The 138,103-nt window shown below is 44.2% G+C and overlaps 2 protein-coding genes, 2 long non-coding RNA genes and 1 other non-coding gene across 8 annotated transcripts; 2 read left to right on the top strand and 3 right to left on the bottom strand.

Moving 5' to 3' along the window:
* Positions 1–19,836: 19,836 nt before the first annotated feature.
* Positions 19,837–47,219, top strand: Slc22a5 (solute carrier family 22 member 5). 3 transcript variants are annotated; one of them, XM_074057218.1, is made up of 10 exons: positions 19,837–20,495; positions 27,896–27,999; positions 36,540–36,694; positions 37,686–37,857; positions 39,003–39,129; positions 40,742–40,842; positions 42,413–42,627; positions 43,979–44,161; positions 45,197–45,332; positions 45,820–47,219. In XM_074057218.1, the coding sequence occupies exons 1-10, from the start codon at positions 20,103–20,105 to the stop codon at positions 45,905–45,907; spliced, it is 1,674 nt and encodes a 557-aa protein (XP_073913319.1). In that variant the 5' UTR covers positions 19,837–20,102; the 3' UTR covers positions 45,908–47,219. The 3 variants fall into 3 exon arrangements, with proteins under 3 accessions (XP_073913319.1, XP_073913321.1, XP_073913320.1); XM_074057220.1 differs by lacking the exon at positions 19,837–20,495 and adding an exon at positions 22,512–22,545; XM_074057219.1 differs by lacking the exon at positions 19,837–20,495 and adding an exon at positions 23,176–26,078.
* Positions 47,220–58,518: 11,299 nt separating this feature from the next.
* On the top strand, positions 58,519–125,758 carry LOC109694190 (uncharacterized). Its single transcript, XR_002213089.2, has 5 exons — positions 58,519–58,690; positions 71,632–71,737; positions 100,576–100,616; positions 121,340–121,438; positions 122,009–125,758. It is a non-coding gene; the product is annotated as an uncharacterized lncRNA (long non-coding RNA).
* LOC141418363 (small nucleolar RNA SNORA51) lies at positions 88,545–88,681 on the bottom strand. The gene has a single exon (XR_012443018.1). It is a non-coding gene; the product is annotated as a small nucleolar RNA SNORA51 (small nucleolar RNA).
* LOC141417867 (uncharacterized) lies at positions 100,912–104,021 on the bottom strand. Its single transcript, XR_012442515.1, has 3 exons — positions 103,742–104,021; positions 102,396–102,599; positions 100,912–101,299 (listed from the first exon to the last, which is right to left on the bottom strand). It is a non-coding gene; the product is annotated as an uncharacterized lncRNA (long non-coding RNA).
* A 4,751-nt stretch (positions 125,759–130,509) lies between the features above and the next one.
* Positions 130,510–137,661, bottom strand: Irf1 (interferon regulatory factor 1). 2 transcript variants are annotated; one of them, XM_020175981.2, is made up of 10 exons: positions 137,521–137,661; positions 136,371–136,462; positions 135,011–135,110; positions 134,088–134,264; positions 133,929–133,978; positions 133,664–133,826; positions 133,392–133,514; positions 132,784–132,833; positions 131,796–131,931; positions 130,510–131,508 (listed from the first exon to the last, which is right to left on the bottom strand). In XM_020175981.2, exons 2-10 carry the CDS (start codon positions 136,455–136,457, stop codon positions 131,384–131,386), a joined length of 1,011 nt encoding a protein of 336 aa, XP_020031570.1. In that variant the 5' UTR covers positions 136,458–136,462; positions 137,521–137,661; the 3' UTR covers positions 130,510–131,383. The 2 variants fall into 2 exon arrangements, with proteins under 2 accessions (XP_020031570.1, XP_020031572.1); XM_020175983.2 differs by having other exon boundaries at positions 133,697–133,826.
* Between the last annotated feature and the right edge of the window lie 442 nt (positions 137,662–138,103).

Here is a 138,103-nt window from a genome sequence, read left to right as displayed (position 1 = left end):
GAGTGAAAACACTTCCGCAGGCAGGGACTCCATAAGATACTGCACATTTAGCCAATTTTGATGTTTTCTCTCTCTCATCTCACTCATGTCCTCATTTCACTCCATTTCCAGCTTAAATTGCATGAGTAATCACTATAATCAACTTCCTTTCCCTTTTCTTAATCCACCTTATCATTTGGGCAAACTATGCTGGTGAAATCCTATCCCTTCCTGCTTCTCACTGCCACAAAAACAATGCAAACCTAGTGACGAGTTTCATTACCGATCAGTTTGCTGGGCTCCTTTGGCTCTACAGATAGAAGCTCTTCCAGTACTGGCCATCCTGGGCCTTTGAGTGCCTATGGCCTAGGGACTGAACTGGCAGACCCAGGGACTTACTCTAAACCCTGAGAGCTAGGGGCCTATTGCTCTGGGTTTAGAAGCCACACACCTAAGGCTTTATGCAGTCAGGTTGGAGGCTTATCGCTCTGGGCTTTAACCATCAGAGGCCCCAGCACTTGGCAGCTATTGTAATCCTCAGCTTCTAGCTGTTGTGGGAACAGTAGCAAGGAGCAAGAAGTGAGTCCTGTCTTCTTGCATTACGGCTCTTGTACAGGCCTTGGTTGTTGGTACTCTTAGCCCTCCATCAGCTAGTGTTACAGCCCTCAGGGCCCAGGGTATTGGAATCCACAGCTCTGAGGCCTAGGGTGTCTGAGACCTTGGCCCTTAAGGCTTGGCAGCTCTCTGGAACTCCTCCAGTGACTAGGGTCCACAGTCTCATCCTAAGTGTGTCACAGCCCTCATTGTGTCCATCACTTCTGCTTCCCATTGTTCTTCCCGTGGCTGCTCTCTGGGACTCTTCAGCTGACTTCTTGTCTGCTACTGCCACTGTTGCTGCTGCCATGATGGTGGCTACTGCTGCCTCTGCCACTTCCAGTGCCACCACCTTTACTGTTGCTATAGCTCTGCTGTCACTTCTGGTGTCCTCTCATTGTGCTACTAGCTCAGCCTACTCTACTAACGATCAAAAGTAAGCCAAAAAAAAAAAAACAATCCAAAAGACCTCTCAAGAGAAAGGTGTCATTGGGCCTAATGTTGTAACACCAGAGGACGATACAAAAGGGTGTCTCCTGACTGGCACACAACATTGAGTGGAACAACCTGCTCATATAGCCAGAAAAAGGGAGTGGCAAGGGTGTCCACATTTGCATGAAGGACAGTGTTTGCACCAGTCACATGCCTTCTGCTGGGCCACTAGGGGAAGTGCTCCCCATCTGGCCTGGATAGAAATGGCTGCAGGATCATCTAGAGTGTTGTGATTGCAAAAAGTCCAACACAAGTTGAAACAGTCATGTCTGGGACAGTGCCTTAGGAACTAGACTTGTACTTTGGCAGCAAACAGCTGTGGTTGCCATGTAACTTCCTCAAGATGTCCATGAGTGTTCAAAAATGCCCATGCTGGCATGAGAGATACCCAGCAGGCTGCTTGGCTGATAGTCTGTTGTTCAAGGCAGCCAGGTCATCAGAGAAGGTTCTAACAGCTGCAACTAGGGAAAACCAAACATTAAAAAGGGTACTTACAATACAAGCTTATCATTAACATCAACAGTCATTTAGCAGTATTTAACAGTGTTCTAACAATGCTTAACTCCTGCTCAAGAGTCCCAGGGAGATGTGGGTCTCTCTAATTAGTCTCAGTTTCACTTTAATAATCAGTAACTTCCAGAGGAACCCATTGCCAAGGTCCATTCCCCATCTGTGCAATTTCTTTCTCTTCAGAACTCTACATATTCTCCCCCACATTCACCTCAGCTATGCCTTTCCTTCCTATTGCACTAGAAAACAGAAGCAAGGAGAGAGAACATCCACAAGCTCTTAATACTGTCATCCACATACTGTTTTTCTCCTGTACTTGAGATCAGCAGTCTCTGCTCCTAACACAGGCCTCCCTACTCCCATTCCCTTATGTGCTGCTGCCCCAACTACTCAGCCTCTCTCTTTCAACCACCTACCTTCTCAAGGACCTGTTCTAGAAGTTCTCATTCTCTTCTCCATCATCATTCCATTCCCTTGCTAGTGGACACTGTTCATTCAGTGTGAAAACAGGCTGTTACTCTACAACACTGGAAAGCTCTCTCTTGATCTGACTTCTGTCTTAGTTACTGTTCAATTTCTCCCTGTATTTGTATATAAAAAGTCACTATATATTACTGTATACCCGGTAACTCCTAGTTATTTTCATCCAACTTCCTCTTGAATCTACTACAAATAAACATTAGCTCCCACCTTTCAGTAGAAAAACTTTATCAAGTTCCCAATGACCTGCTTGTTTTTGAATTCAATGGTTAATTCATAGTCCTCCTCTTACATGACCTCTCAATGCATTTGACAAACTACTTTCTCTTTCTTCCTCAAAATGCTTCCTGGGACACCACACTTGCTTGGTTTCCCATTCACTCTATTGCCTGCTCCTTCACCATCTGCTTTACAGATTTTTTTTTTTTTTTTGTCCTTCAGAGCTTACCACTGGAGTACTCAGAATTTAGGTTCCCTCCCCCTTTTTTTGGTATGACTGGGGTTTGAATTCAGGGCTTCATGCTTACAAAGCATGGTTCTCATCCTTTTTCAAAAATCTAGTCTCAAGCATGGCTCAGGCAAGCATGAGACCCTGAGTTCAAACCCCAGTTTTGAACCCCAGTTTTTTCCCCCTGGAAAAAAATCCAGTTTCATGATTTTAAATATCATCTCTATATTGGCATAACCAAACAAAGAATGAGCACTGAGTCCCAGGCTTATTAGTGCCACTCTGTAGCCTCACTTGGAAGTGTAAGTATCTCAAACTTCACATATCCAAATTTTACTTGTGCTGCCAATTCCCCTCCAAATCTGCTTTACCTAAAAAGTCTTCTCCATCTGAACAAATGGCAACTCCATTTCTCTGGTTGCTTTCTCATGTACAACATCCAATCCACCAATAAATTCTTTGACCATAATTTCAACATATCTAGAATCTGATTTCTTGCCTGGATTCTGATGGCTTCTGAACAGGTCCTTCATTCTTACCTCTGCCCCTATTCCTCTTTAACCTACTCTTGGCGTAGCAGAGTGACCTCAGTTCTTGTTGCTTTTCTGCTCTAAACCTTCCAACAGCTTCCCATATCAATCAGATTTTTTAAGGCACAAGTCCTTACAATAAGTAAGATGATTTCATGTTTCAGTTTGTCCAGGAAGGTCCCAGTTTCTGTCTACTGGGCTAGTATAATTATTAATAGTCCCTACTACATCCTTTACTCTAAAAGCCTCTCAGTGTGGATGATAAACTGTATGACCACCCAGCTTATCAGGCCCTATTCTACCTGGACCTTCATTCATTAGCTCCCTGACTCCATTTCCTATTCTCTCCACTGCCTTCTTCTTTGGGTTGCCCAGGCCTTGCTATTCTTTGAACATACTAGGTGTGCAGCATATCTTCCCTCTTCCTGGGAATGCTCTTCCTTGGTGTCTGCATAGCTTCCTCCTGTCCTTATGTCTTTGCTCATATGTCACTATTTAACAAATCTTTATCTGGCCACTCTAATTAAAACTGTATCCCCTTCTCTCTGTTTTATTTTCAGCTATAGTTATTATCACTCTCTAATGTCCTAACTTATTGACCTCATTTGTTTGTCCTTCTCCGTCTCCCTCTACTAGAATGTAACCTTCATAAGAAGTATTTCTGAAGCCAGGCACCATTGGCTCATGCCTGTAATCCTAGCTACTGAGGAGGCAGAGATCAGGAGGATCGAGGTTGAAGCCAGTCTGGACAAATAAGTTCTCAAGACCCTATCTCGAAAATACCTAACACAGAAAGGGCTGGTGGAGTGGCTCAAAGTGCAGGCCCTGAGTTCAAGCCCTGGTACCACAAAAAAAAAAAAAAAAAGAAAGAAAGAAAGAATTCTGGATCCTTGACATTTAGAACAGTTGTTGATGGGCTGAAGGTATAGTTTCAAGGTTCTACCAAGGCAGAGCATTGCACACTCAAGGTCCTGAGTTTGATCCCCAGCACTACAAAAAAACGAAGTGCTTAGCATATAGTAAGTGTTGAAAAAGTGTTTGTTGCCAGGTGCCGGTGGCTCACGCCTGTAATCCTAGAGGAGGCAGCCATCAGGAGGATCGCGGTGTGAAGGCAGCCCTGACAAATAGTTTATGAGACCCTATCTTGAAAAAACCCTTCACAAAAAAGGGCTGGTGGAGTGGCTCAAGGTCTAGGCCCTGAGTTCAAACTCCAGTACCATAAAAAAAAGTATTTGTTGAGATGCAGGGTGTGGTGATGCATACTTATAATCTCACCATCCTGGAGGTGGAAACAAGAGGATCTCAAGTTCCAGACTAGCCGGAGCTATGTGAGGTCCTATCTCAAACAAAACAAAACAAAATTGTCCAGCAAGTGAATGAATGTATTACCATTAGAGTTGAACAAGAAAAAAGATGATTATTAGTTTTTAAAAGAGAAATCATTGGTTAATAAGCATGTAAAAATGTTGTTTCACAAGTAATCAAATGAAGCAGAAATGTGATGCCATTTTCCAACTAACACATTAGCAAAGACTACACCATATTTAATCACAATGAGAGCATAATGAAATGCATTCTCGTATTCTTCTAGTGGGATATAAATTGTTTTTTTTTTTTTTTGGAAGACAAATTGGCAAAGTATTTCCAGAACCTTAAAATGTTTCATTTGTGGTTTTGTATGTTCACTTGTTTGCTTTTGGTTTTTGAAGTATTAACTCCACAAGTAGGAAATAATCAGGCATAAATTAAGTACTTACAATGGTGTGTTCCTATGAAAGAATATTATACAGCCTTTAAAGATAGTGTTTAAGAATTATTTTTTAACAACATGATTAAATGCATGTGATATTCTTCAAGTTTTAAAATCCAGCTCAAGTATGAACTAAATAATGAATGAATAAATAAACTGTGTTTCAAAGTCATGAAAAAAGACTGAAAGAAAGATCAGGCATTAACAGTAGGTATGTTTGGATTTTGGGACCACAGGTGACTACACTTCTACAGAAGGCTACACTCACTGCCTTAATTCCAAGTTTTGGGAAGCAAAGACACAAAATTTTTGCCCTGGGGTGAGATGGTAGGGCTTAGTCTATACAGATTATAAAGTCCTACCTTTGGTGTCAGCAACTAGCCCAATGCCCCAGCTGGGGCTGAAACCCAGGTCAAAGTCATTTTCTGCCATCCAGAACTGGAGGGTTTTATACCTCCTCCCTTACTCTGCTTGAGTGGTAATCACTTCTACCCTGATTTAGACCAAGTCAAGCTGGTTCTGCTGAGGTGAATTACTTTATCACCAAGGTTATATTTAACAGATTGCTAAGCACATTGTAAAAATTTATGAAGATTTGAACTATTACCCAGTGCTTTTGTCTGGGTTGGTATAGAAAAGTCTATGGCTGGTGGAATGGCTCAACCGGTAGAGTACTGCCTAGCAAGCATGAGGCCCTGAGTTCAAACCCCACTGCCACCAAAAAAAAAAAAAAAATTAAGACTGCAATTACAATTCACAATTTGAAACCAGCCCAGGCAAATAGGTCACAAGACTCTATCTTGAAAAGCCCATTACAAAAAAAGGGCTGGTGAAGTGGCTCAAGGTGTAGGCCCTGAGTTCAAACCCTAGTACAACAACAACAAAAACCTGATTTTGAGAACCTTGCATCCAGCTGTCTCAAGCACTGCACATGGAATCCTTTCCATTAGATCTTCCCGTTCTAACCGTCCCCACTGCCTTCCCCCTCTTTCAAGTGTAACCTGGTTGTCTTCCCCATCTCCAGGCCTTGAGAGGCCTACCTTCTCCCTGAGCACACGCCTTTCCTGGTGGTCCTTTCTCTACAAAGGAGGCTGCTTGCTTCCCATTCCCCTTGAACTTGAGAGCCAGGCAAGGTCTCAACATTTTCCTTATTCCTCCCCTCGATCTAACTCCTCCACCTTCGCATATAAAACTCTTTTGTATCTGTGTCAAATCCTTCTTGTTGCTGTCAACAATAATCTCCCTGGTTACTTATCCACATTCCATGAACTCTTTGGAACCCAACCCCAGGTACCTGTGACTTTTGTGCTCAGGAAGATGACTAATCCTACACCTCAGCCTCATCGTATAGGACCTTAACCTCAATGCAGGGACACGCCTTGGACACCATCCTTTCCAATAGCTCCACCTTTCTGTGGGACCTTTCTTTTCTTCCCAACCCTTTAGCTCTGACCTGACGTCATTTCTATTTCATTCTGGCTTATACCTCCTGATCCTCTTAATTCACTCACATGCTTGCCACTAGTTTGGTCTTTTTGTTTACTAATCTCGCAACGTCTAAGCCCAAAATAAATCAACCCATTGTACTCAACACTCTCAATCCAGGCTGCTGAATTAAGATACAGGAGAGAAAGAGAATCATTGCTCGATTGGAGGAAGCTGTGACAAGTGGCTTGCATATCCAACTGTGAATAGAAATTTTTTGCTGTAGGCACTGATTTGCAGGGTTGTGTGATTTTCTCCTGTAGCCCAAGGTAGGAGTGAAATGCAGTACAGGTGAACAGGATAGAAAGACGATGGAGGAACTAAGATCGACTAAAGCAAGGAACCACAGTACCTAGACTGAAGAGGAAAGGGAGTAAACACATCACAACTTCTGTTGGGCCTAATATGTGTGTCCCTCTTCCTTCATTTTCTTTATTTGGTGTGTATGAAAACCTGGCACAACGTTAACATCCACAGTGTTCAGAAGAATCAGCTGCAGGTCAGCTAACTACAGTGGCAGCAAAAGCACATCTCTCTTGGACCTTCACCGCCCCCAGATATTACCATGGGGACCAATAACCTAAGGAATGCAGCCCGTTGGTAAAGGGTCTGGAGCTAGATTTCATTTTTTCAGGATAACCAGTAATTAAGAGTACAAGTTTGGGGTGGGGATGTAGCTCAGTGGTAGAGTACTTGCCTAGCATGTTCAAGGACCTAGGTTTGATCCCCACTACCACAAAAATAAAACCAAACAAGAGGGCTGGCAGAGTGGCTCAAGTGGAAGAGCACCTGCCTAGCAAGCATAAGGCCCTGAGTTCAAGCCCCAGTGACACAAAACAAAAGACAAAAAACAAAAACAAAAAGCAAACAAGACAAGAATACAGGTTCAAAGGCAGAGTGTATTAGTCAGGCTTTTCTGGAGGAATAGAACCAACAGGATCCCAGTGCCGGTGGCTTGCATCTGTAATTCTAGTTACTTAGGAGGCAGAGATCAGGAGGATCATGGTTCAAAGCCAGACCAGGCAACTAGTTTGCAAGACCCTATCTCAAAAAAAAACCCATCACAAAAAAAGGGCTTGTGGAGTGGCTCAAGGTGTAGACTCTGAGTTCAAACACTAGTACTGCAAAAATAAATAAATAAACAAACAATAGGCTATAAAGGCATAGACAATAGACATAGATAAATAAGAGGAGACCTCTTGTGGGAATGAACTCACACAATTATAGAGGCTAAGAAAGCCCCCAATCTGCTGTCTGCAAGCTGAAGGACAGGAAGAGCTGGTAGCAGAGCTCGGTACAATTCCAATGGCAAAGATGGTTGGTATAGGTCAGAGTCAAAAGGCACAAAACCAGGAGCTCTGATTTCCCAAAGACAGGGGAAGATGACATCCCAGCTCAGAGAGAGAGAGAGAGAGAGAGAGAGAGAAAGAGAGAGAATATGAGAGAATTTGTCTTTACTCTCTGCCTTTTTGTTCTACTCCTGCCCTCAACAAACTAGATAATGCCTACCCACATTGTGAGGGCATATCTTATTTACTCACTTTACTGATTCAAATGCTTTTTAGTCTCTTCTGGAAAGAAATATCCAGAAACAATGTTTTACTAGCTATCTAGACATTCCTTGGTCTAGGCAAGTTGACACATAAAATTGACTATAATGCAGACCAGAGTTCTAATTTGAACCTGCCACATACTAACTACAGAAACTGGGTAAATTACTCAATTTCTCTTCTGATTCTTTGTGAAGTGAGGATAAGTAGAATATTTATCTCTTGGGACTGGTTATGAAGCCAGTGATACAGTACTTGCCTAGCATTCACAAGGTCCTGGGTTCAATCCTCAGCACCACAAAGAAGAGAAAAACAATCCCATAGAGCTGTTGGGATTAAATGAGGTCATGGGTTATTGTTGACAATAGGAGTACATCCGTAGGCAATTTCCTCGCTGTACATACATTATCCCATATCCCATATCATAAATAGATATGGGATATGCTTCTGTGTCTGGTCTTTAACCCAGATCATTAGATCCATATCTGAAATAGGCCCTTTTCAAATTTTTGTTGGTCTCCTTGCCTTTGGGGAAGCAGACCCTGTAACAGCTTCCAGCACTTTGTTCTTCAAGATGACAGCTATGCTGTAAAGGGACATAACAGACTGGAGTGCAATGATAATCACTGATTTCCAGGTTCACAGTCCTTAATCACTTCTAATTTCACTTCAGGGCAATCACACAAGCTTAGCCTCCTTCTGATAACATTAGCAGTGGATTTTGTATGCTTAGGGGCCTTGATGAGCAAAATAAAATGACATTAAATCAAACACAAGAGAAAACAATGTAATCAAGAATATGGTAAACCAATCCACCATTGACTTCAGAAGAACACATTACAACAGCTAATAATTCATACTATCCAGATTTAATTCAGCCAAGACCTCCTTTTTTTTTTTTTTTTTTCATTTTTCTTTTATTATTCATATGTGCATACAAGGCTTGGTTTATTTCTCCCCCCTGCCCCCACCCCCTCCCTTACCACCCACTCCACCCCCTCCCGCTCCCCCCCTCAATACCCAGCAGAAACTATTTTGCCCTTATCTCTAATTTTGTTGTAGAGAGAGTATAAGCAATAATAGGAAGGAACAAGGGGTTTTGCTGGTTGAGATAAGGATAGCTATACAGGGCATTGACTCACATTGATTTCCTGTGCGTGGGTGTTACCTTCTAGGTTAATTCTTTTTAATCTAACCTTTTCTCTAGTTCCTGGTCTCCTTTTCCTATTGGCCTCAGTTGCTTTAAGGTATCTGCTTTAGTTTCTCTGCATTAAGGGCAACAAATGCTAGCTAGTTTTTTAGGTGTCTTACCTATCCTCACCCCTCCCTTGTGTGCTCTCGCTTTTATCATGTGCTCATAGTCCAATCCCCTTGTTGTGTTTGCCCTTGATCTAATGTCCACATATGAGGGAGAACATACGATTTTTGGTCTTTTGGGCCAGGCTAACCTCACTCAGAATGATGTTCTCCAATTCCATCCATTTACCAGCGAATGATAACATTTCATTCTTCTTCATGGCTGCATAAAATTCCATTGTGTATAGATACCACATTTTCTTAATCCATTCGTCAGTGCTGGGGCATCTTGGCTGTTTCCATAACTCAGCCAAGACCTCCTAATCTCTTTACATGGAATATTACTCTAAGATGACTGATTTCCACAGGGAGACCTATGTGTTTCTATGTATCTTCTCTCTTACCTTTCAGTACTATCCATATATGAATAACTCCCTAATTCATATCTCTTCCTTTTTTTGGGGGGGGTACTGGGGTTTGAACTCAGGGCCTCAAGCTTACTAGGCAGTTGCTCCACCACCTGAGCCACTCCACCAGGCCCCTAACTGATATCTAATTCTGACTTTTCTTATTAACTTCAGGCTCATATATCCAACCATGTATTTTACATCTTCACCTGGATATCTAATAGACATCCCAAGCTTATACTTAAAACTCTTGTATAGGCAACAAAAAATATAAATTGTACTACATAAAAATTTAAACTGTGCATACAAAGACAAAATTAAATGAGTAAAAAGGCAATCCACAGAATGAGAAAAATATTTGTAAATCATGTATTTGATAAGATGCTAAAATCCTGAATACATAAAGAACTCCTACACTTCAACAACAAAAACAACCTGATTAAAAATGGTGAAAGAGGCTGAGTAGACATTCTCCAAAGAAAATATACAAATGGCCAGTAAGCATATAAAAATAAGCTTTTCAGCAACACTAATCATTAGGAAAATGCAAATCAAAGCCAAAATGATATACTTTATCATAGCCAGTAGGATGGCTACTTTTAAAAAAACACTATTGGTAAGGAGGTGAAGAAACTGGAACCTTCCTTTGGCCTTTGCTGATGAGAATGTAAGTCATACAGGTGACACCAATAAAAGCATGGAGGCTCTTCAAAAAGTTAAACATAGGGCTGGGAATGTAGCTCAGTGGTGGTGCACTTGCCTAGCATGCATGAGACTCCAGGTTTGATTTCCCAGCACAGCAAAAAGAGAAAGAAATTAAAAATAGAATTACCGTATAATCCAGCAATTCTACTTCTAGGTTTATACCCAAAAGAATTCAAAGCAGGTACTCACATAGATATTTATCATATACATGTTGGTAGCAGCATTATTTGTCATAACCAAAATGTAGAAGCAATTCAAGTGTCCATTAGCAGATGAAATTCTGACACATGCTACCACATGGATAAACTTGCTAAGTGGCAATAAGTCATCACAAAATATTGTATGATTTTACCTATGCGAGGTACTTGGAGTGGCCAAATTTCCAGGGACAGAGAGTAAAATGGTGGCTGCCAGGGGCTACAGGAAGCAGGGCATTATAGTTTAATAGGTACAGAGTTTCAGTTTTGCAAGATGAAGAGTTCTGGAGGATAGTGGTAATAGCTGCACAACAATATGAATATGCATAATTTCATTAAACTGTACAGTTAAATGGTGAAAATGGTAACTTTTATGTTATATGCATCTTGTCACATTCTTTAAAAGCAAAAAAAAAAAAAAAAAAAAGAATTGATCTAAGAACTTAATTTCCTAAGCCTTTACCCTACCAAATTTCCCCTTTTCAGTAACTGGCACCCAAAGCCACCAAGTTGCTCAGTCTAAAAATCTAGGAACCATCTTTAATTTCTTTCCCTTAAGCTCATGATTCATGATATGAATCATGTCACCTTTTGATTCGTATGCATACATACACATATATGCAGATGTAAATATATATATTTATGTATATAAATATAAATAATAATAAATATAAAAAATATATATATTTATATATACTATTTTTTTTGCAGTGCTGGAGCTTGAAATCATGGCCTACACTTTGAGCCACTCTACCAACCCCTTTTTTGTGGTGAGTTTTTTCAAGATAGGGTCTTGTGAACTATTTCCTGGGCTGCCTTTGAGCCGCGATCCTCCTGATCTCTGCCTCCTGAGTAGCTAGGATTACAGGCGCGAGCCATGGTGCCTGGCTTTATTTTTTTCTTTTGCTGTTGGGAAATCAAACCCAGGACCTTGCACATATTAAGCACATGTTCTACCCCTAAGCTCCACCCTTGTCCCCAAAATATATTCTGAGTTTATCCACTTATCTCTTCCACAGCTACTGTTCCAGTTTAGGCCATCAAAAACTCTTGCCTATGACATTGCAGTAGCTTCCTAACCTGTTTTCATTCTTGTCACTTCTCCATGTCGCAGCCAGAATCCCCTATTTATGACAGAAACCAGATCTGATAGCTCAAAAGTACTCTGAGAGTTTCTCACCTAGAACAGAACTCACCCTCCTTGCGCCTGTCTACAGGGTGCTAGATGATCTGACCTCTTCATAAACTGGCCTTCCGCCAACATGCCTATGTTCCCCTGCTCCCTTTGATCACTGTGTTCCAGTCATGCCGCTCGTCCCTCTGTTACTCAAACACCCGAGTGCACCCCCTGCTTCATGGTCTGCGTGCACACTGCTCTTCTGCTGGGTACGCTCACTTCCCTGGTCTTCGCATGAGCAGTTCCTCCTCATTCCTGCACCTCAGCTCAGATATCACCTCTCAGAAAAGTCTTCATTCACCATACAATCCAAAGTAACCACTCTACATCACCATCCTCTTTTATTTCTTCTTGGTACCTTACCAGTATCTGAACTTGGTATTTAGTCTTACAAGTGTGTAGTCAGTTTCATATCCCCCTCAACTAAATCGTGAACTCCAAGAGAATAGATATGTTATATTTTTCCTCACTTCCCAGAACCAAAAACAGTGTTGGCATGTAACAGCTTAGTCACACATTTGCTGAATGAATGACTAGGTCTGTGACCTAATGTTTGTGCTGCATTATGTACACACACCCCCACCCCCACACGTCCTTTGGGAAAACTCATATTTTTAATATTAGTAAAATGTCTTTTCTATCTATTCTAGAAAAATGATAACCAATTTTTAAAGTAAATGTAGCATATATCACATTTCGCCATTTCACATTATATAGGTACACCCTGAAAGGAATGAGTTCAAATTACTACTGCTGCTAATGGATGGCCAAGTTTATGGTGATGCACAATTATTTCTATGGAATTTTAAAACTGTCCTATATTTCTTTCTTTCTTTTTTTCTTTTTTTGGTGGTAATGGGGTTTGAATTCAGGGCCTCATGCTTGCTAGGGAGGTGCTCTAACACTTGAGCCCTTTTTTTTTTAATTGAGATAGCATCTTGCTTTTTGCCTGTGCTGGCCTTGAACAATAATCCTCCTGATTTCTGCCTCCTAAGTAGTTAGGATTACAGGAATAAGCCACCAGTGCCTGGCTGTCCTGTATGTCTTGAAACCAAATTGTGAGTTTTCACGTTATAAATTACACTCATAAGTATAGACATCATAGTCCTTAAATAATTATTCAATTATGTAATTTTCCTAGTCTTCAGAATACTTCAAGGCCCATTCTCTTCATGGCTAGCTGCATACCTGCTCAGGTCAAAACAGCTTGGGGTTAAGAATACAAGACAGGATGATAGAAATGTGATTTTCCTGGCCCTTCTATTGTGCAACCAATCCCCTTCAAAGCACCCCCTCCAGCAACAGGGAGCTCATGAATATAGCTCTGTGCCTCGCTTTTTTTTTTTCTTTCAAGAAAAAAAGTGTCTGCAGTGGACCCTTGGAAAATGTCACAAAGCTGCTGCACCTCCACTAACAACCAAAGTCCTGCTTTGCCAAGTCCTGCTAGGCTGCAGCTTCTTCTTCCACCTAGAACACCAATATATATATATATATATATATACACTCACCTATATATTACAGGTGAGACTGGCATTTGAATTCAGAACTCAGGACTTTTGCACTTGCAAAGCAGGTGCTCTACCCCTTGAGCCACACCTCCAGTCCATTTTGCTTGGTTGCTTTGGAGATGGGGTCTTGCAAACTATCTACCTGGGTTGGCCTCAAACCTCAATTCTCCTGATCTCAGCCTCCCAAATATGCTAGGATTACAGGTGTGAGCCACCAGAGCTCAGCACAGGAGTGGATCTTGGGATAATGTCTGATAAGACTCCTTTCCCTCCACTCTGGGAGACAGATAGTTTGATGTTCTGAAGACAATATAAATAATGTCTTAAAGTGATTTGGGCAAAAAAATAGTATTCTGGCTAATCTTGATATTCAACTTGATTGGATCAAGAGACGCCTAGGAGATTAGTACAGCACCCTGTGCGGTTTGTCTATAAGGGAATTGTCCAGAGACAATTAGATTATGAGGGCTCTGACCTATAGTTCAATCCACTAACCGATTAAAATTTTGAATAGACTATAGGGAGGTGGTGGAACTGTGGAAAGTAAGGCCTAGTTGGAGGAAGTGGGTCTCTGGGGGCATTCTTTGAACAGTATAACTTGACCCTGGCCCCTTTCTGATTCTCCTCTCTGCTTCCTGGCTGCCGTGAGGAATGGCTCTGCTCTACCTAACGCTCCCTGCCATGATGTTCTGCCTTACCTCAGCCCAGAAACAATGGAGCCTATTGACCATGGACTGAAACCTTTGAAACTGTGAGTCAAAATAAATTCTTCCCCTTTAAAATTGTTTCCTTTAGTATTTGTCACACCGACCCCCCCAAAAAAAAACCTGACTAATACAAAAAGCTATTTCAGATTTTACTTAAGGTCCCCTTACCATAAAAGTCCATATACAACGAGTAGATGAACAGTAGGGGGTGGGTAGATATATGCATCATCCTCCACTCTGATCTTGAAGCTATCATATTAAACTAAACCTACACCCCGCACTCTTCTCCCAAAGATGGGGAAGGTTTCTGTGTACTTATAAGGTGCAATATAAAGTTTGATTCATGTATATGTGGTAATGATGAACTCAGAATAACTGGCATATCTATCACCTTAAACTTTTTAAAATGATTTTATTAGCATATAATAATTGTATAGGCAGATACATTGTATTTTCATATGTGCTTACAATATAGCCTAGTTAAATTTACCCCCTCCATCATTCTCTCTCCCTTCCCCTTCTTAGAACAATTTTTCAACAGGTTTCATTCTTCTGTTTTCATATATGGATACAAAACACATCCAACCATATATACCTTCATTCCCCCCTTTCTTGTGCCCACCCCCTTCCACTGGTACCCACCTCCAGAAAAGATTTATTTTTCCCCTCCTTCACTTCATTTTTTAAATTAAGTGTATTTTGATAGTCTTAGGGGGTTTCAACTTGTTACTTCAGGTCTGTATGTGTAATATCGTGCTTTTATCAAATTACCCCCTTCCCTCCATTACTTACCTGTTCTCTATCACTATGCTCCCCTAATATTCAACAGCTTACTGTACAGTGCATTACATTATATTCATACATAAATGGGTTATTTCAATATTTTTCATTCTCGAACATTTTCTCTCTCCCACCTCTCGTAGCCCCCTCAGACTCACAAATACAATTTTATTCTCTCTATCACTATATATGTATATATATATGATCATATATGTGATATATGTTTCTATATATACATTTAACTTACAGATCTAGCTTCCACATATGAGAGAAAACGTGATCTTTGATTTTTTGAGTTTGGCTTACTTTACTTCACATGAAGTTCTCCAGTTCCATCCATTTACCTGTAAACAACATAATTTCATTCTTCATGGCTGAATAAAACTCCATTGTGGTATATATACCACATTTTCTTAATCTATTCATGAGATGTGGGGCATCTGGACTGCTTCAAAAGCTTGCCTATTATAAATAGTGCTGCAATATACATGGGCATCACCTTTACTAAGCCTTATTTTGGCTTAGTAAATTCAAATTCCTTTCTTCTAACCATTTTTGAGCTATATAATATATAATTGTTAATTATATTCACCCTGCTGTGTCATAGAACATGAGAACTTATTCTTTCTGTCAAATAATAACATTCTACCCAATAATGGAACCTTTCTTCTCCTTCCCCTTTCCTCCCTCCTTCTATTCTCCTTAGTTGCTGGTAACCACTATTCTGCTCTCAACTTCAGTGAGATCAACTTTTTTTAGACTCCGCTTATGAGTGAGATTATACGGTTTTGTCTTTCTGTGCCTGACTTATTTTACTTAACATAATATCCTCCAGGTCCATCCAATCCTGTCAGGTTTCAAATTGTTACCAGAAAGTTTAGTGCTGCTGAATACCTTGGTTCTTGCATCCAACAAGAGAAGAATTCAGGTAAGATGCGAAAATGTAGTAAAAGTAATAGTAAAATTTACTAGGAAAGGAGTTCAGTGTAATAGGATAAAAGTGGGGAGAAATGGGAAAAAAGGATGAAACATTTCCTGCTCCCCATGCTGGAAACGGAAATAAGGACTCAAAATGGCAGTCCTCATCTCTAGTCTTATACTTTCCAGAGCTGGAAGAATGCACATGGTCATTAAGATGTTGGATCTGGAAATGACCCAAGCCTTGTATGCACATATGAATAATAAAAGGAAAAAAAAAAGATATTGGATCTGGGTGGCTACAATGGGTGCTAAAACAGGGAGATGTCATCAGTCCTACTCAAAGGAGTACACCAGAAGCCTGACTCTGGGAATCCTAAGAAGTCAAATTCTGCCACCTGCCACCTTGAGAAGCTAATCGGCAGACAGAAATGTAGTGGTGATACAGTGGTCACAGTGGGAAGACTGGGTCTAGTAATCTCCTAAGAAACAATACTAACAATAGCTCCAAGATATATAGGGAAGGACAAAGCAGGGAGCAGGTAAGAAGTATGCATAGAAATCTCACTCAGGCTGTGATCTGGCTGATCAGATTCTGAGGTCTGGTTCTGTAGGGTCGCCAGTGTAAGGGAAATCTTTATTGCCTCTTGGGTGGTTTTGGTTCCCAGCATGAGATGATTGCAACAGGCTTGCCATTCCTGGAATCTGAGATAAGCTGAGAAGGAAAAATAGGGACAAAATGAGAGAATAGATTAGAGGGACAAAATGGAATTAGTTAAGACAAGGACTGTGTCCTTCTCCAGGGGAAGCAAAAGACAATTTCAAAGGTACCCAGGTTACATAACCACTAAAATGATGTAAATTCCATCACTTCTGCTGCATACTATTGGTCACAGAAATCAACCTGGTGCAAGGTGGGAGGGACCTACATAGAATACGAATACCAGGGGACAGGGATCATCAGGTACCATCTAGGAGGCCAGCTGCCACATCTGCTAGTGTTCAGATCCATTTAATCTAGGATTCGAATCTGAGTCTGCTGTCTGCCATATAAATCAGTTTGAGTTTCACTTATAAATAAAATAGGAACATTCTGCGCTGAAGCTGTAGTTCAGTGGTAGAGTGAGGGCCTAGCATGCAAGAGACCCTAGGTTCTATACGAGCATTACAAATATATAAAATAGACACTTTTTTTTTTTTTTGGCACTAGGGTTTGAACTAAGGGCCTCATGCTTGCTAGGCAGGAGCTCTACAAATTGAGCCACTCCACTAATCCCTGATTCAGAATCTTAAGGAATAAAGGGCCTTGGGTAACTGATTCAGATTCTGAGTTCTTTCATTCTTTTATTTATTTTTACTTTTGGCAGTACTGAGAGTTGAATTGAGGCCCTCTGCTTGCGAGGCAGGCACTCTATCACTTGAGCCACAGTCTCAGCACATTTTTTTGCTCCAGTTATTTTTCAGGTAGTGTCTCATGTTTTTGCCCTGGGCCAGCCTCAGACCACAATTCTTAACTATTTGCCTGAGCCAGCCTGAACCATGATCCTCCCCACCTCTGATCTCTGAGCCTCCTGAGTAGCTTGGTAAGATTACCTGGTCATTCTTTTAAAAAGATGCAATTTAAATAATAACATTGAGATAGTATTCATGGCCCCAGGTGATTTTTGGCTTTGTGCATGTAACAAGCCATTTATGACAAATTGTTTATTTCCTTAAGACTTGCATCTTCTTTGATAAGTCTAGTGAATTGTCTTCAGACCTTTTAAGGAGTGTTTCCTGATGCTCAACTGATATTTCCCTAATGTTAAAATAAGACTTTTTCATCTTGTTTGCTCTAGACAGGAGTCAACATTCTCTTCATAGAAGTTTTTGTTTATTTTGAAATGTTAAGTAATATTTTAGGATACAAGAAATAGGTTTATTTTCAAGAAGTTTTGCTTTCTTTTTCAGTTAATTCTAGATAAGGACTGTTACTTTAAGTTGCTAGAAAGAGCTGGATGTGGTGGTACAGGCCCGTAATCCAGGCACCCAGGAGACACAGGCAGGAGGTTCATGAGTTCCAGGCCAGTCTGCGATACATACAGAGACCCTGTCTCAAAACTCAAAACAGAAACAAAAAGGAAGATATTAGAAAGAATTAAGTACACTACCAAAGGCATAGCCATCCATATTCAAGAAGCAGAAACAGTGAATAGCAAAGTGTAAAGAGATGACCAATACTTGCTATTACATGTTTGCTATAATTTAAAAAAAATGCTTTATGGAAATGTTAATATTTCCTTGTCTAAAACCTGTTAGCAAAGCTAGATTTTCCATCTGTATTTTTTATTTTTAATTTAGAATATAGCTTCTAAAGCTTTATATTCTAAAGCTTTATATTCTAAAGCTTTAGAATATAAGCTTATGCAATAGATTGCATTTTTAAAATGTACATACACTTAGTTTTCTATTACTAAGTCATTATTATTGTTTTTTAAAGCAGACAAGCATGTGCGAAGCCCTGAGTTCAACCCCCAGCCCTGCAAATAAACAATCTTCATAACATAAAATATCTTGCAATATTAAATTTAGCAGCCCAAATTCTTAAAGGCCTTAGAATGGTACCATCTAATAAGATAACCTCTACCTACATATGGCTGTTAGCACTTAAATCTGGCTAGCTGGTTGGAATTGAAATGTGCTCTAAAATACATACTGTGTTCTTTAGACTTAGTCTGGGGTGGGAACCAATGGTTTTGTATAAGATTGCAAAATATCTCAATTTCCATACTGGTTATATGATGAAATGATAATGTTGGGATACACAAGGTTAAATAAGTATATTATTTAAATTAATCTCACCTTTTTTGGGGTAGTATTGGGGTTTGAACTCAGGGCCTCACGCTTGTTAGGGACACACTCTACCACTTGAGTCACTCTGCCAGTCCTTTTTTTTATTGGGTTTTTTCAAGATAGGATCTCAAAAAGAACTATTTGTCTGGGCTGGCTTTGAACTGCAATCCACCTGATCTCTGCCTCTGAGAAGCTAGGATTGCAGCCATGAGCCACTGATGCCACTGGTGCCACTGGTGCCTGGCTCACTGCCCCCTCCCCCCCCCCAAACTTCTTTTTTGGCAGTGCTGGGTATTGAACTCAGAGCCTAGGATATGCTAGGCAAGTACTGTATTACTGAGTTACATCCACAGCTCAAAAATAAAGACACCAGTTACATTTGAATTTCATAAATTATTTATTCAAAGTTTGAATTTAACTAGGGATATTTTTATTTGCTGAATCTGGAAAAAAATATTAACATAGCTACTAGAAAATTTTAATTTACAAATGTAGTCGGGTACAGGGTTACATGCCTGTAGTCCCAACTGCTGAGGCACGTGGATCACTTGAGCCCAGGAGGTAGGGAACGCCAGAGCAACATAGTCAGACCCTATCTCAAAACAAATAAACAAAAGTAGATAAAATTACAAATGTAGATCATTATTCTATTAGACAAGGCAGCCTTTAAAATCGCATAGTTGCTATTTTTCATTGTCAGTCAGCTCCTGAGTTAACTGTACAAAAATAATTTTTACTGGTGGGAAGGCTTAAGTGGTAGAGCGCCAGCCTAGCAAGCTCAAGTCCCTGAGTTCAAACACCAGTACTGCAAACAAAACAAAACAAAACAAAAAACCCTAATCTGAGGGTAGTATCTTTCACATTTTTTTTGTCAGAGAGACAAATACCGTGTGTTTTCTCTCATATGCAGAACAATAAAACCCATTATTTTGTGCAATTAATATACGCTAACTTAATCTCGAAGTTAAATTTTTACATTTGCTCGAAGAAGTTAAAGAACAAAATGATTTCTTAAGACCAGAACAAATTATAGAAGAGCATCTGGGTTAGAATTAAGTCACTGCTCCCAGCCTCGCCATGGCGGTAATTAACATCTAGTTTCAAAATAACCTGTCACTCTTAAAGGACGGCGGTGTCAAGGGCAGCTAGCTGTCAATGACTCCCTGAGCCAGTCACATTCCCTCTCTGAGCCGCTGCAAAAGGCCTGGAGGGGGACATAGTTATAACTTGAGCCTCGGGGACGCTGGCCTGCCTATTCAGTCCTCTGGAAAAAACGAGTGGCCTTGAACACCAAGGTCGCGAAACTGACTGCCCACGCAACCCAGCCCGAGGCAATTCGCTGGGGGCGTGGTCAGAGGAGGCCCCGCCCCCCGACTGGTCCGGGAGGCCGGGCCCCGCCCCCGCCTCGGGCGCACGCGCCGCCCGGTGCCCACTGCGTCACCCCGGCTCTGTCCCGCCCTCGCCGCGCCGCTCTGCGCCGCACTGCCGGCCGGTGGGGCGGGCCTTACGGCTTAGGCTCACAACCCGCCCCGGCCTCGCTCCCTATAAAAGGCTGGCCGTGGCGCCAAGGCCGCGGCGGCCGCAGTGGGAGCTCGCGAACCTGATCGGACCCACAGCGGTCTCCGGGTTGCGTTCCTCGCTCGCTCAGGAGGGCGGTGGGTGCCCCGCGCGCACGCGTACACGCCCATCGCGCCCCGCCCACGCGCGCCGCGGTGTCCTCCCACCCCGGGCCGGCGCCGCGGGCGGCTGAAGACGGCATGCGGGATTACGAGGAGGTGACCGCCTTCCTAGGCGAGTGGGGGCCCTTCCAGCGCCTCATCTTCTTCCTGCTCAGCGCCAGCATCATCCCCAATGGCTTCAATGGCATGTCAGTCGTGTTCCTGACGGCGACCCCGGAGCACCGCTGCCGGGTGCCCGACACCGCGAACTTGAGCAGCGCGTGGCGCAACCACAGTGTCCCGCTGCAGCTCCAGGACGGCCGCGAGGTGCCCCACAAATGCCGCCGCTATCGTCTGGCCACCATCGCCAACTTCTCTGCGCTCGGGCTGGAGCCGGGGATTGATGTGGACCTGGAGCAGCTGGAGCAAGAAGGCTGCCTGGATGGCTGGGAGTACAGCCAAGACGTCTACCTGTCCACCATCGTGACCGAGGTGGGTCACAGCTCCCCGCCGGTGTCTGGTGGTGTGGAGGCACATTTGCGGTCCTCGAACTCCTCCATCCCTAGGTGCGCGCTGGACGCTGTCACTCCCGCTCCCACTCCAAACACTCACCACCCTGGTGATGGACATTCTCCAGCTAGGTGACCCAGAAACATTTTGCAAGGTGTTCTCTAACCAGAGCCAGAGTACAAGTGTCAGGCTGGCCACCCATCCTGATGGCCACATTGGAAATGGAGCCAGGAAGGCCCTGGTGGCCCCTCTGACCCTAAGGGGTTGGATTTGCTCTAAATGGTGGTGGGAATGAGGAGGAGCAGAGCCAGGACTTGGACTAAAGGACTATCACCATTTTTCCTCCAGTCTCTTAGCATCTGTACAGCAAAAGGGAATTCTTTTCTTTTGAGAATTTTTAAAGTTAAAAGAAGCATGTGTATAAAGCTCTGTTTTGTCTAGTTCTAACCCCACCCGTCCTCACTCCAGAGTGAAAGTCTGGTCATATCCTAAAGTTTGGTCAAAAATCACTTTTGACCGTGGTCTATTGTCATTTCTTAAGGACCTATGTGTCTGGGTGACTTGTTGGCCTGGAGTGTTTTCCAAGGTATTCTGAGACAACATCACTGATCAGGTTTAGTTAAAGCAAACCACAAACCTTAGTTTGTAGGCAGTGGGGGAAAACTTTTCTCATTTCCCCAACCTCTTGAATTTAACCATCAGGTGACTTCCCCAGTGAACTTGCAGTCATTCAAACTGGGAGTGTGGCATGATGTTAATGTGCTATGATACTGATCCTCTGGAGACTCAGCAGCACAGAGTAAGCAGGGCAGTGAAAAGAGCCCTCCTTGATAGGCATCAGGCCAGAGGTTCATTGAATGTCAGCATTAAGGATTCAAAGGTTAGGGAAAGCTTCTTGAAGAAGGTGGCCTCCCAGTGAGTCTGGGGTGTTCAGCTTATCGAGGCCTAGATGCAACAAGAAATTGTGTGGCAGGAGGGCAGAGGGAAAGGAATGACAGGGAGAAACCATGGCTCCTGGTATGGCGTCTAACCTTGCTGGAGGCAGGTACTCAGGTTCCTTCCTCAAAAGGCCTTACAGAGGGCATTGTCACCCTTCAAGGGTGGAATCTGTGAGCTGTCCTCAGAAGACTCACTGTATACACATATGTGTGTTTTCTCTGATGTTAATGTTTGGAAGTTTGATGTCACCCGTGCCTGCTTCCTTTATATACAGGTAGTAAGAGTATGACCTGAGCCCCATTGGGAATTCTCACCTAGTGATATCATCCCAGTGTCCTCAGGCATCGCTACTTGACAAAAGAAGTACTAAGTAAAAGCAGCTGACTGCTTTGTGGCCTATGAGCCCACAGAAGATGGGAATTTTCAGTTGTCCCCCATCTGGGTTCTAGCTGTTACCTTTTGGAAGCCAGGGAGAACTTTGACAGTAGAGTTGGGTTCACACAGGAGTCCCTACAAATTCTGCTTATCACTGTCCAAGGAAGGGGTGACATGAAGTCAGTGAGCTCATAGCATCTCCTGGGGTTTTACCTTGACCTTGAGAATCCCCCAGCTTACTCTAGTCATTTGCTCCTGCTTCTCTGTCCCATTCTGCCTTTTACATAGAGTGGTAGTGGCACTGATGAGCTCCCAAAGGCCAGCAGTGTGGCAGGGTCCTGACCTTTCTGACCTCCCTTGCTGCCAATGTCAGTCTGTCTGTTTTCTACATGTTTAGACTTTATTTAGCTGTCTTAGCAGTTTCGTAAGGACTGTGTGCCCTTTCACCTAATTACAGGTTGTCAGTCTTTGCAGGGAGGCAAGATTAATACATTACTCAGCTCTTTGTTTTGGGATGCTGGGATGCCTGACTTGAAGTTCAAGGCGACTTGCTCCTCTCAGATGAGCTGTCTGAAGCTGCTGCATCAACATTCTGATGACTTTCTAAGGTCCATTTGCTTGCAACGCAGACCTGGCCTGCTGAGCACTGCAGCTAGTCTCGTGCCTGCTAAATGTCTCCAAGCCTGCCCTCTACCCCAAATCAAACATAGAGGTGTTTGTAAGTACACTGGTATTGAATTCGTATTCATGTTTTGTTTTGTTTTTTTTAACAGAAAAACAAGTTTCCTTATTTGACTTTTTTTTTAATCTTTTCGAGTTAAAGTACATACACATAGTACTAGACTTGGCAGTAGATTTAGACCATTGCGTCTCCCTTAATTCTTGACACAATGCTGAGTGCAGGGGAATTTCCCACTCAGAGAAATTTTTACTGAATGGGTTAATGAATAATTTAAGAAATCTTCTTTAAAGTTTGAGAACTAAAGAAAAGTGGGTAGTCTAATTCATAGAAGAAAAATTTGGAGGTATCCAAAAAGGATTGACTGGAATATTTTAAAGGAAATCTGATTCTGCACAGCTTTGGCTAGAGCTTAGTGTTCTGGTTCTGTGTATCTAGAACCAGGCATCGAGACTAACAGAAGGGGACACTATGAGGTAAAAGAGGTTTATGCGCTTATGTTTCAGGACTAATTTAATGATCTATATGCTTCTAGGCTGGCCCCACCTCTGGCCCTTCATTCATCACTGGGGAACTAAGAAATCATCCTACCCACCTTGCAGTGCTTCTGGGTCCAGGACTGGTCCTTCCTCTGGAAATCTGGGTGATTTCTCAAGTTGCTGAGCTATCTGTCCTTTAACCAGCCTTGCCCAGCACAGTCTGCAGGCAGAAAGCTTCCTTTAGAAACTTCTGAGGCTTCTGCTACCTATGAGCTGGGGCTCCTTCAACTGACACCTGTCAGTCTTCTGTATTGTCCCTGTCTATCTCTGATTTCCAGAGGCTCCCAGCCCAGTCCTTGGCAGGACTCTGACTCACTCCCTGTTATTCTGGACTTTTCCATCAGTCTTGGTTCATGCTTAGTCTCTGGAGGCCGGAGAGCCCCCACTGTTATCTGCAAGCCTGCCTGGATGAAAAGCCTCAGCATCCTGGGAGACCTGACAGAGCTGATTTGGGCTGGAGAACCCTGAGAGACCTAAAGCCTTTGCCTCACTGCTATTCCTATACTGACTCCTCTCTGGGAAAGCACAGACCCTCATCTATGCCCTTGCAACTGCATGGCAAACCAAAGAAGCTGCTTCCTGGGCTCTGTGGCTCCCTGTGCGTACAGTCATAGTTGATACATCTGGCTGTAAGTGGTCAGATTGAGCCCCTCTGTAGCTCAAAACTATCACCCTGAGTTCAAGTACTGACCAATGACATAGGCAGGGGGTCAGGGAACAAAGAAATAATTTATTCTAGAGTTTGAACTTCACGGTTCATCTGGACTTTGGGCAGCCAGGCCCAGAGACTAAGCCCAAAGGATTCTCTGATGTTGAAGGTTAGTGACCCTTTTCACTCACTCAGAAGCTCATATCAGATAGCTTCTGAGCCATGCCTCCGTACAGGGCACTGCTAGGTGTTATAGAGGATGTGGTAGTAAATACCCCTTTGCCCTGACAGCCTTGAAAAAGATCATCTCTAAATTTTTTTTTTCTTGCAATGGGGCCTCCCTACATTGCCCAGACTGACCTCAAACTTCTGGGCTCAAGCAGTCTACTTGCCTCAGGCTCTTGAGTGCTGGATCTACAGAGTCATGCCCAGCTAGGATCTACCATTAATTATAGCAGGAGGCAGGAAAAATGTGTAGGAATAGATGGCCTTCAGTAAAATGTGGTGCCTACTAGTGTGCTTGACCATTGATGCGGTCAGACTAGGTACATCTCCAGGAAGAACCTTGGTCTTATGGGCACAGACCCTGTCTCTTTTCCTTTCCAGATAGTTCACAGGTAAGAACGTCTAGTACCAGGGAACTATATCATCTCTCTACATCCCACAACTGAAAAGCAGTGCCAATTACATGTAAGGTACAAGAGACACAATTCTCCCACTTTTAAAAAAGTTTACCAGTTTAGTTGAAGCATAAATCTGAAATGTAAAACTTGAAAAGTTTTGACACCTGTATCTATGTAAGGCCTTCACCACTAGAAAGGTACATTTTGGAGTAGGAAGAACAGCAAGTCTAGGCCCCTTACTAGGGTTGCTTTCACATTCTTTCCAGTTGAGCTTGCTTTAACAGCTCACCCAGCTGAGGAATAATGATGCTGGGCTTATGACCTGAATATGTGAGTTTACTCACATATTCAGTTTTAACACTAGTATCTGTTATCAGCCGGTGTAGCCCATTTTATGTGCTGAGTAGAAGCATTGATAAGCTAGTTTGCAACTGCTTTAGTCATAGCTAGGGAACTAGGAACTCATAGGATTCCTCTGTAACACATTAAACAGGGGTACTTAGCCTGGGCTCTGTGGACTTATTATCTGACCCCTATTTGGTGGTTGACAGGTAATTGAGTGGATTGGCTGGGTGTAACCCATTCCGTGTTTTAGGGATCTATCACCTTTCCTGGTCCCACTCACAGACCTGTTGTGGTTTGTAGGTAAGAAGTATTCATGCAAGTCAGGCCCTGAGACTTCTCAAGGACTATCAGTGGTGGGTGGAAGCCACAGTTACTCCAAGGGGTTATGCACTTGTCCAGACTAAGGACAGGCTGAACCAAGTTGGTGGGAATGCTCCAGGGGCTATCCCAAGATGAGCACTAAAGTTATCCTGTGCTCTGAAAAGCAATTTGACCTGCTTTCAGGTAGTAGCCAGCCTTGGCAGTCTAGGTTTCCCTAGAAGCCCATTTCTGGGAGACCTGATTGGAGTTTACAATCCCAGATGCACTGCAGGAATCCATGTGGATTTCTCATCTAGCTCAGCCATGTTAATCCCCACCTTTGTGATAGATATGTTGAGAAATAGCTTCTGGTCCTTTATCTTTTCATCTTTCCTGCAGCAAAAAAATAATACATCCCATAATACTCATGAGTGGCAGATTAAAGAATGTTCAAACATAAAGGGAGAATTATAACAGGAGCTTAAACTGCTTTTGCTGAAAAGCATTGACTCCTTTCTTGGGCCCATGAATTAAATAAAAGCAGGAGAAAAGTTTGGCATCCCTATCTCCATTTTGTATCTGCTTTTTGCTCTGAGCTATTCCCTCTACAGTGACTTTGCAATCACCTTGGAATCCAAAAAGGACCAGACGGATGCAATAACATGTTTTACAGAGTGGAATGGAGGAAAATGCCCCAAAGAAGGGAACATCAGAGCCCCCTCAGGACAGAACATCCCCAAACCACCTGACCAGATTGCTGTGACAGCTATAACAACTTCTAAAACAAGGACTGAGATAAGAACAACCAGACCATGCCTGTAACTGGGGCTGTTTAACTATGCACACCTTCCACCACTTACCCTAATTCTTTTTTTTTTTCCAGAACTGGGATTCAAACTCAGGGCCTACACCTTGAGCCACTCCACCAATCCCTTTTTTCTGTGATGGAATTTTTGAGATAGGATCTAGTGAACTATTTGCCCAGGCTGGTCCTTCTGATCTCTGCCTCCTGACTCCTGGGTAGCTAGGATTACAGGAGTGAGCCAGAAGACCACTTCTTTGGACTATTTAAATCTTTAGCTCATGTCAGTACCCTGAAGATGGCTAAAGATGGGCGTAAGTGCTTACTTTTACTTTTCCTCTTCCCATGGTGGACATGAGCTGTATAATAAATCTCCTTTCTCTGCCTTCACAAAAAAAAAAGGGTGCAACTATAATCTGGGTCCTGAAGCTCAGTCTGACACCCAGAGGCTGGGACCCATCATTGTTTCCTTCAGCATTTTCTCCCCTACAATTCCCAGTCACATGTGGATGGGATCATCTTAGGAACACTCACCCACCTGCCAAAGAGATGGTATCTGAGTGACAGCACTGCTGAGGTTGCACTGATGGGAAGGCTGTGGCAGCCTATGCATTCAGGCCTTGGTGCTCACTATTCTTGACTCCTGCTAGTGTGGACTTTTTCCACATTTGGGGGTCAGATATCCTTAATTCTTCCCTGGGTTGGGGATCACCATCCCACTCAGTCCATCCAGGTGCAGGCTTATTCCAAAGTGGAGAACCAGCGCTATGCCTAAGTGAGCAGTGGGGGTTCTTTGTGTGCAGCAAGAGGGCTGTCCTCCAACCCCTCTGAGAGGTACCCAGAGGCTGTGTGCATACCTAGCCCAGCAGAGCAGAGACTCACACTTATTTTTCTGTCTGTTGCTGGACTGGAAGAGATGCTTTGTTCAAGGGAGGTGCACATTCCCCTTTGTCTCTGCAGGTTGCTAAGGAGTCAGCAGGCTCCATGGAAGGAAGGCAGTGGCCTGTGCCAAGCTGGCAAGGATCTGAATTCCCAGGAGGGTGGCTATGCTTGTGAGAAGTCTGAAGAGGTTCCCTACTGTGTGCCGTCTCTGGCCTAGGAAACATTTTTCTGGGAACCACCAGTTCCCTGTTTTGGCTTTCTTCTTTTGGCTCCTTATTAGACTGGGGCAGTCTTAGTCTAAGTGTCTAGCTGTTTCCCTGTGTACCCTCTTCCTGCCTGCAGATCTCTCTTCCTGCTCATCATGTGAGCAGGAAGAGTCACACATTGGGTGCTCAGGATGCATAGAATTCAGTACTGTAGAGCAGATGCTATAATGCCGCCCAACTTCCACTAAAGACGTGCCACCTTTCAACAAGTCTAAAATTTTCATTTGACCACTTAAATTAAGCACATTAACCTTTACCTTTTTGGGCACCATTTGCTTTTTGGGAGGCATATTGTCACAAAATTAAGGGCAGGGAATCGACAACTGATGATAACATGGGACTGAGAGTTTCTCTGTATCTCCCCAACTGGGCTGCATAATGCACACGTGGGAATTATAAATTTTTGTTACTGAAATTTCTTTTTTTTTTTAACTGTACTTGATCAAAACCACATGTAATAAATCTGTGAATAAGACGGGCTTACTGTAGCTGTCCAGCATTAGGGATTCCAGCTTTGAAGGTCACAAAGAAGGACTGAGGGCTCATTGGCCAGGGTGGGAGCCTGAGGATGGCTGAAGGAGGAGGTCTAGATGGAAGGCCCTGGGCCCTCTGGCCTTGGTCCCTTTCTGGTTGCTTTGACCCTTAGACTCCCTCTGCTGAACCCCACCTTAGCAAGTGCCCCTTACCTGTTCCACAGCCCTGGGCTTTGTCCAGATTCTTAGGAGTGAGCACAAGAGGCCTTGCTCATAAGAGGTGAGTATCTAGGTAGAATGCTGCTCCCTGCCTACCTCCCCTCCTCAAAATGGAAGCTGGTGGGACTCAAGCTGTGAAAAGCAGGGTGGGGAGGGAGAGGCTACTTGCCCTTTGTATTGCTGTCCAGGTGAACCATTGCCTACATAAGTGAGTTCGTATTTTTCAGGAAGCCTTACATTTAAAACCTTTATTAAAAGAAGTAAATGATCTATCACTTTGTTCTCTTACAGTGGAACCTGGTGTGCGAGGATGACTGGAAGCCCCCACTCACCATCTCCTTGTTTTTCGTGGGTGTGCTGGTGGGCTCCTTCATTTCGGGGCAGCTCTCAGACAGGTAAGTGTCTCCTGTCCCTTCAGGGCATGCCAGCACAGAGCAAGGAGCATGTTCCTGGCCGTGACTTCAGTTGGTGGTGTTCTCTCAACCCTGGGCTGTGCACTTTGGAAGAAGAAGCTGTATTTAGTGTACACTCCATATCAAGTAAAATGAGCCAACACCCTTGTACCCCACTTTCTAGTTCTTGCTAATAGAGAAACCTGACCTATCTAAGCCAAGTGTGTTCATGATCCAGTGACCAGGTAATAGGCCATGTTCCACTTCTGCCCTCCCTGGGTGAGCATGGCTCTCTCCTGTCCCTGAGTATGGGAGAGGTTGACCCCTTGCACACATGAAAATGTGCTGTATTGCAGATTCTTAGGCAGTTCCAGGGTGACCAGCTCTGATTCCCAGGACGAGCAGCAAGGTGAAAGATCTTGCTGGCCAGTAGTGGTATGAGTTATAGAACTCTGTGTCCTCAGGCCGAGCCCTTAGCTAAGTGGCCTTCACTGTGGCACTAACTCTATGACCAGGATATTGAATGCTGTTCTGACCCATTCTTCATAAACCTGGGTTTTTAATGAGTGGGTCTCATTTGTATAATTTTAAAGCTTTTAACTCAAGGTCCGTTAATGGCTTACGGATCCCAAAGCTCTTGAAATTATCTGCAAAATGTTAGCGATTGTATGTAAGCACTTGGTGAGAAACAAGTTCTGGCTTTCATGAAATTCTCAGAGGGGTCCCTGTTAATATTCGTACCTTCTAACCTGCAGCTTTGGGGTCTGTCATAGATGTCTGAGGTGAGAATAGTGACCTTCAGCAAATCCTTGCTTGTAGTGGCATGGAAAGAATACCCAGCAAAGAAGAGTGCCAGCGTCTTCCTGGCTAGTTGGGGTCTCAGAGTTCAGGATGAGAACATCATGCTACCTTAGGAGCAAAGCTGCTTCATTCTGCAGCATAAACTGAGGGGCGTGTTCTGGCATATTTATATCTACAGCTTATTATGAGTCTTTCCTCATGAAAACTTAAACGTGCATATCTCACTAGATTTACTTTTTCAGAGTGTCATCTAGTGATTAAAAACCAGAAAAATCCCTCCAGTCACCAGTGAGTATTGAGGAGTTCAATAGACCGTGCCTAGACATTGCCAATGCTAGCTGAGCCTGAGTCAGCTGTCCCTATTAGAGAAAGGCCTTCAGTTCTCTGGATCATTCATCTAGTAACAAACATTCCTTATACTGACTACTTATATTGATTTAACAAATGTGTAGTACCTAATATGTGCTCTGCGCTGTTATAAGTACTGTACAAATATTTTTTTAAACTTTTTTTTTTTTGCAGAACTGTGGTTTGAACTCAGGGCCTACACCTTGAGCTACTCCACCAGCCCTTTTTTGTGAAGGCTTTTTTCAAGATAGGGTCTGGAGAATGATTTGTCCGAGCTGGCTTTGAACCTCAGTCCTCCTGATCTTTGCCTCATAAGTAGCTAGGATTGCAGACATGAGCCACTGACACCTGGCAGATAGTTTCTCTTGCTCCTCTTTTGTGTGGATCACTGCTTGAGGTCTCTGCTATGCTAGACCTTGCCTTCTAGCAAGCCAGAGTGGACTAAATAACAGAGGTGATTATTATCCTTGGCCATGGGAAGTGATACAGATAAGGACAGAGTGCTGTGGGAGTATCTGATCTTTGAGGGGAAGCTTCCCTGAGAAGTAAAGCATGAGCTGAGAGCTGAAAGATGAGTAGAAATTAGCTGTCTAAAGGGGTAGGGAGAGGCAAGACCATTGTGGGCAGGTAAAACAGCATGTACTAAAGCCTAGACAAGAGGTTTAGGAACAGAAAAAGTCCACTGTGGTAGAGGTATGGAGAGGGATGTAGACAGTGCTATGAGGCAGGCATAGGCAAGAGCAAAAAGGAAATGGCTTAGTGGGCCATGCTCAGTGAGGAGTTTGAGTTCATCCACAGAGCAGTGGGGAACTATTGAGAAGTTTTGAAGCAGAAGTATGACAAGCAGATTTTCATTTTTTAAAAGATGATTTGACAGCCTTGTGAAGAAAGGATGGAAGGGCACCAAGAAGGGTTGTAGAAAGACAAATTAAGAGGTTTTCACAGTGGTTTATGAAAAAGATAGTGATGGCTTGGCCTGAGATGAGGCCTGTAGTAGAAATGGAGAGAAGTGGTAGTGAAGGACTTGCTAATGGGTTGAGTATGGGAAATGAGCCAAAAAAATATCTCTGACCTGCGCAAGCAGGTTTTCTTTGAAACAGAGCACTGAGGAGATGATGAGATCAATTGGAGCATCTGAATTTAGAGTGACCTCTAAGGGGAGAAATTGAGTGTGCAGTTGGATGTGTGAATATGGTGTTCCATGAGAGGTTCGAGCTGGAGAAATGTATTTGGGAATCGTCAGTAGATCGTACCCTCATTAAAGCCCCATATGTGGACAAAATGGTGGTGGGGAAGAAAGTACAGACTGAAAAGGGGAGGGAAAGGACTGAGCTTAGAGACCTTCCAAGTAGGGATGGGGAAATCTTATGATTAGAGGAATTGCATTGATGTCAAAAATGAGGAAGTACCCCAAATTCTGAAAGGAAACTCGATGTATTTTTCTGGGTTTGTTGTGTCCTGGGTTAAGTAGATATTTATGGGCCATCTTAAGAACCTGTTTACCGTGTAACAGCATGATCACCTGAGGAAAGTGTTTAAGTTCCAAAAGGTTTATTCTTAAGGAAACAGTGGAAACAAAATTCATGAGTAGGTTGAGACCACCTTAGTCTACATGGGGTCTATCATGGAGGGCTTCAAATTTTTTAAAAAATTTTGGCAGCAGAACTTTGTTTAAGTAGAATCATTTAAGTCCAGTAAATGAAATAGCTATAAGTATTGCCATTGTGACTGCATGTCCCATACCCTGGAGAAGCCCTAGAGCTCTGTGGGATAGGTAGCTTCTGATTCACTTCCTGTAAGTAAGCCAGTTCTAAAACCTAAGGTAAATAAACTACCTAAGAGCAGTAGATTCTTGGATATCAACCATATGGGGCAAAGGTTGAGCCTATCTGGCATATTATTAAGTCTGAAGTTCAAGAGCAATTAAAATAATCCTATATTGTCATAGCATTTCCTCTGACATTGAGTTGTCTTTATGAGCTGTGAGAGGTACAGCACTGGAAAGAGACAGATTGATACTTCCTGTTTTTGTAGACACGTATGTGTTTGTCATTTTGTTGACAGACTTTAAAAATAAGCTTTTCTTGGCTGGTAGAGTGGCTCAACTGGTAAGAGCACCTGCCCAGAAAATGTGAGGTCCTGAGTTCAAATCCCAGTGCTGCCACAGGGGAAAAAAAAAGAATATTTGCCAAGCACTGGTGGCTCACACCTGTAATCCTGGCTACTCAGGAGGCAGAGATCAGGAGGATCAGGGTTCAAAGCCAGCCCAGACTTTAAACCCTATCTCAAAAAAACCCATCACAAAAAAGGGCTGGTGGAGTGGCTCAAAGTGTAGGCCCTGAGTTCAAACCCCTGTACCACAGGAAAAAAAAAAAGCTTTTCTGAGCCTGGTATGGTGATGCATGTCTGTAATCCCAGCACACAGGGAGGCTAAAGCAGGAGGATCAAAAGTTTGAAGCCAGTCTGGGCTGTGTGGTAAGACTCTGTCTCAAAAAAAACTTTTAAAAGTGAGCTTTTCTGTTCTCAATCCCTGATTGCCAGGAGTAGTGCTGTGTAAGGGCTCCCTAAACCCTCCTGGACCAGGGTTTCTCAACTTTGGCTCTATTAACATTTTAAGCCAAGTAATTTCTTTGTTGTGAAGAGTTATCGTGGCCATCTTAGAATATATACCAATATCTTTGGGCTCTATTCAGTAGATGCCAGTAACACCCCCTGCCTGAGTTGTGACAACAGAAAGATAAAAATGGCTGTTGCACTGAGAAAAAACACCAAACTCTCACTTAGCTGGAAGTCCTTGTACAGTCTGGCTCATGTCACCTTCTGAAATCTTCTGTTGCACAGCTAAAGCCAGCCACTGGCCCCAAGTTCATCATGCCCTCCTCCAGCCACAGTGGTATGTGCTCAGAGTATAAAACTTTTCCTACCCTACCCCAGTGCTCTTCCTTGTCCATGCAGGCTACTTAGGATGGATGGTTTACAATACCCTGGTTCCAGGCTGGGGATATAGCTCAGTGGTTTAATATTTGCCTAGCATGCATGAGGCCCTGGGTTCAATCCCCAGTACCACAAATAAAACCAAAAGAACAAAAAAAAAAACAATACCCTGGTTCCTGGATTTTCCTTCATAGCACCAATCAGAAATTGGTAAATAAAAGATGTTATCATGGAATTAATTATTGTTCCCTCACACACACACACACACACACACACACACACACACACTAAACTGTGAATATCTTTGAAAGCATGGTTCCTGCACCCTTAGGTACCCATGTCAGCAGTTACTTTTCCTTTAGCTTCAATAATGTCCCATTGTCAGGGAGAACTTCTTTGGTCCTGCATGCATCCTTTGTTGTGTCTGGACCTGGGAGCTGTTTCTTTGATGCCGTTGTCTCTGTGTAATTGTGTGTTCAGTGGTGTGGCTCTTTGATTAAAGTGTGGTTAATACCTGTCTCACCAACTAGACAGTAAGCTCCTTGAGGGCAGAGACAGAGACAGCTCTTTTTTTTTAGCATTACTCCAGTGGCTAGTTTAACAGATGCCTATTCACTGAATGCAGGCAGGTATCAATCAGCCAGATCTGCCTGGACTCACAGTGAATCTACCATTTTCCTCAGATTCACTTGTTCCTTCTGTTTTGTGTCACTTTCCAACCTGGGCCAGTTCACCCCTCCGTAGGCAACCTGGTGGTCCCTTGCTCCCGGGAGGTCACCATATTGATGCCGAACTTAGTGCGGACACCCGATCAGCATAGCGCACTGCAGCCCAGAACTCCTGGACTCAAGCGATCCTCCTTGTGTGTCACTTTCTTTAAAATAAAACAAACGAACACAACATTTTTGTTAATGATCGCAGATACAGAAAACCAACAGGACAAATATATGGTTCAATAAATTATTTGAGGGAAATAACCTTGTATCACCACCAAGTCAAGAATAGAAGCTTGTTGTCCACAGAGAAGCCCCATCCGTGTGCCCCAGCCCAATTGCAGCACACTCTCCCTCCCCCATAAGTAACCACTGGTCACACTTAAAATAATCACTTCCTTGTTGGTGCTGATTGTAATCCCAAAAGGCACAATCCTGAAGGCCATAATCCCTAAACTCTAAAATCTGAAAATCACAAACCCAAAAGATAAAAATACTGAAAGTTGAACTCCCCAAAACTGAGTTTCTCATTGGGAAAAATGCTGTATAATATAAGAGGAGCAGAAAGCTAGTTTGGGGAAGGGATTAGTGCGTTTTTTGCTTGTACACACAGGATAGTTGCAACATGTTAGGTGGAATGAATACCTGGAAACCGGGCATGGAAAGCATTATTTTGGATGCATCTGTGAGAATGCTTCCAGAAGAGATTAGGGTGTGAGTCTGAGTGGAATGAGTGGGAGATCTGTCATGTAGAAAATAAATGTGAACCTATTCTCCAAGAAAGAGCCATGCCCCAAAAGAAAACAGAGAGATATTTATCACATGCAAGACTTCAACTGTAGTTAACGATCAGAAGAGTCAACCAGCTCTTGTGGGTACCTCTGCAGTTGCCCACCTCTATCCCTATAACACACATTTTTGTATGACATATTTTGTTTATTTGTTTGTTCTTTCATTCTTTGTTTCTTTCCCAACTATTTTATTATATTTGTTAGTGCGGGGATTTGAACTCAGGAACTTGTGCATACTAAGCACATGCTCTACCATTGAGACATACCCCAGCTCTTCCAACTATTTTAAATCATCAGCATTGCTTTTTACAACTCACTATGCTGCATATTTCATCTTTGCATCATTTCTAGCACCGGAGGTATAAATTGTGTAAAGACTTTTAGGGAGTTCTAATTCATTTTTGCATTGACTCCATAAAGCGCATTGTCACAACACTGACTTTGTAAGCATTGTGCGTGTTCATAAAAATGTTGAAACTTCCTTAGTGAATGAAGAGATGTCCTTTTTGTACATCTGCATTTGTGGAAGATAAAATTTCTCCAGATCTCAGCCCCTTGGGTGACCATTGAAGTTTTTTTTAATTAATCTCATTAAGAGATGTACATTGTTGAACGGGGATATAGCTCAGTGGTGCAGTGCTTGCATAATATTTGAAGCCCTGGGTTTCATCCCTAGCACCCCCACCTCCCCCAAAAAAGACCTAGATTGTCTGTCATGGTTGTTTTAGCTGACTGCATTTACACAGTGGGTGCACACAATTACCAGGCATAATGATATTTATTTATACATTTCACTGTTTGGTCTCTTTGTAAACATACTTTGTCTTCTCTTAATTGTTATATACATGTGACTGTCATTAGTATATCTGTTTACAAAAACATGTTATTATTACCTATTTTATTATATAAAGTGTTCTATGAAGTATTTTCATGTTTCTCAAATCCCTCTTTAAAAATGTAAATGAATGTTTTTTAGATAATTTTTGTTTTCAGTTTATAAAAGAATGCACTTTATATTTTATACAAGTCATACCACAATTATTCAGTGGAATTTCTTTACTTACAAGTAATTTTATTGTTGCTATGTGTTCTACATAACCACACACATTATTTTGTTGAGTTAACTTTCAAATTGTCTAAGCAGTTTATAAGCAACTTATATTTTTACAATAAACCCTCAAGGAATATCTTGGAAGTCTTTAATGTAGTAACCTGAAGATATAGCTTGTTACAAGAATGCATTGAATTTCACATCAAGCCAGTATATTTCTATTATGAAATGTTCACTTAAAATAATGTGGGGCTGCCAGGATAGCTCAGTGGTGGCAGAACACTTGATTAGCATGCACAAAGCCCCTGGTTCAATCCCCAGCACTGAATGAAACTTTTTTGGTGGAACTGGGGTTTGTACTCAGGGCTTCATGCTTACAAAGCAGGCACTCAACTGCTTGAGCTACACCTCCAGTCCATTTTGCTCTGGTTATTTTGGAGATGGGGGTCTTGCAAACTATTTCTCTGGACTAGCCTCAAACCACAATCCTCCCCATCTCAGCCTCCCATGTAGCTAGTATTACAGACATGAGCCACTGGTACCCAGCAGAATGAAACTTATGAAAATTCTATTGGTTCAGTGAAACTTGGAGGAAGGCTGTTTTTTCTCCTTGAGAACATCAATTTAAAGAAGAAAAGATTTACTTTGGCTCATGGTTTCAGAACTTTCTGTCCATGGTCACTTGGCTCCATTGTTCCTGGGCCTGTGGTGAGGCAGAGCATCACAGTGGAGAGAATGTGGTGGAGCAGAGCTGCTTGCCTCATGGCTGCTGAGAAGCCTAAACTTATTTTTTGCAGAATTATATTTTCAAATTTTTGATCCTTTGAGATTATAGACTTCAGGGATTTTGATCTTCCAAGCTTTCAGCATTAGCAAGTGTGGAATTAGGATTGTGTCTTTTGAGATTGTTGCCCATACTCCTTTGAGATTTTTTTTTGTAGTTTCATCATTCAGTGTGTATCCTTAGACACAAATTTATAGTTTTGCCCACTTAAAACATTTGATGTGTCTTTTAGTCTACTTTAACCTATGGATTCCCCTTCCATCCCTTTCTTTGCCTTAAATTTATCTATTGAAGAATTTTAGGGCTAGTCCACCTAAAGAATTTCCCCATCTGGATTTTTTTTTTTTTTTTTGGTACTGGAGTTTGAACTCAGGGCCTATACCTTTTTTTTCTTTTATTATTCTTATGTGCATACAAGGCTTGGGTCATTTCTCCCCCCTGCCCCCACCCCCTCCCTTACCACCCACTCCGCCCCCTCCCTCTCCCCCTCACCCCCTCAGTACCCGGCAGAAACTATTTTGCCCTTATCTCTAATTTTGTTGAAGAGAGAGTATAAGCCATAATAGGAAGGAACAGGGTTTTTGCTAGTTGAGATAAGGATAGCTATACAGGGAGTTGACTCACATAGGGCTTATACCTTGAGCCACTCCACCAGCCCTTTTTTTTGTGATGGGTTTTTTTGTTTTGTTGTTGTTGTTTTGAGATAGGGTCTCATAAATTATTTGTCCAGGCTGGCTTCGAACCTTGGTCCTCCTGATCTCTGTCTCCTGAGTAGCTAGAATTATAGGTGTGAACCCCCAGCACCTGGCTAATTTTACCACTTTTAGTTCAATATTTGGAATACTTTCATGAATGATTCTTTCCTTTGGCTGTTACTAGTAATTATTCACATGGTTTACAAAGGAAAGTCAGGACAAATAATTCTTTCCCTTTATTACCAGTCTTCATTTATTATGAGTTGTTTCTCTGTCATCTTCCAAAGTTGACTCATTCTTTTTTTTTTTTTAAATATCACTGTAAACATAAGGATTTAAGCATAGTTGATGTGTTTCATTCCCCTGGTGGAGCCTGATCCCACTGCCTTTGCCAGCTGGTCCTCCATGCCTCTCTTTCCTTCCCAGGTTTGGTCGGAAGAACGTGCTGTTTGTGACCATGGGCATGCAGACAGGCTTCAGCTTCCTGCAGATCTTCTCAAAGAACTTCGAGATGTTTACTGTGCTGTTTGTCCTTGTAGGCATGGGCCAGATCTCCAACTATGTGGCAGCATTTGTCCTGGGTATGGCCATCAAGTTGGAGTTGAGTACTTGATCCTGTGTTTCACTGTCATCCTGTCACCCACCTTTCTGAAGACAGATGTGATGGCCCTCAGAAGGATGTGGTCTCTAGCAACACTGCCAGAGCTTCCTAATGAATCCAGTTTATTCTCAGGGAAACTGAGCCAGACAAGTGATGAGCTTTGGGTCCCAGTGGCTCAATAATCTAACTTCTGATTTCTAGTTCTTTTCTGCCCTCTGAGGTCTGGCACCTTGGTCTTATTATTATTTGATGCCATTTTACTAGGACTATCAGAGCTCATTCATTTTAAAAAGCTTGCACTTCATGGGCTGAGGTAGCTGGGGAAAAAGGCAGGTAAGCCATGAGGAGTGAGGCCATGGTGGGCAGGCTTTCCAGGAAAGAGAACTGAAGCCTCTGTAGAGTATTGTGGACAATACTGTCTACTGACAAGAATAAATGGATATGCTCAGTTCAGGTTTTGATTCAGTATATACCTTCCTGGGCTTTTGCTCAGACATGCCAGCCTGCTGTCACTGAAGTTGTCAGTCTCTCTGTTTGGAGTCTAACTCAAACTAATAAAACCTTTGGGGTCCTTGGGCTGTATTGTTAAAAGGATTTTTTTTTCTTTTCATATTTAGTAGACTGTTTTTTCTTGAAGGATAACAGTCAATATATGTGGCCTTTGTAATGACTTTGCCTTTAATGAATTCTTCCTCATGTGAGGAGTAAAGGGGGTAGCATGGCATCTTTAACGTGTGGCTAAGGAAGGTGATAAGATTTCATGAGAACTGTTGCAGAGAGGCCTCAGCCAAGCACTCCAGGAGATGGCAGAGCAGACCGGGTTCAGATCCAGCTCCTCACTAGGGCTTAGGAACAGAGAGAGATAATTCTGGCTGCCTCCTTGTCTCTGTGTTGAAAATGATACCGTGGGAAATGAATAAGGAAAGAATCCAATAAAAGTGCTAACTCGACTCCTCCTTTATTTTGAACAGGAACTGAAATTCTTGGCAAGTCAGTTCGCATTATATTCTCCACATTAGGCGTGTGCATATTTTATGCATTTGGCTACATGGTGCTGCCATTGTTTGCTTACTTCATCAGAGACTGGCGGATGCTACTGTTGGCACTGACAGGACCAGGGGTGCTGTGTGCTGCCCTATGGTGGTGAGTGAGGCCTTATGCCTTGTCTGCCATCCCATAGAGTGTCTTCCATCTGACTTCCCCTAGAGGGCAGCAAGAGCCGCCCTCAAGTCCTTGTTAGGGCTCCCAGAGTCAGGAAGGGCAGGTTATTTATAAATTTTTCAGAATGTCCCTCAACATTCAGAAGAACCAAAATAAAACAGAATCCCAAGACATCAATAGGCTTGTTCTCGTCCCTGTGCTGGGTTGACCTAAGTGCAGGGAGAAGAAGTAGGTGTGAAAAATGGGATCCAGTGTGACCTACAGGAAGTTCTCAGACCCCAAGGCCAGACAGCAAGGCCCTGGTTCCAGCTGTGTGTTCCTAAGGCTTCACACCACAGGCACTGGGAGAAGAGGGAGAGCTCCAAAAATGAGAGAGTCCTTGGGGTGGCTTCACAGAGGAAGGCAGGCCACATCTACACCTCTTGAGAGAGAGGATGGACAGGCATAGTGGCCATTCTGTACCAAGAGAAGCAGAGGAACCGAAGCAGGAATCACCCTTTAGAGTAGGGGAGGATGAGATCACTGTCCTACATGGAACAGAGAGCATTTAAGGGCACAGTGGAAGGGCAAACAAGGCCTGGTTGTGACAGAAGGGTGGGGGACTAATTGGTCACTATGAGATAGAAAATAGCTGCCAAGACTTAAAACACTCAGATCTTAATAACCATGCCATTTTACATTGGGAGGTTAATGAGTCTATTGGACAAATCAGGGATGGGATGAGGAGAAATAGAGGTCAAGGGTCCAGTACAGAAGCTTCTGTAGATATCAGTAACAGGGAACAGGTTAGCAGGGTCTACGCTGGCAAAGCCATCTACAGAAGTCAGACTTCAGGAGCCCATCTTGCATGTGTCTCCTTAGAGCTCAAAAAGGGCACTATTACTCTTCAGAAATGGAAATGGACAGTCAGTGTGGGGATCTCCTCAGCCAGTGAAGGGCCTTCCCAAGTTTCAGGCACTGCAGTCACACCTCAGGTTAATACTGGACTATCTCTTTGTTTCTGGGTTATGAACAGATCCAAACCTAGCTTTGGATCTGAAACCTCTTCGCCTCCAGTTAAGCCACGCCCTGTCCATTGGGTAGCTGTTGGGTAGGAGGACTCACTGGCATTACACTTGTACTTCCAGGTTTATCCCTGAGTCTCCCCGATGGCTCATCTCTCAGGGGCGATTTAAAGAGGCAGAGGTGATCATCCGCAAGGCTGCCAGAATCAATGGGATTGTTGCACCCTCAACTATCTTTGACCCGAGTGAGGTAAGCGCCAATGGGAACTGGTGGGGGCCGCACCGACCCCCAGCTCTTCCCTAGATAGGCCCTGTTAAAACCTAGAACCTGAGAAATAAGATCTAACTGCCTAATTCTTTCCCTCTTTCATGTTTTATTTTATTTCCTTCCCAGGCAATCATACTTTGACCATTAATTTTAATAATAAACAGGTTTTATGAAAAGTAAGCCTTTCACAACATCAGCATTTTAGAAAATCATTGTTTCTTACACCCCAGATGATTGGCCATCTTAAGAAGATAACCAGTACATTACGTACAAAGCACAGGTGGCTTTGCAGTCAGAAATGTTCAGTCTCTTTTCACCCTCCAACAGTTGTTGAGTATCATTGCAGAGCCAGGTCCTTTCTCATGTCCACCTCTTCCCTGTACCCCACCCCTGCCTGCAAACCCTGTTCTTACACCCCATGAGTAATTTCTTGGCTGTGCCTGGTTCCTGGTTCTTCTTCCTCTTCCCTCTTGTCTCCCTTCTCTGCTACAGGCAGTTTTCCTCAGACTCACAACTACAAGAAGAGGTTAGAAGCTATAAATCTGCATATGCTGGCGGATATGGTTCTGGAATGTCTTTGGTCTGACAGGAAGACAAGGGACTGACTGGCTGTGGGAACAGCCACAAGTGTACAGCAGGCATGTTAGAGACGTTCTGAACTCAGGATGCAGACTCAGGGCTTGAGAGAGAGGAACTAGTTGCTGTAGGCAGCCAAAAGGCCAATGACCACCTCAGCCATGCTGGCGTCTCTTTAAGTGGTAGTCTAGCAACAGCTCCCTCTCAGCATGTCCTTGAAAGGGCTCTAAAGCACAGAGGTTAGGGCAGGAATGTAGCTGAGAGGGCTTTTAAGTGAGGTGACTTTGGTGGCTTTTAAGTGAGGGGTTGGTCAGTCTGGGAAGGCCCATAAGCCCCACTGGCATCTCTGAGGAAATGAGACTATTTCAGGGGATCCTTTAAATCCAAAGTTGACCTTTTGTTGAACTGCTAACTTGGGGAAAACAAGCTCCAAAGCTGGGCTTGCTTAAGAAAGCAACATCAGTGTGTTTAGACGTGCAGTTTATTAATGGCCTTGGCTGTGCTGAATTTCATAGGAAGTTACTCTGGGTGAAGCTTAGGTCAATTTTCCTGTTTTTCAATTTGGATTTTTCCCCTGGACGTAGCCCAGTAACTACATGGTATGCAGACTCCAAACATTAATTCTTTTTAAATGTCAGATCAATAAACTATACAGCCAGCTTTTCTCTCTGACCCAGAGGGCAGTGAGCCAGCCCCTTGTGGAGGAATGTTCAGAGGCCTCCCAGGAATGTGCTCACTGATGGTGGAATTGTCAGCCTAGACCTCTGCACCCTTTGAGAGACTGGCCACCTACCTTTTCTCCTCATTTGCATTTGCTCTGGTTTATAATTGGCAAGTCCTGGAGGAGCCTTCAGCAGTGCCATCTAGGCTTTATACATACTGTTCTTTTCAAGGAAGAAACATAAAAAGCTCTAACAAAGAGAGAGCTAGGATGCCAGGTTTGGAGTATGTTACTGTGCACTCTTAAGCCTCTGACCTTCCTTCCTCTGTATACTCTTAATCATACTTGTTTCTGCAGTTACAAGAACTAAGTGCCAAGAAGCAGCAATCCCATCGCATTGTGGATCTGCTCCGAACCCATAATATCCGGATGATCACCATCATGTCCATAGTTCTGTGGTGCGTAAGTGAGACCTGCCTGAGGCTTCCAGAAGAAGCTTCTGTGGGTGACTGTCAGACTCTGTTTACAGACATGCCTGCCTCAGGCCAAAATTGAAAGGCTGTGTCATCATAAAGTGATAGATGGGAGAAATGAGTTTGTCACAATTCTAAATGTGATGCCAAGGCTCTTTTGGGAAATAGGGATCTTTGGAGATCTCACCAGGTCTCAACCTGAATCATTGCTCACTTTGGGTCCTTGCTTAGTTGTTCCTATCCCCTGTCTCTTCCTACTTAGTCATAGACAGCAGCTGAGGAGAACAGGTGGGGCTTTTAAGAAGGATCTGAGTGAAGACACCTTGTCCTTTAGGCAACAGAAGCTGCTAAGAGCTTTCTGGAAATGTAGAAGCAGGACATGCTCCTTCTGGGATGTTCATTGACTCCTGAGGTCAAGGCCATGGCCTAGATGTCCTCTCCAGGTTCCTTCTGACAAGGAGGTTTGCAGGTGTCAGGAAGGGATTTGTGAGGTACCAGGGATAAGTGCCTGGATAGCTTTTGCCAGACCTGTGGGGATTATAGCAGACCACTCAAGCCTGTGGGATGAATGGTGGTAAGATGGTTGAGGAAGACAGACTTCGTTTCACAGTCTTCACTAGCCATCCATTTTGCTCATTGGAGGGTACTCTGAGTCACCCATTTCCAAGGAATGGCCCAGGATCCCTCCTAGCAGTGCACTACTCGCTGGCTCTGCCTCAAGACAGGAACTTGGGTAGACTGCACCTTAGACTCACCAGCCTGCAGGGAGTCACATATTCTGTGGTTCACCCAGACTCTTGCCCTGTTTTGAATTTCCCAGGAACTTGTGGACCTACTCTTTTCCTTAACTGAACCAGCTATGTTTTCCACCTGCAGATGAATTAAAAAAACAGTCTATTTTGCCAAAGAGTGTGAGTCATCAACAGAAAACACTTATAGGCACAGGGCCCAGGCCATGCACATTGGAGGGCGTGCAGATGACAGACATTTGGCTCCACCGTTGGGAGTGCCCTTGTGTCCATGAACACAGTGGGGTTGGGGTCAGCAATCTCTGACCAGCCTCTTCGTGGCTGGTCACCCCAGAGAGTTCTAATGTTTTGGGTTTTTTTGCCTTATCTCTCTGCTCCTGTCACACCTCACTTGGCTACCAGCTGCCTTACTCCATCTGTAGCTCCTTCTGCACTTACTGGGCTTGGGGGGCTCATAGAGTAGAGAGGTGTAAATGCTTCAGCTTAGGATTTTTAAGGCGGAAATTTTGGAATATTTTTTAGTGAGTAAATCAATCTGAATTGTATAAACTCTTTTGCTGGAACACTTTTTTTTTTGTGGAATGCTCTGAACGATGTATCAGCAAAGATTTACACAGTACCACTTGGGCTGGGGGACATTACCTTTTGTGCTATGAAGTAAGGCACAAGGTTAAATCTCCCACTGCCTTCCTATTCTCTGCTGAAAGTCTAGTTTGGAAATTCCTTAGATAATTGAATTTTTCAAAGTGTGTAAGTTGTAAGAGATGGATGCTGCTTCTCCAGCTTTCTTCTGTGCTCCATTGCAGGCTGACCATATCCGTGGGCTATTTTGGACTTTCCCTTGATACTCCTAACTTGCATGGGGACATCTATGTGAATTGCTTCCTTTCGGCAGCGGTTGAAGTCCCAGCATATGTGTTGGCCTGGCTGCTACTGCAACATGTGCCCCGGCGCTATTCCATGGCTACTGCCCTCTTCCTGGGCGGCAGTGTCCTTCTCTTCATACAGCTGGTGCCCCCAGGTAGGGACCTGGGTTTTCATTGTGTCACTCCCTCTCCACTGACTTCCTCAGGTAATAGAATACAGTCAAGCCCATCACAGCTCTCCTGCATATGTATTCTTGGCCTAAAACTCAAGAGATAGTGCCTCTTGAAACCAGAACATTCTTTATGGTCTGGGCTTTGGGAGAATGGGAAGAATTCACCCATTAGTTGTGGAATGCCTACTATGGGTTAGGCACTGGACTTGGTGCTAATGATACAGAAATATCAAGTAGTCAGACAAAACTCCAGCCCTAATAGAGCTCACATCCTCATTGAAAAGGCAGATAATAAACAAGTAAATAAAATGCTCATTTTTTCAGGTTGGCTTACCTACTATGAATAAAAATAAAAGGCAGTGGAGAGCTAGTTTACATAGAGTGGTCATGGACAGCATTCCTGGACAGGAGGCAGTTCAGCAGAAATGTACATGGAGTGATGGAGAATGCCATGGAAGGTCTGGGAGTCACTTCTGGAAGAAGAGACAACAAAGGCAGAGACTTGACAGGCAGTAAGCCCAGCATGCTTGAGGAAAAATAAGGAGCTAGTACGAGGTGAACAGGGAAAGAGGGAGGGGGGATCTCAGAGGCCATTGGCAGGATTTTCTTCATAAAACTATGTTGGTGATTGGCCTTCATCTGCCCATCACTGTGCCAGGAGACTTTAGTGCACCTGTGTATTTGGGAGCCTCTGGTAGTCACTTTGGGATCTGTCAGGCTGGGAGACCTCTAAACAGGGACATCCCATATATGGTGTGGCAGAAGGAGCCCAGGACTGGATATAGGGGTTCATACCTGAGCTCAGGGTGACACTAAGTCCACTCAGTATCTCCTCATTGGACAGCAAGGGGGATAGATTGAAGGATGATTTGAGGTTCAGATGGTCTCTAAATTTTCTCAGGTCTGGATAGAATGCAGGCATGAAGTGAGTTAGAGTTGTATTCTCCTCCATACATGTAAAAGTCCTTAGTTAATTCTATAGTGCCTGCAGTAGGAGGTTCAGGGGTGACAGCTCACTTCCCAATAGACATGTCAGTGTTGACTTCTGGACTGGAAGATAGGCATTTTGGACTATGAAGATCTTACTCTCGTGGCCTCTGTATTGAGGAAAATGCATATCCTTACCCAGCTGCAAGGTCCTTCAGTAATCAACTTAGAGGGAAATCTTGGCTATGACCCCTTTCTTATAATAGAAAGTTATAGAAATTGACCCAGTCCTTCCTCCCAAATGAGGGGAGAAAGTAAGTTTGTTTCAGGCAATGAAATGGAACTCTCAAAGACAGCCTGCCTTGACTTGGTCCCAACTCCTACTTTCTTTCCTTTACCTCTCCAGACTTGTATTATTTGGCTACAGTTCTGGTAATGGTGGGCAAGTTTGGAATCACTGCTGCCTTTTCCATGGTCTACGTGTACACAGCTGAGCTCTATCCCACTGTGGTCAGAAACATGGGTGTAGGAGTCAGCTCCACAGCATCCCGCCTGGGCAGCATCCTATCTCCATACTTCATTTACCTGGGTAAGTCCCATTGTCCCAAGGGTGCACTGGAATAACAGGGGAAGCACTACCTGGCTTTAATGTGAGCCAGAGGTAACTTGTTAACAGGAAAATGAGCATATCCAGCAAACAAGGATCTATCCAATCCTGGACCTAATGCTGGGGATGGCTCTCTCCACGTGCCCTGTGGGGGAGGCATTATTTTCAAATGGAAAACAACCTATGGACTAGCTAGAAATGAATGAAAAAGTTAGAGGGGTTTGTCTCTGTTTCAGCCACCCCAGGCCCTCCATTGGGTAGAAATTACACAATGCTTTAGGGAGGCAGTTTACTGAACAGGAGAAATTTCTTCTTGGAATCAGGAGCATGAAGAGAAAGTGGTCCATTCAAGAGAACTGGTGAACTGAGAATTACTGTAACTTGGAGCACTCTACACAGTGGTTTTATGCCATGTAAAGATCTGCCTTATGTCGTTTCATGTAGCAGGACACCAGTTATCTCCTCCTCAGATGTATTTCCTTATAGCAGCTGCTCTTCCCCTGCACATCCCTAGCCAGTCTACCTGTGGGAAGGACTGGCACCTATCCTGAGAATATCTGAGTGCTCTTCGAGCATGCTGCATAGCTCTAACAAGCAACACCACCTTCCAGTCTAGTTAGCCTGAAGGCAAACCAAACCCTGAAGGCAAACCAAACGGGTTTTGACACATCTGCAGAGGTGAAGAGTTATTACTGTCCCTGGATGCATGCCTTGTGTTCCTTGGAAACCTAACATTGGGAAATAGGAATAACTCTCATGGTTCAGCTCTTTTGTTCCCGCTGTACCCCTTCCCACACCGTGGGGTCACTGCTGGACTTCTGGGCATGCCTGCACTAGCTCTGGGTTCTGAGACTGTCTAGGTGCCAGTCTGTTAGCTCAGACTATAGTTGGGAAGCAGTGAGGTCAACAAGGAAGGTGTTTGATCCCCTTTATCAAGTCCTGGGAGCATAAAGAGTTGGAGGGAGACCAAGTTGCACTGCAGCCTAGTCTCTGGGCCTCTTGTCTGCTCTGCCACAGGTGCCTATGACCGCTTCCTGCCCTACATTCTCATGGGAAGTCTGACCATCCTGACAGCCATCCTCACCTTGTTCTTCCCAGAGAGCTTCGGAATCCCTCTCCCAGACACCATTGAACAGATGTTAAGGGTCAAAGGGTAAGGAGGCATCCATTCTCACAGCGTGGACACACTGGATCTGGGCCTTCCCAGGTCATAGGAGCTCCTTGAGGTAGAGCCCCCTGAAAACTCTGTCTCACAAATGCCTTGGACTAGTTCAGCCACCAGTGGGTTATAAATGGCGGAAATCTAATCCTGTGTGGACATGTCTCTGTGCCTATCTCCACAGTAGTAGAACTTCTGGGCTAGCACAGAGACTTCCCAAATCTAGTATATGATTTTTTTTCCCAGGGAAGTTACCCTAATTTCTGGTTTGTTTTGAAAATGGTAGGCATCTTTTTTTTTAAGATTGCTGCTAACATTTGTTCTGCTTGTTTTTGTATGCATTTGCTTTATTTTTGTATTTTTTTACCTTATTTTAAAGTTTTTATTATGTTATTGTTGCACTGGGGGTACACTGGACATTTATAATATGCTTATAATATACTTAAATTCACCCCCCTCCATGTTTTACTTGTTTTAATAGAATAAAATACAGGCAAACCCCAAGCCACACAAGAATGTTAAAAGATGGTGAAGAAAGCCCTACAACCCTTAAAAGCACAGCCTTTTAACACAACCTCCAGAAAGTGAAAAACTGAAGAGGAAACCCTGCATCTTGTGAGAAACTGAGTTCTTCGGTGACAAAGGGGCTTTGCCGATTACTCTGTTGACTTGCTCGTGGAGGACACCTAGACTCAGAGGCTGCATATGGCCCAGAGCACCACCTTTCCTCCAGGGAAATGGTGGCTACAGACATCTTATACATTCTAATTATTATAATGGTGGACTTGGCGCTTACAAAGAAACTAATGATTCATTAGAACCAGTGGGATTTGGAAGGATGTGAATGACATCTGACAGATAAACCTTCTAATTTTAGACTACCTGACAAGGCCCCTGATGAAACTGAAGGTGTGCGTTTTCTCCCTCCTTTCCCTAAATGGTGAACCTCAGAGTAAAAGAAATAGTTCCAGGGTGGGAGTGAAGTTCAGTGGTAGAATACTTGTCTGGCATGCACAAGGCCCTGGATTTGATCCCTGGCACCGAGAGGAAAGGGATTGTCATGATTCCAGACCAGAAAAGCACAGGGTCTGGGGAACTGAAAGGTAATTAAGGTGAGGAGGATGGAGCAGATGCAGGGCAGGGCAGGTGCATTGATTATGACCAGTCAGTCCGGCTTCTGAGCGCACTTGTTTACATCTGATCAAAGCACTGGACTTGTCCGACCCATGAGAAATGCATTGTTGAGTCTACTATTCTTGTTTTCCCCTCCTGTGTAAATCAAACCTCCTGCTACTATAGCTACATACCTGCAGTTTGAAGGAAATATGAGAAATTGTCTCTTCTCTCAGAACTCTAATGAGAAAGTTTTGTTTTGTTGTTTTATGTCTGTTGTTGTGTCTACTCCTTAAGTTATTTACCCTTCCACAGAGACTCAGGAACAGCTGGATCGTTAGCCTCCTGGTTTGTGTCTCTTTTTTCCAACCCAGAATCACTCTGGCAATACTCTGCAGTTGCCACTGTACACAGCCTTATGAGCCTTAGTCACTAGCACTTCTCTGGGTGCCAAAAATAATGTCACTGTGTGTGTTCCTTTTGTGATCCCTAATCATAGGGAAAATTGCAAAAAAAGAAATTTAAATCATGTTCATAGTCTTTTAGAGTCACTTCAGTCATGTAACCTTTTTTGGAGGTATTTTGTGTTCAGTGTAATTGTCTTCTCTCTTATTATGTTGCCATGGTTCTCCTAAAGGATATGCTTTACCCAGTTTTAAAAAAAAAACAACAACAAAAACCAAAAAACAACATATTTTTGTGAAAGCTACTGAAGTGCCTTGGGAAATAAGAAAGTTTTGATAAACAAAATGATTTTTTTAAATAATAGCAACTGTCTACAATTTTTATTTCCAGAATTTGGTGAGCCCTTCGCACAATATCACCTGACTCTTGTCAGTTTGGGTTAATTATAGCAATGGTTTGGGATTAGATTATGAGGTTAAGATTAATTCCCCTACACAAGAAATCTTCACATTATTAACCAACTACGAACTGTGCCAGACTCTTACCCAAACGTCTAGCCCGGGTTCCCCTAAAAGTAGAGTCTGAGACTATCACTTCTGTGTATTTAGGTAGTTTACCTAACATTAAAACTCTAGGGAATAGAAGTAAAGGACAAGTAGGAGGGAGGGAGAGACCCAGCACCACGATGCATTATCAGGTTGAGCAGTGTCTAAGATAAGGTGCCACAGCTGTCCAGAATGTCTGAGGAGGCTTGTGAAATGCACCTCAGAACCATTTGCCCAATGGACAAAAGGGGGAAGCATGGTCTACTGGTACCAGTTCATCAAAGGCAGCCTCACAGGTGTCCACTCCCCACATCTCCAAGTTGCAAAGGCATGAGTCCCACACAGGTTCTGTCCCTTGGGTAGAAAGCAAAAAGCAGTACACTGCAGGCCAGAAGTGAGACCCTCTCAATGCACCTCAATGAAGCTGGCCAGAGCTTGTGTGAACTAGCTCTGCAGCAATCCTGGGGTAAGGAGTATGATGGACAAGAGGGTCAGGGTTGTGTACAGTGCACAGGACATGTCTGATCTATATAGATGAGCTAGAAAGTGTGACCAGACCTGGGTAAAAATGCTGCAGTATTGCATCAGATCAGATGGGACCCAAGGCAGCACATCTGGAACACTGTTGGCTTCTCCCTTCAGACCTGGTTCTATGCCAGGTTCCTGATGAGCTGACATCACAAGGGCTCCAGATTCTGAATTACAGTTCTGCCTGCCCGTTCTCCTGCTATGTGTTAACGGTTTCTGCACTGTGTCTCTTATTCTCAGTGTCTCCAGTTTGATTGGAGCCTTCTGATGGCCTTCTGAGGGAAAAAAAACCATACTGCATGAATGCTTTGAGCTCTTCCTATGGTGGGGCAATAGCCCAAGTCACTGCCCCGGAGGTTGAGCCAAGGGTCTGAAAATCTAAGCCTTCTGTCTGGGCCGGCTGGACTCTTGTGTGGCTTGTTTCCATCAGAGCTGTGACTTTGGGAAGACTGATGAGGTTATCCTGACCAGGGATCTCAGAAAGAGTCATGCATAACCTGTAGTTATAATGACTACAGCACTATGAATGGTGATGTGCTCAGTTAATACCCGTGATAACTAGAAACCAGCATGACCATAGAAAGATGAGGGACAAGAACAGGAGGTGGAGGAACAACTCAGAATTTTTTTTAAGTTCTCTGTCACAGATCAAAGTGAAGGCAAGGCAAAGCCCCATCTCAACCAGAAAGTGATAGTGTGTGCCTGTCATCCAGGCTATGCAGGAAGTGTAAGATCATCTGGGTATAAATGCAAGACCCTATTAGAAAAATATCTAAAGCCAAAAGGACTGTGGACATGGCTCAAATAGTAGAGTGCCTGCCTAGCAAGCACAAGGCCTTGAGTTCAAACCCCAGCACTGCCAAAAAAAAGAAAAAACCAGAAATACATAGTTTTTAAAAAATACATATATTTTTCTTTTTGGCAGTACTGGGGTATGAACTCAGTCCCTTGTGCTTGTTAGACAGATGCTTTACCACTTGAGCCATGGCCCCAAACTCAGAACTTTATGACACCCTAGAAAACATGTATTTAAGACAAAAGAAAGCAGTAATGGAGGAATTGAGAAACAAAAAAACAAAGGTAGGAAACAAGTAGAAAAATGGCAGAAGTAAGCCCTTCCTTATTGTATAAAATCCTTAACGTTTTCATTAGTATATGATAGTTATACAGGGTGTTTCATTGTGACGTTTCCATGTGTACATATAACGTACCTGGGTTGGTTCATCCCCTCCATTATTCTCCCTCTTCCCCCATCCCCTTTCTTCAAATGACTTACACAGGTTTCAATGTTCTGTATTCATACTTGTATAGAAAGTACATCAACCGTATTTGCCTCATTTACCCTCTTCATTTACCCTTCCCCTACTGCTAATACTCTCTCCTTAGCATGACCTGTTTCACATTCCTGTCTTTCACTGGTTAAGTGACCACTAAGTGTTCGGTGAGGCTTTGCCGTGGTATTTTACCTGTAAATACACTGTGCTTTAATCAGTCTAATCCCCTCTATTGCTGTTCCTCACCCTTTTCCCCCTACTCTTTATTGTTCAACGGTTTTTCAATGAGTTTTGTTATGCCTTGTTCCTACACAGATGTGACGTGTTTCAATATTATTTACTCTCTGTTGTTCTTTTCTTTTTTTCCTCCTCACTTAGTCTCCTCTAACAATCCCTCATACACAGCGTAAGAGTAACTTGTCTATTAAAAGGCAGAGATTAACCAAATGAATTTTTTAAAAACCCAGCTATATGATGTCTATAAGAGATTTAATGTAGATTCAAACACAAAAGTAGGTTGAAAAACTGGGAAAAGCTATACCATGCAACAGTAACCACAACAGAGCTTAAATAGCTATACTAATACCAGACAAATAAACTTTAACACAAAAAAGTGCTATAATGATGAAGATGGTCCTTGTAATCAAAGAGTCATTCCATCAAGAAGAAAGGAGAAACAGTTCAACAATGGTTGGAAACTTTGACACCCCACTTTTAATAATGTGCAGAACAACTAGTCAGAAGATCAACAAGGAATAGAAGTTTGAACAACACTATAAACCATTTTGACCTAACAGACATGCAAAGAAACCTGCCAACCATAGAGAATGCACATTCTTCTCAAGAGCACAGGGAACATTCTCCAGGTTAAACCATATGTTAGGCTACAAAACAAATCTCAGTACATTTATTTATTTACTCATTCATTCATTCATTTTGCCGTACTGGGGTTTTAACTCAGGGCTTCACATCTGCTAGGCAGCGCTCTACCACTTGAGCCACTCCACCAGCCCTTTTTGCATATTTCTTACATGCAGTTTGGCCAACCATTGTCAAAAAGAAAGTTCCATGTGCATGTTATGCAGCTCAGTTGATGCAGAGAAGCCCTCTGTCAGCTCCACGCACTGAACTTCCTCAGTGGCCGCCTCCCTGGGACCAAATACCCTCGGACACCAAGGGTCTACTACAGCTGTAAACACTTACATTTCATAGTAAGAAAGAGCAATAAGAATCTAGCCTTCCATTTTAAGGAACTTAAAAAATAAGGATGAATGAAACCCAAAACAAGAAGAAAAGAGATAATGAGGGTTAAAACAGAGATAAATGAAACAGAGAACAGTCAAGAGGACCACGTGGGCCATGAGTTCAAGAGCAGTCTCAGCAATACAATGAGACTCCATTTCAAAAGAGTAAAGAAAAAAATAGAGAAAATCAACTAAAACAGAACTTGGTTCTTTGAAAAGAGCAACAAAATTGGCAAACCTTTAGTTTAGACTAACCAATAAAAAAGAAAAGACTCATATGATGGAAATTAGGGATGACAGGAAATTATACAGAACTTGCAGAACTAAAAAGGATTATCAAAGAGTACTGTAATCAGCTATATGCCAACAAATTAGATAACCTAAATAAAATGGACAAATTCCTAGAAACACAGTTACCAAAACTTACTTGAGAAGAAGTAGATAATCTGAATATACTCATACAACCAAAAAAGATTGAATTAATAATGAAAGATAAACTCCCAACAAATAAAAGTCCCAGACCAGATGGCTTCACTACCAGATGTTTAAGGAAGAATAACACTAAACCTTTTCAAGTTCGTCTAAAAAATATAAAAGGAAAGAATACTTTATAACTCATTCAAGGAGACCATCATTACCCTGAGACCAAGGCCAGGCAAAACATCAAAAAAGACCAGGCGCGGTGGCACACATGTCATTCCAGAACTTGGGAGGCTAAAGCAGGAAGATTGTAAGTTTGAGGCCAGCCTGGGCTACATAGCAAGACCCTATGTCTAAATAATAAATTAATTAATTAAAAAGCAAACATAAAATACTAGTAAACAAAATCCAGCAGTATATTAAAAGGATGATATAACATGATCAAGTGGGATTTGTGTCAAGACTATAAATATGATTCAATGTACAAAAATCAAAGAGAATGCAAAAAAATCACTTAATATCTGACATTCTTTCACAATAAAAAACTTGTCAAAGAGAAATAGAAGGTTATTTCCTCAACATGACAAACAGTATCTATGACAAAAACCAACAACCCAGTTATCATTATACTCCATGAAGAAGCTGAAAGCTGTCCTCCTAATATCAGTAACAAGGCAAAAATGTTCACTCTTGCCACAGCTTCCAATGCTGCACTGGAAGTATGAGCCACAATTAGGTAAGTAAAATAAATAAAAGATACCCAAAGTTGGAAGGAAACAGTAAAGCTACAATAATCAAAACAGAGTTGTACTGGCCGTAAGACAGACATGCAGACCAATGAAATACAACCCAGAAATAAACCTTCACTTATATGGTCAAGTGATTTAAAAAAAAAAAAGTGCCAAGATCACTTAATGGGGGAAAAGACAGTCTTCAACAAATGATGAAAATTAACTCAAAACAGATTAAAGAGCTAAACATAAGAGCTACAGCTAGAATATTTGGGAAGAAAATATAGTAGAAAATCTTCACAACATTGGATGTGACCATGATTTTTTTTAATAGAACACCAAATTTATAGACAATAAAAGAAAAATAGATAAACAGGACTTCATCAAAATTTAAAGCTTCTGTCATAGAAAGATACAACACAGGAAAAGGCAACCCATGGAATGGAAGAAAACACTTCCAAATCATCTATCTGAAAAGGGATTAATATGAAGAGTATATAAAGACCTCTACAACTCAACAGAAACAACAAAAGCTCAATTTTAAAATAGGCAAAAGAGTAGACTTTTACCAAAGAAAATATACAAATGGCCAATAAGCGAATGAAGATATCAATCACCAAGGAAAAACAAATCCAAAACCCAAAAGATGACACTTCATACTCATTAGGATAGCCATCTTAATAAACAAACAATTGAGAAAATAACCTGTTGGCAAGGACACAGAGAAACTGAAAACTTTATGCATTGCTGGTGGGATTGTAAATTGGTGCAGACACTGGAAAACAGTCTGGCATTTACTCAGAAAGCTAAACAAGTAATTACCATACAACCCAACAACTGGACTTCGAGGGATATATCCAAAAGAGCGGAAAGCAGGGACTCAAACAGATACTAAAATTATCAATATTTGCAAAAGACCAAAGTCCATTGACTGATGAGTGAATAAGATACACACACACTCACACACACTGGAATATTATTCAGTGTTAAAAACAGAATGAAATTCTGATACGTGACACAACATGGCCAAACTTAGAAAACATGCTACATAAAATAAGCTAGACACAAAAGGACAAATATTGTATGATTCCACTTGAATGTGGTACGTAGAGCAGAATTCATAGAGACAGAAAATAGAATTGTGGGTACAGCAAGGAGGAAATGCGGAGTTAGTGCTTAGTGCGAACAGAGTTTCAGTTTAGTCTGATGGAAAACTTCTGTAGATGGATGGTGGCGATGGCCCTACAACACTGAGAATGAACTTAAGGCCACCAAATTGCATATCTAAAAATGGTTAAAATAGTAAATTTTATGCTATGTATGTTTTACCACAGTAATTAATTTGTAAAACAAATGGAATATGAGCAATAAACAAACATTAACTTCAAGTACCCATGAATCCTTTATGAAACCAACTATAAAGTCCAGCCAACTGACAAGTGAATACATTTGCAATTCATAAGACAAAGAGCTAATTTATTTGACACAAGGATGTTGCATACAAATAAATGAGAAAAAAACAGCAACCCTATTAGAAGATTGGGTGAGAGATATAAACAGTACACAGAAAGTGAAATACAGATAACTTTTAAACATACAAGAAGACTACCTCACTTCTAAGAGAAATGCAAATGAAGACTGTATTGAGATATTTTTTATCTATCCATCCTTCTGTTTGTATAAACAAAGATCATCTAATGTGTGAATAAAGATCTATCTGACACTATTTTCCTAATATTAATAAAAGCATTTATTTGCAATACTGTGTCTTAAAACAGGACCTCAAGGATGCTAGGTAAGCACTCTATCACTTGAGCTACACCTCCAGCCCAATAAAAGAAATTTTTGAATGGTAATCTTATGATAAGATAGTAATTTTTGAATTTTTTGATTTGGGGGTAGTTTTTAAGGCATCCATTGTACTTTCTATAGTGTTTTTATTCCTTATAATAAGCCCATGAAAGCTGTGAAGTGATTTTTAGTTTAAAAATAAAACTGAAGGGATTGGGGATGTAGCTCTATCCACACGTGTTCACCTTTCTCTCTCATTATTGCAATTCTGCCTCTGTTCAAGAGTGACAGGGACATCTTGTTCCTGGGAGGCACTACAGCTTATTGGCTAAGAGCCCAGATCTGGAGCAGAGATTATGTGGTCTAAAAGTAGACGTCTCCACTTGTTAGCTCTATAACTTTGGATAATTCACCTAACTTTTCTGAAACTCTGTATCCTCATCTGTAAAATACCTAACTCATCAGTTTCCATGAAGATTAAATTAGATCATGCATGTAAAGTGCTCAGCACTATAAATTGGTGTTGACAATAATAACATTCCTATTCCTCCTTCTGACCTCCCTAACATAATTATTGACTCTACAAATAATTAGTCCTTATTACATTCTGTTTGATTCCATGAGACAAATTGTAACTAACTTTGGGAGTAAAGACAGGCTTTCTGTCTCTAAGGTAATTCAGTAGTACTTTTTATTAAAAAAAAATATGTGAATTATTCATCCCTTAATGAGAGAGCTCCCAGAAGAGGGAAAAAATCTTTTTTATTTTTTTATTCATATGTGCATGCAATCTTTGGGTCATTTCTCCCTCCTTCCCCCACCTCCTCCCTTACCCCCCCACCCCCTCCCTTACTCCCCCTTATCCCTCGCTACCCGGCAGAAACTATTTTGCCCTTATCTCTAATTTTGTTGAAGAGATAGAGTATAAGCAATAATAGGAAGGAACAAGGGTTTTTGCTGGTTGAGATAAGGATAGCTATACAGGGAGTTGACTCACATTAATTTCCTGTGCATGTGTGTTACCTTCTAGGTTAATTCTTCTTGATCTAACCTTTTCTCTAGTTCCTGTTCCCCTTCTCCTATTGGCCTCAGTTGCTTTTAAGGTATCTGCTTTAGTTTTTCTGCATCGAGGGCAACAAATGCTAGCTAATTTTTTAGGTGTCTTACCTATCCTCACCCCTCCCTTGTGTGCTCTCGCTTTTATCATGTGCTCAAAGTCCAATCCCCTTGTTGTGTTTGCCCTTGATCTAATGTCCACATATGAGGGAGAACATACGATTTTTGGTCTTTTGGGCCAGGCTAACCTCACTCAGAATGATGTTCTCCAATTCCATCCATTTACCAGCGAATGATAACATTTCATTCTTCTTCATGGCTGCATAAAATTCCATTGTGTATAAATACCACATTTTCTTAATCCATTCGTCAGTGGTGGGGCATCTTGGCTGTTTCCATAACTTGGGTATAGTGAATAGTGCCGCAATAAACATGGGTGTGCAGGTGCCTCTGGAGTAACCTGTGTCACAGTCTTTTGGGTATATCCCCAAGAGTGGTGTTGCTGGATCAAATGGTAGATCAATGTCTAGCTTTTTAAGTAGCTTCCAAATTTTTTTCCAGAGTGGTTGTACTAGTTTACATTCCCACCAACAGTGTAAGAGGGTTCCTTTTTCCCCGCATCCTCGCCAACACCTGTTGGTGGTGGTGTTGCTGATGATGGCTATTCTAACAGGGGTGAGGTGGAATCTTAGCGTGGTTTTAATTTGCATTTCCTTTATTGCTAGAGATGGTGAGCATTTTTTCATGTGTTTTTTGGCCATTTGAATTTTTTCTTTTGAGAAAGGAAAAAATCTTTTTTTTTTCTTTTTGGTATTGGAGATCAAACTAAAGGCCTTAAGTATATTAGGCAAATACTATACCACTGTGCTATACCCCAATCCCTCAAAACATTCTTCATGAAGCCAACATCTACTTCTTTCTTTTTTCAGTTCAAACAGACTAATGGTACCTGGTTCTCCTGAAAGCCTGATAATAAAGCTATAAAATCACCTGTGGTCAGCCTCCACACTTCACCTTGACATGGATACTAATTGCCTAGGGTGTACAACTGTGAAGGAAATGCTATGCCTGATCTCCTACAGAGCTCAATGTTCAAATACTTGTGTAATAGCCATGGTTTGGGTTCAAACCTGCTTCTTTTAGAACACAAAGGACCCAAAGAGCTCTGCCCAGCATAAGTGATTTGCTCATTCAGGCTACTGGCAACTGAACCTCAGTGACAGGGCCATCCTACACCATCCAGACCTCCAAGGGCACCTTGTTCAGTGTCGCTGAACTAGGAGCAAGAATGCTATTTGAAGTACTAGCTCTTTTTACTTCAGAATAACAAAGATTTCCATCTGTACTGCTAAATAGGTAACATCTTTTGTCAAGAAACACATGAAAGATGACTTGGTTTTCCCAGAAAACTATTTACTTTTGATGGTTCAGGAGCAAATCGCTCATGCTTTTTTTAATTTTTTGACTTCTGACTTCTCCTCAAGGAACTTAAAGGATTATCTTTTGCTACTGGTAGACAGTATTTTTCTGGAGGGAAAGAACTCTAGCATTGAGCTCTAAACAGAGGGTTGGAGGTCATCCATGGAACAAACATTTTAAAAATAAGACCAGATCCTAGCTCACAGGGAAGACACAGTTGATAGGTTAGTACAGAAGGACAAACACTATCTTAAGAGTGGGATGTAGACATGGGGATGTCTTGTCCATTTTACACCTCATCAACATGTGCAGAACTGAAGCTCTCTGAAACTACTCTTGCAACCAGCTCAGTATAGAACCTCGCTGAGTCAGCGTGGGTACTCCTAGAGATGTCACCAGGATAGAACTAAGTATGCAAGAGGAGTGGAAACAGAATGTAAACAGAAAAAGACTCAGGTCTGGATGCAGGGCTAACACTTGAGAAAGGAGAGAGAAAAGGAAGGAGGGTTAGAGAAGAGTCTCAGCTGGCAGAAGGGTTCTGACAAAGTATTGAGGAGGCTACCAGGAAGTCTGAGAATACAGACTGCCTGATAGGGAAGCTCCACCTGTTAATCTCTCTTGCAGTATTTAGGATGGTATTCTATATGTGACTGGTTATTTCATCATCTGATTTCCTTATTAAGGAGTGTTTCCTGAATGCAAAGACCACATTGATTTCTGCTCATTATTGAATCCCCAGCATTAGCAGGGTGGCTACGTTTTGTAGATACTACCAAATATTTGTTGGAGGAAGTATCTAAAATGGTTATTTTATTTTTAGTGCTGGGGATTGAACTCAGGGCCTTGTGCTTGCTAGGCAAGCACTGATTTTTTTCATTTTTATTCACATCACCTATCAGGTGTAAAGTTGGCATTTCCTATTTTGAACAACAGTGCTATGTAGTCAACTCTAGAACACTGAAAATCAGATAAAATCTCTAGTTTCACAAGGTCAAAGACCAAATCCGGACTCTAGAAATCACCAAGATAAGATTCCTGGCCAGTCTTTGCCACCTGACACTCTATTCACAAAAAGGAAACCAGGATTTGGATTTACCTTCAAGAGTTTCTCTTTCTCTTTTCCTAGCCTTCATTGTCCCAGAGACACTGAGTTTTTGTAGTTGTTGTTGTTGTTTGGTTTGGTTTGTAGTACTGGGATGTGAACTCAGGGCCTTGCACTTGTCAGGCTCTTCACTTAAGCCACACCCCCAGCCCCCAGACACACTATTCATGCAAAAGCAACTTGAGCTCTACTTTGCTCTCAAAGGTCCCAAGCACTGTCCCATGTTGAAGAAGAGGCTTGTTCCAATGTTTCCTTTGATTTCCCCCACTTTTCTTTCATATTACATACCAAAAGCACCATCTTCAGAAGGGGAAAAATGGGCTATTGCTTTTCTAAGGTTATCATTTGGTATTGCCCCACTCTCCCACTGCTTCTGAGAGAAATATTGAAATCTCCTGTGTCAGTCACAGGCCAAGGCCTCCATCATGCATGAAAGGTGCCAAATTCCAAACATGAAAACCAACATAACACTAGCCAGGTTAAACTGTTTTTCTGCTCAAGTTTTCAGACTGCCCTATCGTGATCTGTAACAAAAACTTTTACATTTGCTGGACAACACACTGACACACACCCACAGATCTAATTGTACTTGGAGTATGGAGTCATGTCAATGTTTTCCAACAGCAAATGGGTAGAAATGCCTGCAGAAGTATTTCTCTGTCCAGTGCTGGACAGAGCTGAGGGAATTCTATTAAACTTTTCAGGAGTGCTGTTTTAGCAAAACAGTGGTCTAATTAAATATAGCATAATTGTTAGGTTAAATTTGAGAAGCCTTTCAGAAAGACTATAGAGACTCCTTAGTCTTTTATGTCAAGATAATAAGGCCCAAACTTTGAAAACTCTCCTGTTATCATGAAGACACCACTTTGACCATTTGACCATCACAGAATGTCTGTCACCAAGCATCCATTGTTTGTCAAGGATGACTTGGTCACTGCCCTGGAGGAACCCACATGGAGACTAACAGAAAATACTATGCCAAGTATTTTCTTCTTTATATTGTTTCATTTCCTTCCTAAAATCCCGAGGTGATTGTGATTATTAATCCCATCCCACAGGAGAAGGAACTAAATAGTTAATTACTGTGCTCCAAATCAGAAGGCCAAGGCTTGGGACCCCTAGGGTATATATGGATGAGCACCACTTAGATCAGGAAGTCTAAACCTTAGGCTTGCTGTCCAGTTTTTTTAAATCGGGTGAAAGATTCCCCCATTCACCCACTTTTTATTTCCCTGCTGGCACAGAATGAAGTGTCTGGTACCTCATGGTCAGGTCCCCTCCAAAGGGGACCCTTTAGAAGCTTGGTCCCAGCACCCAAGGCCAGCACACAGAAGCGCCACAACGCCCAGGTGAGCGTGAACTGGCTGATCCAGAGGCGCGAGAGGCGCAGGTGCCTTTCTCGTCCCGAGCGCCTAGTCATGTGCGTGCGCGGGGCTCACGGCGCGCACTCGGGGACCGGGCTCCATTCCCACCGCCGCGGCCCGGCCCTCCCCGCCCCTCGCCCTGGCCGCCGGCCCGCGCCCGCCGCGTGCCCCGCGCTGTCCGCGCGCCCGGCCCGGGTCCCGCCTCCCGCCTCCCGCCTCCTGGAGGATTTCGCTTTCGCTTTCCTGCTGCTGTCGTTGAGGAAAATAAAACGGCCGTGGCCAGGGCAGACGCAGCTGCTGTTCCGGGCGAGGGGCGCAGAAGGGACCCCGAGCCTTGCGCCGCGGCGCGCGCCGGGCGAGGTAAGCGCGGCCCCCGGCGGCCGCCTCGCGGGCTCCTCCTTGCGGAGCCAGAAGGCCGGACACGGGTGGCCGTGGTGTCGCGGTCCGGGCCAGGGGCTTCGACTGAGGGGTTGGGGGTGGGGGTGGGGAGCCCCGAAGCGCGGCACCCCGGGGTGTGCGCCGCTTAGAAGACCTGGGAGGCCTCAAACCCGCGCGCCGAGAACCCAGCAGTCGGGGTCGAGGTGGGATGGTGGCTGCACCTCGGGCCACCTGAGCCCACGTTTCATTTTTGTACTTTCACCGACCTCCCGGGTTTCGGTAAAAATCAAAGTGGGAAGATGCATCTAAGAGACCAAGCAGAACCCCTCAGCTAAGCCCTGCAAGGAGGGCTGACCTACCTTTGTCACCTGTCAGATGACAAAGTCCTGGTACTTTTCCTTTCTTGGTCTCCCAGATCTGAAGGCGCACGTTGGGGTGACTTCTTTCTAAGCGGTCCCTGACCTAGCAAACTGGCAGCGCCCCTCTCTCGGTTGTCGGGGAACTGGGCCAGGATTATAGACCCTCTCCCAATGTCTCTCCCACCTGGAGACAGAGCAAACCCCTGCGCTCAGAGACCAAGCTCTTTCCTGACCAGGAATGTCTCTGCCGTATTCCAGCAGAAGTTTGAAAGACGGGGGTTGCCTAGTCCTTGCGCTTGGCTGTGGATAAACACTCACATCTCACTTGTAAGAACTGGGCTCCATCCCAGTCTGTGGACACGGCCCTGCCCTTTGGATGACCCCCATCCCTGGCAAGAGAAGATACATATGGTGAGTTACCCACAAGACACCAAGTGTAGGACCAGAATAGATGAAGGTGAAGGCTAAAGGTAACTGACCAAATCATCAGGCACTGGCTTGCATTTGAGGGAGGACAGTTTTGTGTGCCCATCCCAAGAACCCCTCCCCATTACTCAACTTTTGTCTCATAAAAATGAATTCATCCCAATCACATAAATCTGATCAAAAGCCCAACCGAAACAATTTTGAAAAGGCCGTCTGAGTGTGATAACAGATGACCCAAGGTCCTAGTTTTTAAAAATAAGGTCTCCCCTCAGCTCCATGCCAGGGTGGTGTTGAATATCCATTGCTTTTAGTAAATACTGCTGTTTCACCAGCCAGAAATTAGACTTCATCTCAGTTTTGTGACTGGCTTTCAATGAACTATTCATTTTCTCCTGTACTCCCTTCTTTCCCCCTCCTGCTAGCTGAATTTAACATACATTTATGGTTATTTCTCTTTCCTCCCTTGTCTTCTCTGTGTGGGTGAGAGGGGGAGGGAGAAGTGGTGTCCTGGACAGCACCTACCACATTTCATCACTTGGATCTTGCTTCCATCTTCCTGAAACCTGACTCAGCTGAGGACCTAGACTATCTGTCCCATTACCTTTTCTCCATAGCTTGATTATTCATTGGTGTAGCCACCAGCACGTGCTATACTTTATTTTTACGACATTTTTCATTAAGAAATACCCTGTGTTAGGACCAGAGGTGTGGCTCAATTGGTAGAGCACCTGCTTTGTAAGTGGGAAGCCCTGAGTTCAAACCCCAGTCCTACCAAAAAAGAAAAGAAATACTGTGTGGGATTTTACTTATTTTCCTTTATCTTTTAGGCCTCAGCTCAGGGCACACTGCAATCTTTGGTCCATTCAGAGCCTGTATTTCATTTTGTTTTGTTATTTCCCCCATGTATCTTTCATTTCTCTCCCACCAGTCCCTCAGTGGTACAAAGCCATGATAAATATGCATATTTGTTGTTTATTCCTTCCAAATGCCCTTCATTATATGTGTGTTAGAAATATGTGTGTCTTTGAAAGGCAGGTCATGTTTTGTTTTTGTTGTACTAAATAGGCACCATTGTGCTATATCTCATTCTTTCTGTTTTTTCCCCTTAGTATTACTTTTTTTTTAGTCAATCCATGTCAGTATTTATGAATGTAGTTTATTACTCCTGGCTGTTGCAAGAGATTCTCTGAGATGGATGTATTGTATGAATGGATAGATAGAGAGAGAGAGAGAGAGAGAGATGTAGAGAGAGGTGACATTGCTGGTTCTAGGATAATGATATGCTAACTTACTAAAAACTGCCACTTTGCACTGCGGAACACCTCCATCAGTTTCCTCCCATCAGCAGTACATGAAAAGTCCCTTTCCCAACATCTGTCTGCACTGACTATTATCTAAGTTGGTAGTTTTTGTCAGTCTGGTACGTTAAATCAGTTTCCATTTTTGTTTTGGGTATATCTTTATATTGTTGTGCCATTTATGAATTGCCTAGCCATCTTATTTGTCCTTTTTTTTAGGTTTCTGATACTTTTTTATCTGGTTTATATTTTGTATATTAATATCCATATAAATTAAAATGGTAACCATTTATCAGATGTTAAGTGTTGTAAGACTTCTAGACTTGTCACCCATTTGTTAGCTACATTTATGATCTTCTTTTTCTTTTTATCACTATTAATAGCCTTATTCAAGCTGTTAATATTATTTATATGCCATAAGATTCACCTGTTCACAGTGTATAATTTGGTGGCTTTAGTGTAGTATTTATAGACTTATATAACCATCACCATAATCTAATTGTAAGACATTTTGTTACTCCAGAAAGTAACCCAATTCCTATCAGCAGTCACCCCTCCAATGTCCAATAACTCCCTTCTCAGTCCTAGGAAGTATTATGCTTTCTGTCGCTATAGATTTACCTATTTCTGGAAATTTCATATACCCGGTATGCAATCTATTGTGACTGGCTTCTGTCACTTGGCCATTACATATATCAGTAGTTTGTTCCTTTCTATTGCCCACTAATATTCTATCATGTGGATATATTGCATTTTGTTTATTCATTCATTAGCCTATGGGCATTTGAGTTATTCTTCTTTTTGGCTATATTATAAATAATACTGCTGTGAACAGTCACATACAAGTATTTGTGTGGATATGCATTTTCTTTTACAATCTGAAGAATTTTTATTATTGTTCTCATACCTATTATACCATGAGTTTATAGGGAATAGGTTTCATAGCTCAGGCACCTTTCCACTGGTTCTCACAAAGTGCGCTTTTCTGGATAAAGCAGTCTGGCGTGCAACAGAACCGGGCTCCTTTCTCTTTGGCCTTCTTCTTCTTCTTCTTCTGTTCTTCTTCTTCTTTCTTCTTTTTTTTTTAACTTTTTATCATTTTCCTTCACAAGTCTCAGGTAGCTATCTCAGCTCTTAGAGTGCTTAATGTATTCAATATGCACATTAATTCTCTTGACAAGAATCTTGCCTTTAACTTGTTGTTTTCAACAATGCCAACCAGACGCTGGGTGACATTGTAAACTCTTCAAGTCTTGCTGCCATGACATTTGTGGACCTTTCTTTTTTGAACAGTACCCATTCCCTTGATGTCTACAATATCAACTTTCTTGTATAGTCACTTATATGTGGCCAAAGGAACAACTCTGTGTTTCCCAAAGGCCCTGAGAACATATATTGGGTACCTTTGTTCTTTAGGTGAATTACTGGTAGATGATAGTTCTTGCCAAAAGGCTATATACTTTTATTTATCTTGAGTATATACTTAGAAGTGAAATTCTTGGGTCATATGGTAACTCTTTCTTAAAACTTCAAGGAACTTCTTTACTGTTTTTCAAAGTGGCTGCACCATGTTATATTCTTATCATCAAGACATGAGGGCTCTAATTTCTCCCATTCTCACCAGTACTTGCTTTTGGTTGATTTTTTTATTATAGCCATCTTCATAGGTTTGAAGTTGTAGCTCATGGTTGTTTTGAATCATACTTCCCTGCTGGTTAACTGTGTTGAGCATTTTTATAGTTGTTGTTTGTTTGTAGCCTGGACCTCTCCATCCTCCTGCCTTCTGCCTCAGCCTCCTGAGTGCTGGGATTACAGTGTACATCACCATGCTCAGCTTTCTTTTCTTTGGTTGGAGTGGGGTTCGAACTCAGGGCTTCGTGCTTGCAAAGCAGGCACTCTATTGCTTAAACTATGCCACCAGTCCATTTTGCTTTGGTTATTTTTGGAGATAACCTAGGCTGAAAACAATTTGCCTGGGCTGTACTTGAACCATGATCCTCCTGATCTCAGCCTCCCAAGTAGCTAAGATTACAGCTATGAGATACTGACACCCAGCTCTTTTCTTTTTTTTTTTTTTTTTGGTGGTAGTGTTCTTTGAAGCACAAAAAGATTTAAATTTTTATCTCTTGTAATTGTGGTATCATATCCAAAAAATCCTTGCTTAATCGAAAGTCATGATGAGTCATTCTTATGTTTTCATCTAAGAGATATTTTATAGTTGTAGCTCTTGCCTTTAAGTCTGTGGTCCACTTGTGTTTGTTTTTTTCTTAAATATCAAATTTTTAAATTTTCTGTGGTTGTTATATCATTTTTCCCTTTTGTTTTTTTCTATTTTTGTCTTGTTTAAGAAACCCTTGCCCAGCTGAAGATGATAACAAAATATTTTTCTACATTTTCTCCTACTAACTTCATAGTTTTTTCTTCCACACTTACATTTTTGTCTAACTGCATTTTGATTTTATTGCTATGACTTTATAAGCCCTATCCTTTTGTTCTTCTTCCAACTCTTTTTGGTTTGTCATGGACATCCAATGAAATTTCAGGAGGACATTTTTAGATCTGTTTGTTTGTTTCACAAAAAAGTCCTAAAATTTTACTGGAGTTGAATTGAAATTATAGGTTGATCAGGGAGGAATTAAAAACTCAAGAAAACATCAAGTAAGCTCATCTATGGTTTCTTTTTGTTTATTCATGCTCTCCCTTCCCTTCCTTTTTTTTTTTTTTTGGGTGGTTACTGAGATTTGAACTCAAGGCCTCAGTCTTGCTAGACAGGTGCTCTGCCACTTGAGCCATGCCCCCAGCCCTTTTTTGCTTTTAGTTATTTTTCAGGTAGGGTTTTGAGTTTTTTCCCAGGGCCAGCCTCAGGTCTGAATCCTCCTTCCTGCATATCTGGGATCATAGGTGCATGCCACCATGCCTGGCTTGTTTGTTGAGACTGGGTCTCACTAACTTTTTGCCTAGACTAGGTTCAAGCCTCAGTCCTCCTGAGCTCTACTTCCTGAACAGCTAGGGTTGCAGATAAGAGCTACCAAGCTGAGTGCCTGCTTTCTTTTATGTACTTTTCATAGAGTTTTAATTTTTTCTCCACAAAGCTCTTATGTACTCTTTATTAAGGTAATTTTTAGATTCAGTGATACTACTATTGTAAATGATATCTTATTTTGTTACATTATTGTCAATTACATGCTTTTTATTATTTGTTTTAGTTGGTTACTACTGGTGTGTGAAGAAATGTGATCAGTTATTTTTAGGTTAGTCTTTTATCCAGCAATCTTTCTGGGCTCCTCTTCATTCTTATAGTTTTCTGTGGATTATCTTGGGATTCCTTTGTAAATAATTATGACAGTTGTAAACATTGACACCTTTTGCCTCTATCATTCTATCTCATGGAGTGGTGATAGCAGACATCTTTGTCCTGTTTCATTTCTTAATAGACATAGTTTCTCTATTAAGTTGGATGTTAACTATGGGTTGGTAGATGATAGCTTTTATCAAGTAAAGAAGTCCCTTTCCATAGAACTTGAGGTCCTAAAGAAAATCCCATGTATTACTTTCCAATAAAAATTTAATAAAATATATTGTGCAGCTTGGCTAATCCAGTAAATAATCAAGCAACAAAACAGAGAAGGTGGTGAGGAAGACAGGGCTTGTTCTCCGAATTCTACTTCTCTAAGAGTTTTGGTGTTTTAACCATGAATACTTTATCAGGTGCTTGCTCGGTATGTGACAAGATGATCATGTGATCCCTTCTCCTGCAAGTTTATCATTACCTGAAGTTGGGCAAATATTTCTTCTTTTTCTCTATTTTTCAGACAGTTTGTTTAAGATAGAGGTTATCTGCTACTAGGAAGTTTGCTAGAATGCACTTGTACAACCTTCTCAACCTGAGACTTTATGAGAAAGAAATTTTAAAATTATTTAAATTTCTTAGTCAGGCATGGCAGTACACTCCTGTAATCTCAGCACTTGGAAGGTGAAGGCAGAAGGAGCTCAAGTTCAAGGCCAGCCTGGGCTACATAGCAAGACCTTGTCTCAATTTTTGAAAATCTCTTAAATGATTATTCACATTTTCTGTCATTTTTGTGCCAATTTTGGCAATTTTTATTTTCTAGAAATTTATTCATTTGTATTTAAAAATTCATTGTCACAGTTATCTATGTATTTTTTTTTTTATTTAAATGTCCATTATATTTGTCATTCTCTCTTTTTTCTATAGCCTTTGTAAAAAAAATCCTGTCAGTTATTCTTCATTAGTCTTCCTAGAGCTTTGTCTATTTTCAAATAAATACTTTGGATTTTGTTAACCACCTTTATTTTTTGCCTTCTATCTCACTGATTCTGCTTTTATATTTAGTATTTATTTCTTTATGTCTCTTTGGCTACATGCATTTTGTAACAGATTCAAAAAGTGTAGACATTCATAAAGTAAAATAGTGGTAGAGCACCTTCCTATCAAGTGCAATGCCCCAAGGTCAACCCCCAATACCACCAAAAAATAAAATAAGAAGGTGAGATAGGAAAGTCCACTCCAGCCTCCTGTGAACTGGCTCTCTATAGGCAACCACAGTTAACACGTTGGCATCTTTTTCTGGACCCTTTCCTGACTCTTACAAACATTTTACTACAATTTCCCAAGCTGTGTAAGTCATCGAACTCTATTTGTGGTGTGCACACACATACATACACATGCACATCTATTAAAATGTAATACAATAACTTATCCATTTCTCATTCATGGGCATTAGGTTGAAAGTCTTGGTGTTTTAATAGTGGAATTTAATTCATTTGTATTTATTTTGATCACTGATAGGGGTGGTCTTATTTCAGTTTTGCCATATATTTATCGAGTTCTTTCCTCCTTCCTTCCTTCATCAAGGTTACTTTGTCCCCTTTTTCTTCCTTTTTTTTTTTTTTGAGATGGGGTACTGGGGTCTCGCTACGTTGCCCAGGCTGACCTCGCAATCGCCCTGGTACATTACGGGTATGCACCACCATGCCTGGTTTTCCCTCCTTTTATTTAGAGATTTGAAAGGTCTGACTCTTACAAGGGGCCACTATTCAGTTCTGAAACATTGACATGTTTTCCTATCAATGACAAAAATTAACCAGAATCTATAACTTCCTTCCAAACATGCTTTTATTTTTCTTCTTCCCCATCTTTCCCCAACAGGCTCATAGCGTTCCTGCCCAGGGATTTTTGAAATAATTTGGAAGCTTCTGATTGTTATTAACTCTTTGATGATTCAAAATACACCTTTTTATTTTTGAAATCTTAACAATTGGATTGATCTGTAACTCATTTGTACAATTGAATATTACAGAAGAATAAGAAAGTTTAAACATGTCTTTTTTACCATTTTTGCTGACTTACTGGGAGTTGGTAGTGAATTATATCTTCTGAGTAATCCTTCTCTGGGCTGATATTTCTCAAAAATCTACTTTGGAATTCATGTTCTTCTGATCCTCAGTTGACCTTTGCTGGCACAAAGACATTCTGAAATATTTGCAAATGCTGAAGTCACTTCCTCCTGTTGTACTGAGTTTACTTTAGCCTGGTTAAACCAAGCACAATATCAGTTTGTATAAACTTACTACTAACTGAAGGTCCATATGGTAGCCCTGCCCTAGGATCAGGGACAGGCTAGAGGAGTATAAAAACAGCCTTTAAAAATTCAGCTGCTGAATATTTTACACTAAAAAGCTTAGAAGTTTTGACTATACTTTTGTTTGTAATACTTAATATTTATGAAGGTGAAGTGCAGCGAGCACTCTCATTGTAACCTGGCAAACGCTATGGATACTGTTCGTGCTCAGTTTATCAAAAGCTTTGTTTTAGTGTCCTAGTTATATATCTTAAGCCCCGTAAGGCTTAAGATATATATTAATATATAACCACACATATATATGTGATATAACCACACATATTTCCTATGTGTGGTTATTCTAAGTATGCAGAGATATTCTGGGTGGAACACGTGTGTGTGGCGTTATCTGACACTGACTTGTACAGTGAGAAAGTTACTTCTCTCATCAGTTTCCTTTGAATCTTCTCACCCAGGGAAGAAGATAAACCTCAGCTCCATGCCAGTATGTCTTTAACATGTCTCTAAACCTTCCTAATCTTCCATTTGGTATAAAAGAATGAGCAAACGGATAGCACTACTTAGTATCTTAACTACTTTTTTGGAACAGGTGTCCTTGTAAAATCGAGAATGGCCTTGAACTCAGTATGTAGCCCAGGCTGGCCTTAAACTCTTGATCCTCCTGCCTCTACCTCTTAAGTGCTGGGATTACAGATCTGTGCCACCACACTTGACACTTAGTGTTTTATTTTCATTCTAATAAACTGTGTATTTTTATGATTGCTTTCATTTCATGCTGGTTTTCCGTTTACAATAGTAAATAAGGTTTGTTTTCAAATACATTTTCTTGGTAGTTACTAGGGTTTGAGCTCAGGGCTTTGCACTTGCTAGGCAGATGCTCTGCCACTTGAACCATGTCTCCAGCCCTTAAAATACATTTCTTTATGGGCAGAAATGAGGTGATCGAAAGAGAAATGTTAAGTATAATACAGATGGTGTTTAATCATGGAAAAATAGTAATAGTAATGTAAGAACATGGGAACATGACCCTAGGGAAGTAATTAGAGCTGGAGACACAGACTTATACTCCAGGATGTTCCTCCCAATGTGGTTATGTCATCATAAAATTAGGAACCACTCAGTTATCCAGCCTGATGGGATTGGTTAAGTGATTCTGATATCTTCATATGATGGATGGAATATGGCCAAATATTAAAAAGTATCTTGAATAACATAGAAAATTTATATGGTATTAATTAAATAAAACTTCTTGTGAAAGAAAGGTGTGTACAGAATCCCAAAAGTATGAAGATTCACATACTGTTTGTTAGCAAAGAGTTTTTATGTAATATGCACATGCACATACATACACACAAAATAGGGGTTGGGTGTGGTGGCTCATGCCTGTAGTCTCTGCTACTTGTGAGGTAGAGATCAGGAGGATCATAGTTTAAGGCTAGACTGAGTAAAAAGTTAGTGAGACCCCATCTCAATTAATAAGCAGGGTGTGGTTGTACACATCTGTGGTTCCATCAATGTGAGAGGCATAGGTAGGAGGATGGCTGTTGAGGCTGGCCACAGGCAAAAATTCAAGACCCTACCCGAAAAATAAATAAAACAAAAAAGAGCTTACAAAAGTACCCACATGATCATATATATATACATATATATGTTTGTAATACTGGGTCTGTTTGAGGGAACTAGGTGGGAGAGGAAAAGAGAATGACAGAAAGTGAGTAATATCAAAATACATTGTATCTGTGTGAAGATAGGGTAAGGAAACACTGAAAGCTGTTGAATAATAATGGGTGGAGGGAAAAGGATAGAGAGAGTAATAGAGGTGGTAAATCTGATCTGAGTGCAATATATTTCTGCATGAAACACATGTGAGCAATGAATGTACACTTTAAAAAATGAAGGACAGGAAGGTAAAAAAGTCCTGTTCAGGAATGAGTACCAGCCATGGCAGGGAGAGAGGGAGGATGAACAGCTGGCCACAAAGGAGGGTGAATATGGTCAGTGTACTTTATGTACTTGTATGAAAATAGAACAATGAAACCTATTGAGATTGTTTTAAGAAATGGGGAGGAGGATAAGGAAAAATAATGGAGGAAGTGAATTTAACCAAGGTTTTGTAAGCATATATGGAAATGTCACAATGAAACCCCCTGTGCAGCTAAGATATACTAATAAAAATTTTTAATGGAGGAGGGGCGAGAGCATGGTAGAGAGCTTGGTAGAGCAAGTATGAGGCCCTGAGTTCAAACCCCAGTACTGTCAATACATATACCAAAATCATTTGGTGGGGGGACTAAGTAAACATTTCCAAATGATTACCTTAGGATGTCTGGGAGATTTTTGTGTTTTTCAGCAATACACGTGTCAGTTTTGTCACAGCACACATTAGTCAAAACAATACACACATGCATCGAATTTTTAGTTAACTTGCTCTGGCACTAAGAGCACTGCCTGGTATTTTGCTGTGTTCAGGCACACTAGGGTCCTTTCATACTTCTGGAATCCAGTTAGGTCCCTGTGGCCTGCTGTACCCCAAACCCCCCTTGTGTTATCTCTCAGATACTTGGCCTTGGTGGGGGTATGTTTATGCTTATGGAGTAGAATTGAGAGAGTATTTCTAAAATTCTCTTAAATCATTTTATTGCTTTTTTCTTCTCAGAGGCACCATTAGGCAGGACTAAATTAGGATCCCACTTTCTGTGTGTGGCATGGGGTATTGGAGTTTGAACTCAGGTCCTCATGCTTGCTAGGCAGGCACTCCACCACTTGAGCCACTCCACCAACCCTGTTTTGTGTTGGGTATTTTCGAGATATGGACTGTCTTCAAACCACCCAGTGATCCTCCTGATCTCTGCCTCCTGAGTAGCTAGGATTATATGTGCCCAGCAGGATCCTACTTTTTAAGTAGGTGGATCATTAAGTAGGAATTTAACAGGAATCTCAGAGATTCTGAGAAAAGGCCTCCTCCTTTCTCCTTTATTTTTTTCTTTAATTTCTGCATTAGTCTACTGATTGTGAAATTTCCAAATGTTTATATAACTGTGGTTGTGCATCACCTGGGTTGGAGATGTGTGTATTTAAATTTAGAAAGCTCCTTTACAGAATTGCAAAAATCTATTCAGGAAAAAAAAGGGAGAGAGAGAGAGAGTCCACTATAAGGTAAGGGCTAATGCTTGGAAGAAATAATTGCTGCCTTTCACCTAGTGAAAAGAATAAATTCCCCAGGTGCTACTTCTTAGAGCTACTCCTGGAGACTCCTAGACTCTTTGTGTGGGAGCAGGGTTGGCATGGTCTCATATCTCTGGTGTATGCTTCCTCCTTCCATAGCATGCTAGGCTCCAGCCAGGTGAGCCTGCCAAGTCCTGAACCTGGAGGAGGCCTGCCGGGCTATTAATACTTGCCAGATTGACTTCCCCTCCTGCTCTTTTAACACCACCACTCCTGTCCCCATGACACAGTCACCACGGTGCTGCAAGCTCTCTTGCCTGGGCAACACCAGTGGCCTCCAATGCTGCCTGCCTCTCCTTCCCCTTACTTCCAGTCTGGTTTTTCACAGAAGCCAATAATGCTTGGTAACAAAGAGCCTCCTACTGCTGGCTCAACAAATTACCACAAACTTAGTGCCTTAATTACAAGTGTATCGTTTTATAATTCTAGAGGTCAGAAGTCCTAAAATCAAGCAAGGGTTTAGCAGGGCTGCATTCCTTCTGGAAGCAACCAAGGAGAATCATTTTGTTATCTTTTCTACTAAAGGCCACCTGCATTCCTTGGCTCACGGCCCCCTCATCTTCAAAGCCAGCATATCTTTCTCATGCTGCACCTCTGTTGCTTCTATAGTCAGATGTCCTTCTGGCTCCCTCCTACAAGGACTCTTGTGATTATGTTGGGCCCACCTGGGTAATCTGTCCATCTCAAGACTCCCAATTTTGTCACACTTGCAATGCCCCTTTTGCCATAAAAGGGGACATATTCACAGTCTTCAGGAATTCAGACATCTACATCTTTGGCAGGGCCATTTTTCAACCTATCACCTAGTATAATCTTTTAAAAACACACATCCAATCACATTACTTCTCTGCCCAAGACCCTGTGCAGTTCACAGAGGATAAGCCTCCAACTCCTCTCATAGCCGGTAGTGCCCTGCAAGGGCTGCCCATGCCTGTTCTCCAGTCTCAGACTGGTTCTTCTTCCCCCTTACTGACCTAGTCTGCGTGCAAGGCATGCTTCTTAGAGCATTACTGCTCCTCTGCACAGTCCCTCCAGGCCTTCCCTGGGCCCCATAGTGTCCCCTCACTGGGGTACTCCCACAGGGACTCTGTGCTCCTCTGCTATCCTACTTAGCACAGTTTAACATCTTTGCATTTGTTTAAGTGATTATTTGGTTAATATAAAATGTTCCTCTTAAAACACTCCATGAAGGCAGGGACCATGATTACTTAGTTAATCCAATGTTCCTACGGGCTGGGCCCTGGTCTAATTCTTGCCTACAATTGCATCTCTGGAAAGGTGCCTGGCATGCATTTGTGGGCAAGAAATGATACAGTTATTGAGTACTTGGGAACAAATGACTAAGTGAGTGGATATGTGTTCACTCTCCTCAGCCTTTGTTACCTATCCTGTTTTCGCCTCTCCTCACTAGGATGGAAGCTCCCTGAGGGCAGGGGCGCTCTCTCTCTCTCTCTCTCTCTCTCTCTCTCTCTCTCTCTCTCTGTGTGTGTGTGTGTGTGTGTGTGTATACAGTTCTCTTCCCAGGTCCCAGGTCAGCTTCTAGCCCATAACAAGCTTCTATAAATCTTTGGGGAATGAGTGATCTGCAGGATGCCCAGGATCTCCTACATAGGTTTCATTTTTGGCCTCTCTTTGAAATCAGGTGTTATCAGGTTCTTCATTTTAATTATTCAACTGAATTAAACAATCAGGCAGACATTCACCTGTTGCTGTGAGGATTCAATAAATTCATAAAAGCAAATCATGTAGAGCTGTGCCAGACAGCAACAGCCCTCTGTGAGAGTTTTCTGCTGCTGTAAAGAAATGCTCGAATTTTGATATTTTAGAGTTTTTGCTGAATGAGCTGTCTGGAGTGGGATCCCAGGCACAGAGTGATGGTGGCTGGGTAGGCTTTGGTACTGTGGAGTGTATCTGGCTCCCACTTCAGGGCAGGATCCAGGTCTGAAGATATACTGGGGCTTCAGCTGGGTGGTTTGGGCCATTGTTTATGCTTTCTCCTGTTCTGCCTGCAGATGGCAGCACGCCCTGGGCCTCTCTGCACTGTCCTGAAGGTGGACAGTAGAGAAACAAGAAAATGGACTCCCTTTTCCTGGAGACCTGACTGAATGCCAGCCACCGGTGAGTGTAAGCATGACCAGAGTTTTTCTCTTATTCGCTCTACATATTTTGTTTTTTAGTATAATAATTGATAAAAATCACGTGTTCAGTTTTGAGTTTGTTTGTTGATTTTCAGTGTGTTTACAAAAACAGAAACCAAATCAGTGAAACCAGACTTTTTCCTAGATGTTGCAAGTGAGGCATCCTCTACATTGTAAGTGTGTGCCCCTTCCCATCTGTACCTGTGCCTTTTGCCTTGACTCACCAGGAACAGAGTACACACCCAAAATCGTTCAACAAGTGTCTGGTAAGCTGGAAGTGTGAGGTGTTCCAGGCAGGGACCCTGTGGTCCTTCCTCCAGGTGCTCACAATGTGGACTGTTCACATACTGCTATAGGGCCATCCTGACCCAGCAGGTCCCAAGTTTCTCTCTGCCCTGGAGACTGTGCAGCCCCTCGTCAGAGTTCTCTCTCTGATCCCCCTCTCCTCTCCTACCAATTAATGTCACAGCTTTGTTCTGAGCACAGTAGAAAATAACACTAAGCTTCATATTTGGGAGTAAGTGTACCTTCTGCACTTCATGCCAAGGGCAACTACAGCATTCTTTGGTGTTACTGAGGGATTTAGACAAGACCCTTCTTGAATTTCAGCACCTGCTAGGGTTGGTGATGACCTTCCCTTATGCAGCCCCTGAGGGACCCACCTGACAAGAATCCTGTGACATCTTCCCTCAGTATCACAAGTCCTTTGCACGGAACTTGATCCCTTTTCCGTCACTCCAATTCATGCCAGCTTTGCCTCATACTGTATTTTGGACATATTCAACTGGAATGTTAGGTCATGATTTTACCAAATACCAGATCTCAATGAGAGTTCATTATGGTTGGAGGAAGGTAGTATTTTGCAAATCAAGTTTGCCTTTAATTGCTTTTGTCTAAAATTAGTAGTTTAGAAATATTTCAAATGTATGTATTTCACTAAAAATCTAGTTCCTTTCTCCTATAGCTCTAAAATTGGGGTTTTGTTTTTTAGTTGTGGGCATTGAACTTATTCTCAAGCACAGTCAATAACTGTGTAAAAGAACTAATACTGAGGCTGAGGGCCTAGCTCAGTAGTAGAGTGCTTGCCAGCATGTGCAAGGCCCCAGGTTCCAACCCTACACAATAGTTACTATTTATAATTATAATTATACTGATAATAATATTATTTATTATTATGATGATGATTATTATTGCAAAAACAACAACAAAAAAAGATAACACCAAGTGCCTACTATATATCGGGCACTGAGTGAATTACAGGATTTGACATTCCATTCACTCCTCACAAAATCTGGAGAAACAGATGATATCGTTCCTTTGTTACAAATATAGCAACCAAGGCCCAGAGAGTAAGTTACTGACAGAGCTCAAATTTACAAACCAAACTAGGATGCCCCCTCCAAGGTCTCTGTCTGTCTTGCTTTTTATCAGAAAGTGAGCTTGGCCACCTATAGGTAGAAGGTAAATCACATTTGTTCTTGAAAACAGGAACAAAACTAAAACTAATGAGAAAAAAATTATCCCTAAACACCTCCAACTCTAAATTTCCTATCCTAATTTTATATAACATTATTTTTCTCTTATTTCATTTAACCAGAATTGTTGACACACACTGGTAGAATTTGACTAACATGTGTTATTAAAATTTTACCACCAAGGCTAGGTGCTGGTGGCTAATGCTTACATCCAAGTTAATTGCAAGGCTGAGAATGGGAGGATCATAGTTTGAGGCCAGCCTAAGCAAATACTTCTGGAGGCCCCATCTCTAAAAATAACCAGAGCAAAATGAACTGGAGATGTGGTTCAAGTGGTAGGGTGCCTGCTTTGCAAGTGCAAAGCACTGAGTTCAAGCCCTAGTCCTGCCCAAAAAACCCTTTATACATATATATATAAACCCTATATACATATATGTAATATATTATATATATATATATATATATATATATATATATATATATATATATATATATTACCACCAGAGATAGGGATGTAGCTCAGTGGTACAGCATATGCTTACCATGCTTAAGGCACTGTGTTTGATCCTCAGCACCAAAAACATTCTTTTTTTTTTTAATTCATTTATTCACATGTGCATACATTGTTTGGGTCATTTCTCCACCCTGCCTCCCTCCCCTCCCCTTCCCCCTCCTCCACGTTCCAGGCAGGTCCTGTTCTGCCCTTATCACTAGTTTTATTGAAGAAAAGACATAAGCATAATAAGGAAGACAAAGTGTTTTTGCTAGCTGAGTTAAGGATAGCTATACAGGGAGATTCCTAGCATTGCTTTTGTGTACCCATGTGTTACCAACCCATGTTGATTCATCTCTAACTGATCTTTACACTGGTTCCTGATCCCCTTCTCATGTTAACCTCTGTTGCTTTAAGGTTTCTGTATTCATTCCTCTGGAGTGGGGACATCAAATGTTTTCATGTTTTGGGTTTTCTACCTATTCCTATATCTCCTGTATATACTCTCCCCTTGTCATGTGATCCAAGTCCAACCATTTGCCCTAGATCTAAAGTCCGCATATGAGAGAGAACATATGATTTTTGGTCTTCTGAGCCTGGCTGACCTCGCTCAGAATGATGTTCTCCAGTTCTATCCATTTACCTGCAGATGAAAATATTTCATTCTTCTTTATGGCTGAGTAAAATTCCATTGTGTATAAATACCACATTTTCTTGATCCATTCATCAATAGTGGGGTATCTTGGTTGTTTCCATAACTTGACTATTGTGAATAGCGCTGCAATAAACATGGGTGTGCAGGTGTCTCTGGAGTAACCTGTGTTGCATTCCTTTGGGTATATCCCCAGGAGTGGGATTGCTGGATCATATGGCAGGTCTACATTTAGATTTTTTAGAAGTCTCCAAATTTTTTTCCAGAGTGGTTGCACCAGCTTACGTTCCCACCAGCAGTGTAAGAAGGTTCCTTTTTCCCCACATCCTTGCAAACACTTGGTGGTGGTGGTGTTTTTGATGATGGCTATTCTAACAGGGGTGAGGTGGAATCTTAGTAAGGTTTTGATTTACATTTATGTCCTTTATGGCTAGAGATGGTGAGCATGTTTTCATGTGTTTTTTGGCCATTTGAATTTCTTCTTTTGTGAAAGTTCTGTTTAGTTCAGTTGCCCATTTCTTAATTGGTTCATTGATTTTAGGAGAGTTTAGTTTCTTAAATTCCCTGTATATTCTGGTTATCAGTCCCTTGTCTGATGTATAGCTGGCAAATATTTCTCCCACTCTGTGGATGGTCTCTTCAGTTTAGAGACCATTTTTTAACAAGCTTGTTTCGTGGTTATTCATTTGAAAGACTCATAACTTTCATAAATTGAAAAAGTTTGATTGAAAAACTTGAAAAGCCTCTGCAACCAGAAGGTTTGGTGACAAGTTTGTGGACATACCAGAGCATGACTGTCTCAGTTTAGTTCTAGTAACTGAACCAATAGAGAGATGTCCTTAACCTAAGTCTAAATCATAATCAAAATCCTGTCCTAATGCCTGCTGATATCTGAATGAATGTTAGTTAAGCTGTGATCTGTGAAAGCAAAGCATCTTCCCAAACACCACTCTGGGGCTCTTCTCTGAACTCAGGACAGACAGCTTCAAGGACACCTGGACTGTGGGCATTTCAAACTGGGGGTAGATTGAAACAACAGTCACTCTAACTACTAACTTGGGATTTGAGGGTATTTTTTCTTTGTCCTTTTTGAAACAGTTTCGTTGAGATCAAAGTTCCATACTATGCAATCCACCCATTTAAAATGCATAATTCAATGGTGTTTAGTATATTCTCAGAGTTGTACATCTATCACCAGAGCCAATTACATGACATTTTCATTATCCCAAAAGGAGCGCCATACGCCTAAGTTACCCTCATCTTTCCAACCCTTGGCAACTACTAACATACTTTCTGTCTGCGCATATTTGCCTCTTCTGGATATCATATAAATAGAATCATCCAACATATGGTCTTTTGTGGCTGACTCTTTTCACTTACCCATAGTGGTTTCAAGATTCATCCATGTTGTAACATGTGTCAATACTTCATTCCTTTTTATTGCCAAGTAATAGTCCATTGTGTGGATATGCTACATTTTGTTTAATCACTCATGATTTGGTAGACATTTGGGCTGCTTCCACATTTTGTCTATTATAAATAATGCTGCTATGATTATTTCTGTGTATAAGTTTTTATGTGGACTATGATTGTGTTTTTTGATTGCTTTTTAGGCCGTAGTGAGCAAGTCTTATTTTTAAAAATCTGACAGAGGGAGAAAACTAGGTTAAGGTTTTTGAAACTTAAAGGAATAATTTATATAAATGTAGAATTACATTCAAAAGGATTAACCATTACTTCCAGGTTAAAATCAAAAGCTGTTAATATCTCATTCTTCTTTTTATCAATTGAGTTTCCTAAATTCAGTATTTTAATACTTTGTTTAAAAAAATAAGCAAGAAATAAAAGTGTGGGTCACTAGATCTCCCTTGAAAAATGCGGAATTGGTTGGTTGGGTAGGAGGTTGTACAAGAACTTTTTTTGGGTAGACTTGGCAGATAGGTAGGGAAAGTGGAGGCCTGGGCTGGAGAGAAGAAGGAGGCAGAAGGAGAAGCTTGAGTGCAGGATGCCATCTGTCATTGGCTCAGCTTCCCCGGATCCACCCACGTGGCCGTAGGACACTGGCCAGTGATCCTTTGTGTGGTATTGCTTGCTGTGAGGAAGATGTGGTTCATATAGCTGGGTACCTCCATGTCAGTTTCACTCTGCTTCTGGCTTTTAAAAGTCCTAATGTTGAGCTGTTGTCTTGTAGTAAAAGCAGGTGCTGTTAGAAATGTGTTAAAGGACAAGCCAGCCCAGCAGGGACTTTGATAGATGCAGTCCTAAAAACATTTCCGGGCTTTTTTTTTTTTAAGTACCAGTTAACAGTTTTCCGTTTAACTGTGCTTTCCTTCCTGAAATCTTTACGTGAGACTAATGCTTGTGATTTTTTTTCTACATTGTTTTTAGGGAGTTCTTCTACTTATCAAGTCTGGGTTGGACATAAAAATGCTTTCTTTTTTTCCCACATAGACTAAGCATGCAGAAATAAGAGTGGTTCAAGTTTGCTACCAACTTAAATTTCCATATCTTTGTTTTCCCTACCTTGGGGAATAGAGGGAATATATTAGGGACATTTTAACCAAATTCCAACTTACAGCTTTAGGTGAGTCAATAGGAATTTTTATGGATTTTTATTTTTTATTTTTACTTTTTGCGGTGTTGGGGATGGAACCCAGGACCTCATGCATGCTAGGCAAGTGCTCTTCCAATGAGCTACAGTCCAGGCCCAATATGAGTTTTAAGATGCCTGGGTAGGGAAGACATTATAAGAAAAAGAACAACTGCCCTCACAGATTGTGTGTCCCAGTTGGGGAATCAAAACTTTGTTCCTGTCCGTTAGTAACACAAAATACTTACACCCCTGAGGGCCCAGAAAACCCCAAATCAGAGAAGTCTTTGTGAGACCTGTCCCAGGGACTTCAGTAAATTCATATGGAAGGAAAGATGACAGGTGGCTGTTCCAGATACCCAGGTGTGGGAAGGAGCAAGAAATGTACAGGGGGAGTCAAGCAATCACACTGGGTAGGTTGGTTGGTCAGGTTTTTGTGTTAGTACAAGTTTAACTATCCACCCATGGGAGTTTGAATCGCATACCAAGAAAATATGAAGTAATAAACTTTTGAACAAGGGCACAGCTTACTGTTTAAAATAGGAAGTTTCAGGCCCATTTTATACCTGAGAAAAGTAGTGCTTTCTTTTTCAATAATTCTCCAAGATCACACAGCTGGTGGGGGTTGGCGCTCCTCAGAGTTCACACATAAGCTGGCCTGTGTTGTCTGCAGACACAGGTTGGCTTGCGTGCGACCAAGGCTCCACCCAGCCCTGACCTTGTGAGTGCTACATGGCTGCATTTCTTGTCAGCGTCACTCCTGGGCTGAACTGTTATAGGGTGAAAGGGGGATTTGGGTAATCACTTCCCAACCTGTCTGAGGCTCTCCAAAAACAGTGGCAGGAACCCAGCCAGGCCTCCATGGTCTGCACGGTGGTAACAGCCCAGACAGGTTCTGTGAGCTGCAAAGACTGTGAGGGGAGCTTTGGAGCTGCAGGTCCCCAGGCAGCTATTTCCTCCAAAGTGGAAACCGTGTGGCTGGTGGGAATCTGGGCAAGGTGACAGCACAGCTGCAGCCGCTGCACAAGTTCACTCCTTTCACAGCCCTGCTCCACCAGCAGGAGAACTTGATGATTTGGTTTGCTTTGAAGTTTCTCCACTTGTTTCTTTGTTGTTCCTTCAAATAATTGTGTGTGTCCAACAAATAATTAAGCACCTAACATATGCCAGGTGCTTATAGCAAGGACAAATGACCCACATCCCTGCTCTGGTGGAACTTGCATTCCAGTGGGTGTCAGGGAGCAGAAAAGCAGGGAGAGGTGGGACATTACCCAGGCTGTCCAGGTACCCTAAGAGGTACATTTGAGCAGAACCTCCAGAAGTCAGGAGCCAGTGAGCTGAAAGCGTAGGTCCCAGGCAGAGGAACTGTGAGTTCATAGGCTTGATATAGGATTGCCTGAGGAGTGATGAGGAGGAAGAGAGTGGGAGAAGTAAGGCTAGGGGAGTGGGAACTGAGGGAGGGTACACTATCTTGCTAGTTTCCGCAGGAAGTTAGGCTTTTTTCTTCTCCCGGCTCCTGGCTGGCTGGTTTCTAACTCTACAGCCTCACAGAGAGCCTTTGGATCTCCCCAAAACCTCCTGGGGATGAGGGTTCCTTTTCTGGCTACACTGACCGCTGTTAGTTCTACTGTCTGCAACTATGACTCCTGTGTAATACAGGGGAGGAGGGAGAGTCAACTCAATATTGACCGACTCTAGTGAAATCAAGTCTGTCTTTAAGGTCACAAAAGTGAATATTAAAATGTTTGACCACAGAAGGGGTCCTTTATTTTTATTTGTTTGGGTTTTTGAGATAGGAGTTTGCTGTGTAGCTCAGGCTGGTCTGGAACTCCTGATCCTCCTGCCTCTGTCTTCCAAGTGCTGGGCTTACAGGCATGCATCACCAAGACAGATCAGAAAAATAGTCTTTTGTCATCATTGTTCCCTCCTCTAGAAGCAAGGAAGCTGGAGAGCTCTGTCTCTTCTTCCCCTACAGCTGAGAGCCTAAGCTATCACCCCTTGCTTAACCTTTCTGGTCTTACCTATACATTTTGGTTAATTTTCTTATTCTGTGAAGGGAAGGAGAAAGAAAAATAAAAAATAAAAATAAAAGACTTACTGAGGCTCTTTCCCATCTTCAAGGTCTCTGATTCTGGGAATAGATTCCACAGAGGGTCCTTAAGAGGATTAAGAACACTCCTTGAATTGCATCCCAGGAGTTGTGATTTATATTTGTTTTATGCACCCACCCCTTTTTTTGTTTGTATCTATATCTGTTCTTGATTCACATGTCCATGGTCAACAGTATAAAAAACAGACATGGTACTGACAGCTGCCGGTCTGCCTTTGCAGACTCTGACCTTGGGCAATGTCCGCTAACCAGCCTATTCCACAGCTCCCTCATCTGTAAGTGGGAATGAAAACAGTACTTATTGCAAGGGTTCCTGTGAGGCTGTGACAGTGCATCTGGCACAGTGTGTGTCCTAAAGTAAAGCCTCATGGAAGGCCAGCTAGAATGCTGATGGTGAGTAATGATCCCCATTCAATAGAGATGAAAGCCTAGGCCACGAAGGTTCAGTCATATGGAGAGTCAGACAAAGCCAGAGATAGAAGCCAGAGCTATGGAGTTCCGGGCCAATACTCTCTCCCAAGAATCCAGGATTCATTTTGATTTCTAGGAAAAAAAATGTTAATGTCAACAGTTTTATCTCTGTCTAACCCCTTAGCACTCATTCTGGCTTTTGTAGGAGATTAGGGGATAGGGCTTTCTCAGCACACAGGACCTCCATGGAAGCAGAGGACAGTGCATGACTCTATCTTTGTCCTTTGAGTATGTGTATGTGTGGTGCTCCCAGTACTTCCCTCACACACCCTTCCCTGGTCCTGCTGTCTTCTCTGGGTCACTACAGAGCTCTTCTGGAATCAGGAGTGGGTGGGCAGGCCCTGCTTCCTGTGCCAGGACTCCAGGGCTCAGGCCAGGGAACTGGGTGCAGGAGCAGGCATGGGCCCCCTAAATAGTTGCTCCCATCAGGGCTTTGAAAGGAGAGACCAATTTTTACCCTATGGACTGGGGCATCACATACTCTCTCCAGCTGTTCTGGTTACCCTGTTGCTTGATCCCCTGCTCTTAGATACCCAGTGATGGCCCTTTCTCCTAACAAAGTAGATTTCAGGACCACCCAGGTGGGTTTTCCTAGGAATCAGCTGTGTTTTACATTTTGTGCTGGGTGGTGTAGCACAGGAGAGGAGTATACACACAGTCAAGCCTGGATTTGAAACCCAGCTCTTCCAGTGGGTGAGTGAGAGGGAGTGTGCTTGGGAAATTATTCAGCCATTCACCTCTCAGTTTCTATATCTGTAAAATGGGAGTAAGAATACCTACCTCCTGATTTGCAGTGTGGATTAAATTAAATACCTGTGCAAAGTGCACAGCACATGTATGCATATGGTGTCTATTTTTACCTTCATTATTATCAGGCATGTCAGCGGGCGGTACCAGTCTGTGAGTGGAAACAGCTTGTGTGTGCAGCCTAGCCTCAGGCAGGCTGTGCATTTGCCATAACTCAAGATTCTAGAATGACTGAGCCAAAAGTCTCAATCTTCTCTTTGCAGAGATGCTCTGTTGCCCCAAGTGAATAATTAAGTGTGCTAAAGTGTGATGCCATACTGTTCATTTCCTAGCTTCTCTTCCATTTAGTTCACTGTCCTTAAGAAGAAAAAAGTTATGTAGCTGAAATGTAGTGAAGATTTATTATATTGAAAGTTATACATGAATCACCCCTTTGAGTCACATCACATCCAGACAAAGAAACAGAGCGGCTCAGTAATGCCTATGGCTACCCTGCCATCGTGTAGCAGACTTGGGTTTCACATGTCCCATTCCAGGGCCCAAACTGTGCCCAAACATGGTGTCACAAAGGGGGAAATCTGGCCTACTGTAGAAGCATTCCAAAGAAAACTGCTTGACTCCTGTGATGGCCATTTTAGGATCTGGAGGGACAATGGCTTCTTCCTTGAGTCCCTTTGCATTGTGCCCATCCATAAGAGTTAGGCTGGTTCTGAGGGCGTGCCCAATGCTCAGGAGGAGAGCTGGAGGTGTAAATGGTAAGATGGTGTTTCACCAGCATGTGGATGGTGGTCTACTCTGGCTGTGGTACGTAGTGTCCAGAGCAAGTGGTAGCCAGGCAACATCCCGCTTGCCCCAGCTGGGTTGCCTGACTGCAGCTAGTTCCTTCCTTGAAAGTCTATATCCATCTGCAAGCTGAAAAATATATTTGGCCTAGTTTGCATTCCCCAGGGTGACTGTGATGACAGGACAGGTGGATATTCTTATTTAAGGGCCTTGAAACCTAAGAACCAACATATCCAGGAGGTTCTTTACTCAACAGGCATTTTTTTTTTTTTTTGGTATTGGTGCTAGGTTTGAACTCAGGGCCTTGTGCTTACTAGTGTTCTACTACTTGAGCCACATTCCCAGCCCTTTTTGACCCAGTAGGCCTGACTGCCACCTCCCTGTTTATGCCTCCCTTGTAGCTGGGATGACAGACATACACTACCATGTCCAGCTATATTGGTTGAGATGGGGTCTCACTAACTTTTTGCCTGGGCTGGACTCAAATCTGGAGCCTCCTAATTTCTACCTCCCAGATTGCTGGGATTACACAAATTAGGTTGGTTCTGAGCCCGGCTAAACAGCATTTTTTGAGCACCTAGAGAGGCCTTGTGATAGACCCCAGCATGTGAGTTGGTGTTGTGCAGTCTGGAGCCCAGGTGGCCAGAGGCCACCAGGGATCTCCAGTGTTCAGAAGGATCAGAGGCTGGCAGAGGGGCCAGGTTGGCTGTGCTGCTGTTTATCTGGATAGCTTCCATGACAACAGGAGATAAGGAATTGAGATCAAGCAAAGCCTGGAACAAGATTAGGTGTCTGTGTAGGGTGGGGCCTGTATTGTGATTGGAACCCTTAGCTGAACTGTGTTTTCTAGGTGCTATTTGGCATGTTTAATTAGTTTGTTAACAAGTTAATTCATGCCCTACACTACTCCAGAAAGTATCCAAAATGGCTCCATTCATTGGATGGCTTAGAGGCAAGAAGGTATCCTGAGTTTTCTCTGGGTGAAATGTTGGGGTTTATTTGGGCCCTATGAGGGTCATCTCCAAGCTGCCAGATCAGCTCCAAACTCTCAGAGGTAGCTCTCCATGACAGCATAGCCTTTGCTGCCAACGCTGGTTCGTAGCATTTCTGTGATCACCTCCTGGTCTCTGCAGCAAGTGGCCTCAACATCTTCCTGCCTTGAAGCAAATCATGTGACTTAGAAGAAGCAAATCTGACCTCAGTTACAGGTGCAAACATCAGTCACTGGGAGGTACCAGGAGGTCATTGTCTGGTTCTTTCAACCTTCAGTGTTAACTATTAAGGGTATACCGTTCAGGGTGTGATAAAGACTGTCTCTCACAGTTTATGATTTCCAGTAAACCACAGGACTTCAAGGAAGAGCCAGTGGCAGGTGAGAGATTCTGGACCTGGCTCTCTGCTGAGCTGGCAGAGCAATTTCTGCAGAGGCGGGAGAGGCAGGAGTAAAGCTGCAGTGCCTGAAGATTAGCTCTGTTCTCAGGCACAGAGAGCCACCCTGTCTGGCCAGCTGCAGGGGGTGGGACCAGTTCCTGTTCCCATCCAGGCAAAGGAAGAGGTCAGTTCTCTGCCACTGTGCCTGCCTCTTGATGGCTGTCGGGCCAGCCTAGAGCTCTGGGCACATTCCTCTGCCACTCTGGGCAATGAAAGTTCAAGCTGCTCTCACAGAAAGCTGGAGAAGTATCCTCAGCATCTGGGGCCTGCACACACATGGGATGGGTTCCTCTGCACCTGGCCTGCATGGGAAAGTCCAGGCCCCGAAGAGGCCCCAATAGGCAGCATACCCCACCTTGACCTAGGTAGGGAATTGAGGTCACCCTCCCACCCTTTGATGCCATGAGGGAGGTAGATCTCTAAGCCCTTCTGGGTTTCTCTGAAGCACCTAATCTGGCAGGAAAGATAGAAGACGTACTTCAAACTAAATCAGCCTGCAATCACAGTAGCACACATCCATTTAACAAATATTTCATGAAGCCTTCATGCTGCAACTCATAGTGTGCTAGAGGCCGGGCATACAGTCAAGCATAGGCAAGGTCTTTGTTCAAATGGAACTATAGCCTAGTGGTAGAAATAGAAAACAAACACAGAAACAAAATGTTAATGCTAGCAGTAGGTGCTGCTTAGAAAATTAAAACACGCTGATGTGAATTCAAGGGACTGAGAAGCTGCTTTGGACTGGACAGTCAGAGCTGAACTCTGAAGAAGTGGCACATAAGGGGACACCTGGAAGAGAAGAGGTGTGAGCAAAGAGCAGGTGAAAAGTAACTCCCCAGTCATCCGTACTGTGTGCGGTAGGTGTGGGAGAGCCAGGGTGACAAGGAGAAAGGAAGGATGTTCTAGGACATATATCTTGGTTAACTTGGTGCTTTTAGTGTAGATGACATTTCTTTTCCTATTTTCTGCTTGTTTTGATTTTTTGAGATGGGGGGTCTCACTATGTAGCCCAGACTGGCTTCACATACTCATTCCTCTTGCCTCAGCCTCCTAAGTGCAGGTATTACAGGTGTGTGACACAACACCTGCCTCTTTTCTCATTTTCTGAATTATGTCATACACATTTGTTGGATATAAAGTAAACTCTTACTGGGTGCCCTTGGTGTGCCAGACACTACTGGATGGTGATAAGACCAAATTCAATACAGCAAGATCCTTCCTCAAGGGGCATTCAGTCTGTTGAAAAATTAGCTAGAAAACCAAGGAAGGCAATGTGGTAAATGTTGTGGGTGAGAGAATCACAGAGGCTAACAGGAGCATGCTGAAGAGCTTCCCAACCCACTGTGTTCTCTAAGGGATGGAGACCCTGTCCAGCAAGGCTCTCCAGAGGAAATAACAATTGAGTAGTCTTAAAGGATGGAATGAGGTTAGCCAAGAGAAAGAGAGAGTGAGAGAATGTTCCAGGCAGAGAAAGAGGCTTGTGTAAAGGCCTGAAGGGCAGGGTAAATAAATGTGAGAAGGATGTGGGTAGATCCTGCTGCAGGGATTAGTCACAGAAAATCTGGAATGCTCTGGGGCTGACCCAGACTCTTGAGAATAGCTTGTGGAGTTAAGACAGACTCCTAGGGGGGCAAGTCAGCACAGGTGAAAGCTTGAGGACAGGATGCTGTGTTTATTCCTTGCTGCTCAGACTACCCTTTGGGTCCTCCTTCCCTCTAGGGAGGCCATCCCATGGAGAACCAACTCATTCCAAGCAGCTGTTTCTCGAGTCAGAAGAGATGGTGGACCTCAACCAGGCAACCCAGATGACAGCATGCAATTACCTACCTAAACATTCAGAGGACCACATTTGACTACTTGGTTCTTTGGGGGCAGGGATCTAGAAGCTCAAGGTTTTGCATTTAGGTCTAGAAGACTTTCTTTGCAAAAACCCTTCCAAGTGAATCTCATTGGGCAGTAAATTTATAAATGAGCTGTTATCACATCCCAATAAATACACAATTTGACTTTAAGATAATCCTGTTCATTCCAGCCTGCTAGGGAACATATGGCTTTCTCCCATCCATTTTTCCTACTTACTTCTTTTGTTCCCCTCTTCAATCCCTAGAAGTCCTGGTTATCTTTTTTATACATGCATTACCCCCTCAAAAACACTCTAGATAACAACACCTGATTAAGTCTCCTCAACCAGGAAATAAGCAGTAAGGATTAAAAAAAAAAAAAAAAAAGCAGTGAGGGAGAGAGAGTCCAAAGTCCAAAATAAATGATCAGGTTGAGGACTTGTGAATTTACTACATTCCAGGTGCTATGCTGAGCTCATCACATTCTCCCCTCTGCTTCCATTTGCCCCTGAAGATCCTGTTGCCACTGTCTTCTCTGGGAGCAGACCTGGTGGGCTGCATGGCCCATCTCCCTTGCCTCTGGCTATGGTCTGTTTTGGCCAATGGGAAACACTAGCAAGAGATCAAAGGACACAGGAAGATGAGGTCAAGAGTCAGGGGAAGGCGAGTTGCTGCCAGTCAAATGCATACTCCCCACTGGAGCCCGCAGCTCCTGCCAGGTGCCCATTCCAATAGCTTCCTTTGCTAGGTCCCCTTACCTCTTTCCTTGTTTGTATCTTCAGGCTACAGGCAGTAACTGCTGCCCACTGTTGCTCCAGAGTGATTCACTGTTCCTTGTTGGTTGGCCTCAGCCCTTCCCACACCTTTGTAAACAGCCCCAGTTTAGATATGCCATTGGTTTCCTACTGGGCCGGACCATATAATAACTTTAAGGACCGTATTATCTCCATCTTAAGACAAGGAACCTGAGATCCAGAGAAGTATAATAACTTGTGCAGCTGATAAACAGTAGAGTTGGGTCTCAAATCCAGGTGTCCCTGATTCCAAACCACATGAATGTTTTGTCATTAGGTTACATTGCTTCCCATGCACTAAAGACCACCTCCCTCAGAATTTAGGAAATATCAGCTTACCCAACTATTTTGTTTCCCAATCCACAACCATCAAAAAAAAGAAAAAGTGAAAATTAGCAGTGAGTGCTGAAGGCAGGCTTTCAAATAAATAACAATAAATGCCTGGTGGCCATCTGAGATGGAGAAAGTGCCCACTACCTGTTACCTTAAGTCCATGACCTTGAGAAGCCCTTGATCCCATACTTGCTGGGGCCCTGTGCTCTCTCCTAGGTTCTGAAGGCTGCGGCATTGACATCACAATCTGTGGGAGTGGAAGTAAAGTACTGAATTTGCCAAAAGAGGAAACTCAGGGCTGCCTAATGCTGCTGCCCCACTCCCTAGCACTGGTCTTTATCTTCATGCTTAATTGTGATACCCCAAATGTAGGGCAAAGGTACTTTTTTTCAAGTTCTGAAACTGCTGATTCAGTTCACATAAGAATATTACTTTTTTTCAGGAACTTTCAAAAACACCTAAAATTCAATTTCACCATAGTTCAGTTAGAGAATCCCTGGTGCAGAATTTTCTCCACTTCCCAGCATTTTCAGAATCTGACATCACTTGGGGTTGGATGGAGACTCTGGGGACAATGGCCAGGAAGTCACCATTCAACTCCTGAGTTGCCCAATAGGCCAAGGTCCTTTTAAAACCCTGGAACTCTGTTCATGAGCAGCTGTCTCAAGGTCATTATGAAGACAGGCACTTTCTGACCATCCTTGTGCTTGTCTTGCCAGCCCTTCAAGATGGCAGCTGGAGGAGAACATGAAAGGCTTGCTTTATATAGATTTGACTGTTAAAAGACAGATCCTTTAAAAAACGTTTACATTAGTATTTCTTTTTTTTTTTAATTTATTTTTATTGTTGTGCTGGGTGGAGGTACATTGTGGCATTTCCAAAAGTTCTTACAGTGTATCAGATATATATCATACTTGAATTCACCCACTTCACCTCTCTCCTTTATCCCTTCTGCCCCATTCCTGGAATAGTTTCAACAGGTATCATTTTTGCATTTACATACATGTGTACATAGTTTTTGCACCGTATTCACCCTCCTACCCCCTTTCCCCACCACCTTCCCCCCAAGCCAGTACCAACCCCCCATCTGTTCTGCTTTCCTATTTTCCAATTTGATAGAAAAAAAAAGAGAAAAGAGAATTTTATTCACGTGTTAGAAACTGCTCATTGTTTTCCAGTATCCATTCCCTCTTTCTTTTCTAGTAACAAATTTGAACCCTTTCTGCCAAGTCCTTTGCTCCCCAGTGAAAAAGGCTGTTCAGAGGCAATCTTATAGCTAGGTATGGCCACGTGACTGAGTTCTGGCCAATAAGATATAAGTAAAAATGCCAAGCTCTTAGCACTTCCAAGATGGCTCCTTAAAGGAAGGCAATATGTCCTCTATCCGCCCTCACTTTCTCCATCCTACTTTCTTAAGTGAGAGTGTGATGGCTAGCACTCTCGCAACTACCATGGACCATGAGAATGAGACCTGTGCCAAATTTTAACCAATACAAAATATTCTGTTTCTCTTTCGAGCAGCTTTTCCCATTACTGATCTATATTTTCTACATGTAAAGGACATTTCCTCTCTTCCAGTGTCACTTTGAATACTGCCCCTTGTTTTTGGCTTATCTTTGGACTGAGTTTGCTTTTAAGTATTGGTGTTTAGTTACTTATTTATTTTTGTCAGTACTGGGGTTTGAACTTAGGGCCTTGTGCTTGCTAGGCAGGTGCTGTACTACTTGAGCAATGACCCCAGCCCTCGTGTTTATATTTAATGCAGATAAAATTTCCACACTCTTAAAATGCTATTTGCAATTTTGTTTGAAGTCCTTCTTCACTCAGATCAGGTAAATTTTCACCGATACTTTTCTAGCATAAATTTTAAAAGATTTCTTTGTTTATGTTTAGTATATGAGTCCATTGGCAAATGTTGTTAGTTTTTAATCTTTTGTAGGTTGTGAGTTCCTAGCCCCAACAACTCTCTTGAGCTCTGAAACAGGAGCCAGCGTCACCTCTAGTTTACACCACCTGTCCTGGCCTGAGCCTCCTGAAGACTGGTGCACTCAGCCCACAGACCCCTGTCCCTCCTCCCTTCTTCCCACCCATCCTCCCTCCCAGCCCTCTGCTAAGGGTCATCTGCCCACTACTGAGAGCACTCTCTGCTTCTTCTGGAACTTCTACCACCGTGTTCAGTGCTATTCCATTCTGTTTAGCTAGACTAAGCCATGGACAGCCCTCCCGTCTTTCCTGGGAGCCTTTTGTTATTTCTTCTCTGGAAAGACAATATAGGAAGAATTTTTTTTATTACTTTCCAAGTAGATGCGGAGCTTTTTAAATTAAACTTTTTTTTTTTTAGTAGTACTGGGGGGTTGAATTCAAGGCCTGTGCTGTACTGAGGAGAGCTCATATGGTCCTATTTGAGCCATGCCTCCAGTCTGTTTTGCTTTTAGTTATTTGTTAGGAAGGGTCTAATACTTTTTCCCAGGCCAGCCTTGACCTCAGTCCATCTATTTGTGCTTCGCATGGAGCTGGGATGCCAGGCATGTGCCACTACACCCAGTTATTGGTTGAGATGGAGTCTTGCTAACTTTTTGCCTAGGTTGATCTTGAACCTCAGTCCTGATCTCCACCTCCCAAGTAGCTGGGATTGCAGGAATGAGCCACTGCACCCAGTTAAATTTTTATTTCCTGATAAGAGAAATGAACCATGTTTGACATTTTAAAAACTGGAAAATACAGAAAGTACCAAACAAAACAAAACAAAACAAAAACTCAGAATCTATTACTACAACTGTATAAAAGCATGTAAAGTAAAAAGTGAAAGCCCTATCACCCTCCAAGAAACTTCTGGATATAATTACTATATCTCCTCCAGACTTTTTTAATACAAACTAATGTAAAATAAATTTTTTGGTAAGAATTTTTGTAAATGTCACAATGTACTCCTACTACAACAATAATGTAATAATAATTTTTAAAATGTTTTTAGAGGTGCTGGGAACCAAACCCAGCACTTGCTAGGCAAGTGCTCTTACCACAGCTAGAATCTATAGCCTTGTTTGTTTGTTTGTTTACTCCCACCCCATGTTTTCCCATTCAAAATATAGACTACAGTCCAGGCAGAGGGACTGGGCTGAGGCGTATATGGGGTAGGTTTTCTTTCCCTCCTCTTTCTATAGTCAGTGTAAGAACATAGCCTGTGGTAAGCACCAGGAGGCTAGCCCTTGTTTTTTTTGAGGCAGGGTCTTACTGTGTAGTCCAGGCTGGCCTTGAGATCCTTCTGCCTCCACTTTTGAATAAGTACTTGGGTTAACAGGTATGCACCACTACACCTGGCTTCAAACAAATGCCAATCTTTATAGATGTACATATATGCATGTTCATGAAAATGGGATCATGCAATATACTTTGTTCAGCAACTAGATTTTTACAAATACCAACATATTATATATGCCTTTTTAAAGACAATTCATAGAGTCCTACTACAGTAGACCCTTGGAATCATGGGTATATGGTTTCAAAGAGACCACCGTTGAGGAAAACTGAGAATACTCAAGATGCATACTATACTGCAAATGCCTGATTCATTTTTTCCACAATACCATCCAACTTCCACTAAACACATGCCACCTTTCAACAAATCTAAAATTTTCATTTTATCATTTAAATGAAGCACATTAACTTTTACCTTGTTTTTTAGGGACCATTTGCTTTTGGGGAAACATATTTTCACAAAATTAAGGTCAGGTAAAATCATGAAATAATTTAAACACCGCCAACAATAACGTGAGACTGACTGAGAGCTTCTCTGCATCAACTGAGCTGTGTAATGCACGCATGGGAATTTAAATTTTTTGGTTTTGAAATTTCTTTTTTTTTTGTCAGTACTAAGGTTTATGGGGGGTTTTTTTTTTGTTTGTTTGACTGGAACTGGGGTTTGAACTCAGGGCTTCCCGCTTGCAATGCAGGCATGCTTGAGCCACACCTCCAGTCCAGTACTGGGGTTTGAACTCAGTACCTCCTGCTTGTTAAGCAGATGCACTACTGTTTTTGAAATTCCTTTTGATTTTATATATTTATCTTTGTTCTTAGTCAAAACTACATGTAATAAATACACAAATAAGTTGGGTTTAGCATAAATGTATTCTGTTGTGTGAATGTATAATTATTTTATCTTCTTTCCTATGGATCAACGTGGAGTTTTCCAATATCTTGCTAGTATATATAGGCTACTATAAATATCCTCATCCTTATACTTTAATGCATTTGTGCTAGCATTTCTATGAAGCAGATTTCAAAAACTGGGACTTTTTTATTGTTGTGCTGGGGGTACATTGTGGCACTTACAAAAGTTCTTACAATATATCAAAAACATCATCGTTGAATTCACCCCCTTCATCATTCTCCTTTATCCCACCCACCCCCCTTTTGTGCAATAGTTTCAACAGGTCTTGTTTTTCCATTTACACACATGTGTACGCAGTACTTGCACCGTATTCACCCTCCTGCACCCTTTTAAAATAGGGATTGTTGAGTTAAGGGATACATACATGTACATTAAGTTGTAGGTGCTTCCTGTTGCCCTTTGTCAAAACCTTGTCCCAATAAATGCAATGTCCTTTTAAATAATCTTTTTCCACCTCTGAGTTCATTCCTTATCAGCTGCTGGAATTACTTTTATATAAAACTCAGATCTGACTGTGGCTTTCTCTATTTAAAATACTTTAATGGCTTCTCGCTGGCAACAAGACCAGAAAATTCATCCCATCTCCTTCTCAGCCAGTTTGGGTCCTCTGGGAAGCAGAGACCAAGCAGAAATGGATCTGTTGGGGTGGGGGATAGCACCTAAGAAAGATGTAGAGGAAGGGAGCAGAATCAGGTAGAAGAAAACCAGCCTTCAGACAGCAATTTGTGTCTAGTTTCTGGAAAGAAAGAAAGGGCAGGTAAGAAGAACCTCAGATGGGCTGCAGCACTGAGAATGTCTCAAACAGCCCAGTGAAAATTCTGGCCAAAGATTGCCCAGTAGAAGAGTTCCACTCTAGGCAGAGATGGGCAGTCCCTAGCTCTCTGCCATGTCTTGCTATTGGCTGGGACCACCCTTGGAGGCAACATGGCCTTGACTTGAATGTTGCAGCAGGTCCTGCAGCTACAGGTTGTCAGTTGTCTGTACTCCATGTAACAGGTTCTCTGAATGTCAAGTGTTCATGACTGCCATAAACCACAGCCTTCATTTTAGCCTTATCTCCCCTTTTCCTGCTCCCAAACCCCACACTCTGGCGCCACTGGCCTGACTCCATGCCAGGAGTCACAGCCAACCGTTCATACCAGCCCCCAGCCCTGACCTTTGCTCACTCAGTTCTTTGTGCCTAGATGTTACTCCTTCCCAGCCATACCAACAAATACCCTAATACACTTTCAAGACCATACTTAATTGTAACCTTCCCTGGGTCACCTTCCTGACCCCATAATGCAGAATTAATTGGTCCTTGTTTCTGTGGTACTGTTTATAGATTAATATTTCCCAGGTTAGAGTATCTCAGCTACTTTTTTTCTCAGATTCTTGCCCCTTCTAAACTCTAAACCTGGTACAATGTAGGCACCCAGTAAATGCTGGCTGAGCATTACCCTGTTCCTCCCAAAGGGCCTTGAGATTGTAGAACCCCCACTACTGAAATAGATTGGAAGCTACAGTCATTGGCCAACAAATGTTTGTTGAGTTGTCCAGGACCTCATAGAAGCCAGGCCTCATACAGGAGGGGCCTGTGAGGGAGGAGCCTTGTGTTGTGGGTGGGGCCTCATAGCTGCGGGGGGCCTCATGTGAACAGGGCGCGTTGGAAGAAGGGTGGGGAAAGGTGTTTACTGTGAGTGGGGATCACCCAGTTTGGGGCCAAGTTGGAATTTTAAGACTAGAGAATGTCTTCCTCTGTTTCTGTTTTCTACCATGAGTGGGAAAGACCCCAGTGGTGTTTTGGGGGTTTTTTTTTTTTAAGTAATCATTGTATTGCCTCTGGTCAACAGATAGGTACTTTTATGAGTCTTCCCTTTTTCAGTCACATTTTCATGTGTTGAGATTTTGCATTTCTCCATCACTTGTTCTCCCTATGGTATAAAAAGATAACTGGGATGAGATCTCCAGGCCAGATGAGTAATCATGTTCTGATTGAAGGTTCACAGGTGGGGAAAGTTGGGAGAATGGAAATGATATTTTTCCTCTTCCTGTTTCCCACAGCCACCAATTAAAGAATTTCCCTCCTAGGGAAATTCTTGGGTACCATGAGTACCCAAGGCTTTCTGGGGTGAACATAAAAGAAAGTGACATCAAGGGTTGATAGGGAGGAGGAGGGCAAAGATGACAGAGAGGCAGAGCTTCTGGCCCAGACTCTTCCCTCCTTTTCCTGTGCCAAGATATCCTTTGGGCGCCATCCCTCAGTGAGAGGAGGCTAGAGCCAAAGTGGTCACATTCTCCCTTTCCCGCCACTCCTCTAAGCTGTCAGCCCCTCAGAGGGAACCCAAGGGTTTCTCCATCGAAGTGTGAGGTCTGTATACCTCGGCCTTCTCAGCAGGGTGTTCAGCACAGGTGGAAATAAGGAGGCTATGGGTCAAAACCTTGGTTGTGGGTGCTGACTTGACAGCAGTTAGAAGTTCCTCAGGCGTTGTAGTTGAAGAAGCCTGTGGGGCCAGGGGTGCTTATCACCAGGGCCACAGACTCATCTTTGGGGGCTGTGCCTCAAGTGTTATCGAATGGTGCGTGTGGTGGAGGCCTAGCTTTCATCAGATTCCTTTTTACCAGAAAGGTCTGTGGACAAAACCACTGTATCAACCCAAAGAGCAACAGCCTTTCTAACACAGAAGAGGTATTTCCCTGTAAGAGCGGATTTAGTTGACTTCCCAGTGCTGAGTAATGGAGACCTCAGGATGATTCTAGAAAGAATCCTTGATCTCATCTGAGATTGACCCCCAGGAACTTTGCATTCCCCTGTGATAACAGGGGCCATATGGGTTATGTTGCCACAGATCCAGAGATTTAACCTTGAGAGTTATATCAGGTGGTCTGACACTCACTTCCAGTGAGGACCATCCAGAAACAGAGCAGACCCCCATAAGTGTAGAAACAGAATATTGGTAAGAATAGAATGCTGCTGGGCTGTTAAATGAATCCCAGCATTCATTATTAGCCAGTTATTCTAAAAACCCCTATTTCAAACCTGAGTTCTGGGCAGATTCTGATCTCTGTGTCAGGGAGCTAGCTCTCATGTTCCCAGAACCTGTCAGGAGTGTATGATGCACAGCAGGGGATCCTAAGGGAAAGGAAATCTAGAAAAGGAGAAAAGAGAATAATAAGAAACTTCTCAAATTAGGGCAAAAGGCTGAACTCAGTTATGCAAGCCTGCACCTATAACGTGACAACCCCTCTGATTTTGACAACCCCTCCACTTTTAAGTCCTAGCTACAGTTATGAATAGGGAACCATATCTGTTTAGACTTCCTAAGGGTCATATAAACAGTTTGGATGGTTATATCTTTTTAAATAACAGTTTCTGAAAACACTGAAAAAAAAATCCCAATTATTTAACAGTCTGGTGCCCTGAGCCAGCCTTCAGAGTCCCTGGGAGGCCTTGCAGAATCACTTCCTTCTGACTGTGATCAGAGGCAGGGCTCTGGCTTCTAGAGAGTGCAGGGGAGGAAGAGCCCAGCTGGGAGTGAGGGGAGTGCAGTGGGAGGGAGGAGGAAGTCTCAGATTGCCAGCTGTGTCTTGTCACCAGGGGAGAGCAGGGACCCAGGATGGAGCAGACATAGGTCTCCTAGGAGCTTGTCCCTTTGGGAAAGGAGTGCATGTTCCAGGCATGCTTCTTCCGATTTGGCAATCTAACATGATGGCAGAAACAGGGTCCCTGGGCCCTAAAGTTATGGCAAGAACTCTCTTTCTCTCCTGTGGTCTTGGCAGCCTTGGTGTCCCTGAGGGTTTCTCAAACCTGTGGAACTGAGGTTCATCAGAGCAATGTCTCTTTTGACACATTGTAGTCACCACTCCTGTCCCCATCTCAGTGACCTGGGTCTTATGTATAGGAGGAGGAAGGGAAGAGCAACTTAATGCCATTCTTCCCCACTCAGGTTTCCACTATACCTCAATCTTGTCATTATTTTTAGTTAATGTATTTTTAGTTAGGCATCTCCTTCTCCAGATGTCTTTTTTTGGAAATACAGTTAGCTAAAGATACATAACTCAGTAGTGTAAATTCACTTTATAAAATGGATGCACTTCTATTTAAATAGAAGAGGGCTTGGTCCCATGATTCTTAGAACTATTTGAAGCCACACACCCCTTCCAGAATCTAATGGAATAGATGGATCCTTTCCCTAGGACAATTCACAAGCATTCAGTTTTGTGTGTCATATGTGAATTTCAAGGACCCCGTTGGCCCAACCTGGGGTTCTGAGTTCTTATGAGAGGTGGTGGGTGGAGAAGGTGGTGGTGAGAGGCAGGGGACAGAGACAAGCAGGATCCTGGGTGCCGCTGGAGATCACCTGGAGTGAAAATATCATGACCAACTGTGGTCATGTCTGTCCTACAGGAAAGGTTTCCTTCCCTCAGTGACACCCATGGTACTGTTACTTCATGTGTCCAGCATGAAGCTGGATGGAGAGGAAACCCTCCAGAGACACTGGAACTAGTTTTCTGCTGGAGGAGGCAGATGGTGGCTTGTATCCATCTGGTGGTTGGGATCCTCTCAGCAAGGTGATAAGGACAGGGCAGCTGGCCACCTCCCAGAAGAAGAGGTAGGAATTTGGTCACTCCAGACTATAAATTCCTAACTTTGAGTATGAGATAGATCTTTTATTTTCTTTGAGGAAGTCAGTTTTACAATGTTGCTTGTAATTCCCAGGGTATTATTCTTTTCAAACTGGGGGAAACATGGGGAAAGTTTTTGGATCTAGAATTCATCCAAAAGCTTCACAGGGGATTTTGGAAGTGATGCAGCATAGTGAAACAAGCATAGCGATCATTTGTAGTCCAGCGCTTGTTATGCGAAGCTCCTGCTGTCTGTGTGGTGACTCAAGGAGGGGAGAATTTCCCCTTTGTAAGCCAGCTGGACAAGTGTCAGCACTGTTCTCTTTGCAGGCTCAGGCACAGGGCCTGACTAATGGGAGTTTGTAGGACTTAGGGAGGCTGGGCCCAGTTTAACACACAGGAAAAGGATGGTCTTTCTCTTAAGCAAGTCAGCCACAATTTCCCTAGCCCTATAGACCCATACCCACCACCTGCCACAGCATCTGATGCAAACCAGACATCTGCACATGGTTGTTGAGCTGATAGCGTCTCAGCTCCCATCTACCCCACGTCACAGGATAAGACCTACACTTTGCAGGGCACACTCAACAGGATCCCATGACGTCCTTCTCCACACATTATCAAACCTTCTCTTTCACTTTGTGTTGTTTAGTGCTAGTAGGTTTATTATGATTGTTATGTTCATGGGACTTTTTCATATTAAATAAGATAAAGATTACTTAAGCAGAATACAAAAAGCACTAGCCACAGATGAAAAAACCTACAGGTTGAATGTTCGTGAACTTATCTGAGGACTACACCTTGAGAACCACTGGTTTAAGCCAAAGCCACCTGGTCCAAGCAACTGTCTTACTTCATCTTGGGCACAGGTGAATGGCATGCAAGATGAAGGGAAGATGGACAGGTGGTGTGGCCTGAGCTTGTGGGCCTTTGGCTGCTGTCTGAGGAGTTTAAACCTGATTCTGTAGATTTAATTTAGGGCCACGATGTTTGGACATAGTGTAATGATCTGTTAGTTAGGAATGTTCTTCTACTCCAGGGTCTGAGGTACTCTTAGCCTGAAGCTTAAAGCTACACAGATGATCAGGTGATATTCATAGTTTAGCCTTATAGAGACAAGCCCTGCTGACCCCACATAGCACACCTGCCAAGAGAGATGTGGTTTACATCACAGACAAACAAGGATTGTCAGGCATGGTGCCATGCACCTGTGGTCCCAGAACCCTGACACTGAAGCAGGAGAATCAAGAGTTTGAGGCCAACCTGGGCTACACAGTGAGACCCTGTCTCAAGACGAAAAGAAAGGAAAAAAAAAAAAAAAAGATTGAAGCAAGTTATTATTTTAAATATGCAGCATCAGTGTTATAAGGAGACTGAAGCCATTTTTGGTTATTCTCTTCCTCCGCATCCCTGGCTTAGGTCTAGCTGCCCCTTCCCCCTTACTTCCTGATGCTAGGGGCTGGGGTCTCTCCTTCATTCAGCCCTTACCACGCCAGCTACCATGGGGTCCTGGGCTTACAGAAATGAGTAAATCACAATGCTTGCAGTCTGGTAAGGGAGTCCTCTCTGTCTCGTAACTGGAGATAGGCCAACTCCTGAGCAGGTGCCCTACAGCCACCATGCCCACTGCTAGGGCTATCAGCATCCACTCTGAGCTGGCTGAGGATCTTCAAGTCCTCTTGCTGGCAGGGCTGCACACTGGTATAGGGAGCCTGGCCCCGCCCACCCCCCCCCTCCCCGCTCTTTCCATCAGCCTGTGCCAGCCTGGCCAAATCCAAGGCCTGAGGGCATCACAGGTGCTACATGCAGCAAGAGCCAGGGGAAGACGGGGTGGGGTTCAGGTGAGTGCAGTTCCCTACTGACTCCCCAAGAATCTATTCCCAGCTGTCTTTTCCCTTAGGCATCTGTAAACTGGCTGCTTTCTCCTCACTCCCGCTCCCTTTTTCAAGAGAATTGTATAGAATAGAGCACCCACTCAGGAATCAAAACCAGGCTCAGATCTTGCTGTGCTACCCCTACTGTGTGACTTGGGCAAGGCACCTAACCTTTCTAAGCCTCAGTTTCCTCATTTGTATAATGACCTTGCTTATTACTGCATAGTGTGGTTCAGAGGCACATTTCCTGCCCTTGAATTGCCCCAAAACCTGGGTGGGGGAGGGTGGAATTTGGTCCAGTACACCCTCACACAATGGGGCACACTGTACTGGGTATGTTTGGGTGTGGTCATAAATGGAGTAGAGGCACACTAAGTCTATCTAATATGAGTAAACTATAAAGCTTCCTGTCTAGGCTGTAGAGCTGTATGGAACATGGTAGAAGTCACCCTCTAGGGCTTCAGACTCTAGTGTTTGTTAAATATCAGGTATTTTACCCAGCCTGTGAGAGGAATATTGTCATCCCTATCTTGCAGATGAGCAACCTGAGGCTCAGTACCCAGCCTGCAATCCACCTGGTATAGGATTTATTGAGCACCTATTGCTGTGTGCTAATTTGTGAAGAAAGCCTCTCCCTTATGGTGCCTGCATTCCACAGGTGGTCACTTTCCCCAAGATGAGCTGGAATGTATCAGAGCAAACTTGTGCTTATCTCATCTCACCCTCCAGAACTCACTGCTCCTTAGGCACTCCACTCATGAGGGCACAGACAGTACCTGGCAGCCCCTTTGGGAATTTGAGGATGGTGGAGCAAGCCTGGGCCAGGGGACAGGAAGGAGCTGCTATTTCTATAGAACTCTCTGTTTTCCTGAGCATTCCCAGGCAGCCCTGACCCAAAGCCAGGTTGATTGACTACCTGGCCCCTGGAATATTTTCCCCCAGGGAAGGAGGAGCTTCCCTAAGGGGATTTTCCCCAAGAGGATGGGGGTGGTCACTATCCTAGGGTCAAAAAGGGACACTTGCTTCCTGGTGGAAGTGGGGAATCCCCTTGGATTTCTCTGGGTTTATGGGAGGGGCCTATTGTTTTCCTACTGCTCTGGCCCTCAAGAGAGGAAGCCACAAAGTCACAATGTCAGAGCATTAAATTAGCCTCTCATGGTTTGGGGCTCAGTTTCTACCCCCTCTCAGCCTCAGCCTCAGCCTCATACTGTCTCTTGCTGCCATGAGACCTGTGGCACTGATATCAGTGACACTTTGTTTTCATTTGAGGAGACAATCCAAGATTTGCAACTTCCACTCTGTACTAAGGGAAAAAGATACAAGATTATTCATTAGAGCTTTTATCCATAGTAGTAATCACTGGAAACAATGTAAATGGCCAAAGTTTGGGATTAAATAAAATATTGTGAACATCTACAAGAAATGAAATACAGAATAACCATTAAAAATCACATGTAAAAGAAAATTAATGAGAGGAGTGCTTTATAACAGGTTTAGTCAAAACTCAGGTCACAAAACACAATGTACGTGATCTTTTTTTAAAAGAATAACATATTGCTTAGGAAAATGTCTGGAAGGATGTATACCAATGTTAATTGTAGTTATCTCTGAGTAGTAGGATTATAAAACATTTTTTTTCTGTTTTCAACATTTTTTAAATCACATGTCAAAAGGCATGTGAAAATACATGTCTTTTATAATCGTAGAGAAAAAAAAGCCCTCAGAGAAAAAAAGCCCTGAGAGAGAGAGAAAGAGAATGCTTCCTTTTGGCTCTATACCTAGATGGCCCCAGGCTTTAGTCTTGTTCCAAGAGTGCAGAAAGCCAAAGAGGAAGCTTGAGACCAGTGGGTTAGGGGCTGTCTTAAGTATTTGCCAGGCCTCCTTGTCCAGGTCCCATCAGAAAAGTCATCACTCAGAGAGGACCCTGGCCACACAGGCCTAGCAGAGGAGGCTCCTCCATGCTTATTCTGTCTCTCACTCTGTTTATTGCCTTCATAGTGCTTGTTCACATCTGAAATTACCTGCCTGCTCACATGTGTTTGGTGATTATCTGTCTCCTGCCACAGAAGGCAGTTTGGTCACAGTAGTAGCCCTGACTGTCTTGCCCACTCAGACTTCCCACCCAGGATAGGGTGCCGATCAGATCTTGGTTTATAAGGAACTGGAGACCCGCTTGGCCCCATCCTGGGGGCATTTGTCCTAAAGTTACGCATGGCAGTGAGGAAATGGAAGCAAGGTCATGGTTTATGGGGCCAAAACGGGTGAAGCTTTACAACCAGGAGATCTGGCTCAGCATCATAACATTAGTTGACATTTATTTATTTACAGGTGTTGTGGACAAGCCAGCTCTGTGCCCTGCATTTTACATTTGAGGAAAGTAAAGGGAGAACCAATTTCTCTATGATCCCTGGTTCCTTTGCTTCCAGCCTTCCTCCCTTCCTCCTCCTGCCAGTCATCTCTTTCAAGGCTTCAGCTTCCCGCTCTTTCTCAGTCTGTCTACCCCCTGCCCTTCTTTCTCTTTATCATGAGACAAATGAGACAGGGTTTCACTGTGTAGCCCAGGCTGGCCTGGAGCTTACCTGAGATCCTTCTGCCTCAGCCTGCACCACCACACTTTGTTTCATCTGCTTTTGTGGGGAGGCATCTTTTGAACTCAGGGCCTCACTCCTGCTAAGCAGGTTTTCTACCACGTGAGCCATGCCTCCAGCCTCACTTTCTCTTTCTGAAGCATGTTGTATACAAGTTTTCATCCCAACCATTCTGCTGCACCTGCATGACCAGGATCTAGGTGGCTCCAAGATGCTAACTCCAGTTGTTAGCTATCTCATATTACTCAACGTATCACAGAGGATTGCTCTGTCCTCCTTGAAAGCCTTTCTCCTGGTGTCCTTGTTACTGGCTCCTTTGCTGAGCTATTGAATGGGGTTCTGTCCTTGGACAACTTCCCTACTGATACTGTCCCTCCTGGGAATCTCATTCTACCTTGTAGTGTTAAAGAGCTACATATGCCAGGTGTGGTGGTGCATGCCTGTAATCCTTGTACTCAGGAGGCAGAAGCAAGAAGACCAAGAGTTCTAGGCCAGCATGAGCTACATAGTTAGACCCTGTCTCAACTTGGGGAAAAAGTTACTTGCTGAGCACTCACTTCATTTGTAGCCTCTCCCCTGAACTCCAGACTTACATTTCCACCTGCTTATTGGCCTCTCTGGCTGAGTATCTGAAAGGCATCTCACCCTTAGCATGTCCAAAACTGAGTTATCATTCCCCAAAATATGCTTCATCTGCAGGCATTTACACTTCAGAAAATTATAGCTGCTCATGGCCAAATCCTGGAAGTCCTCCTTCACTCTTCTTTATCTCTCTTCTAATCCAGCAGCAAATCCTGTCAGCCCCACCTTCTTGAATCTGACCACATCTCAAAACCTCCATGCTTCCTCTCTGGTTCAAGCTACCATTGTCCCTTCCTGGGATTTCTACAATCTCTTCCTAATTGTTTCTGCCCTTTCTCCCAAGTTCATTCTCAACACTGCCTCCAGAACAGTCCTGTTAATACACGATGAGTCATATTATGTCTCTTCTCTTTAAAACCCTCTAGTGGCTCACTCGTGGAGTCAAAGCTTGCGTTTATATGAGGACCTTCCTGTAAATCCCTGCACACTCTGGACCCTCACCTCTCTTATCCCCTCTCTCACCTCCCCCTCTTCACTCTACTCTGGCCACAACACCCTCCACAGTGATCTTCATATGTCAGGCAGGCTGTCATCTTCAGCCCTTGCTGTTCCTGCCCTCTGAAAACCTTCCCCATTAATTCTCAGGATTCATGTCCTCACTTCCTTCTAGGTCCTTGTTCATAACTTACCTTCTTAGATGTCTAGCCTTCCCTAGAGACACTATTTAGAATTTTGACACTCCTTTCCAGCACTTCTTACCCTCTACTCCTGCTGTATTTTTGCTTCATAGCACTTACCACCTCTAACTACTATTATTAAATTTTATTTATTTTGTTAGTTGTTCTTACCCCCAAGTAGACCACAGCTCCATAAGGGCAGAGAATTTTGTTCACTGCTATATCTCCAGAGCCCTAGAATAGTCCTTGGCATGTAGTAAGTATTTAGTAAGTACATAATGAATGGCTATATCAATAAGGATGAATGAGGGTACCACCTACTGTTTATACAAGCCCTTGGGACAGGATGGAAAGAATACTGGGGTTTCTGCCAGCTTAGGAACATTAACACACTGCATGAAAAGAAATCCTCTGAGTGGAGAAAGCCTCTGAGTGGAAGCCAGGCTGGAGTGTCTGTGTTGGCCAGCATGTAGCCAACTCATACCTCAGTGGCTTTTGAGGAACTCTCCATAGATGAGCCTGCATCACTCCAGGCTCACTTTGCTCAAAGGCTCACCTTTAGGGCTGTGCCTCAGTCATTCACTTTCCTTTTTTTCTCTAGGTGCCAGAGGTTGTAGCCTCTTGGAGGAAAGCAACATCAAGGTAAGAGAGCAGTAAGACCACGTCTAGTTTGGGACTTCCCAACTTAAAGGCCTTGAAAAGTATTCAAGGAAGTCCATGATGCCAAACGTGTTGGCAGCTGGACAAGGTAAAAGCCCACGGGACTTGTGCTGACTTCCTGGGCAGAGTGTGAGCTCTGGGAATGGGGAGCAGCTCAGCATTGTCAGACATGGCTGTGAGGTCTTCAGACCCAGTGCCTTAGTCTGTTTTCTTTTGCTACAACAGAATACCTGAGACTGAATAGTTTATAATGAAAAGAAGTTTATTTAAGCTCATGGTTCTGGAGGCTGGAAAATCCAAATTCCTGTATCTTTCAGGGTTTTGTGCTGTGTCATAACATGGAAGGGAGCAAACACAGGAAAGAGAAAAGAGGAGAAAATGGAGCTCACCTCTTAAAGGCCCCACCTCCCAACATCTCACAGTGGCAATCAGATTTCAGCAGAGTTTCACAGGAGGAAAAACACATTCAAGCTACAACACCCAGAAAAGCAGTGCTTCTCTTGGAAAAACTGCTGACTAGGGGTCCACAGGATGGTCTCCCTGCTCTGCCTTCCAAAAGATCTCCAATGCTTTCTCCAATCCTTCTGCATAGTCCTCTGAAGTCAAAAAAGGCTATGGCAGAATGTCCAAGGCTTTCTTTTTTCCTTAGCAAGGACAGCTTACTTCTAGATGGAGAGGAATTTATTAGGATCCTTCATAGGATTCCTCTGACTTTGTGTTGAATGTCAGTTCAAATTGTAACAAGTAAAACTGTTCAGTGAACAGTAGATGTAAGGGAATGGACGTGGTCGACAGGTACCACTGAGGTGACTGGAAAAGGGACAACTTTTAAAACTGTACCTAGCCTTGGACTAAACAGTTCAAATTTACATAATTTATCCTGCTAAAATAATCACAGTTGTGCAAAGATGTATGAACAAAGATATTTATAACTGCATTGTTTGTAAAGGTAACATCTAAAAGCCCAATAGAAAAAATGGTTATTCAAAATTTACACATCTATATGAGGGTATGTCATGCAGCAGAATGATGTAGGTGCATTTATTGAGAAAGATGCTGAATATATTGGTTTTGAACAAAGAAAAAGAAAAATAGAAACATAAAACATGCAAGGAAAGTAGCCTTAGGCTCAGCCTACATTGTTGAAAACAACCAACCTCTTAACCAACCTGGGAACTGGGCAAGAGCATGATCTCCTTAAGACTCAGTCTCCCACCTGTAAAATGGGTCTAGCACATGTTGTAAAATTGGGAGGGCTTGGTGAGATTAACACCTCCAAAAGCTGCAACACAGTCCTGCTGTGATGAGTGCTTAGCAGCTGGATTCTTGGATGGGATGTGAACCTAGAGGATTTCTATCTGTGTAGAAACGTGGAAATGGTGCTTTGTTTTGTTGTTTTGGGGTTAGTGGAATCATGAATGATTTTCAATATTTTCTTACTTTCTACTAGGAATACATACTACTTGTATAATGATGGTCTTCTTTTCTTTTTTTAAGTAAGTAACAATTGAAAAGATTTTTCTTTAAAAAAAAAAAGTTGCTATGCATTTCCTCTGGGCAGGAAAGCCAGCTGTGTAGCCCCTGGACAGAGCTCTGGAGGACCAAGGTAGAGACAGAGGCAGGGAGGAGAGGGAATAGGAAAGGCAATGCGTGAAGGGAAAAAAAAAGAAAGGTCAGGCTGCAGGGTTGATGCCCAAGGAGGTGTATCTCAGAGGTAGTGTTGGAGCCCCAGCAAGCATGTGAGTCCCTCCCAACTCTTACCATTGGCCCCTCCTGGGATCCTCTGGTGGGAGGTCTGATAGCCAAAGGTCCATCTGTCCCAGCTTCAGATGACAATGAGTGTGTACAGCTTCCTGCAGCTGCTGAGACAGCCTGGCTTTGGCGCATCTGATGAGCGGCTCTGTGGCTCCAGCCGTGGGCCTGGCTCCTCACCTACCTTCAGTAAATCCAGCATTTTGTCCATGCCTGGAACAGAAAAGGCAGGAATCCTATTAAGCTTCCAGAAGCCATTGTCATAGGGCCACCACCTGTCTCACCTTCATAATGCTTCTTAAGAGAAGCGTTCTAACTCCTTGTTCCAGTTATCTACTGCTATGTAGCAAACCACCCTAAAACCCAGCTACATAGGATGACCACCAGTGTATTATGCTGCAGCTCAGGGACTCGGAAAGGAACAGCTAGTCTTTGCTCTAGGCTGGGCTGAGGCTGCAGTGACTGAATGACTGAGGTCCTTGGAATGGTGGCTGAGAGTTGGAACAGCTGGAGCTGAAGAATACACTTCCAAGATGGTTTGTTGCTTGACCTGAAGCTGGAAATCTGTGCTCAGTCTGTTAACCAGAGAGACTATGTGTAGCTTGTCTAGCATCGTGGTCTGATAGTGGGACCTCTGAAGTGGTAGCTCAGGGCTCCCGTGTGAATGTCTGGCCAACAAGATGGAAACATGCCTCTAGCCCTTTTTGTTTTAGTTTAGTTTTGTTTTGTTTTTTGCCTTGGGCCAGCATTGGACTGCAATCCACTAATCTACTTCCTGAGTAGCTGGGATTACAGACATGAGCCACCGTGCTGGGACACAATGGAGTTTTTTGGTTTTTTGTTTTTAGAGGGGATAAGACTGTGGTTTGAACTCAGGCCTTCACACTTGCAAAGCAGGTGCTCTTCCACTTGAACTACACCTCCAGTCCCACACTGGAGTATTTTGAGAAGGAAAAATAAGCAAGTAAATAAAAGGAAACTAGGACAGAGAATTTATGGTGACTTTCAGAAGTTATGTAGCAGGTTGGAAAATACCAAGTTTTGGGAAAGGGTTCAGTACTTTCCTAGATAACATACTCTTGCTGTATCTGAAAGATGAAGTTTGGGGGATGGCCAGGCTGTGCCCAGGTAGGATTCCCCCAGGCCTCACATGAGGAGTCCCTCAGGTAGACCATGCCACACCTACGTGGTTCCTGTCAGTTCTCTTTGATGCTTTTGCTCTGGGGAGGGTTATGTGCTTGTCTGTCCTTGGCATGAGGGCATGCCAAGAGTCCAGGGCAGCCCAGGCCTTGCCCACAATCACACCTCACACCAGAGGAGCTGCTTACAGCCCAGCTCTATTGTGCCGTACCCACCTCTGAGTCCAGCCTGCACCAGTCTCCTGTGGGATGCTCCCTGCGTTCCCTTGCCTCCTCGCTTTCCTGGCCCCAGTCCACCTTCATTTTTCTTTTAATTTGCGTAACTCCTTCAGCACACATATCTCTAGGGAAAAACAAAACAAAACAAAACAAAATCAAGAACTCCTTCTGGCCACTCATTTCCTGAAGCACAAAAAAGAAACATTTCATAAATGCTTCTTAGAGAAGACAACAGGAAGGGGTACTGTCACTATGACTGGTGAGGGTTGTCATTGTGGTATTTCACAGACAGGAGGTGAGGTGGCATGTGGGGGCTGAGTCTCAACAAGGGACAGCCCTGCAGATCTTCAGGGCCCAAGCCTTCCTCTGGCCCCTCAGCCCTGCTGAGTAGAGGAAAAGGCCTGTAGGGTGTAACTCCCAGCCTTGGTGGAGACACTTAACACCCCTCTGGCCTTGTTCATGCTTTGTTTACCTCTAGGGAGGTTTGTCAGTTTCGCTTGCCTTCTTGCAGCCCATGCCACTCTGAGTCCTTTGGCTAAGTGAACCTAGACAGGGCCCCCAAGCATCAGTGTCCAGCATTGGTAAAGAGGCCCTAAGCGCCTTCCTTCTCACTCTTGCTCACTCTTGTTCTGTAGATGCAACAGTGCAAGGCAGGCATGCAGGGACACCACCCCAAGACAGCCTGTAGCTCAGCCTACTCACTGTGGGTGGTGGAGACCCCCAAGGCTGGGGAAGCTTGTTCTAGCCTCTCTGCATAACTTCACTCACAGCAAGAGGTTCATGATCCATGCTGGGGCCCAGGTGAACAGAACACCCATGTGTGAGCCTATCTCCTATCTTACTGTTACCCAGTGAGGGATGAGAGGGTTCCCTCAGCTTCCCAGTTTCTGTGCAAAATACAGGTACTTGAGATCCACACCTGAAAAGCATTTCACAAGAAGGAGTCTCATGAGGTGGAAGTTTTAGCAAGGATTTATGTTAGTATAACAGGATAAAGTAGGGGCAGAGGATGGATAAACATTTCCTGCTCCCCACACAGGAAATGGAATTAAAGACCCCAAATGCCGGTTCTTATCTATAGTCTGTACTTTCTGAGCTGAGGGAATACAAGGGGTCATGTCTTCTAGCAGTCCCTAACCATTAGACAATGGATCTGGGTGTCTGAGATGGGTGCATAAGCATGGAGATGTGATCTAGGCCTATCCTAAACATAGGAAGAATAAGTGAGTTTTGGGACTTACTTTTGTAAGACATGTCTTTCATTTTTCTGTTACTCAACCTATTCAAGGAGCCTTGCAGCATCTTAATGTTTCAAAGAGGACAGCAAATGTAGACAGCCCCCTTATTCTCCTTATTCTTGTAACTTAACATCTAAAAGGAGGTTGGGAGGAGTGCTAGCTGCTTTTGCTTTTCAGTTTTTACTTCCTCATTCCTATTTCTAAGTCTGGCCCTTTTAACATTTATTAAAAATAATATAATCTCCCTGTCTCCTCATCTTCTGTTCTGCCTCACACCTTTGCCTGTAGTTTGGCCAGAATATACTGGAAGTCAGCCTTTGCTAAGGAGGCTATCACCCAGCCCCATAGAGAGTTAGGGAAGTTCTCAGCCTTGCACTGTGAGCTGAGCCAGATGAGGTCCTTGGCAAGATGTTGCAAGTTCCTAATCTGGACACACAGGCCAGGGAGTGTGAGCATGGTCTGGAACCCAGAGCTGGCTGTTACCCACAAACACAGACACTCCTCCCTATCCTGCCAATGAAGTCAGAGCCTCAGCAGTGCCTCTGTCCTCAGTGGTATCCCTGGGGAAGCCCAACCTCCACCTGTGTATAAGTGGCCTACAGCAGCTGTACTTGAGTGATCTACTTCCCTAGGGCAGAGTGGGCAGGGACCCACCTTCTTCCCATTACTCACCACTATGCAATGATGCAACCACTTTCAACAGACATGCAAAGGAAGAAACACATTACAACAGCTGCTGCAACACCTCCTCTGCCTGGGCTCAAGGTTTCCCATGGGCAAAGATGGCATATTCCACTCCAGTATCCCACTTCACTCACTGCACTCAGACTTCTGTCAGGATCTCTTGAGAACTCAGAATGGACCTGCTTTTCCAGTACTTTCCCTCTCAAATACAGATTATAGTCCTCTGGGATATTAGACAATCCTGATACCTGACCTCAGCCCCATCCTGGAGATTTTGAACTAAATTGGTATGGGTTTTAATGAAAAAGTTTAATAAAGTTTTTATTAAAGGATAACATACATGTTTTCTTTTAAAAAAAATTTAAAAACACAAACCAAAAGCATAAAGCTCTTCGCATTTTCACAACATGAACTTACTCCAGGCAACCAACATCTAGATCAAGACAGAACATCACCAGTGTCCTTGGTACACACTCTTCCACTTGCTCCACAGCTCCACAGGCTCACTATCTGTGTAGATTAGTTTTGCCTGCCATCAACAGTATTCCAAATATATGTATATATTCTAAGTGGAGCCATCCAGTACATATCCTTTTGTCTCTGGCTTCTTCCACTCAATGTTACATTTGTGAGATGACTCATCCAAGTTGTCACTTGTAGTTTTGTGGTTTGTTAGTCTTGTGCTATAGTGTATTCCGCTGTATGACTATTCTTCAACTGATTTATCCCCCTCCACCCTTGGTGGATAGTTGGATTGTTTCCAGTTTGGAACTATTATGGCCACTACTGCTGTGAACATGCCAGTGTGTATCTTTTGGAGTATGTGTATACATTTCTGTTGGGTATATACTTCTATAAAAGTGGAATTGCTAGACAAGTCTGATTATGGGTATGTTCAGCCTCGGTAACCTTATGCCAAGTAATTTTCCAAAGTGCTAAACCAATTTATAGTCCCTCCAGCAGTGTGTGAGAGCTCTGGTTGCTTTACATCTTTACCAACAATTGGTATTTTCTATTTTTTTTCATGTTGGCCTTTCTAGTGGGTGTGTAGCGGTATCATAATCACAATGTGGTTTTCATTTGCATTTCCCTAGTGACTAATACAGTTGAGCACCTTTTCATATGTTTATTAGCCATTTAGATCTTCTGCCTAGGAGTGTTTGTTGAAGTCTTTGGATGTATGAGCATTTTGGAGAGGGGGGAGTTGGTATAAGAGTTTGAACTCAGGGCCTTGCACTTGTTAGGCCACTGTACCACTTGAGCCATGTCCCCAGCCCTTTTTGATTTAGTTATTTTTAGAATATAATCCCACATTTTTTGCCCAGAGGAGCCTCTAGCTTGATCTTTCTGTCTATGCCTCCAGAATAGCTGGGATGACAGGTCTGCACCACCATGCCCAGCTTTATTGGTTGAGATGAGAATCTCACTAACTTTTTGACCGGGCTGTTCTCAAACGGTGATCCTCCTGATCTCCACCTCCCAAGTAGCTGAGATTGTATACCTGGTGGATATGAGCGTGCTTTTTTACATTTTCATTAGAATGTATTTGTTGTATAGGGTTCATTGTGACATTTAGATATGTGCTTTCAGCATATCTTAGCTTCAACCCCTCCATCATTCTCCCTCATCACCCTCTCCCCCTTCTTAGAACAATTTCATCAGATTTCATTGTTCTGTTTTCATACAGCTATACAAAGTACATCAATCATGTTCACCCTCACCCTCTCTGTTTACCCTGCCCCCTCCCACTAATACTCCCAGACAGGACCTGTTTTACTTTCCTGTCGTTCATTTTTTAAAGTTTATATTCACTGTTTAATGGGGTTTTGCCATTCTATTTCACACATGTATATATTCCATTTTAATCAAATTAACCCCCTTTGTTACTTTCTCTTTCTCTATCACCCTTCTCCCCTGTTTTCACCAGTTTCAGTGCATTATGTTATACTGTCTTCATATACAGGTGCAATGTATTTCAATATTATTCACTCTATCAGTTTTCCTTTCCTGCCTTCCTGTAGTCTCCTCCAGCAGACCCACTATTACATCATGTTCTCTCTCTCACTGTCTCTCTTTCTTTCTCTGTATATGTACGTATATAAGATCGTATATGCATTTATGTATACGTGTATCTTTTAGATCTAGTGTCCACATATGAAGGAGAACATTTGACCTTTGTCCTTCTGAGCCTGGCTTACTTTGCTTAACATGATGATCTCCAGTTCCATCTATTTACCAGCAAACAATATAATTTCATTCTTTATGGTTGAATAATACTCCACTGTGTGTATATACTTTTTCTTAATCTACTCATCAGGTGTAGAGTATCTTGGCTGTTTCTGAAGCTTGGCTATTGTGAATAGTGCTGCAATAAACATGGGTGTGTGAGTGGCTCTATTGCATCCTGGCTTACGTTTCTTTGGATATATAACCAGGAGTGGTATCACTCAATCATATGGTAAGTCTATTTTTTTTTTTAGCAGTACTCTAGGTTTGAACTCAGTGCCTCATTCTTGCTTGTCAGGCACTCTACCAATTGAATGGCTTTGCCAGCCCAGGTAGGTCTATTTTTAATTTTTTGAGGAACCTCTATACTGCTTTCCATAGTGGTTGCACTAATTTACATTCCCACCAACAATGAACAAGGGTTCCTTTTTTCCCTGAATCCTCACTAGCATTTGTTGTTGTTAGTGTTATTGATGATAGCCATTCTGACTGGAGTGAGATGAAATCTCAATGTTATTTTGATTTGCATTTTCTTTATAGCCAAGAATATTGAGCATTTCTTCATGTATTTATTGGCCATTTGTACTCTCCTCTTGAGAATTGCCTGTTCAGTTTATTTTCCCATTTATTCATTGGTTGTTGATTCTTTGTTGAGTTAGGTTTTGAGCTCTCTGTGTATTCTGATTATTAATCCCTTGTCATATGTATAGCTGCCAAAGATTTTCTTCCATTTTGTAAGCTATCTCTTCAGTCTAGTGACTGTTTCCTTTGTTGTGCAGAAGCTTTTTGTTTCATGCAGTCCCATTTGTCATTCCTTTCTCTTAATTACTGAGCTATTAGAGCTGTATTCAGGAAGTTTTTACCTATGTCTATGTGTTCCAGTGCTTTCCCTATTCTTTCCTGTGGTAGTTTCAGATCTTACATTAAGATCCTTGATCTACTTTGAATTGATACAGTACAAGATAAGAGACTGGGATCTAGTTTTAGTCTTCTACAGGTGGATATTCAGTTTTCCCAGCATGAGCGCCTTAGGTAACTCTAATGTGCAGTCTAGGTTGAAAACCATTAAACTAAACAACAAATTATCATTCTTGCCTTCTTTCTTGATTTCCTGCCCATGGACTTAGAACAATTTGGATGGGAGGGGGGTTCTCATAAACCTGGGGAAAGATAATCTTTACCTACACACACACACACACACACACACACACACACACACACACACACACACACACACACTAAGATGCATGTCCAGAAAGAAGCAAGAGATTAGAGCTGGAGTTGAGAACTTTTAGGAATGTAGCCTCCACTTCAGAAGGGTGCAGAGAGAGCCTGCAGTGTCCACAGCTACCACATACATTTCCTGTCCACAAAAATGGCCCCTGTTGGTACCCCTGGAGCCCCAGACAATCATATAGAGGAAATGGAGGGCCTGCCAGGTACTTCCCACTTTCTAGGCCTGCATGAACAGGACCCAGCTCGTGTGGGGGTTGTGGGCAGGCTAAGGACAGTGGAGCATGTGTTCCAGGGACTTGGGTAGGGTTGAGGGAGGCCTTCTGTCTGTGGCCTTTCTCCTGGGTTGAAAAGCAGCTGGTGGGGCCCTCCGAGGTGAGTCCAGGCCTGGCTAGCTCTTCAGTTCTGTGGGTTCACATATAGCTTCCAATTCCCTCACCTGGAAAGGTCTCCTCTGTCATCTGCTCTAGACTGCACTCCTCCTGGGGACCTTGATCCAGGACCCTTCCTGCCCTCCCCAGCCCTTCTTGATCCCCCAGTCCTCTGAGCTTGGCAGCACTTAGAATGAGAGCACAAGGTATGGCTTCTGATGACTTGCTGCCTTGATCAAGTCCTATTGTCATCTGTGTTCATCTAGCACATCCTCTGGAGTATTACCTCATCTCAGGAACTGCAGGGCACTTCCCTGTGCTCCCCCACAGTGAACAAAGTGCCATTTGGTAACTCAGTGACAGTGAGAAGGAAGACACGGACCATCTGACTGGATCTGTGCAGAGCTAAGCTGGCTGCCCCATGTGGGCACCGGGTTGGTGAGGAGCTCTGTGCAATGAATTGGAGTTGGACCACTAAGCTGGGCCTGGATGCTGGTGCCTGGACTGGATGTACACAAAGGCCGTTTAGGCAGAACACAGTGGGTTCCAGATGTCCTGGTCGAGTCTACCTCAGTGCCCAGAGCTTAGTGTTAGGTGTCAGCTCCCAGTGCCTCTCCCCTGTTCTCTTTGAAAAGAACAGGATCCACCCTCTGTTGGTGAAGTCCTGCCAGTGGCATGGAATGAGATGAGGGGCAAGGAGGCAAGTTGACATTTTTGAGGCTGGGGGCACAGAGCTACTCTGGGCTCTGGATCTTAACATGTCTCATGGATGCAGGCCCACTTGAAAATTGCTCTGTGCATAGAGCACTTCATGTCTGATAGTCCAAGTGCATATGTGGGGTTCTTCTGACTGGTCCAAGTGAACCAGTGTTTCATCACTGCACAGCCAGTGATGAAAGTGCTGTCAGAACCTGGAATGACAGGATCCCTCCCTCCCCTGGAACTAACAGAGAGTTATAGTTGCTTCACATCTTTGTCAGCAATTGATACGTCCTGTCTTCCCCACATTGGCCATCTGAGTCTCATAAAAATAGAGACTCCTTCCTACATACCAGCTCCCCCTATTTTCAGGGATCCTCCTCAGTAATAATGCCCTTCTGTTCTCTCAGCTGGGTGAGAGATGAGGCTCCTGCCATGCAGCTTTTGAACTGCTCCCATCTCCATCGTCTGCATTCCCCATAGAACACCTGCCTTCCCCATAGAGTTCAGCCATGCTGTCTGCCACTCATAGCCAAGGCTGTCTCCTCATCATCAACTATTCGTTTATTCAGCATTTATTTGGGATTCAATGATGAATGAGATCACCAGCCATGCTCTTATGAAGCAGGGAAGACATACATTATTAACAAATGCTTATGTGATGGCAGTTGTGATATGTGTTGTCATAGCCTAAGGCACATGCTAATTCCTTTCTCTGCACTTGTTCACCTGCAAACATCTGCTTGTACTTTGAGCCTGAGCTCACATGCCCCCTCCTCTATGTCACCTTCCAGACCCCCACCCACACAACAGGCTTCCCCTTTGTGTCCACACAGACCTTGAGCATAACTGCTCCCTACAAAGGCTGAAACTAAAGGGAGGTACCAGGTCACACTCATCTTGAAACCCCTGCCTGGCACTGAGCCCAGCCTAGCAAAGAGATGCTCAGGGGACGAATGAAAGTTCCTGCCAAGATGGATCCAGCCCATGTGTAAGCATCTCTAGGGTCTGAGGATTCATGATTTCTTCTTCTCGTTTTTAGATGCTTTTCTAAATTTGTTTGTTGATTGATTTTTCTCATCATAAAAAGCATTTAGGTTAGAGCATGACAGTATGAATGTACTTAATACAGAACTTTGCACCTTAAAATGGTTACGATGAAAATTTTATCACAATTTTTTTAAATGCACGAATAAGTACAAAAAAAGAGAAAAGAGGGGGACGCTCCATATTATTGAGAAATAAAGGACAAAGGATTTGGTTCTGATAGAATTAGATTAAAACAGAAGTAATTTAACCACAATAAGGTATCACATCACACTCTTTAGGATAGCTGTTATCAAAAAAAAGGAAAAAGAAAAATAGAAAATGAAGTGTTGGCAGGGATGCGAAGAAGAAATAGGAAATCTTATGCATCATTGGTGGGAATGTGAAAACAGTATGGTGGTTCTTCAAAAAATTATCATATGATCCAGCAGTTCTGCATCTAGGAAAGTACCCAAAAAAACTGAAAGTAGGCACTCAAAGAGGTTATCTTTCTATCACTGTAACAAAATACACGAGATAATCTACTTAAAGAAACCTCTTGGTTTCAGAGATTTCAGTCCATGGTCAGTTGGCCCCTTTGCTTTTGCACCTGCAGGGAATGTGTGAAGCAAAAAGGTCCTTACATCATGAGAGCTGGGAAGCAAGGAGAGAGAAAGAAAGAGGAGGGGCTAAGGTCCCAACATCTCTTTCAAGGGCACACCCCCACTTCTTTCCACTAGGCTGTACCTCCTAAGGGTTCTACCAGCTCCCAGTAGTGCCACAGGCTGGTAACCCCAAGATCCAAAGTATAGCATTTGTTTACCAATATTTGTAGCAGCATTGTTCACAATACCCAAAAGGTAGAAACAACCCAAATGTCCATCAGCAGATGAGTGGATAAACAAAATGTCCACTGTTTTGCACACAATAAAATATTATTCACCTATCTACTCAGGAGGCAGAAATCAGGAGGATCGTGGTTCAAAGCCAACCCCAGGCAAATAGTCTGCAAGATCCTATCTCAAAAAAAACCCATCATGACAAAGGGCTGGTGGACTAGTTCAAGTGGTAAGAGTGCCTGCCTAATGAGTGTGAGGCCCTGAGTTCAAACCCTAGTGCCGCCAAAAAAAAAATATTATTCAGACTTTAAAAAGGAATGAAATTCTGATACATGATACAACAGGGATGAACCTTTGTAAGGAGCAAACTGACTATAGACAAGTTAATGGCAGAAAAGGCACCCAAATTTAAGAACATGCTTAGGTGCCCTGGAACTCGTAGAAGAATGATTACCCAATAACCCAATGAGATTCAGAAGTTTATCTACGTGCATTTGTCTGTTTTGTTTTGGCTTGGTTTTGGGTTTTAGTGCTAGGGATCAAATCCAGAGCATATGTTCTACAACTGAACTACAACTCCAACCCAGGGGAGATAGAATTACAGGTGATGAGGCAACTTAGTAGGGTAGAGAATTATTTGTGAGAGAGAGAATGAGTCCAGAGAACAGACAATGAATGGCCTGGGACAAAGTTCCCCTGGGATCTAGGTGTATAATTTCATTTTTGGTCCCTTCCTCTGTGATATGAAGTTAATCTTCCTTGGTTAATGAAATTTCAGTAAGAAGATTAGAGGCAGGTGTGGTAGTACATGCCTATAATCCCAGACCTCCGGAAGCAAAGGCAAGAGGATTGTGAATTCAAGCTCAGCCTGGGCTACATAATGAGAACTTTTTTCAAAAAACCAAGATGTTGGGATGCAGCTAAGTGGTAGAGGGCTTGCCTAGCATGGACAGGAGCCTGGATTCATTCTCCAACACTGCTAAATAAATTTAAATAAATACATAAATAAAATTTGAAAGTAGTTGTGTTCTTTGATGGACTCGCCCATAGATAGATAAGGGAAAGCCCTTCCCTTCATTTGTTGCTCTCCAAGTGTCCTCAGTTTGAAGTACAAAGTGACATTTAGGAGTATCATTTTCTGAGCCCCAGTACTTTGAAGACATTATGTTAGTGAAATAAACCAGACCCCAAATGACAAATATTGTATGATTCTGCTTATATGGGGTGCTTAGAATAGCCAAATTCAGAGACAGAAAGTACAAGGGTGCTTGCCAGGAGCTGGAAGGAGAGGAGGAAGGGAAGTTATTGTTGAATGGGTACAGAGATTAGTCAGGAATGCTGAGAAAGTTCTACACAGGGATGCTGGTGATAGCTGCACTTAATATCTCAGAACTTATACTTAAAAATGGTGAGAATAGTACATTTTATATTTTACCATAATAAAAAAGTAATGTGAGTATGTTATAGAGATTTTAGAAAATACTAATAAGCACAAAGGGGAAAAGTTAAGATCATTTGCAATCACCAGAGACAGCTGTTGTTACAATTTCAGTATATATTTTTCTATTCTTTTCTTGTTTCCTGTTTTTCTTGCAAAAGAGAGACAGTGTGTGTGACACAGAGAGAGAAAGAGAGAGAGAAAAAGAGAGAGAGAGAGAGTTCAGATGTCACATTGGACCTACAGAAAGTCTCTCAGCCTCTGTGTCCTCACTCTTCCCTCTGGTGCTGCTTCCTACCTTGGAGCCATCCAGAGTCAGTCCCTTACTGTTCTGGATGTCAGCCCTTTGAGTGATTTCTCATGACTGTGATTTCTCATGACTGACTTCACTCCCCTGCACTTCCGAGGTTGCTCTTCTCTGAACTCTGACTCTTTTTTATGTCTAAAAATGTGCTACCCTGAGTGGACTAGTAACATGTGGGAAGGGGTAAACAGAGAAGTGAATGCCTGTCACCCTCACAGACACTGCTTGTCTTGGCTGCGGCCACGGGAGCATGCCCACTCTCTGGACTCCCTGAATTTGTTGGTCCCTGCTAGACTCAGGTCCTCCTGATCCCTGCCTCGGTGTCCCTTGCTCTCCATTAGATCCTACTTGTGTAGCCTATCAGGAAGCTATAACCTCTTGTCCTAAAGGGCAGGTCTGCCCCTGACTCAGAAAGGAGTAAGGTCCCCATAGCCTCTGACCCCTGCTGGTCCCTGGGGAGTTCAACTGCTTTCTCTGTTCCTTTTAGAGAAGTGTGCCAGCTCCTCTGCCCTTCACAGTGGCAAGTGAGCAGGAATGAGTCAAGCAGCCAGAAGCCTTGACTCTTCCATCATGACTGCTCTTTGGGTCCTAGGGGCTGTCATGCCTCTCTACCATAGGCCTGACCTCAGAGACATGCCACAGTTACCACACCCAATGGGTGTGTCCCTATATCTCCCACATTGGGGCCCAACTGCAGCCTCCTTCCACAGCTTTGCCACCTGGTCTAGGAGCCAGGGTGTTGGCAACTTCATTGGTGGAGAAGTAAAGCAAGAGGTCACAGTCACTCAGGTGGCTGAAGTTCATGTTCATGTGTACTGATTAATGCCTTCATTTGCCTACAAATCCAGCCATATACACATGGTCCTTCTCTCTCAGTTGTGAGGCCTCCACAGAAGGGTTTATTTAGCATGGCAGCCAGGAGCTTTACAGCCCAGTCCTAAGAAGATTATCTTTTTATTGCAGCTTCGATTAATGATTGATCAAGAACTGATACGAGAAATACTGAAGAACAAATTTGCCCTAGAGATTAGGAAAGGTCTACATCTGCCAAGCTGATTGGGGACCTGTCCACCTGCTCCCTACAAGATCAAACCAGGGCAAGGGTGCATGGGAAGACCCAGCCCCTACATGCTCTCAGACGTGCACTCACACACAGAGGGGAAAATTAGATTTAAATGTTCTCAAACTCTCTTAGAATTAAGTTGCAAATAAATGGAACAATGGACAGAGGAAAAGGACCTAAGGGCTTTAATAGAATTTTTCTTTCTTTCTTTCTTTTATTTTTATTAACCCCTGTTACAAATTAGCAGCTTAAAGGGAATATTAGAGCATGAGATACAAGGAACTTTGTGTGAATACCCAACCTGGGCTCCCTAGAGACTGGATGTCCAACAAGAGGCAGAAGTGGCAGGGAATACTGAACAAAGAGGTGGCATTTGCCCTGGGAAGTACCTTAGAACAGGATCGGTCCATGCCTGTAGTGTAATCTGGCTGTTTTGATGGTCTCAGAGACCAGGACTGCCACACTGGGGTCCACAGGCCACACCAGAATCACGAAAGGGCTGGGCGCTACTTGGGAGGCTATAATTAGGAGGATCACAGTTTGAGGCCAGACCAAATAGTTCATGAGACCCCCATCTCCAAAATAACCAGAGCAAGATGTACTGGAGGTGTGGCTCAAGTTATAAGAGTACCTGCTCTACAAGCACAAATCCCTAAGTTCCAAGCCCATGACCTCAGAAACTGGGGAGGCAGGAGTGTACATTTTCACAGCCACCCCCACAGTGGGTTCTACCAGCGCCAGGCCTCTGGGTGCTGGCTGTAACATTCCTTCCTGCCCCTCATCTCCTCCGGGGGCATGTGGTGAATGGAAAGCTGGCAGAGCCGCTTCTAAATTAAAACTGGAAAATGAAACTGGAGATCACAGCCTCACATCCCCAAGTGTCAGGATTGCTTTTCCTCCAGGAGAGCCCCTGGAGAGAGGGGGAAAGAATCATGTTCAGTGAGGGCGTGGGGTGTCCAGTCTACAGCCAGGGCGTTGAGGGGTCACTGTGCTGCAGGCTGTCAGGCTCCCGTCAGCCCTGGAGGCTTTCCTTTCTAGGAAAAGCTCATTTCATGCTGATGTTGAAACTTTTTTCAGTGGTTCTTTAGGAGGGGCCCAGACTCTCCGTTAATCTGGACCATTTCACACTGGCTACCTTCACCCCCTTGACCTGCCTGAGCTCCCCCCATGAAGGAAGGAGATGTTTCTCAAACAGATCCTCAGTTTAAATGAGGATCAAAGTTCAGAACCCTGGTCTCCATTCTGCTCTAACTAAACCCCCTCTCCCAAAACACACTGCCCTGCTTTGGGGTGACTTGGATGAACGCACTGGCATGCAGTGAGGAGCGCAGTGGGGGACAGCCAGGACCTTCCCTCCGTGCTAACTCCACCCTGTCCCTCGCCTCACCTGCCACGTGTCTTCCTCGGGAAATGGCTGCCCTAGCCTCCACCCCCACACACTCCTTAGAGTAAAACCCCTGTCTGCCAGGTGTCCGTGTGACTGTGTGCCTAATGTCTGCCTTTCTCACCAAACTAAACTTCTATGAGGCCCAGACCTGGTCTTTAGTATTCACTGTGTGTCCCCAGGTCCTAGAATAGTGCCTGACATGAAAAAAAATTACGTGTGTGTGTGTGTGTGTGTGTGTGTGTGTGTGTGTGTGTGTGTGTTTGATGATGGCAGTCCTGGAAAACCCAATAGAAGGATCATACTGAGCAAGAAGGCTAGATCTGGTACCATTGTCCAGACCCCATCCCAGGCCCTCCAAGCCCCCTTCACTTAAGGATGCTGCAGTCAGATGCCCAGCTCTACTGCCCATAGTTCCTAGTCCCCCAGCCCATGGAGTACTGTATTCCCAGTATGTGCAGACAAGTTTCTGAGGGCTGGGGCTTAGCTGGGGGAGGTCTCTCATGGCACACCCTCCATAGTCCTGGCTTTGACTCCCTTACCTGACCACATGGGCTTTACATAGCCTCTTCCAGATAGTCAGGGACGTTTGGCTCCCTGGGCCACCCAGAAAAGAAAGGCCATTTTCAGTCTGTGTCTTAGGAGGAGACAAACTGGGGTTGGGGGCATGGCAGTGATTTTTAAAGGGGGAGGTAGATGAAGAATGCTGGTAGATGGGATATGTGGGCTAAGAAAGCAACCCTGACCTCAGACTGCACACACCCTTGTTGTCTTGTAAAAGGGGCTTGGTCTTATGTATGTGCCATGAAAGACAATGTAACAGAAGATAATAGGGCTGGCTTTGGAAATGATCTCTCTGGGATTAAAAAAAAAAAGAAACCATAGGTTGCATGATCTTGAATCAGTGTCTAAGTCTCTTTGCCTCCTTTTCCTCTTCTGTAAAATGGGGACAGTTACAGTGAATTCATGTTCCCGACACATGGTAAGGACCTAGACACCATGAGCTGTTGATACTTTAGCTGGGGGTTGTGCGGATCCACTTAAGATAAGTTCAGCTCCCAGACCACTAGAGCCGTACAAATGTGAGGGACCCAGAAGTGGTATTTTGGAGCTGCTGAAGCAGTTTTCCTTCAATATTTGTCTGGGGTGGGACAACAGTTTTACTTATTTAATGTTAAGCTAGAAGATGCACCAAAGGGAGGTGACAAACAGAAACCGCCAACCGTTTGAGCTGTAGGCTGCAGCAAAGCAATGTGGCTGGTGCAGATGGTAAGGGCCCCAGGGCAGGCCCACTTCCTCCCTCCCTGCCTGCATCTTCCTCACACCAGCGGGCTTCCCAGGGCTGCAGGAAGTGAGGCCAGGAACAGGCCCTCCGGGTTTGTTGGGGGAGGCCTGGGCAGGGGTGGCAGCTGCCAGGGTGTGAACGGAAGCCTTTGAAGTCCTTTCTGTGTCCTGGACTACCATATAGCATCCCTGCCCACTAGGCATCCAGGCCTGCCTAAGACTACTGTAGTAGACCTCTGCCTAGGCCCTTCTCTGGGGAGCCGTTGTCCAGACGGCTCCAGGGAGAGGAGAACTGGAGAAGAGGAGGGCTGTCTTTTCTCAGAGGAAATGCAGTTGTGGTTTTTGAGATGTTCATATTTCACATCTGTGGTTGGCGTTTCCCAGGGTTCTCAGAGGTGAATGCAGGGTCAACCCCATGTCGCCAAATAAGGCTCACAGTGACCTTAGCAACAGGCCTTACTGCCCATTGGCTGCCACAGCTGCCGCCCGCCAATCTGGCCTCCCTTAGGCAGCGCTGAGGCTGGGCTGAACATCCGCATGTGCGGAGGCCCAGCTGCTCTGTCAGAAATCACTGCCCTTGGAAGCACCACAGAGGGGAAGCACTGTGGACAAAGGTAGAGGAGGTGGGGCTGGAGCAGGACTGAGTGTCAGAGTCCATCTGAGTGAGTCCTCACACAGCACCCGACCAGCGCTCTCAGCTTTGTGGCCTGGTCCCAGCTTGTTGGGATGAGCGCCCCCACCCCTCACCCTCCAACAGCCCTGCCGTCAACCTTGGACTTCTCAATAGTTACTATTCCATACTCATCCTCTACTGGTTCAGTTCCACTCATCCTCCTTTGTACCAGGCACTCAGCTAAGCTCTCTGTACATGTTATATCTTGCAACTCTCCATGATCCTTGAGCCAGCAAACTCCATTTTACAGATGAGGAAACCAAGGTTAAAGGAAGTCAGGTAGTAGCCCAAGGTTGCACCACTAGTAAGTGGGGAAACCACATTTTCAACCCAATTTAAATGGTCTAGCATCCACGCTGTTAACCATTGCACTGTAGTGAAGTCGCTCAAGATTTCTGTGGCTCAGTGTCTGACTGTTGTGACATAGGGTTGGGATGAGGATTGCCTGGAGTGACACATGCCTGGAGACCTAGTGCAAAGTAGTGCTTTGTCCCTTTGCACACTTTGGCCATGGTGGCCATGGCACCCCGAGGCTCACTCCATAGCAGCCTGTGCATTCCTCTGCCACAGAGCGTGCTGCTGAAGCATTGAGGTTTGTGGACCAGACTTTGCCGTGGTCCCTGTACTTGGTTTCCACTTCCTCTTTCTCAACCTCTTCCCACCCTGCATCACCATTGTGGGGAGGCCAGAGAGGAGCCTGCTGCTGAGGGTCTCCACCTGTGGGTGTGGGAGTGGGCAGGGCTGCCTGGGCTGGAATGGTCAAGATTCTAGGGCCAGAAAGTAGGCAGTCCAGCTATAAGGGCAGGTGTATTCTCATCTCCTCTACAGATTACAGCATTGGAGTTCCCCAGTATTGTAATACTGTAACATTTCCCTGAGGAGTATTCTCAGGATTAAAAGCATATAAGCGATCTGGTAAAGATGAAAATACATATGCCCTATATAACCCAGAGGTCCCATCCTCAGAATCTGCTCTTGCCACCCTTGGACCCATATGCACCAGCACATCCACTCTGCACCAGAAAGCATCCAAATGTCCATCAGTACTACAGTGTTCCCACAGTGTTCACCACAGTGATTTGCAGTAGCTGAACTATTGTGTAATAATACTGGGATAATGAATGACTTTTACCAACATAATGATGAGCAAAAGGATATATACAGGCTGGGTATGGTGGTACATGCCTGTAATTCCAGATACTGGGGAGGTGGAGATTGGGAGGATTGTGGTTGGAAAGCAGCCCTAACAGAAAGTTAGCAAGACCCCTATCTCAAAATGCTGTGTGTGGTGGTTCACATCTGTAATCTCAGGTGCACAGGAGGGATAACTAGGAGGACCGAAGTCCAGGCCAGCGTAGGCAAAAACACAAGACCTTATCTAAAAAATAACTAAAGCAAAAGGGCTGTGGGTGTAGTTCCAGCAGTGGAGTGTCTGCCTAGCAAGCATGAGACCCTTTGTTCAAATCCCATTACCACCAAAAGGAAGAAAAAAAAACCCTACAGTATAGTTTATTTCAAGAAAAGTTTAACAACTAGCAAAAGTGGACAATTGTTAAGCATACGTGCAGTGCAGAGTATATAAAACTATAGAAAGCACATAAATTATCACAAATACCACTTTAGTCCTGGCCACAGGGAGGGTTAGGACTGACACACTGAAGGACGATTTGGGGGTGTTGACATTGTGTTATCAATTCACCTAGGTGGTAGTTATTTAGAGATTTGCTTTATGATCATTTATTAAACTAAACATATGTTTTGTGGATTTTTCTCCATAAATATTTGTTATTTCACAATAAAAAATAAAAAGTGCATGTATGTGAATCTCTTCTAGTCCTGAACAGTGCAGCAAATGAGCAGGGCAGGCCAATTGGGCTTACTCCATGCCACACCTCTTCAGGGGCAGCACTGCGGAGTGCCACACTGGCTGCATCACAGCTGCGGCTGCAGAGGCAAGAGAAAGACCATTAGGGAATGTAGGAGAGAGAGACAGTCTTTGACATGTCACTGCAGCCAGGGAAGATGAGTGATGTGGAAACGAGGACTGGGCGAAACTATGGCCAGTGCTTGTTGGGATTTCAGGAGACCTGAAGGGGCAGAAGGGCTCATACAAATGACCCTGCCTGGGATGCAGCCCAACCTGGCCCCCACATGGTGCCAATTCAGCCAACTTTGTATCTCAAGATCCCCTTTCAGAGATGCCTGGATTTATTAATTCTCTGCCAAGATATAAGAAAGAAATGGCCTTTAGCAGAGGCAGGCACTGGAACCTACTTGATGAACAGCTAGGAGGCCAAGGCCACAGGGTGAGGCCTTCCAGACTCTGCTTTAAAGAGCATTCTCTAAGGGTACAGACCTTGTTTTATCCTCACTTCCCTAGCATGGCATGGGCCTTGCATGACAGTCAACAAATGCTGTTGAGTGTATATAATATATGCTGTAGGGCTCATTAGGACCTGCTGGACAAGCTGCCCACTGGGCCCCAGCTTCTTTAGGGCCTCCTTTTTCTTTTCCAAGCTCAATGTACCATGTCCATGGCTTTTCACCCTCTGGTTCTCAGTCTACAGGCTATCCAGTCTGGAGAGGCAGCAAAAGTATCCAGATGTGGTCTGAATAGACAGAACCATGGAAGAGGGTAGGAAATTTCAGTATGCATCCTTTCATTAGCAGTCAGTATCTTCCAGTTGTAATGGTGACAGCCACAGGTATGGCCTCCATCCCTGCAGGAGGCTTCAAGGTGCTGCCATTTTTCTTTCTTTGGTTTCTCATACCCTTTATGAAGGCACTATTTTGGTGTAAGACTCCACACTGTAGCCCTTGTCAGCAATGTTGTTGTTCCTCAGAAGAGTGGTAGACACTCCATAAATGTTAGCTCCATTACTTACTTTGTTATTTTATTATTTGGATGGACAATTAATCATTCATGTCATCTAATGAGCATGTACTGTATGGCAGAAACTGTTAAGAATGGACCTGTTCCTGCCTGCAAGAGCTCCCAGACAGACACTCTGGGAAAACTTGTTGATTGAATAATAAATCCTGATTGTACTCACTGCAGTTAACATTTCCACAGCCAGACATAGTTGGATTCCATTTGGGTGTTCAACTCAGAACACACCCTTTCTGCCCTCAGGTGCTATAATGAAGAAGACACCGCCATTGGAGTAAAAGCACTGAGCTTGGAGAGAATTGATCACCTTCCAGCTCTGCCACAAATCCCCTGTGACCATGGGTGAGTTACTTGACCTCTCCAAGCCTCAGCTACCTTATCAGTGAAATGGGGTTAACAGTTTATCCCTCAGAGGCATGACAGACTCAAATAGGGTCACCACACTGTGCAACTCCAGGGGGTGTTGTCCCTATTTTAGTCTAAGCAGCCTCTAGTGGCCTGAGATTAAATGAGAGCATTTTTGTGATGTGACCTGAAGTTAATGGTCAATGAGCAGTAGCTATTGTTATGTACAAGTTAGGGGGAAACAGAGGTCATTAGAGGCTAGCAGACTGGGCACACTTGGGCAGGCTTTGTTCTTCAAGGAAGGGCAGGGCTCTAAAAAGTACAAACTGCCATGCAGGCAAAGGCCAGGAGGCAGGGGCTTTCAGGGCATGTCTGGGTAAAGCAGGTTGGTAAGGGCAGTGGTCAGTAAATTCAAGACCTGAGAGAAGAACTTAGCCTTCTCTCTAGGCATACACAAGCCACTGGGAGCTGGGTGTGGAGCAGCATGGTTGAGACTACTGCAAGTGTTTTAATTACTGAGCTGCAAAGGATCCAGAGAGCATCTTGTCCAACATCTTATCTCTCCAGGCAGACAGAGGCCAGGAAGTCGTCTCCAAGGTCACATAGCAAGGACAAGGGCCAGGGCTGGGATGCCTGCCTGTGCTGAACCCTGTTCAAATGATTTCTCAAGCCCAGTTTGTGGCCCCACAGAAAGAAGTTCCTGATACTTTCCATATATATGTGAATATGTGTACATGTATGAAAAATGTTATATGGTATAGTCTGATTATAAAAGCAGTTAGGTCATTGTAGAGGGCTTTTAAACTATAGTAATATAAAGAAGAAGATCTAATCACCTATAATCTACCATCCAGAGGTAACTACTATTAGTATCATTATATATTTCCTCCATATATACTCCACATACAATTATATATGCATTAGATTGGAACTGATTGTATATAGTTTCAAGTTCCACATTTTCCCTATAAAATTGTGTTTTCTGAGAATAGGGGACTGTTCTTGAGGCAGAAGGAAGTCTAGAAAACCTTTTCCTTAAAACAAAAGAAAACCAGTGCAAAGCCTTGTCAGCAGTGTTTGGGAGGACATCCTGCAGGGATGAAAGGTGGCTCTCATACATCCGGTTTGAGCTTCGAGGCAATGGCTGTGGCTTGGTCCTCTGGTGTCTTGACTGGCTGAAGCCTCCTGCCGGCGGGGGAGACAGTTTTCATGAGACTGCTCCCACCCTTCCTTCCCTGCAGGATGCCGTGATCATGCCCACCCATCAGAAGGGAGAGGGGTTGCAGTCATAACTGATATATTAATAACAGCATCTCAATCTGTATAGCACAGTGATTTATATGTCTTACATACCATGTGAGCAGATAAGTTAAATGCTGTCATGCCCACACTGCAGATGAAGACAGTGAGGCTACCAGCAGGCTAGTGACTTACACACAGCTTCTTAAGTGGCAGAGCAGGGACTTCATGCGGATCTGCTGATATCTAACTCAGTGACTTTTCCTTTAAGTGTTTTTCCCTTTAGTTCTAGCTTCTCCTGAGCCAAACTGAATCCCCGTAGCGAGAAAGGCCAAGGACTCAGAGTGTTGTATCACCGCTATGTGAAAGGGCCATAGACCTCCACTCTTCGAGTCCTCAGTCGAGCCCTGTGGGGTTCTGACCACTGTCCTGGGGGGCCTGACCTTACAAGAACTCATTCAGGACAACTCAGAGCCAGTGTCTGGATTTGCGGGAGGTTTTGGAGCATGGATCCAAAGGGCAGCTCTTTCTTGTAGAAATGTCCATGAGAGACACTGTCCTTGGGGACAGCCTTCTTGGCCCACCAAAGCCATGGAGACCCATTCCCTGCCCAAGGTTCTCCCAGCTGGAATGGGGTTTCCTTCACAGAGGGACTGTGGACCCTGTGAGGTCACTCCAGTTGAGGCCCAGGACTTTGAGGCAGTTGCATCTCCTACATTCCTGTTGCTGCGATAACAAATTACCATAAATTTGGTGGCTTAAAACAACACACATCTATTATTTTACACTTCTCAGGGTCCAAAGTCCAAAACAAGGTTTCACCGAGCTAAACTCCGGATATCAGCAGGGCTGAATCGCTTTTGGGGGGCTGTTTCCTTGCCTGTTCCAGCATACTTTGGCCTATGGCTCCTTCCTCCATCTTCTAAGCCAGCAGTGGCACTCAAGTCTTTCACATAATGCCATCTTTCTGGTTCTGCCTCTTCTGCCTCCCTTTTCCCCATTTAATGACCCCTGTGATTCCATTGGATAATGTAAGAACAGCCTCTGTAAATTGAAGTGAACTGATTAGCAGCCTTAATTCTCCTTTGCCATATAATATAGCATATTCATAAGTTCCATGCACTGGGACATGTACATTGTTATTCTACCATGGACCATTATTCTGCCAGTCTCTCCTCTGGTACAAGGACCCCATCTTTAGGTGTAGACAGTGGTCCAGGTCACTGCTTGGTCAGGTTGCGCCTGCCACTATCAGAGAGGTCCTTTTTGTCCAGGTCCCCTGCCACTGGCCCACTCCTCATTTAGCTAAACCTGTCCCAGACTCCTCTTCTCCCATCCTCTGCTCCAGTTCTTGAGAGAAGGGAGTTGGGCAAGAAGTGCCAGGGGGTGTGGATATGGAGGACGGAAAGACAGGCTAGATGCGCCCTGGCTGTGGTAGCCCAGGGAGCTGAGTCCTTTCAGTGGATGGGGCCAGCCTACCTAGGTTCCAAGGACTCAGACAGTCAGTCTGAGGACAACTCCAGGGCTGGAAAGGCAGCCCATCATGTATTGGAACCCCTCCTGTGTGTCCCTGGCACCTTAACAGCAGGAGTTCACCTGGCCCTTTTTCAGTAGACAACAGCCTGTCAGGAGAGCCTGTCAGCAGAGCAGAGCAAGAGGCTGCTGGACAAGGGCTTCAGGCCTAAAGTAGTCTGACCAAGTGACCATAGTTTGCCTGGGACTTTCCCACTTTAGCAGCAAAAGTCCGAATCCTGGCAAGCTCCTCATTCCTAAGCAAACTGAGACAGTTGGGCACCCTGTCTCCAAGGCTTTTGCACCCCCCTACCCTCCCACCCCCCGCAATCTGCTCCAGTTTACCTCTGTAGCCCACAAGCCAGCCTTTTGGATTCCTGGGTGCTAGAGAGATGGGAGAAGGGGGGTTCCCAGCCCAGCCATCATCTATGGAAACCATGCCTGTGTCTGCATAGCATAGAGCTCCCAGTTATATGCACAAGAGAGTGACAAAATGTGTTTTCATTGGAGCCTCTAAAAACCTAACAACCTGGTCACTTCTGGGTGGTGTATTACAGGTGGCTTTAATAAATGTTTTTGTTTCCTCATCTGTATTTCTTCTTCTTTATACAATTAAACCATGTTTTTTTAACTTGTGTATGTTTTTAATAAAAGACTGTTATGAATGACTAAGCCTTTCATCTCCAGTCCTGCTGAGGGGTATGGGTGGGTAGTGCTGCATGTTGTGCACATCATGGCCCTTGGCCAGGACCTTTGACCTTGGCTGCTGGTTGATCATGGGCCATTCTGCCCAGGGCTTTACCCGCAGCCTTCTATGCTGAGCTCCAGGGTCCAGTTTGGCTCTGCAGAATAAGTAAAAGTGCTGAGGACAGTGTTGCCAGACAGCAAGAGATGCACTTACATGCAAGTCAGGCCTGACAACTATGAGAATGTGGAGAAGAGGAGCCATTTGCTCCCTCCTCCCCACCCCCACCCCACTGGACACTTCCAGTCCAGTTGAAGAGACAGACTACAGAGGGAATGGCAGATAGAAAGGGACTGGCACCAGATGGTAAGGTTTCACCTGTGAGGGCCCATACTGCATATGCCTTAGAATAGCCAAAGACTGAAAAGGGGATCCTTTCAAGTAACCTGAGGCTGGTGCCCCCAAACTGGGAATAGATGGTCTCCTGGGCCTAGAACTCTGGCTACTTAACCACTTTGTGACAGAAGAGTGGCAATGAATGGTCACCAGGATGCCCCAGTCTTGGAAAGTTGGACACCTCTCAGGCCTTCCTCCCTGCCCTCCCCACATAGTACATGGCTCTACCTCTCCCTCTAGCTATCTCAGCCCCCTGACATTCAGCTCTTCTCCCCATCCTCAACAACCCCAGCAGGAGAACTTCTAGAGGCTCCTTGAGTCTTAGCAGAGGCAGTTACCCTCTACCTCCCACAGGCAGAGCCAGCAGCTCCCAAACCCAGCCTACTATTATCCTGACATGACAGGACTTCTTGCCTCGTTCATAGTTTTAGAAAGGTAATAATCGCTCTGGCCTAATGACTCCCTTCCTATGGAATCCACCTCCATGTTCACTTAATTCCCTTGATCCATGAAGTCAGCTTTCTCAGAGAAGCCTGGCATGTGTCCCTTCCCTCCACACCACCCCCATCCTCATTCCCCACCATCATGCCTGGCTTCTGAGCTAAGATCCTAGTATAACCCTTCACCTCTCTGAGCAAAGGTGTAGCTATTTTTAGCAGCTGTAGAAGAGTTTGCTACTCTTGCCCTTTTTTCCAGGCAGAATCAGGACTGACAGCACAAGGGAAATGGTAGCAAAATTGGACACCCCTGCATCCATGTGGCTTTTAAGGAAAGGAAGAGGGCAGAAACAGACAGGGACCCAGGCCAGTCCAGGGATTAGGTCAGACACAGAAATGAGGGCCTCAGTTACTGTCAGATGACTCTGGAGAGCTGGGGCTGGCCTCCCTTGAAAGAAGCCAGCAGTAAGTCCCCATGGCCGCCTGAGGTAGGGCAGTGACTAGCAGCTGCCAGGGGTGCTAGAGTTGCTCAGAGATCAAGAATCCAGAGATTAGACCCTCCAGAGCTGCAGGTCTGACCCTGTCTTGTGGTTGGGAGTCAGGGTGCACCCCTGAGTGGTCCTGGCTCTAACAGTCAGTCATCCAGAGTCCAGACCTCTAAGGAACCCCAGGACCCAACAGAGGATCTGTTTTAGAGCAGGAGAGCAGGTCACCTTGCTCAGATAGAAGCATGGCTGAAAAGTCCTCTTTGATCTCTAGAACTAAGATGTAGCAAGCCAGAGTCCTCTGGAGCAAACAAATGTATGGTTGAGTTGCCCCTGTTCTGAGGCCAAGTTAGAAGCCTGTGGCACAGCCCGCCGGGACCCCACCCCTTGAAACTGCAGGTGGCCTCCCTGACATAGTGGGTCATTGCTTCTCTTGAGGGCCAAGCCAGACACAACCCCTTTGGAGCCCTGGGGCCTATGGCAACAGAGTCATGTTGTCTGCCAGGAGGGGGCAAGGGAAGTGACAGCAGACGGGGCACATCAGTTGAGGCTTTTGCTGCCTCCCATTACGGTCCCCAAATGCCTTCTTGACACAGGGTACTAGTTCCCTGCCCTTTGCCAACTCTCCCAAACATCCTCCCCAGGCTTCAGTTTCCTCACGGGCAGCCTGAAATTGTAGAATCAACCTGAGTTCTGGGCCTGGACAGATGATTTGGAATCCAGCCTCCATACTGTTTAGCTGAGTCATCCTGGGCAAGCGCCTTAGGCCTGTTGGTTTCTTGGTCTATGAACAAGGAGGTAGGAGTGAGGTGTTGCACATGGGGGGTGTCATGATGCACCTGGGGACCTGGCACAAAGTCATCACTTAAGGTCTGGGTTGTCATTATCCAGCCAGATGTTGAGGTCTGTTCTAGTTTTCATTTCTAAGCTAGTGGGTGTCATTTCCTTGGATGAGGAATGGCAGGCTGGATGTCTGCCCTTCCTCCTTTGCTCAGTCCCCATGTCCTTGCCATATTGACTCCAGTATCTCCTCCAATTAAACTCAGCGTAGACTCCACAGACCTGTTTCACCACTGAGCTGACAGAAGTAGGGGCTGCTTCTGTAATCCCTACTCCCAGAAGAGCAGTAGAAATAGGTCACTTGGGAGCTGCTTGGAGCTAGGAAAACCACATTGCCAGACAACAAGGCCCTAGACTTGGCTCCACAAGGGAGCTTTGGCTGATAAGCTCTGTGCCAAGTACTCTTATCTCTGGAAAAGGTGTGCACCAGCTCCCCATTCCCCACCCAGACCTCCTGCCTCTGTGGCAGCTAGCAGAAATGGGGAAGGTTAATGCAGAGGTCTGATGTATTTCACACACCCACAGTATGGAGGATGAGCAGTGCCCAACTTAAGAAATAGCATTACAACTGGCAGTGGCGAAAGCTTCTTACTAGATCTGAAAGAAACCCACACATCTCTGTGCCACACCTCCCACTTACCCCTCCCCCATACAAGAGTGGACTTTTGGATCTGTGTCAGCAGTATGAAAGAAGACCCAGTAGTCCTAGAAAATAACAACCTGCACATGATTCAGCTTCACCAAGGAAAAAGTATCACTCCCAGAGAAGTGATACCCTTCACTTCTCTTCACTCTCCACTTCAACCAAGCCCTGGACCTTTCTCAGGATTTCAGTCTGTCCTCAGCCAGCCCCACTGGAGACTTGCAGAGAAATCTGAGAAAGCTCCTGTCCTTGGAGTTAGAGTGGTCACAACATCCTGCACACCTTTCACTGAGAGATGTTGAAAGCTGATACACCAACAAGGATGGTTTACACGTTAGCCTCTGACTTTCCTCCTTCTGCTGGATGAGTTGAACAAATAAAACTAGTCCAATTAAAGTAACACCTTTAGAGCAAGGTAAGGAAACCCCTATGACTGACCATAAATGCCTTGGAACATCTGTAAACTCAGCTCAACATGGGAGATCTTGCTGGTGTGGCTGAGCCCTCCCTACTTTGCTAGTTTGCCTCCATTGGAAAGTGGTCCTTGATGACCATGATGTCATTCCAACACCAGTGAAATTCATCTTTCAGTGATCTACCAAGCTGCCTCAACAAGAGCTTCCACCATTAGTGCTTCAATTGATACTTTTAGGAATGACCCCTAGAAGCATTGGCAAGTCCTTAGAATAATCTTAAACCTAAATTTGGTTCCGATTACACTGATCTTGCTCCATTTCAGGCACTGTTTGGTAATGAGTTAATGCCAGTTGCCACCACTTTTACATGAGCACTCAAACCTTAACATGTTTGTCTTTCAGGCAAGGGCTGAGGTCCATGTGATGGGACCAGCTCTCCATCCTGGAAGGTCTGGCTCTATTCTACACTACTTCTCCAGGTGTGGTCCCTAGAACCTAGCTATCTTGTGATGTGGGGTGCAAAGTTTGGGGTCCTTCTCTGGACACCCTAAGGGGTTGATCCCAAGAGTTAAGAGATAGGAACTCCATCTTGGTTTTGGAAGTTGGGAGTCAATGAGTATAATTCTTCTCGTATTTTGGTAATGTGTAAGTAAGTAATGGACTTTGCTCATTAGAACTTGAAAGATTTCCACAGCTGCATGGGATTTTATCATATCCACTGCCTACCTTCCACCAGGGATAAGGTTGAAGGACAGCAGAATAAAGAAGCTGGAAACAGGCCCCGCTGTTCATTCTGGGTTGCACTCTTTCCCTCCCATCACTCCTCAGTCCACTCTAGCTGGCTTCATACCACCCCTAGCCACCATTAACTTAAAAAGTCACCCACTAGAAAACCCCAGAAGCCCTAAGAGGCTAATCATCCCAATCTAGTTCTTAGTAAAGGCTGGGCCCTGGAGGAGCTAGAAAAGGCTATCCTCTCCATCCCTATCCACAGCTGAGGCTACTCTTGAAAAACCCAAGTGCATCTCTTCTGATGGGCAAGGCTTATAATCAGGGCCCATTCACACCCCCACACAGAATACCCACCCAGCAGGAGCCCACCTTCCACTTGCACAGCATATAACTCTACTTCCTGAACTCAATGCCTTTGCCCATTTTCCAGTTTTCTCACCATCTTCTCAGTCTTTCCTTCCCAAAAAGAGCCCACACTCCTTTCAGAGTGGTGGGCCCAATGAGGGGGGTGGTTCCCAGGCTCAGTGGTTTCAGGAACTTACATTATGGAAGATGCGTCCACAGAGCTTTCATATCCCAAAGCAATGCTATTACTACCATGACCCACTCCCTAGGTAGTGCTGGATACTATTCACAGCCCAGGGCCAGAGACTGGGGAGACATGGGAAAGCCCATATCCAGACCTCTGTCCCCAGGCATTCCTGTGATTTGGGCCTTATCTTGAAGGACAACTATCATATACTGGTGATTCCTTATATATGGTCTTCATAAATACTGTTCTGATCAAATATATCCTCTCACAGAGATTATGAGCATTAACCCTGGAAAGGTGTGGAGTAAACCAATCTGTTTTAGGAGGTCAGCCACATTTTCCTAAAAATGCATTTGTGCCTGGACCTGTTTCACAGTATGTTATAGGACTGATATTCAGGACACAAGAGTTATTGTTGCCTGAGAAAATAGTCAAATAGTCTTGAACTGGCAGGTAAATAGTCCCAAGCCCCTGTCCTAGTATCCTCCAGCCACCCAAGTCCCTCCTCCTCAGATCTGCCTCCAAGCCATTATCTCTCTGTACTGGCCAAAATGGTAGCCCCTGGCCACATGTGGCCACTTAAATTTCAATTAAATTAAAAATTCAGTTCCTGAAAGTGTCACTGGACACATCTGAGGCACTTAATTGGTGCACCTGCTTAGTACCACTGCCTACCAAAACAGTGCAGAGAGAACATCTCTATTGCTGTATAAAGTGAACATCAAGTAATACCCAGCACAGGATGCCATGGGGACCTTTCTTGGGCTGTTGTCTACTCCAGTTGTCTGTGATTGTGTCATACCTGTTGGGTTTTTTTGGTTTGTTTTGAAGGAGCACCTGTGTGTTCAGCAGGATACATACATAGTTCTTCGCATGTTCTTCAGGAGAGTGCAGACCTCAGGCCCCTGGAGCTCAGAATTAACTCCCAGCTATGGCTACAAAGTCAAGGTCAGGTGACTATGTTTACATGTGCATGTCCTTGTGACATGTCTGTCTCCTCCTCCTGTCATCTTCTGTGACCATAACTGAAAGGATTCACAACAGATGCACACCCCAAGCTCAGGGTCAAGCAGGGTGCCAATAATGAATCCATCAGAATGTTCCCATAAAAAGTAAAGCCAACTACAATTTCTAAATAAAAAGCCACACCCTTGTAAACAATTGACTTTTTATAAAAAGACAAATGTACATATTTACATACATATTCATATATGGTTATACATGATTTGGTGGTTGGATGGCATTTCCAATTTTCAAAGTCACACCAAGGTACTCACTTCCCCCCTCCCTGGGCCTGCGGAGGGCTACCGGGGCCTGAGGAGGCAGTGGGCACCAGACAAGGCACTGTATAAATAAATGCAAAGGCGAAACTTGGGAGAAATGTTAGTGTACACCACTGATCAGAAATGTGGCAAGATCCACAAGAAAAAGTGCCATGTTTCTTCCCAAGCCCCTCAATTGGAACAGAAAGCAGGGTAGAGCCCCTCTGAGGCTGAGGGAACACCGTCCCATGGGACCCCATTTTCCTTCACATTTCACTGGCTTTGGAACAGTCCCCAGGGCTCAACTGGGAAGGGAGGTGGTTCTTTGGGAATAAGATTCACTTAGTGCAATTGTCTCCTAGTGCAGAGTCTGCCCTAGGGTTGGTGCTATGCTCTTCTGAGGTCACTGGTCTGTTCCCCTCAGGGCCAGTTCAGTGAGAGCAAAACCCGCTCCAGAAAGCTGGGCTCAGAGAGAAAAGCTAGAGGCCAACTCCTGAGCAAGCCCTTTACCTGACATAGCAATTTCAGAACCCCAACTCCATCTTCCCAGGAGGCAGGGCCAGCGTTACCCACAAGACAAGCCCAGATCCTGGCCAGCCAAGCCCTGGGAGTCCACTGACACAAGGAGGGTGATCACATTCTGCTTGGCAGTGGGGTCACACTTTGCTATGCCAAGGGGCATAAAAGTCCAGCTTCTCCATCACATGCACCATGATGCCAGGTCCTGCTCACCTAGGGGAGCAAGAGGGGGTCTGGGGCCTAGCTATGGCGCACAAGGAATGGCCTGGATGGAGGGCAGCCTGACTGGGGGCAGGAGATTGTCCAGCCAGTTGGTGTCCATGTTCTTCAAATCTGTGAAGACACGGTGTAGACTCAGCCCAATATCCCCTAGAAAATATGAAGTTTGTATGAAGAAGGGAGTGGGGCATAAGGTATGTTCTCTCATACCTTATGCCATCCCACATAGCTATCCTTCAAAGCCACAGACACAGCCTCCACTGTTCACACTGCAGCAGCAAGCCCCACTCCTCTTTAGGTGAACCTCAAGCATGGGAACAGCAGCTAATCTGCAAGCTGTCTGCACCCCTGTCTGCTTTATCTTTCTGTCCCCTGACCCTGCCCCTAAGTTTTCCCCACCCCACATGCTTCTCCATCAGGATCCAGGGGCTTCTCACCCCCAGGGCTGTCAACTTCTGGCTCCTCCTTGCAGCTGAAGTCTCCATAGACAGAAGTGGGCTGGACCCCAGGTTCATTAAGCAGGTACCCCTTCCCATCCACATTTGTCGGCTGCCACTCCGACTGCTCAAAGAGCTGGGGACAAAGAGGCAAGAAGTCATCAGCTGTCTTTCAGTACAGACTACCCTGTGGCCCTGCCCTCAATAAGCCAAGGCTTCCCAGTCAGGATCACACCCTTTGGCACTATCATTCTCCAGTGGATGTAAATGTGCAGTGCTATCAGGACAAGGCCCAAGAGCTGGCAGGCGCAAACCCATGCTGGCCCTACTCCTCAGGCCATTTTCCTAGACCTCCCACCCCACTCTCTGGCACTAAAATCTCCGTGACTTCCCTCAACTGTGTAAGGACACAGCAATGGGCAGTGCAGCTCAAAGCAAAGGTTAGCATAACAAGTCAAGAAAAGATAAATAGAAAAGCTAAAGATAAGGAACTAAGCCCATATCTCAATTTTCTGCACTGATGGGACAGAGCCAGGATAAAACTACAGCAGAAAAAAATAAACTGGAGGATAGCTTGCTTAAATTTTTTTTAAAGTCATCATATTACAGATCCCAAAAGCTGATTATTGAAACCTGATGTGCATTTCCCAAACTAACAGGTCTGAGCATGTTGGGGCAGAGGACATGGGCCATGGACCCAACACTGATGGTGGCTGACTCACAGAGCTGGCTGGGGCCCTGAGGCTTGCTTTAGTACAGCCTGCTGGAGATCAAGCCTCCCACCTACCCTCACAACCCAGTGTCATTCCCATCAGCCAAGAAAGGCAGTGGTCTCCAGCCACGTGGGTATGGCACCTGTGGGACTACTTAAGCAGCCAGGGGCTGACAGCAGCTGCCAATCCTCTGACTTGGAAACTTTCACTGGTTCTCTCTCTCATCACCAAAAAGTGGCCAATTCAAAAGACTACGAAGAAGGGAGAGGCTTTACCTTCATGATGTCCTCAGGTAATTTCCCTTCCTCATCCTCATCAGTTGCAGCTATGGATGGAGAAGAGCAAAGGTTGAGTGGCAGTTCCATCCCCACCAGCTCCCCTGCTCTTTCTCCTTCTCTCCCTGCCCCACCTTCTCTCTATGTCTCAATGTCTCCCTCTCTCTCTCTTACACACACACACACACACACACACACACACACACACACACACTATCTCCCAGCAGACATCTGCCTGCCATGGAGATTCCAGAATAGGACACTGGCCTGGTGACTCAGCCTCCCAAACTATGGAACCACACCTCTTCCCACCCTTCACTTCCTTCCTCAGACATTGGGCTGTAGAGGAGCCAAGAGCACTAGCAACCTTTGACCAAGATACAGCCCCTGGCCCCTTCCCTCTTCTCCCCAGTCCAGAACAATCCTCAGCCTACTCTGAATTGCCTTCCTAGTATCCCAAGGGCTTCCCTCATCCCACAGGGGCTGGGGTGAGCAATGCCCAGCTCAGTCAGCTCAATGGCAGATGGAATTCTGAGCATCTTTTCTCCCTCAGGAAGTCCTTCTCAGGACCCATTCAAGCCAGCAGGCCAGGCACTAGGAGTACAAACCTTCAGAAGTGGAGGGCATGGGAGACACTTGGAAGTTGTACAGGTCACTAGTGCTGTCTGGCACAATTTCCACTGGGATGTGCCAGTCAGGGAGAGTGCTAGTGACGGCACATGGTGACAGTGCTGGGGAGAAGCAGAAACCACAGGTCAAGGCAGTGCGCTTTCTTACTTTGCAAGAAGCAAGCACCCTACACCCTGTAGCCTCTTGTAACAGGCCACCCTATGAAAGCATGATGCCTCCAGGACCCAAGATAAAGAGCCAGCCTACCCACCTGTGGGTTCCCCTGCCAGAATAGCAGCTTCACCTGGAGTAAGGGCCCGCTCCACCTCCAGGTCTTGGCCCATGTAGCCCTGAGCTGTGTAGCTGCTGTGGTCATCAGGCAGGGTGGAACTGCTAAGTCCATCAGAGGTGTCAGGGCTGGAATCCCCACATGACTGCAGAGGGAGGAAGCAGCTTAGGCCTTTCATAGCACTCTCTTCCATTGCTCACCCTGACCCACAGTGACCAAAGGTCCAGCTTTTTAGGGCCACACTCACCTTCCTCTTGGCCTTGCTCTTAGTGTCTCGGCTGGACTTGGACTTTCTCTCTGTGGGGCAGATAGGCTATCAGCATTGATATAGGCATGCCAGGCCCAGCTGATCTTCTTCCCTTACTCCCTCCCAAAGGTTTACTGAGGACCCAGAGTCATTGGCTACCTTTTCTCTGGTCCTTGGTGAGAGGTGGGAGCATTCGGTATACCCGCACAGCTGAACTGCCCTTGTTCCTGCTCTGGTCCTTCACCTCCTCGATGTCTGGTAGGGAGTTCATGGCACAGCGAAAGTTTGCCTTCCATGTCTTGGGATCAGGTTCCTTTTCCCCTGCTTTATATCGGCCTACAGAGCAGGAGAGAGAAGTGGGTCATCAGCTGCTCCCTGGCCCGGGAGGAAGAAGGCAAGTCTACCCCAGACTAATGAAACCAGCATGTATCCCTGGCAACACTCTACAGATCCTAGGCCCTGGGGCTTCTCAAATGCCTAGGTTTAACTCAAACATCTAGCAGACCTCAGTGAAGGCCCTATCCAGGCACACTAGAGTGCCCCTAGGCTGTGTCTTAGATCCTGCCCAGTCTCCCTGCTTGCACTATCAGCATCCAGGGGGTAGTGGCCCCTGCATGTTTCCCTGATATTTCCAAACAATAGGCACAGAGTGGGCAGCAAAGAACAGTTACTAATAGGTAGGCTAACTGTTCTGAGCTTGGTCAAGAGCTCCATTCCTCAAGGATGAAAGGAGGCTACCAACCAGTTGGGCTTTGAGCCAAGGGACCTTGGTCAATAGCTAGAGAAAGGAAGATGTGCATATCTTTCAGTGCCCTGGCTCAGAACTGTTTTCTCCGAGAACTTTAGCCCCAAACTCACCGAAGGCATGTTTTTTAAGATTTTGGCTTATAAATTCCTTTGAGAATTTGCTGAAACAATGGATTCTGTCTTCCAAAAACACAAGTCTGTCCCCTGCCCTCCAACCTCCCACTAAATTCTGCACATTGTGTCAGGGAGCTCAGGGACCACCAAGAGTCTGTGTTAACATTAGTGTCTGCCCTTGCCTCTTCCCCAGCCCCAGGACCAGACTCCCAGGGACATACCTGTGTGAATGGCCCAGCTCCGAAACAGACAGGCATCCTTGTTAATGTCCCAGCCATGCTTGGCAGCATGCTTCCATGGGATCTGGAAGATCATCTCGTCCTGAACAACACACAAGGCTGTGTCAGCTCAGAGACCACAGGCTCTGCGGCTGAGTATGCCCAGCCCCCAAGTCTGAGAAAAGGCTGACTTCCCCTTTTTAGCCTGACATCCGGCTTGGGTTGACCTATCCTAAGACTGCCTGAAGCAGGCCACCCTGGATCTCTCAGGAGGGTCCACTGTCAGCTCAGCAAATTCCTCTCTACCTGTTACCAATGTGCTGGGGCCCACACAGAGTACTCTCCTCACAGCCCGTGTCTGCATGCCCTGGGATGCTTCTTTCTGGCTTGTCAGTGCCAAAACAGAAGAAAGAACTTCTTCCACTGGAAGTCTGTTCAGGATACCTGGGACCACTGGCTGTTACACAGAAGATCGTCACCATACCCCTGAGGGAACCTGAAACCAGACCTGAATGCTGGCTACCTGTGTGACCAGTGGCACTGTACCTCTACCCCTCACAGCTTTCTCTCTTTTTAAATGAGGAAAATATACCTCAGAAAATTTTGAGGGTAAAAATCAGAGCAAGTGTGGGGACACAGTGACAAAGATTAAGATCTTACTGTCATTATTACTGGTGGCTAACTGCATGAACTTTTGAGTCAGACTTTTCAAGTTCAAATCTTAGCTTTATCACTTTTTGTGTGATCTTGGTATCTACCTCTTAAATGTCTCACCTTCCTGATTTGGGACCTATCTCACAGGACTTACTGTGAAGAAGAAATGACACAGTATAAGTAACATACTTAACAAGATGTCAGGTACATAGTAACTGTTACTATTATTGGTATGAATTCTGTTATTGCTAAGTCTACAGGGTCTATTTTGTCCCAGCTATAGGCTTTTGGGGTCAGAGTAACTGGTGCAAGATTAATTCTTGGGTCCTCTGCTGAACCAGTCATCTTCCTGCCCAGCAGTGCCCACCTCTCTGTCTTCCATCTGTCCAACTGGAGCCCTGTAAGATACTGTGTGTATAGTAGGGGTCCCTCAGAGACAAGAACTCAAGCTCTGCAGATGCTGGGGGAGTCTGACTACTGTAAGCTCTAAATGCTTTTAGTTGTTCTGCCATATCTTGTGAGGGGAAGAAGGCAGGAGCCAGGCAAGTATGGCCCAAGCGTGGGCCTTGCGTGCTGCTTGCATTTGGGACCCACTGGGAAACACATCTTATTGCCCTCCTAGCACTTCCCTTTTGAGCAGCATGTGAAGCTTGGACTCCCAAAGAACGTGGGTTAAAACAGTAGGGGGGACGCCCAGAGTTCCACTCACTTTATTGATCCAGATCAGCCCTGGGATTTGGTTGGAGTTAATCTGCATCTCTAGCCAGGGCCTCATGCGCATCCGAGCGATGGGCATGTTGGCTGCAAAGAGAAGACGGAGGCTCCCGTTTGGAGTCTGCCGAACAATCCCAGGCACTGCCCTGCCCCACCCAAGGTCACCCAATTACCCTCCCCTCCCCTGCCCTGAGCTGAGCACCAGGTACTACAATCTCAGGGAAGGGAAACTGCACTGGGATAAAACTGCTCTCCAAATCTTTTCAGCATCTTAGGCAAAAACACCTGCCCCTTCTCTCATCCTTCCCCCTCCCAGTCAGTCTTGGGAAGGAGACAGGCGTGAAGTGATGGCTTCAATGATTTATGTGCAGGGACAAAGTACACCGGTATCTTAATACCAGAACTTTTATCTCAAAACGCAAATCTTTGGGGAAGGATAGAGCTTCTTCTACTTGATGCCAAGAAGACATTCGCCAGACTTGAGTTGTCACCTCCAGCTGTGCACCCTCCCTACTGGGCAAGCCTGCATCCTGGACGCCTCGCCACCCCTGCCCCCAGAATTCATCTATGCCTTTGACAGCCAGGGCCCACAAAGCTGAATCCTGGATGCAATCCCTTCCGGCTTAGTTTCCCCTCCTCCAGAGAAGTGGCCCCAGGAACACCTGTGGCGCCTTTTCCTACAGCCCCGGTAGGTTAGAACCCCGTCCAGCAACTCAGGGCAGCGAGCCAGCCCCTGCCACCAGCACAGGGAGCCCAAAACGTGGGGCCCGGCCGCCAAGCTGGAACCACCAAAAGCCAGCTCCAGGAACACTAGTGGACACCCGAGTCCTCCCGCACGGGGTGTGGATACGCGTGACGAACGCACGGGGCCACTCGAGGCCCCCGGCGGCTCCGCGCAAGCACAGATCTGCGAGAGCGGCCGGACGCGGGCAAGCTCGGTCAGTGGGCGGTCCACGCCGCGGCCCTCCCTCCCCGCGCCGCGGCTCGCAGCTCCTCCAGCGCCCTCGCGAGCCCGCGCGGGGTCCCCAGCAACGCCGCGCGCCCGCGACTCTAGGGGCTGGGGCTTGCGGCCCCCACTTCCTGATGTCCCGCGCGCCTTTTGTTCGACGCCGCCGCAGGTCCCCCAGCCGCGAAGGCGGGCTCACCTCTGCAGCGGGAGCTATCCGGCGGTGGCGCCCGAGGGTCCCGGCGCGGCGAGGGCTATGTGCTAGCGCACGAAGCGGAGAGGAGACAGAGGATGCCCGGGTTCTGGGGCCGTTGGGCACGGCTGGCCTCGACTGGGCACGACTCTGGCTGGCCTCGGCTAAGCCCGGCTGGACACACGTCCTACCTCGACGAAGGAGTGGCGCGCTCTGCCGAGGCAGCGGCGCGGCAGAGAAATCTAAACACTTAGCGGGATTCCCCAGCCCAGGCCTGGCCCCGCCCCCTCCGAGCCGCGCGCGCGCCCATTGGCCGGCGCCGCCCCATCATTTCGGGGAAATCAGGCTGTTGTAGAGCTAAGCTGCTAAGGGGAAGTACGGGGCGGCTGCTCTCCCCACCCCCTCCGGCCCGGCGCCACCGCCCCGGGGCTACCGCGGGCCCGCCCCGCGCGCTCCCACTCCACCCCCACTCCAGCTGGGCCGGCAGAAAAAGCTCGGCTGTCCTGAAAAGCCGAGCGCCCCCGGCTCCCGGTTCCGCATAGGTCCTAGCCTGCTGGCTCCTGCGGCCAGCGCCTCTCGGGGAACAGCT

The sequence above is a fragment of the Castor canadensis genome, chromosome 16, assembly GCF_047511655.1.
Source record: "Castor canadensis chromosome 16, mCasCan1.hap1v2, whole genome shotgun sequence".
NCBI lineage: Eukaryota > Metazoa > Chordata > Mammalia > Rodentia > Castoridae > Castor > Castor canadensis.
Note: the sequence above shows the minus strand (reverse complement) of the source record. Positions and strands in the feature narration are given on the sequence as shown.

Coding starts and splice junctions, on each gene's coding strand:
- Slc22a5 (XM_074057218.1), top strand. CDS start 20,103: ATGCGGGATTACGAGGAGGTGACCGCCTTCCTAGGCGAGTGGGGGCCC. Junction 28,000..36,539: donor TCGGGGCAGCTCTCAGACAG/GTAAGTGTCTCC, acceptor TTTCCTTCCCAG/GTTTGGTCGGAAGAACGTGC. Junction 36,695..37,685: donor TGTGGCAGCATTTGTCCTGG/GTATGGCCATCA, acceptor TATTTTGAACAG/GAACTGAAATTCTTGGCAAG.
- Irf1 (XM_020175981.2), bottom strand. CDS start 136,457: ATGCCCATCGCTCGGATGCGCATGAGGCCCTGGCTAGAGATGCAGATT. Junction 135,111..136,370: donor GGCTGATCTGGATCAATAAA/GTGAGTGGAACT, acceptor TGTGTTGTTCAG/GACGAGATGATCTTCCAGAT. Junction 133,827..133,928: donor AGAGCAAGGCCAAGAGGAAG/GTGAGTGTGGCC, acceptor CTCCCTCTGCAG/TCATGTGGGGATTCCAGCCC.